General features: G+C 28.4%; 3 protein-coding genes and 1 long non-coding RNA gene across 5 annotated transcripts in view; 2 read left to right on the plus strand and 2 right to left on the minus strand.

Annotated features, from left to right (window-relative positions):
- Positions 1-4521: 4521 nt before the first annotated feature.
- On the plus strand, positions 4522-8006 carry LOC107064794 (uncharacterized). The gene is made up of 6 exons (XM_015317839.2): positions 4522-4711; positions 4879-5014; positions 5100-5713; positions 6127-6347; positions 6420-6574; positions 6661-8006. Exons 1-6 carry the CDS (start codon positions 4662-4664, stop codon positions 6826-6828), a joined length of 1344 nt encoding a protein of 447 aa, XP_015173325.2. The 5' UTR covers positions 4522-4661; the 3' UTR covers positions 6829-8006.
- Positions 8007-8284: 278 nt separating this feature from the next.
- On the plus strand, positions 8285-75517 carry LOC107064793 (uncharacterized). Of its 2 annotated transcripts, none has more exons than XM_015317836.2 (13): positions 8285-9293; positions 62244-62457; positions 65726-66313; positions 66381-67383; positions 67489-68475; positions 68755-69006; positions 72026-72234; positions 72333-72611; positions 72822-72983; positions 73107-73404; positions 73802-74039; positions 74166-74316; positions 74511-75517. In XM_015317836.2, the coding sequence occupies exons 2-13, from the start codon at positions 62290-62292 to the stop codon at positions 74772-74774; spliced, it is 4599 nt and encodes a 1532-aa protein (XP_015173322.2). In that variant the 5' UTR covers positions 8285-9293; positions 62244-62289; the 3' UTR covers positions 74775-75517. The 2 variants fall into 2 exon arrangements, with proteins under 2 accessions (XP_015173322.2, XP_015173324.2); XM_015317838.2 differs by having other exon boundaries at positions 72044-72234.
- Positions 75518-77177: 1660 nt separating this feature from the next.
- On the minus strand, positions 77178-78869 carry LOC149030781 (uncharacterized). Its single transcript, XR_016178318.1, has 3 exons — positions 78062-78869; positions 77684-77964; positions 77178-77583 (listed from the first exon to the last, which is right to left on the minus strand). It is a non-coding gene; the product is annotated as an uncharacterized LOC149030781 (long non-coding RNA).
- Positions 78870-131698: 52829 nt separating this feature from the next.
- Octalpha2R (alpha2-adrenergic-like octopamine receptor) overlaps positions 131699-137500 on the minus strand; it is an 89615-nt gene continuing 83813 nt past the window's right edge. The window contains 1 exon segment of the mRNA XM_015317791.2: positions 131699-137500. This exon segment is cut by the window's right edge and continues 4531 nt beyond it. The gene's annotated coding sequence lies outside the window, so the exon portion shown is untranslated.

Here is a 137500-nt window from a genome sequence, read left to right on the forward strand (position 1 = left end):
AATTTCCGAATGACCGACCGACTGACTTCATCGCTTAAATGTAATCGTGATAATTGCAAGTAGGTAACTGGGTAATACACCTGCAACTCTCAGATTCTTTACCTTTTAAATGAAATTTAAAAAAAAAAAAAGAACAAATATCCAATATTATCGGTTGATCGATAAAATTGTACGTGATTTGTTTAATAAATAAATCAGTCAAATAAAATGATAAAAATAAATTTGTCAGATGAGTTTATCTTTGGTTGCAAACTCATTTAGGAAGATTATATTTTTTATATTAAATAATATTAATATATTATATATATATATATATTTTATATTAAATATATGATACAATATTATTAGTATAATAGAATAATATTATATATTATTTTTATATTATTTTATATTAATTTATAGAATATTAATATTTATTATAATAATAATATTATTCTATATATATTAATATTATATACAGTGAAATACTATTATTATAATAAATATATAGAAATTATAATTAATATATAGAATATTATATATTATTTATTATAATAATATTATTCTATTATTTATTTAACAAAATAAAAAAATTATTAATATTAATTGACATGAATGGGTTCATTGCAGTAAATACTAAATCCCATACACGAACTAATTTATCAACTTAATATAAAAATAATTATATTAGGATTCAGAGAAAGGTATATAGAGTAGATCAAAAAAATATTGTACGAGTGCAATGTAATTACATATATATATATATATATATATATATACATGACTAATATGCCTATTTATTTAAATAACAGTATAATACATATATACTAGCAGGATCATCTTCCTCGAAGAATGAATCATTCGACAAAGAGAATGTTTTCCATTTAATCCTTGTTGTAGATAAGACTTTTCATAGAATACGATCGTTATTTTTCATCCACGTGATATTACGTTAGCGCTTTTTAATTCTGAGAAGAAACAGGGCGAAAGCTGTTGGAACTTTTTACACATGTATATACACACAAACATTCACGTATTCATACACACACACACACACACACTTAGAAATATAAACATATGTGTACGTACGAATTTCACCCATTAAAGTGAAATTTACGAGGATAATTGATAAGTTTCGTGATCGTTGGCATAAAACTTTTGGAATGCGATCAAAAAAAAAAGAAAAATAAAATGAGAAGAGAAGGAGGAAGAAGAGGAGGAGGAAGAGAAGGAGGAGGAGGAGGAGGAGGAGGATGAAAATAAAAAGTCGTTTATATGCAGTAATTAAAATGCAACAACAACTTGGGTTGTAAAAGTTTCGTTCGTGACACATAAAATCGTTTTAAATTGATTTCGATGGTCGATGATAAAATATCTGATAAGAAGTATCGAAGAAAAGATAAGATAATAATAATAATAATAATAAAAGTAAAATAAAAAGGAATAGCACAGCTTTCCTCGTCACCCAAAGGGGTACCGTGCCCGAACGCGTCCCCGTTCTTTTACATGGCGGGATCCCCAGGAGGCCTACACCATGCCACACATATGACAACCGTACGTAAAATAGTAACGGCCTTGTGTGGAATACTATAAGCGAAAAACAAAATTGTACTTTGTGATGGAATGATGCGAAAACAGAAGTGTTTGTTTTGTTTTGATTTTTTTTTTTTTCATATCCGTATATATATATATGTATATGTGTCAGGTACACACCTTAAATTTTATTATTTTTCTAATCAATTTGTTTTTAGTAGAATTTAAGTGTATTATATAACGTGTGTGTATCTGTATTTAATAATTATAATATTGAATAAGTATAATCGTTAAATACAGGGGTGTGTGTGTGTGTATTAATGAAATCAAATGAAAATTTGTTATCCACCATTGATAATGTTTGTATATATATATATATATATATACGGATTGTTTTACATATAAAATAGTATGTGTTAAGGAAGTCTATGAAATCTCGTAAGAAGTTCATCTTTCTGATTAAATTCCTTCGTTTGTTATTTTGTTTTTAATTTGCGTACGATATCGACGTGATACAAGTTCGTTTACATATTAATGATTTAATCGATAAGAAGAAACAAGACGAACATGTAATTTGATCGAAAATCTATCATTACGATGATATTAAATAAAATGAAGATTATTTTCACGTCGAAATCGGTCGCAATAATAATTAGGATATGATCGTTTGAAACGTCAATCCTACACGTTTCGAATTTTTCATTAATTTTCATCGATACATTACATTATTATTAATAATAATAATTATTATTATTACTTATTACTAAAATCTTACTGTAGACGTAAATGAGTAATAGTGTGTTTACCTCACAACGATGATATAAAGAAAAAAATTTGAGAGCTTGCTTTTTTTTCTTTCTTTTTTTTTTTTTTTTTTTTTTTTGGATAAATTAAATGACACGAACCAATCAGAATCGAGGTGTTTTTTCTTTCTTTTCGTTTTCTTTTTTTTCTTTTTTTCTTTTTTTCGAATTAAAAGAACTTTTCTATTGTATTATATATTATTTGAATATTATTAGAATTGTCGAACGCGACGAGCTCTCTTCTATCGGATACACCGCACAACGTTCACTGGAACAAAGAGAGGGTAACTCGCGTTACGTGAGACAGGATCTTTTATACCCTGGAAATTATTGATTTTCCTCTTTACTACTTGCTCAGGTACCACGTGCGCAAGTCCTTACGATACGGCGCACGAGCAATACTCGGTCTTTGCATTTTAACGTACAGTGTCAGTTGTGAAAAAAAATACACACACACGTATGAATTTCTTTTTATTTCAATCAAATTACATCTTTTTTTTTATTTTTATGATAATTCAGATTATACTTGTTACGTTATTCGAGAGTACATTTGATATAACATTTATTTAAAAAAGTGTATAGAAAATTTGTTAGATAAATATGACCAATTAAAAAGATTATTATTATTATTATTATTATTATTATTAATATTATGAATAATTATAATTATGTCAGGAGACAAAGAGAATATAACCAAAAACAACAACAACAAAAATGTAGATAAACGAGAAACTCCGAGAAAATATTATGAGTAATCCTGTTTGGTCGATATTAATGACTACCACTGTAGAAACGTGTACGGTGAGTAGTATGGCAATACACGTGTGTCTCTATGACTGTCGTAAATGCGAGCTTAACGGCAAAAATATGTACCAGTGGTCGTGTATTACGGTAAATGGCGCCTTTTAACGGAGTATACTGCTCTGGTAATATAAGAAAAGAAAGTACGCTTATGCACATTTTGGTATTAAATGAACACTAACTTGAGAATTACTTATGATTTATTTTTTTTATTTTTATTTTTTTTTTTTTTTATTACTCTCAAGAAACTCGTAAAAGATTTTTTGTTCTTTTTTTCTTTATACTTTTTTATTCTATTAAGATCGATCGATCTTGTTAGTGTTGTAGTATTGTGGTACTTAAATATTTTAAGAAAGCTAAAAGAGAAGAAACGTTCAAGAAGATAGATTATTACTTTAGAATAAAAATAGAAAATGCGAGCGAGCACTTCTTTTACTAGTTTAATTACAATTTATTATCTAAACTTTATTCGAGACTATAATTTGTTCTTTAAAACGTTTTAAGATTAGTTTTTTTTTTTTTTTATATATATAAATAATGTTAAAACGAGTATTTTGTGATACCATTTTGAAATTGATAAATAAACGTATTCGTATTACTTTTTATTTGGTATAAATAAATAATTGTTTTTAAATCATATCGTTTTGTATTGTAAGTAATTTAAAAAATACAAATTAGTAATGTTCTTGATTATTATTTTTATAACGTAAGAATTAATAATTACATTTAATTAAGATTTTAATATCGTTTCATAAAAAGTCACGTGATAAGACAGAATTATTAGTTTGAAGTTTTGATGATAGTGGCGCTACTATCTTTCTCAAATGATACATCGATAATGCAGATTCCTATATAAAGACTAGTACGATGAGATTTTCCGTGTTCTATCGATAACAATAATATTTTGGACTACGTACTGTGTTGTTTAGCGTTTAGCCGGCAGCGATCCCATTCGTACGATAATTTGAGGCCCTGTACGATCCAAAATTCGTGGCGTACGATCTATTTGGAATTTGGAAAAATTTGGAATTTTTTTTTTTAGTCAACAAATTTTAGAAAAAGGTGCACCCCCACCACTAACACCACCACCCCTACCACCCCAATCACCCCTACTACCACCACCATGTACAATCCGTATACGATCCGTGTACGATCCGGTGTTCCATCTCCCTCTGGACTGTTGTTTTTATCGTTTTCATGATAGGTTTGTGAAGTTGGTGAGTAAAAAAAAAAAAACAAAAAAAAGGTCATCAACTTGAAAAAGTTGGAACTTGGACACTTTTTCCGACTTTTTCAAAATTTTGTCCGAGATTTGTCGGATTTCAAATTTTCCCGGGGCGTACGATAATTTTCTGCCACGTAGGATAATTTTGCGCCCCTGTGTCGATCAAACGAACTAAAGTCTCTGGGATCACTGTTTACAAGCATAAAGGTAGTCGTTGAACAAAGTACAGTAAATATTGTATCAATAGTTTTAGTGAATATTTAGTGAATATATAATCAAGGTTATTTACATTTCTTTGTTTAATAAAAGATATTAACAATATGGACGATGATTCAAGAATACTCACAGCTTGGTCAAATGTGTTGGTAAGGTAAGTAAAATTCTGTATAAGTTAGAAAATGTAATTATAAAGATTTATTGTGTGCTAATCAAATCGTGATAATATTAAAGATAATATTTATCATTATATTTATTTTTATTTATATTACAATTAATGTTATAATAATTAATTATATGTGCATTCATTATTTCATATAGGGTGCTATTCCGCGAAGAAGACACGTCGGATAAAGATTCGGCATCAATTCAGTTCAATTCAATTCCTCAGCTTAATTCTCAAAATCAAATGGAACATAATACAGTTGTGCAACATCGTAGAATTCTAAAATTTAATGTAAGTACAACAATAAAGATTTCTACTCAAGATTGGTTACATTATATGTCTAAAACAATAATTTTTAACTGGTGTGTATTTTCAGGATAAAATGGCTTACTCCATGTTGAAAAGAAATAAATTTTGTAAAAAGAAAGACGATTCTGATGGACTCATGCATGAATTAGGAAAATTGTTTGAAATACAAATCAAACAGATGAAAGAAGAAATGAAAGCTGAAAAGTTGAAAAAACAAGTTTGTTCAAAGAAAATATATGAACTAGAACGTAGTATCGATCTTATGGAAAAGAAATTCCGATGTTATAAGATAATTAAGGAAAGAAGAGAAAAAGGTCTAAGCGTGAATAATATTAATTTCAATAGTTTAAAGATAAAGTCAGATCCAAAAATTGACATAGATTATGTCAAACGTATGTCAACATTAAATATTTACGATAAAGATTACAGACATTCTATAGGAGAGAATATTTCAGAAGATACTGTACAACATCGGCCAGATTTGACTCAAAAGTTTGATCAGTTAAATATTTCCAATGTTCAAAATGAGCATATTTGTATTTCTCCTAATGAAAATTCAACTTTTGCTGTGAATGATTTAGGTGCTTCATTAAATTCAAATTTGTCTTTTAACGATGAGAATAATGTAGACGTTAAACCAAACATGTTGTTTGATTTGAAATATTCGAAAAATTTTAGAGAGTAAGTATCATTATTCATTTGATTATATTTTATAATGATGATGTATTAATAAAACTATACAAAGAAAAAAAAAGGAAAATAAAATAAATTTCATTTATATGTCTATTTAATGTGTTGCTCTCTGTAATTTATAGAAAATTCATGTTTGTATATATACATTATTGTATATTGCAAATGTACATTCGTAATCTGAATAACGAGATTATAATATTAGCATAAAGTATATTATATTCTACAAATAATAACACGTGAAATTTATTTAAGTCATATTAATTGTAAATTATTATTCGTAATATTATAATATCCAGTATTCACATAACAGTATATACAATTATAAATGTTTCAACCAATCCTTGTATCGTAAAATAAATGAAATCGAAACGTACGTTTTGATAGATTCGATTACCTTACAGATATTGTAATAATTTAGTAACGTTGTCTCTTAACGTATCATTGGATAAATTTTTATCCGAAATTCGAAGACTACAAAGTAAACTTTATAATAGAAATGAAAATAAAGGCAAGTATAAACGTCGTTATTATTCAGGTTTAAAGGAAGTAAATAAACACGTTATGTTGAAAAAAGTACGATTCGTAATAATAGCACCGGATATTGAAAACATTGTATCAGCAGGTAAAGCAAGTGTGATGATGACGATTGAAATGTCACGTTCGTTGAATTAATCAATTGTTTTATTCATTCCAGGAGGTTTAAACGAAGAGGTTGACAAATTATTAGAAATATGTAGAAAGAATGAAACGCCATATTGCTTTGGTTTACGTAGACGGAAACTTGGCTATTATGCTCATGGTAATGGATTCGTAAGCTGTATAGGAATCTCTAATTACGCTAATGCCGAGGTAAGCGATCAAATTTAATGATATCATGCATTTTGTTTTCTTTGTTCTTTTTTTAAATGATATATTAATAAAATCATTCTTGGTAGGAACTCTTTTGGAATGTTCTTGTCGAAGTAATAAAAGCGCGGAATTCGTTTGAAAAATTACAAGGAAAGTCGAAGGAAATGGTCAACGTGTCCAAGTTAACTCAAGAAAATGGTCTCTTGACGGAAAACATTAAAGTCGTGTTAAAAAGTTTAACAATGATAACTTAAGGCAAGCAATTTTTATATATTTTCTTCTCATACGTCGCGAAAATTTGAAATAGAAAGAGAAAGAAACAAATGCAACTCTTTAAATTTGCATCTGCTTAATTCTGGTAATTCTCAGAGATAGAGGAGTACTCGGTAGGTAAAAAAAAAAAAGACAGAGAAAAGAGAGACAGAGAGAGAGAGAGAGAGAGAGAAAAAAAAAAAAGAAGTTCGGTAGCGAACTGCATCTGCGTAACCTTGAGGCAATGAACATCTAGGGCACGTCCCGATTCAACTCAAGTATGAAAAAGAGGATGTTGGATTTGATAAATGAAAATTGCAACTCCACTAGAAAGACCTGGGATTGCTTGAAAATTATTTTTTTTTTTTATTTTTCATTCCTTGTTTTTTTTTTTTTTTTTATAGTACACGTCGATAATAAATTCATAGTGACGAAGATTTATAATATCTTTTCTATTAAATATTTGTTGGACAGAGAGAGAGAGAGAGAGAGAGAGAGAGAGAGCGTAGCAACTTAATAGCCTTTTGGATTGAAAGTTGCTCTTTTAAAGCTCTTAAAAAGAAACTCTTTCTTTTTAAAGTCTTGAATAAAAACAAGAACTGAGAAATTGTTTCTTTTCGATAAATTTTAACATACACAAAGATTTTTCTTAAAAAAAGTAAGAAAGAAAATAACCTGTTACGAGTTTGTACACTTTACGAAGTACCGAAAGAGAGAGAGAGAACTAGCGTTTATTTTATATTTTTTAATTTCTGGATACTTTATTTTATAATCTCTCAAAAACGTATATATATATATATATATAGTTAGTTATTTTATGTATTGTAAATTTCATCATTTTATTCGAACACAACGGTAAAGCATTAACCTTAGAGAAGCGATATTTTAGAAAGACATTTTTATTCTGTTTACGAGATTGAGTCAATTAAAAGATTGATATCATCATTTCCGATTGTTTTGCACGATTTGAATTAATACCCAAGATGACTACTACTACTACTACTCAATTATATCAAAAGTCTTTCAAAATTCCTTTTTTTTACTTCTACGAAATTCGCAACGTGTCGCAAAAGAACACACAGTCTCGTCGCGATCTTCAAGAAATTCCAAAGGAATGCACAATGGTGAACGTAGCAGCGATGGATTCAAGTTGATTTCGATACGCATTTTATTGATTTTATTTTTTGTTTATCATCATCGATATCAAATCCAAGACTAAATAATAACAATAATAATAAAAACAATACTTTCATCATTCATTTATACACATTCTCTCGCAATTCCGTTTAAAAATATCATCAAAAAAAAAAAAATAAAAACAAATTTATCAAATAAAATGGAATTTTCTTTCATAAATAATATTATTGAATGTTATGTTACAATTCAATATATATATATTACCGATAAACATATTCATTGTCAGAATAATATGAACAAGTCGTCGATATTTCTTTTCAGTTCCACGAATCGAGGTAACATGATCATGTAGTTTGATAAGGATCCTAATATTCGATCGATGACAAAAAAACAAAGGATATAGCCATTAAAATCATGAGAAGAGAACGGGGACAGAAAGAACCAAGCAGATCAGACCCATTGCTAGAATGAGAAACGTATATACGAAAGGGGAATAGCTGCTGTATATATACATTAAACAGAAAACGTGTGCATGTGCAGGTTGTACACATATATATCTATATATATATGCAGTAAAGATAGAAAGAGATAGCATGAGAGTAAGAAAGAGAGAGAAAAAGAAAGAAAAGGCGAAGAAGGCGAGGTTCGAATGGAAGCTGGAACGAAGCCTGAAGACTTGGAAGACTGGAAAGGAGAGGCAAACTCTGGGACCAATGAGAGCTTGGTGAGGGATTGGTGAGGTCAGAGGAGGGTCCCAAGCGGGACCGTGAGCTCTCTTTCTTTCTTTCTTTCTTTCTTCTCTTTCTCTCTTTTTCTTTCTTTGCGTGTATAGATGTGTATGTATATATGTGTGTATACGGGTCTGTTGATGCAAGTGCGGTGACTGTACGAAGACCGGTGCTGACTTGCGGAGTCAGTCAGTCAGTCAGTCAGTCAGTCGGCATCGGCCGCGACGCACCATACGCGAATTACCAACCACGCGTTATCTCATTCCATTATCTCACACATTCTCGTCGTTTTATATTATTATTATTTTTCTTTTTCTACTTTTTTTTTTAAATATCAATTAATAAATATTTCGTTTGTTCGTTTATATTCAATTATCGTATTTTGATATTCCACACATTATTCCCTCGTTTATTATCTTTCTTCTTCCTATCGAATATACTTTATTATTATTTAAAAGAAGATTTATTTTAATTATCATATATTCTTCTTCCATTGTTTATTGTATTCTTCAAGAAGTGACCTTGCGAAGGGATTTTTCTTATCAACACTTTGGAAATCTAATACTTCGTGGTGTATCTCGTCTGAATTATATACGTCAAAGGTAACACGCATTTATTATTATTTATTTACTTTTTTTTCTTCTTCTTCTTCTTAAAGCATTATTTTTGTGTTATTATAATAAGTAATATTGAAAATAATATTAGTAGGTTTTATATTTAAGGCGTGTCAATGAATTCGGGGGCGGGGGGGGGGGACCATTAAACAATTTGAAAACTAAAAGTACACTTTCTTTATAAGAATAATAGTGTAATGTATAAATATTTTTTAATAATCTTTTATCTACAAAAAGAAACATCCTATAATGATTATCATCAATATTTTACATGCAAATAATAATAATTATTATTCAACAAAATAATATTTGATATTGAATCAAATCATGAGACAGATAAATGTAAAAGTAATTTGATGTCGTAAATGAAATGGGCTAAAGTTTATCAAAAGTTCAATTGTAATACTCGTGTAATCCTTTGGTTAAATTAACTTTTGCAAAGTGGCACACACACATATATATATATAAACACACATAGACATATTCTAAGAAAGTTTATGAAGGATTGTAATCTTGTGTAAGAAACGACGACCTTTTCTGCGTGATTCTGAGATGCAAGGATGAAATGATATATACATACATATATGTATATATATATTTATAAACAAGCTTAGTCGAATGTTCGTCGTATTCTCAATAATTTCGAAACCCGAAATGATCGTAAAGTTTCCGGTTCGAAAGGTTCTCTCGCAAGGAGATCAAGAAGTAAGTAAGTAAGTAAGTAAGTAAGCAAGAAAGCAAGCAAGTATCTTCTCGAGAATCGTGACTTGTATTGCGCACGTGTGTGTGTGTGTGTATGTGTATGTGCGTGAGTTCATTCGACACAACAATTTCGAATGCCGTTAGGCGTCAATGATCGACGAATCCGATGACCGTCAGGCAAACGTAGATAACAGAAATGTCGTTAAATTTTATGTTTTTTTAATTTATAATATTAACGATTGAAATAATAAAAAAAATCCAAAATGAACAAGAGAATATTAAATATAAAGATAAGGATTGATAGAACGGGAACAGGAGAATAGATAAATAGATAGATTGATAGATAGATAGATAGATAGTATTTAGAAGGTTGTTGAAAATTTGTTGAAAAATATTCATGTGAAAAAAAAGAAAAAAAGGAAAAAAACGAAAAGAAAATTATTCCTACACGAATAGTCGATGAGTCAACTATATTTTTTTATCGACGTGGGATGAAATATCAATTTTTTGAAATGACGTGTGAACCTTTGTCGAACGGGCACGCGTTTTCTCTTTTTTTTCTTTTTTTCTTTTTTTTTAATTAATGGTTAAGCACCACTACCATCATTACCACGTGGATGAGTGGGTTGGGATACAAATGTAAAAAGATTTTTGTTCGTAAAGCAATGTAATAAATTCAATATAATTCATCTCATTCATCGTATTATAAAAAGGATGATTCAATATATATTTTGTAGATAAAATAATGATTATAGTTTTAAACAATTGTCCATTGAAATATATTATACATGTGAAATATATGCCACAAAAGTTTTTCTTTTTTTAATTAATAATTAAACACCATTACCACCACCATCACCACCACTCACATGTGGGTGAGTGAATGGTGTAACGAATTTTAAAAGATTTTTTTTCGTAAAGTAACGTAATCAATTAAATATAATTTATCTCATTCATCGTATTATAAAAAGTATAATTCAATATATTTTATAGATTATATATTGATTATAATTTTAAACATTTTTCCATTGAAATAAATCTACCACAAAAGTGTCATTTCCTTTTCCTTTATCCGTTTCCGTTGTGGATATTCTAATAAGCGATTTTCGTAAGCAAACTGATTGTGAGACTAAACAATAAAAGAGATAAGGAGAACGATTTGTCATTCGTTCATATTCGTTCGTTGGTATTTTGCCTTTCAAAAATCCCAACGGGATTTTTGTTATTTATTTTATTTTATATATTTTTTTTCTTTTTTTGATCTCCTTACTGATAAATGTTCTTGCGTGTAAAAGAACTGAAAGTGGGCGGTTACGTGACACACACACACACACATATACACATATATAGGTATACAAAAAAGGGTAGACTCAATTTTTTTTGTCTGATGAGATAAAAATATTATCTCGATTTAAAAGAAAAAGAAAAATATATATAACAATAATAATAGTAATAATAATAGTAGTAGTAGTAATAGGAATACTAAGAAGATTTATTTGTAAGAATAAAAAAGAAGGAAACGTGTGTGAATGAAAAAAGGGTTTTGTTTTTTTGTCAAAGTGATATAAAAATTTACAAACAATATTTAAAAAGATGTACAGCAACAATAATAATAGTAATAATAATAGTAGTAGTAGTAATAGTAGTAGTAATAGGAATACTAAGAAGATTTATTTGTAAGAATAAAAAAGAAGGAAACGTGTGTGAATGAAAAAAGGGTTTTGTTTTTTTGTCAAAGTGAGATAAAAATTTACAAACAATATATAAATAATATAAATAATAATAATAATAATAATAAAAATAGTAATACTGATAGTAGTAGTAGTAGTAGTAATAGGAATACTAAGAAGATTAATTTAAGTAAGAATAAAAAAGAAGGGAACACGTGTGAATGAGAAAAGGGTTTGTTTTATCGAAGTGATACAAAAATCTACAAACAATGTATAACAATATACATTAATAATAATCTTTAATAATAATAGTAGTAATACTAAGAAGATTAATTTAAGTAAGAATAAAAAAGAAGGGAACACGTGTGAATGAAAAAAGGGTTTGTTTTATCGAAGTGATACAAAAATCTACAAACAATGTATAACAATATACATTAATATTAATCTTTAATAATAATAGTAGTAATAGTAAGAAGATTAATTTGTAAGAATAAAAAAAAACAAGAAAAAGAAGAATGAAGCACGTGTGAATGAGTAAATCGATGTTTTTTTTCTTTTCTTTTCTTTTCTGAGTGACTTCTTCGATGTGTCACAGGCTTATCGGTCAAAGAACTTTCCTTCTCATAGTTCGAATCGTATCAATCGATAGTAGAGGACGTTTTATCTTACTTTTCATTCTCTAGTTTTCTCGAGCGTGCATAATAAATGTGAATGATAGAAAGACAGACTCGTTTTTCTTCCTTTCACATCGTTCGGGGAATGATCGTTCCTTTTCTTTCTTTTCTTTTTTTCTTTTTTTTTTCTTTTATTTCTTACTTCTTAGCTCGTAAAAGAAGAAGAGAAAATTCGAATTGCCGTTGGTGAGCCGTTGGTAAGTCAATCGGGAATCCTTGAATTTCTACGACATCCGATCGTCGAAATTTTAAAATGAAGAAGAAGATGAAGAAGATGAAGAAGATGAAAATGAAGAAGAAGAAGAAGAAGCGAAAAATGGTAAAACGTTATCGAAAGAAAAATAGGAGATTTTCCTTTTCTTCTTCTTCTTCTTCTTTTTTTTTTCATCCCCCTCGGATAAAGAAGAAAGGCAGTTATCTATATAGATGTAACTACTTTGTCCCTTGAGTACTAAGCTACGTTTATTTCTTCGAATGCTTAACGATTTTTTTCCTTTCTTTTTTTTTTTTTTATATATATCTTTCTACTATGTTCATATATAAGATATTTTGTTAGATAGCAATCATTATTCTCTTGGTTGAAATCGTGAAATTATTGGATGGACCGATATGACGAAGTTTATCCTTCGATTTTTCTATAATCGTCATTTTCCTTCTTTTATATTTTTAATAAAAAAAAAAAAACAAAAAAAAGGAATTAGGATATTAAATGAAAGAATTGTATTGTGAAAATAATTAAACCACTTGACGTTAAGAATTATATTAAATTTGTCACGTCTTAATATTATTTTATTATATTTTATTATTTTATTAATTTATTTTAATTTATTTATTACATTATTTTAATATTATTTTATTTTATAATTTTCTATTTTAAATTTTACCCCCCCCCCTCCAAAAAAAAAATTAGAATATTGAAATAAAAGAATTGTATTGCAAAAATAATTAACCCAATTAATGTAAAAATCAAATTAAATTTTTTATAATATCTTATTATTATTTTATTATTTTATTATTTATTTTTAATATTGAATTATTATTTAACAAAATTATATTATAAATTTAATAAAATAATATAATATTTATCATACTAATAATCATTTGATTAAATTGATAACGAATAATTTTATATTTATAATTATATTATAGTTACTTTAGTATAACAAAATAAATAATTCTATAAAACGTGGTTGATTTTTTAAACTTTTCAATTTATCTATTCTTTTTCTTTTTATCAAAGAAAATATTTTTATAATTGTCTGTACACACATAGACTCTAATACTATTATATCTTTTCTTTCATTATCATAAACTTGTAGAACATATTACACGTGTATCGTTGTCAAACTGGTTTTGAATGAATTTTTGGTCGTTGCACTTTCAGACAGTTTTTCCTTTTTTTTTCTTTTTTTTTTTTTAATACTTTTGTTCAAATATGTACGACCCACGCTGTGAGAAACCTTGTTGTAAAGTATAAGAAGGAAAAAGTCCTCTAGACATCATTGAACGTCAAGTTAGTTTCTAACCATGCACCAACTACAAGAAAGAATTTTGATTTAAACAAGAAAAAAAAAACCATAAAAACAAAGAAATTGTTCATAGATTTCATTAATATCATTTAAAATTTATGTGATTGAGAAACAACAAGGAGGGAGAATAATTAAACTACCTGCAACTCTTAAAAAAAGGTTGAAAATATTTTCTAATGTTTTATCAAAAAAAAAATAAGATTTCTATTTGACACTTACAGAGTGTTCTCTATAAACTTGTATTATCATTATTATGGTGTTAATTAACTTTAAATAATAGTTAAGGGGAAAAACAGATTTGATTGATGGTGTTGTAAACCATACGTGGGTGAATTATCTACCACAGGGTTCCCCATCATCAATCAATTCGTTTCCCCTTTTTTTCTGCCCCACTGTTTTGGTTCCTTTACTGTTTAAAAAAAAAAAACAAAAAAATCGTACATCCCATGAAATTTCACGTGCCACACTATAGTAGCTGTATTAAAATATAATGGAGTATTGTTTTTGTTTATTATTTTATATACAAGAACAAGTGAGTTGTTGGGTATTGGGTGGGAATCAAATGAGAAAAATTATCTGAGAATCTTGGTGAAGTTTTTTGATGCGTTTGTTCACATACAATGTTGTTAATTTAATAGTATTGGTTTAGCCAATGAGATGTTGTTTCAATAATAGCTTCGTTAAAAGTACCTTCCCTTTTGCGTTTAAACGGGAAAATGTATTAAAATGGTCCTCTTAATTGGCCAATGCCATTCTCGGTAAAGATCAACGACACACTACCGTGTTGCACTTTGTTGCACTTTGTAATAAAAAGAAAAGACGACAAAAAATCGATGTACGAATGGGACTTTTTGTTTTTCTTTTTTTTTCCTTTGTCGGTTAACTTGAAAATCGAGATTCTTTACAGTAATAGTAGTAGTAGATGGATAGTAGTCGTTAGTAAATACATTATATATATATATATATATATATATATGATCAATCAGTTAGATCTTTTAACGATGCAGGAAGTCACGTAAGAAATTGCATATTTTGTGCGACGATTTGTATGCACATGTGTGCAACCTATACACGAGTATGTTTAGAACTAATACTAATCTAAAGAAAAATATGTATATATGTCTATATACAGTATCGACTAAAAGTTAACAAATTTTATACTACAGTACTTTATAACTAGTATTTATATTTAAGAAAAAAAAAAAAGAACATTGGATAGTAAAACTTTATTTTTATATTTATATATAAATTATATAATTTTTAATTATTAATATTAATTATATTATTTATATAATAATATTATTTATTATTATACTATAATTATTATTAAATATTAATAAATAATATTATAATATTATTTATTATAATAATATTAATTATTATTATTTATATATAATATATACTTATAAATTATATAATATATATATTTAATATATTAATAATAATATTAATAATAATAATAATAATATATATATATATATTTATATAATTTTATTTTCCACCAAAACATCTAAAAAATTCTGATGACACAATTTCATAACCATCTTAATATAATTTTTTATTCATTTATTATTTATTATTGTAAGTAAAATTATTTTCATATTGAACAATTTTTAGAAAAACATTAATGAAAGATAAAAAAAAAAATAAAAGAAAATATGTAAAACTAATGAAAGTTCGTAAATGTTAAAAATCTGCATATAAATTCAAACTTTTGTCTCGTAGTGTATTTTTTTTTTACATAAATGATTACTTTTAATTCGTTCAATTTCTAACGACGTATTTATTTTTACGCCAAGTTGCTCGCAACACATTTCTCTTTTATAATATTATAATAATAATAATAATAATAGTAATAAAAAAAAGGAGATTTTTTTGAAAGGTATATCAACGATCGTTTATTTAATTGTATACGATTTTAGTATAATAAGTTTGATCATTAAATATCTATGAGCATTCTATCGTTAAATTTACTATTAACACGTAATTCTAGAAAACATATATATCTATATATATATACCTGCTATATATATATATATATATATAGGAATAAATGAATATTTTTCAACACGTTCATTCTTCATATAATCGTTCGATATGCTCAATGCAACTATGATTTATGGGCGTGAAATGAGAATAGCATTCGCGTATGAAATCAGATAATTAATCTAATTTCGTATATGCGAACGAATTAACCGTTCTCAATTGGGTATACGTTCTAGATTATTATTTTTTTTCTAATTTGCATGATTTCTTCAATGCATTTACTATTCGTTGCTAATATTATAATCCGTTAATCCAAAATGACATTTTTCCATTTGTTACGATTATAATATATATTTTTAACTTTCTTTTCTTTTCTTTTCTTTCTTTCTTTCTTTCTTTTTTTGTTCTTTCTTCTTTTCGTTTTTTGATTTATCTTTTCCCTAATTAAAACATTTACAAATCGTTTTTTTTTTTAATTATTTATTTCAATCGTGAAAGTTAGTTGTTAATTCTTTTTACGATAAGTTAATTTATTCATTAAACATTTCACTTTTACTTATTTCGTATATATCGTTTCTTGTTTTTCAGTAATTGAAATAAATTACATACATGCATAGATATATGTAAATATATATGTGTAATGTTTAACAAAATGTGACATGCGTATAAGGATAATGTTTTCTATTCAAAGTAGAATTTCTATCGATGAACAAATGTATTTTAAAATGCGTGGTTACGAGTAGATCTTTTTTTTTCTTTTTCTTTGCATGACACGAGTAGAAGTAATCACGACGTCCTTTTTTTTTTTCTTCTTTTCTTTTGTTTAACATACACCTGACGAGTATTAAGTAGTATCGTATATAACCGAGTTGTTACTTAGATATAATGTTATTTCAATATATATTATATTAAATGTAATAATATATAAAATATAAATATAAAAAAAAACATAATATATATATAACATAATTATAAATTATTATATTTAATTTAATTTATATTATATATATTATATTTAATTTTATTTAATTCTATTTAATTTTATTTAATTCTATTTAATTTTATTTATATTATATTTAATTTTATTTATTATATTTATTATATTTAATTTAATTTATTATATTTATTATATTTAATTCTATTTAATTTTATTTATATTATATTTAATTTTATTTACTATATTTAATTCTACTTAATTTTATTTATATTATATTTAATTTTATTTATTATATTTATTATATTTAATTTAATTTATTATATTTATTATATTTAATATATTTAATTTTATTTATATTATATTTATTATATTTATTATATTTAATATATAATAATTTATAATTAACCTATATAATATTTATAATTATATTGTGTTATATTATATTTACTATATATAATAATTTTGTTCGAATTTCGAATATAATATTCAATTTTTTTTATTTTTTATTTTTAAAACAATATAATTTCTATTTTTTTTTTTTACACATATATGCATATGAATCTTAAATAAATAAATATATAGTGTAATACATGTATAGTGTATAAACGTAATCGATAACTATGACATCGTATTTTGCATTACGTATTATCGTGTATGAGTTTCTTCTTTGAATGCATCATTAACGAACTGGTGTTAATCACAACCGTGACTCATCGCTACGTTATTTTTTCTTTTTTAGTTTTTTTTTTTCTATTGAGTACTCGAGTCTTCAACAAAAATTTCTTTTCTTTTCTTTTTTTTTCTTTTCATTTTTTATTTTTTATTTTTTTTTACAGTAGAGGTACCACGTCAAAGTCATTGACATCATCTCGTTTTAGAATTTCTTTTACATGACATTTATTTAATAGAACCGAAACAAATTTCAATTCTAAGCAAATTATTAAACAACACTGACTCAATCCTGAAACACATATACACACATAGATATTCATATAATTCTTGTAAAAATATTTTGTTCACATAGATCACAAAATTGTGTATGTAACTCACGTATGCTAGTAGTACGTCCAATATTTTTTATTATACGTTGAGATATAAACTATCCTATCTTTCAAGTTGGATGAAATTGCATACTGTGTACAAAATTTGATTAAAATCCGTTCAGTAGTTTAGGAGTCCATTGCGGACAAACAACGTGACACGTCATTTATATATATATAGAACAAAATATAAAATATAATTCACATGTAAAGTTAAATAAAAAGATAAAAGATTAATGTAAGTAACTTTGGAGGGGTAGAGAGGGGTTGTAAAAATAAGAAAAAAAAATAAAAGGGTAAATCAAGTAACTATTGAAGGGTTGAGAGAGAGGGGGTGGGTGGGAAGTTAGAGAAACAGTACATGATATTTTGTTGTTAATGAAAATAATTGTTTTTCAACAAGTAGGAAAATTACTAAGAGAGATAGAGAGATAGAGATAGTATGTGTGTGTGTGTGTGTGTGTGTGTGTTTATGTGTGGTTTATTCGTGTCATTAGGCTCAGGGCTTTTCGCAAAACCACAGAGTTAACGGGAATACATTCAAGTGGACGACGAGTCCCAAGTAGGGTAAACCATTCGCAATTTAAGAGCACACCAAACACAATTACGGTTTATAGTGGCCTTTAACGCCCTTAGCATCTGACCTCTCGTTGTGACGTACTGAGAAGAAATGAAAAGAAAAATGGGCAAAATTAGTGGGAAGGAAAAAAATGAAGGAGGTTACGAAAAAAAAAACAAAAAAATAATAAAATGAACGTTCAAAATGAAAGAAAAAGAATGGATTACACTTGGTATGACGTTTATAGTTGAACAACCCACTTTGGTAATTAAGTTCGCGAGCTTGTTTCTCGAGTACTCTTGTCAGGTGTTGTTCTGTATTGTGTTGTGCTGTGTTGTGTTGTGCTGTGTTGTGTTGTGTTGTTGTGCTACTATGATTTAATTTCAATTGAAAACTCATCGAATTATTTTTTTTTCATCACTTTGACAAATATTTTTCATTCCAATCACATTACAAGTTTCTTTATTTTCATCATGGGTTTGCGAGATAGAACAACATTGTAGATGATAAGACACAAATAAAAGAGATAAAATTTGGAAAGATTGCAACTTGAAAAAGTGGTGGGAGAAAAGAGAAATTATTAAAAAATAAAAATAAAAATGATCGATAAGATAAATCTTTTTGTTTTTCTTTTTTGTTGAAAAATTACATTTACTCGTAATACTCGCAATTTTTCTCGCGATACGTTGTATGGTGTTAGATCTCAGCCACCATGCACTCACTGTTAAGAAAACTAACTTTAATTTATAATTAAGAAATATTCTAATTTAAATATTTCATTTATTATTTATTAATTTCTAATTATAAGTCTAACTTTATATTAACAATTTATTAAAATATTATAATATTAAAAATAAATATTATAATATAATATTATGATGATATTTAAATTGTAACATAAATTAATTTTATAATATAAATTATAATATAAAAAAATAAATATTAAAATATATAATATTATAATATAATTTTAATATTATTAAATTATATTTATAATTTATTAAAATTATTAAAATTTTATTTTTTATAATTATAATAAATAATTATAATATTAAAATGATACAACGATAAATATGTTTTATATTTGGCATGGAATAAATTGAAATTATTAAAGACAAATATAATAATAATAATAATAATAATAAAAAAAAAAGAAACAAAATCATCTTAATAAAACAAACATAACGAACACGATAAGAAAATTATACAAAAAAAAAAAAAAAAAATTAGTCATCGTGTTTGAACGATCGAGACTATATAATTGTTTCAAGTATGTGTTTCATAGCATATATAAACGAGAAATAATTATTATTACAATCATAATTCCACGAGTTTCTTGTCTCATTCATTTTAAAATCATTCGATGAGTAGTCATAGTTGTTTTGGAAATGACAAATCGATTGTACATCTATTACAAATAAAAAAACAAAAAATAAAAATGATTGAATAACTTAGAAAGATTTATTTTTCAAGTGATTTCAGTAAAACATATTGACAAAAAAAAATTATAAAAAGTAACAAAAAGAAAGAAAGAAAGAATAAAGTTCTGATACTTTTTGACACATGCACACACATGCACACACATGCATACATGCACAAATGTATACACATGTTAAAAAGTATCAACGAGACGTTGTTTTATGCTCACATACCGAAGAGCTTCAGATTTCGTAGGCAGAAATTCAAGAAGTTATTTACTCGCAGGTAACTAGAGAGCCCACATCCTGTGTGTATTCGATTGGAGAACGTGTGTTGGCCAATGTGTGTATGTGTGTGTGTGTGTGTGTATGCTATAGCGATTTAATATTCTAACAAATAGATTGATGAAGAAAAAAAGAAGGATAAAGGTTAAACAAAAGAATAATTATAAATGATAGAAGAATAATATTCGTCTCAAATATATTTCGTATGAAAAATTATATATGTAGAATTTTGTAAAATATTTCTTGATTTTTTTTTTTATAACTGCATGAATTTGCCTTCCAACATATTGCAAATCTAACAAAGTTAGGAATAAATTGTTTAAACATTTATGAAGAATTATATTTTAATCTATTTTCAATAAAATTTATATATTTATTTTTATTTATTATTTTTTTTATATATTTTCTATTATTATTATTATTATTATTATTATTATTATTATTTATTATATTATATTTATATTATTATAAATTTTAGTTATATTTAAATAATTATTAAATTTTTATAATTAATAATTTATATAAATAATAATTTAATAATATATTTAAATAAGTGTATATTATTAACAGTAATTTTTATTATTAATAATAATTAATAATAAAAATATATAATAAAATATAATTATATATATATATATATACGGTGTTCAGGATAGTAAAACAATAAAATACTAAAATCTAAAAAAAAAAAAAATAGAAATCATAGTTTCAGAGTTGACACTGTACTTTTAAGTTTGTTAAAAAATATAGAAAGAAAAAAGTAGAAGAGTGGTTGGAGGGGGGTGGGGGGTGGGGGAAGGGTGTTTGGAAGGAAAAAGACTAAAATAAATTTCGTTATCGTCGTCGCAAAAGTTTGCTTGGATTTTCTTTTGAAAAAACTTTTCGTATATCGATGGTGGCATCATGTTTCCCTCGTCGATACTTAACATCAATAAAAGAAGAAGTGTCAAAGATAAAAAACTACAAGTTTGTTTTTTATTTTTTATTTTATTTTTTTTTTATATGGTGTAACATTTGGATACTTTGATTTTGTCTCTTGACAATATTTTTCTTTTCATTTTCATTCAAAAAACATTTTTTCTTCAAACATGATTATTTTCATTTGGATTTTGGGTGTCGATAATAATTAAGGAAATGTCATTGAATTAAAATGGAAACGATTCGAGAGATTCATTTTGAACATCATTAAACTTGAACATCCCTCATGCGTATGTTAATATGTGTCTATGTGTTTGTGTGTGTTTAATGAATTTTTAAAAGCAAATATTAAAACGAAACGAACGCGCGCGCGCGAGTATTCTTCTCTCATTTTACGTTTTCCCTTCATTGTATTTTTGTTTCCTTTATTTATATATATATATATATTTCCTTTGTCCATGTAATTAATTACGTTGGTTTATATAGGCTGTCATACGATAAATTACCTGTTTATTTTCTTCTCTATCCAAAGTTTTGTTTAATTGCAAGCACATTTTATATATTTAGCTTCTCATCATTTATTATTTTATATTTCAATTGCTATCCCAAGCTTATTTTTCATTATATCAAATTCCACAGGGGATATATTTTCCTTCTACTTTTCCTTTTATTATCACTATCATTATTATTATTATTATTATTATTATAATTTCTTTGTTTTAATTATCTTAACAATGTTAAAACGATTTATTTCTTTTTTATTTCTTTTCGCAGATAAAATATTACAGAATAATGATAATAATTTAATTATCACAATTATTTAACCCTTCGACTGGCAGACATATTTAAAGCGTCTATGCTTTCAATTTTGAACAATATAATAATATTATGTTACTAATATAATATTGTAATAGTATTTACAATAGTTGATAATAATTAATGTTATTTACACAATATATATATATATATTTTATTTAACCTTTTTATTAATAATTCTTTACGAAAGTAATCATTTGTAATTAATCTACAATTGCAGCACACGTTACGAGATATCTCGTAGTTGGCAGTCAATGGGTTAAATTGTTTAATAATTTGCGAGAGATGATTTTTGTTTTTTTTTAATGTAAAAAACATAAAATCAAATAGTAATAGTAATAATAAAAAGAAAAAGAATATTACGGTTACTCCTAAAAGGTGCTTATGGTTTATTCAATATTGAAAATGTAATAACCAACGTTTGTAGGATCGTCTAGAAAGAAACCATAAGCGAAAGATTCATAGGTCATCATATCGTTCATGGTTACAACGTATACAAGGAGAGTTGGTATTAGATAGAAGACAGGAAAAACGATTTCTAAACCGCTGAAATGAGATCCAACATGACCATACGGTTTTCTCGCATACACATATATATAAATATCTGTTTGGATCCACAAACCAAAAACAATATATATATATATACATATGTGCCCATAATTATGAAAGTAGTTTAAGTCAAAATTAAAAAAAAAAAAAAAAAAAAAACAAACAAATAAGTTAATCAATTATTTAACACAGCAGATTATTTTTAAACTAAATAACTTGAATTAAATATTCAAAAATGAATTATTAAAAAGTAATTGTTGTTATTTCAATATTCAATAAATAAATTATTAATATTAATATATATAATATTAGAAAACAATCAAATAAATCAATTACAATCAATAAAAAAAACCAAATGTCATATAAAAATTGTAATATTAAATATTAAATAGTAATATTAAATAAATAAATTATTAATATAATATATAATATATAAGGAAATATAAAAAAAATATAAAAAATTAAATAAATCAATTACAACCACTATAATAAAAAAAAATCAAATGTCATGTAAAAATTGCAATGTATAATACGACAGAAAAAAAAAAAAGAAAAAAAAAAAACGTTTACGTTTAAATGAACAACAACGAATGTTCTAACACACACACACACACGTGTAAATGCAATCGTACGTGCAATCGTAAATGCATAATTGACGGAAGTTGGAACCGACCATCACATGTACCCGCAGAAAGACTAGAAAGAAAAAAAAAAAAAAAAAGAAAAAAAAACACATTTTATCATTGTCCTTGATTGTTTGCAACCACACACGAGCTTGGGGGATAAGAAGGGGGGAAAAATGATGATGATAATATGTGCGCTTGAAATGGGACTATCGTAGGAAACTTTGAATATGATAAAGCCCGTAGCCTTGGTATGTAAAACATGTGTGAGAAACAACTAAATGGGTGGTAGTACGATTATGGATACGAAAAAAAAAAAAAAAATAAAAGATAAAACAAGAAAATGCTAGTGAAAGAATATTAAAGAGTTAGTGTGAGTGAGAGAAAGACAGATAGAAAGTAGGTCTAGTTTTATAGAAAAAGATAGGAGGGTTGTTGGTTGTTGTTGTTGTTGTTGTTGTTGTTGTTGTTGCTAGAGTTTCGTGCATAAAAAACATAACACGTGTCCACTCAATGTTTCTAATTACATAGAAACGGGATGTGTTGTTAAGAGTGTGAGATCGGCTAACGCAAGCCATTCTCAAAGAGAGGAACAAGAGGAGGAACAGGAGGAACAGGAGGGGAGGGGGGAGGGGAGGGGGAGGAAGAGGTAGGTGGTGTAGTGCAAAAGCGGCGGATGATTATAATTAACGGTTAGAATGAGTTAAATTGGAGAAAGCAAAGCGTTGTTGTTGTTGTTGTTGGGTTCTCCTATCGATAATAATGGCTTTGTGTATGTGAATCCTTTTAAAGGAACAATATTATATATATTATTTTAATTTGGCAAGATTTTTTATTGGTTTTTTATTTCTAAAGATATGAATAAAAAATGAAATTTTCTGGTGTTTTAATTGTATCATCGATTAGGTCGAAATATTTTTGATTGATGATGTATTTGTCTCTTGGTTATATTATATATAGAGAGGATTAAATAAAAATATATTATATATATATATATATATATATATATTTATAAATATGTAAAAGTAATAATTAATAAAATAATAAATAAATGAATATGTACAATATATAAATAATTATAATCATAAAAATGATAAAAATAAATAGACAAGAAAAATGTATTCTTACAAATAACATATTTATATAAATAATATATATATATTATTTATATATTATTTTTATTATATTATATTTTATATTTATATTATATTATATTATTTATATAGAAATTTTCAACACTTTGGTGGATGAAGGGGTGGGTATGAAGGTAGGGGTAAGGTAAAATTTGTCTTTTCGATGATACTTCTCATCCTTATAAAACTATGCGTGTGTATCTGTGTGTATAAGTTATATATATATATATGAGAAAAAAAGAGAGAGAAAATTTGAAGATGAGAGAGTGTGAGAGTGAGAAAGAGAGAGAAAGAGAGAGAGATTTGATATGATAGGGACAAGTCTAACGACAGAACGACACCACCTACTTACCGGGCGGATAACTAGACGTGATCGGTAATCTCCTTTGACAGGCTGGTTTCATACGTTAGTGGTTTGTCCTATATTTGTTCTCGGAAGCTGTGAAAGGATAAGCAAAGGATAGAAAGAGAAAGAGAGAGAGAGAGAGAGAAAGATAGATAGAAATATCTATAACACACTAATATACACGGATGACGTGCCCGTTTCTCTCGACACGAGGATATCCGAGGAAATTAGATTGTTATACGCGAGAATACGGTTATTCGTTGGTTGCATACTTGCATACTTGCATACTTGCATAAGTCCACGTGTGTGTGTATCGAAATTTAAACCGGAACTTATATATTCTTCTTTTTGTTTTTTGGGGTACGAAAAGATAAGCATTTTTTGTTTGGGGTGCGGGGTGAGGGGTATTTCTTTGAAATAAAAATTATTTATTAATTTATATTAATTATTAATTACTTTATTAATAATAAATTATTGTTTCCTATTTTTTTCTTTTTTTTTTTTTGCTTTTTCTTTTAAATTCAATTCATTTCACCGACATTGACAATATATTTTCATTTATCTAACTTATAATATATTCAATTAAAATAATTCAATCGTTCATCGTAATGAGGATCAACTCGCATAAATTTATCTTATTAAATTATTGATATTATTTATTTCTTTATTTTATTTTAACATTGCCCTAAAAATATTCTTAACATTTTGAAATTCGAAAATATATATTTTTTTTTTTTTTTAATAAAAAATTACAATTTAATATAAGGTTTTTTTTTTGGATAATCATTAAAAGAAGTAACTTTATGTAAATAATTGTTGTTTTATATAAGATAAATTATTATTAAAACGATTTTTATTTATGGATAATCATATAATCAGAAAAATTAATGTTTATTGTAAAACATATATATAATATATTTATATTTAAAAAAATTTATAATATATTCGTTAATTGTGCAAAGAATTTCATTCATAATTTTGAATCCGAACAAAACCAAATTGATTTCTATCACACAAATAATCCATAAATTCTTAACACAAAATATAAAATATTATTATTATTATTATTATTATCATAATTAAAAACCGAATATAATATATGAAGAAATATAATTGATAAAAAAAAAAAAAAAGAAAAAAAAAATACAAAAGTTTAGAACAATCAACGGACGTGAAGAACCCAGCATCCATCGACGACGACGACGACGACGACACAGTTTCTTTTCTATCTCCCCATTAATTCCTATCCCCTTACTCGTTTCCCCCCATCTCCCCCCTGTAGTGTTCCTTCAGGAATTACGAGAAAGAAATCTAAAAAAGAGAAGTGAGAGACGATATAAATACATTTTCCTTCCTTCTTCGGATTTCTTTTCAAACTTCCGGCTGAAACTCGTCGCCGTTGTGAATCGAGGCTTCTCTTCCGGCCTACAGCCACGCTTTTCACTTCTTAATTAACAGATCTATACGAGAGATTAAATAATATTCCATGTTAGGAATATACTAGAGAAAAATAGTTAGACAGAGAGTGAGAGAGAATGACAGAGAGAGAGAGAGAGAGAGAGAGTGAGTAAGAGATATTAGAAATAAATAAATAGACTCGTTTAGGTTGAATTTCGTGGCTAGAAAAGCATGAAATACATTCCTGTGAAACTACCAAATGTATATATATATATATATAAGGAAGAGAAAAATAATATGAATAAATGTGCTCATAATTAAGAAAGTGATCTAATTGTAAGTCGTAAATCTGTTCTTTCGAGATATTTAATCAATTAACTATGATTGACGAATATACTTGTCAGAAAAGTGTGGCACAATTTTTCTATCGATGAATATACTAGTCATCGGTATAAAGTAATGACCGTTGTTTATTTAAAATATTATTTATTGAAAATTATAACAACGATATGTGTATGTCCATAATTATGAATGTGGTCAAAGTTAAAATTAATAATAAAAAAAAACAAAAATGAGTTTATCAGTTAATTATTACGCCCTACATTATTATCAATTAAATAAATTCATTATAATTTTCGCAATATTATCAATAATGAAGAATCGTTAGGATAATGTTTGTTATTTCAATATTGTTTTAGAATTCATTTAGTGTTCAATATATAAATCTTGAAATATGTATCTCGAAACAAGAGATATATGGACTTTGACAATTTTCATAATTATGGGCACATAATATTATTTTCAAATGACTCGTATCCTGTCTACGTCATTATGGTATCATTATAAAGTATTTATATACATATCAAGAGATATTATACAGTAAGAAGACAAAAATTTGTCAATAACAATTTCAAATAACTTTCGAAGAAATTCATGAATGTATTCAAGTACGTTTACTGTATTGGTTAACGTAAGTGTAAGTAAGAGAAAAAAAGAATAAGAAAAGGAAAGAAATAGAAAGAAAGAGAAAGAGATAGAGAAAGAGAAAGGGAAAGAGAAAGAGAATGCATCATAATGCAGTAGAAAGACAGGACATGCGTATGCATATGCGCGTATTCGTTTGATGGGCGGGCAATAAGAGAGTTTGCTACTACCGTTGCTATAGCACGAATGAATGGTGGTACGGAACACGACATCCGGTCCGAAGAAGAATGATGGTTTGCAAAGGAGAATGAAGGAAATGTATGTGCGTGTGTGTGTGTGTGTGAATGTGTGGTTCGTTTTTAGTTCGTCTGCCATAGGAAAAGAAGGAAAAATAAAAAGAAAAATGAGAGAGAGAGAGAGAGAAAAGATGGTTGTGAGTGGGATGGAAGGGTTTAGACGTGTAGAAGGAGGTAATGGTGGTTATGGGGAGAAGAGAGGTACAATCGTATATATTTATTTTCCACTATCGTGAGCTATTTCAAGCTACGATGCAGTTGGTACGAAGGCGCACGCGTACCTTTCTAAAAGTGCATGATGCATCCGTCTGAGAATGGGCTGTCGAATGATCGTAAAACTTTACGATGGTTAGTTTGAGAAAAGGATAAACGATGAGAGAGAAAGAGAGAGAGAGAGAGAGAGAGAGAAATAGTTTCTAACGAGAATTTATTATACAGGGACACACGTTGGTGTAAGCGAAATACTTCCTTCCTTATTTTCCTTCTCCTACTTACTTTTCACGTTTAATCTCACTTTCGACAATATATTTATAACTGAAGGTATAAAATATATTTACAGGTAATAGTATTGTATTTTATTAACCTTTTAAAGATAAATTATTACGTCGTTGTGTTTTAAGTATTTATTTTGAAGAAATAAGAAAAAATTAAAATAGAGAGGTTTCTTTTCTATGTATAATCGTATAAAAATTGTATATTTGTCAAGGTGGTAGGGAAATGAATAAATAAATATGATATTAAATATTAATAAATATAAATAAAATTAACTATAATATAATATTAATATATTATATTATATTACAGTACTATGTATTATATTACAATATATTATATTATAGTACTATGTATATAATATTATATTATAGCACCATATATTAGTTTATAATATAAAATATTATATATAATATATTATTAACTATAATAATAATAATTATTATGTATTTTTTGAGGTGGTACAAATTACAATAATTTATAATTATAATATATATATATAATAAACATATTACAAATTGGGACATGCTAGAGTTGACAAATAAAAACACTTTACCATAATATATTATAAATATATATTATTACTATTATTATTATAACAATATTATTATTCACACGCTCACGATTAAGAGAAAAAATTACGGAATAATTTGAATATCTTTACAATAACACTTCTCAAAAATGATTTACATCACAGTATTACTAGTAGTAATAGTACTTGGTGTTGATCGAGCATGAAAAACGTCATATCCCGAACAATTTATGTTCTAAAATAGTAGTAATAAAGCTTTTCCTTCTCATCATTATTATTCTTTCGAGCTTGAAGTATTTGCGAATAAAGTTTCTGGCATGCGTTACTGCTCGCCTTTCTGGCATGAAAGTCGAGATCATAACGGTATATGGATGACGATTTTGTGTACTCGATCGCATAATACTATTTCAAAACCGTAAACAACTTCCAACCGATCTCTTATCTCACATTCCTATATCTATATATATATATATTCTTATGAAATCCCCATAAGAATAATATCTTTGAAAAAATCATTTAAAAAGAATAAACCAACAGTGTCGTAAAGTTTTCATCGCTTTTCAAAGATTGCTATAACATTACTTTTTCGAAGAAATGAAAGAAGAAGTGGGGTGGAATGAGGTGGTTGGGTAAGGGAAGGGGAACGAGGAAATCCTTTTCCCGGAATTTTTCTGAACAAAACTTTGGCGCTCGTTAATCTAAAATGTCCCTCCTCTTTTTTTTTTTTTTAACCCCCGTAAGCTTTTAGTAATACGCCCCCATATCCTTTGCCCTTTGTTTTCATTTATTCCACTAGCCAACATCTAAAAATACATTTTCTCTCACACCCTTGTTGAGACTTTTACGAGATACTTCGAAGGTAACACGAGATGCAATGGGTTGTGGTGAATTGGTGGGGGGAGGGGAGGAGGTAAGGGAGGGGTAAGGGGAAGAAGGTGAAGCATCAAGGAAGAAAGAGGGATAGGGTTGGGTAGGTTTGGGTAGGGTCGTTTCAAGCTACGTTGTCTAAAGTCTTTTTCTGGATTCTCCAAACTTACGACGAAAATGTGTCTCGATTTCTATGAGAGAGAGAGAGAGAGACAGAAAGAGAAAGAAAGAACTGGAAATAGCTCGTACGACGAACGAGATTAACGAGAAGAGATTTTCGAGCGCCCTTAAAGGGAACGAGTGTAGCACCATGGGTACTCTTAATCCAACAGATTTATCTTACTTTCTTTTCTTTACCCTTTCATATTATTTTCCAAAGCTTCGAATGTTTTCTCAAGGAAACTACTACCACTATAACTATTACTATTACTATTACTAGTACTATTACTATTACTACTATTACTGTGTTTAAGTATATTATCGATCGAATTCCTTTTGATTTTCTTCCTTCACGTTTTCTAAACGATCGAAATGCGAGTCAAAGGTTTGGCATGGATTTTATCGATTGAACGAATGACCGACATTTCATTCGAAAGCATTGTTTAATTTTATCATAAAGCAACTATTATTATTCTATGGTATTTCTCATGATAAGATGGAAAGTATTCTTATTCGATTTCGTGACCACTACGTGGTAAGGATTTCATTATCTTCTTCGTTCTATCGAGAAGATGAATAATGTGAGTTATAATTTTGAACAAAATATGTTCATTTATTATTTATATCTAAAAATCGTTCATAATAGGTTTTTTTTTTTTAAATTCTTTCTATATATCAAGCTTTGTTTTATCAAATTAATTTATTGTATATAATTATATATATATATTTATATATTATATTATTACAATTATTTTATTTTATATATAAAATTTTGTATATATTTATATATTATTTTATCTATAATTTTTTTTTTTTATATTTATACATTATTATATACAATTTTTATTTTATATATATAATTTTTATATTCTACTCTCTTTGTTGTTAATTAAGAATTTGAAAATTTTTGAAATAATATATTTCAATATTCTATAAAATGAACTAGTTGTATGAAATGTAATAAAACTTTTCGTTGTAATGAATATTTTTTGATAGAAAATTTAGGGAACAAATAAAATTAACTAAACAGAGAGGGACACGATTTGATTGTCAAAGTTTAGAATTTTAGTGTTTCGCGTAACTTTAAGCTCGTGTGTGTATGGTGAATGTTCTACTACTGCATTCCTTAACATTGACGACGGTACCAGAACCAGGAGAGTAAGTGGAGGAGAAAGGGGGGTGAGGAACACACCTAACTGTTAATCCGTCCCAAATTCCCTTGCCGAAGGAATGGCGGCGTTGTTGTACCCTGTTGAAAGCTCTTCGACTACAAGAGGATTCTCTTAGGGCTCGAGTTTCTCTCCAATGGTGCGGATCCTGTAATCGTCTCCACACCCTTTCCTCCCCCCTCTCTCCATCCCAAACCCCCTGGGCCTCGATATTTTTCTCTTTTATCTTTTTTCTTTACCATTTTGTCATTGTGCAACTGGATCGGTGTTGGATTAGACAGAAAACTTCGTGCCTGGTTTTTCTTTTTAATTAATTTCCTTTTTTTTTTTTTATTAAACACACGTTTGTCTCATCGTCATTTATAGAAGATCAACAATAACATCATCAAGAGAATGAAGAAGAAGTTAATAAAGGAGTTGGTGGTAATTCGAGAAATGTGCGTGAGGATTTTAGTTTTGGGTGTGTTTTTTTTCCAAATCTCGGCCTTAACGGTAACTGGTGCTAATAATGGAAATGGTGATGGGTACACGGTCTCATCATCTTTATCAGCAGCAACATCATCAGCACGCAAATGCTCATCATATGGAGAATGTGCTACCGAATGATTCCTATCTTCAACATCAAATTTATGCAGGAGGTGGTATAACGAGTACGAATGGTAGGGTGACCGATGGTTGTAAATTTTCCACCTATCAGAACGAAAGGTTCGCAAGATTTCAGTCATAGTTCACACGAGAATGATCCATCTCTTCGCCACTCGACAACCCTTCATCTGATTGACCTAGTGCCTTTAATTAAGTCCAGCCGATTAAGGAAGACTACAATATTTCACACATCTTACTGCAATGCAACCTTCCACCTCTGTACAACGGTTTGTCTGTTTTTGTAACTGGGTTGTTTTTGTTTTATTCCACACTGAGTGGAATCGACTCTGTAAGGGCGACTTTCGAGAACTTCTTCTTACTTTGATGATTAGCCCGTTATTTGCACCCGATTTGGCATGCTGCGTAACGAGCTAAACGCTTTGACTATTGCGTGGGAGGTTCTGCGGACATAGTGTGTGCTAGGGCTTTCCCCCAACTTCTTCATGACTGTTAACTTCCTCATGACTTTTTCCAAGAGTTTCGTATAGCGCTTTTTATGGTTATAGTCATGCCACCAAAAACACGGATGATCATCCTGCGGGGGGACTCGATCCGTGGGTAGTCTAAAGGGGAGAGACGTGTCTCAGTCTAACCGTGCCTTAACCACCTAAGCTATTCAGTGACTACCGTTGTTGTTGGAATTTCTGGTCATGATAAACATAATAAAAATGAATTTTGAGTTAATTTTTTTTTTTAATAGTTAACTTTTGGTTTTTTTTTGTTTTATTATTTTTATAATCAATCGTCGATCAATTTACGTGTATTTTGCAATTGCTCGTAGCAATTTGATTACGAATATGATATTTTGAAACAATTTCCAGCCTATTAATGTTTGCTTCAATATGTTTTTTATTCGATACACAATTTTTGATTTATTTATCTTATATTACGTACACTGGTGATTGATAAAATAATTGTTGCTATCAAAATTGTTCAAAAATACAATATTCGATTGTGTTTTTTGGTCAAATATGAAAGATAGGAGGAATATAAAAATAACAAACAAACGAACAAATTAATCCTCTTGCGGCTATTAAAATCGCATATCAATAAATTGTGATTTTTATTTAATTAAATTTTATTTTATATTATTATATTTTATTTTTTAAACATGACATAGACGTGTGTGTTGTTAATGTTTATTCTACAAATTTTGTCAATTGTTTTAAATCCACGAAATTCATGCTGAAATACTAAAAAGAGTTTAACATTGGATAAATATATTTTTATGTGGTTCCACAAAAAAAAAAAAAAAGGGTTTAGAAGGTTAAAAGTTAACGAGAAGTAAGGAGAGAAATGTGGGGTGTTGGAGAAAACGTTTAAAGAGAAGATTAAACGGGAAAGTAGGTGAAAGCAGTTTTTCTTAACGGGGGGGGGGTCAGATAGTAAAAGAAGGGGGAATTTTTTTTTATGCAATAAATTGCTCGACACCGATAAATGAATGTTAAATCATTGTGATAATGAATAATGAAAAAAAAAAAAAAAAAATCATTCGTAATATTTTGCATCGATTTTTTTGTAAACTTTCGGTTTCTTGTTTTTTTTTTACTTTTTCGTTAACAAAATGTCATTGTCAATGTCACAACACATGTACATGTGTACGAAAGTGGAATATATTACGAAATAAAAAGAAAAAAAGAAGAATAAGAAGATGAATAAACGAACATAGGTACTTTCACTTATTACACGGCAATTCGTTCGGTCCGCAAAGGAACGGTTTACCTTGCCTTTACCGTGCTCGTTTAACGTACGAGCGAACATCGTTTCGCACGAGTCAAGGCGAAAGAAATCGCTTGGTGTAATTACTCTTGAACCTTCCTTCTCCTATTTCCATGACTCCACTCATTTGCGAGTCTTATTACATCTTCAAACTTTCGGAATTTTTATTATCTTTCTTTCCCATTAGTTAGATTTTTCTTTTAACCTTGTTATTATAGCTAAACAACACGCGTGTTTCATTAATTTGCATTGACGAACAGGGTGTGGGGATGAATATGAATGGGAAAGGTGTGATTATTCATATATATATATTTTGATATATAAAATAAATAATTATATATAATATAAATTAATATTTAAAATTTTAATTATAAATATAATATTAATTTAAAGTATTAAATATTATTATACACACTTGTATTATTATTGTATAATCGTTGATTGTATTTATTTTATATATATATTTTAATTAAATTTATTAATATTTAATTATATTTAATTATTATTATTTATATTATTATTATATATTATTAATAATTATTATTATTTAATTAATATTATTTATTTATATTTATTAATATTAAATTTAATTAAATTTATTATATATATATATATATATATATATATATATATATATATATATATATATATATATTTTTTTTTTATTTCAAAATTAATAGGAGAAATTAGACAAATAAATAATCTACTTGCTTAGAATATTTCACGTATATATTTTAATTTAATTTCATCAACGATCCTATATATATATAAATATATTTCTATTATTTTCTATAGAAAATTGTATTTTGGGAAAACGACATACGACCGAGGGCATTACTATATTTACCAAAGTGTCATGTTTCTATGCGAACTATAACAACCATATGCACGTCACAGCTAGATGCAAGCTATTAGCGTAATGCACGACACTGTCATCCAATGTGTGTTGTTTCTTCTCAACAGTCATGAATAAATATTCAAAGATAAAAACTTGGCTGTGACCTTTTTTTCTCATGAAATAAAATTGTACGAGATTGTACGATTAATTTCATACCTTTTTTTTTCCTTTTATTTTTTTTTTCTTGCAATCATTTCAAATCGATATTTAATTACATTGTACAATTTTATGAACATTTATAAGAAAATATTTTCATTCTAATTACTTTTTTTTTTTTCTTCTTCTTCAGAATATTACATCGAAATTTACAAAATAATATTCGCTTGTACGTACAAAAACTTTTTCTTTTTTTTTTTTTTTAGATATTTTTTTTCTTTTCTAACTTTCCAATGTAATCTCCTTCCTTCTCGTTTCACATAAATTTCAAATAACTTCTTATCAAAAAAAAAAAAAAAAAAAATAACACCGTGTACGAACTTCTATCTTTACAATGTATCACTTTAATACGATGATTCAACTATAGTAATATCTCGTAATACACGCCCTACGATTGATTTTCTACCAAACCCATTTTTTGTTCTCTTATCAATGATATTTTTTATCTATCTACTCCAAAATAATCTAATAAAAAAAAAAAAAAAAAAAAAAGATACAGATAAACGTATACGAATACAAATGTGTCCTCCTTGATACGTTCGAAAAAAAAAAATCATTTCGAATGATAAGAAAAAAAAGAATTGGTCGTTAGTCGAGGAAAAGTTGAAACTATTCGCAACTTTTCCAACCAACCAACCCTCTCCTTCCCTTCCCTCCCCTTCCCTCCCCTCCCCTCCCTCCTACCCCTCACTCACCTCGTAATCATAAACGATCATTTTCGAAAAGCATTTTCTACGGGGTTTATCGTAGCAGAAAATTGTATCTCGCACGCGAAATCAACAGAATCATCCGGACCCGAAAGTAGGGAATCTCACGCGACGGAAATTTTCTTTTTTTTTTTCTTCTTTTTTTCCCTACGTTACCGCATGGAATTCAGAGAAGGCAAAAAAAAAAAAAATAGTCCCCATTCCGCGTTACATAAAACGTTAATGGCCGGCAGCAGCAGCAGCATTTCAAAGATTCACCATGCGGATTCGCCGAATGGGAATTTAACGAAGGCGAAATACCTCGGTGGTGGTTGAAAGGAGATTGGGGTGGTGGGGGAGGTTGGAGGAGAACAGAAAGGATGGAAAATATATTTCCTAGGCAAGTAATCCGTGAAAATTTTCCTAACCCCGTGCGACGGTACTGGATCACCACCAACCCCAACCCCAACCCCGTTGAGAATTTTCGTGGTTTTTACAATCTTTAAGCGATTGCCCTAATTTTTTTTTAACATTTTTATATCTAACGACGCAATTATCTTTGAATATAATATATTATATAGTAATAATAATAATAATAATAATAATAATAATATAGGTGTATAATTTAAATATTTGCATTATTCGTCAAAGTTTTCCCATAGAGTTCATTTATTTTTACTTGCAATCATATAAAAAAATATCAAAATTTATTTAAGTTTCGTAATTTTTGTACTCCACTTAATTTTAATATTTTCTTAAATCTAAAGGATAGTAAAAGAATTATTAATTAAAAAAAAAAAAAAAAATATATATTGCAAAATTGTAGACTACAAATCGAGTCTATTAATTTTCACTTGAAATGAAAATATACAAAATTTAATTAAGTGTCATATAGTTTTTGTATTCCTCTTAATTTTAATATTTTTTTTTAAATCTAAAAGATAAAAAAACAATTATTAAAACAATTATCAATTAAAAAAAAATAGATATTGCAAAATTGTAGACTACAAATGGAGTCTATTAATTTTCACTTGAAATGAAAATATACAAAATTTAATTAAGTGTCATAGTTTTTGTATTCCTCTTAATTTTAATATATTTTTTTAAATCTAAAAGATAAAAAAACAATTATTAAAACAATTATTAATTAAAAAAAAATAGATATTGCAAAATTGTAGACTACAAATCGAGTCTATTAATTTCCATTTGAAATGAAAATATACAAAATTAACTGAAGTGTGTTAGTCTTTTTTATTCCTTCTTAAATCGTAAATTCTTAAAATATATAAAACCTCTTTCGATAACCATCATCGATGTTCTTTTACGAAAGGAATGGAGTAGTAGCAGAACGTTCTTTCAATGCTTTATGTTGCATCCTTATTCTTCTTCTTTCTTCTTCTTCTTAAGGAGTTATATACGTTTCTATAGTATTCGATGATAGCAAACGTGCCAGCACGTAGCAGAACTTTGCCCTGTAAGTTGGACCTCGAGCACATGGAATCCTTCTATGAATGTCTATGCAACTTGGACGTATGTAAACTTGCATATATAAAATATATATGTATGTATGTATATGTATATGTATATGAGAACGATAGGCCACATTCGATTCTATCTTTATTTACTTCCTCTCCTCTCTTCTTCTTTTTCTCTTTCTCCTCTTTTCTTTCGTTTTCTTCTTTCGTTTCGTATCCGTTTGTAAAAGTTTGTATGTTGTGTCGAACAAATCATACACTATGCATCTCACATCATCGAAATGTATTTTCGTCGTAGTATCGTATAGTTAAAAACCCCCTTTAGAAACGTGTCCTGTTTCCAACCAACCCAATCCAACCCAACCCAATCCAACTCAACCCAATCTACAATCATTTTCTTTATTTCTTCGAATTTATCATCTAACTTTTCATACTATTTGTCAAAACTTTTTTTTTTATTATTATTATTATTTATCTTCTGTCTCGTATTTATTTTATTTTATTTTTTATTCTTTTAATTGCAATCTAATCTGCCAAATAAAATAAACAAATTTATTTTCAATTCGTTTTTAATTGAAAGTTTTGAAATTATATGTCTATATATATATATATATATATATATAATAACTCATTAAACTTATTTTTTATTATTATTAATCTTCTACCTAACCTTTATTATTTTTTTATTTTTGAATTGCAATCTAATCTACCAAATAAAATAAACAAATTTATTTTCAATTCGTTTTCGATCAAAAGTTTTGAAATTATATGTCTATATATATATATATGTATATAAATGGTAACTCATTAAACTTATTTTTTATTATTATTAATCTCCTATCTAATCTTTATTATTTTTTTATTTTTGAATTGCAATCTAATCCATTAATAAAATAAACAAATTTATTTTCAATCCTTTTTCGTGATCATTGACATTAAAACGATCAAAAGTTTTGAAATGTTATATATATATGTATATATATGTGTATGGTAGCTCATTAAAATTAATTATGTTGATATAATCGATAGGATAAAGTTCAAACTTTACTTTTCATTATAGAGGGAAAGAGATGACAGAGGAAAGAGTGAGAGGGGAAACGGGAAAATCGTGTAGATACCGGAAAATGAGAATATGTCGGTAGGGAAAATGTTATTGGAAGTCGAAGGATTATAAATTCCGGCTGGGGTTAATCAGAATGTTAATATATCGAGGCCAGGAAGTTGACATAGTGTGTAAACGTCAGTAAGTTTTAATCCTTCGTACGTGTACACTCGTGTTGGTAACATACGTGCGTGCTTACGTGCATACGTAAATGGTAACTTTTATTTGTCTTCTTCCCATTTTTCTCTGAACACCTTTTAACACATTTTTTTTTTCCATATCAATCTCATTTCTTTTTTCTTTTTTTGGTTCTATTCAAAAAGGTTCCTTTATCTCAACATTGCTATTGTGTTTTTATTTCTCATACAATTTTTTTTTTTTATTCAACTCAAATTAATTAATATTAAGAAATAAAGAACAAAATCATACAAAATTAAATACGTAAGATAAAATAATAATAAGAAAGAAGATTGTTTCGTTAAATTACAATATATGTTTTGTATAATATCTTAATTTATATATATATTACGTGTCACGTTGTTTGTCTGCAATGGACTCTTAAACTACTGAACCGATTTTAATCAAATTTTGCAAATTGTGTGCAGTTTCATCCAATTTAAAAGATAGGATAGTTTAGATCTCAATTTATAATTGCAATATTATTTTATTCATCGCTAATTATTTGTCATGATTATCTCTGTTAGTTCGATAAGATTCTAATAGATGGTGGTATAAGTTAATTCGTTGATTATATATATATATATATATTACTATCGATGTAATAAAATTAATTTCTACTTTAGATCAAATCTCAAGCAAATAATAAAACTAAGAAAAGTAAGAAAAGCAAAGTAGTAGAGAAAGAAAGAATGAGACAGATAATAAAAAGCCATTGACCTCTTTGGCAAGCTGTGCACGCAACTCTACTAGGAGACAACTTACGCATACATATATATCTATATATATATATATATACATACATGTACAAAGTGGGAGAGAAAGACAGAGGGAAACAGAGACATGGTATTCGCTCATGTGAACGATCAGAAAGAACATAATCGTTGGTTATATCGATAGGAAAGAGAACTCGAGCGAGAAACCAATCGCCGCAATTTTAACGAATTTTAAAAAGAAGTGAAAAAAAAAATTAATCAAATAATAACGGTTTTGAAATTATTCGTTAAAAACAATTTTGAACGCTCGATTAGAAGCACGAGATTTTAACTAAAGAATTCTCTCAATGTATTTCTCACACCACTTTAAGATATTATGCGGTACACGCCCGCACGTAATTTCTTATCCTTCGCGAATCCCCCCTTCTACCTTTCTACCACCCCTCCACCCCCTTTTCTTTGTCGCGATTTCGAAACGTTGTCTTTGGAATTCGCTACTCGATCTTTCGTATTTATATCTGTGTATGTACATGCATATATGAATGTATGTATGTATGTATGGTATGTATGTATGTATGTATGTACGTACTAACACTTATTTGCTTACCTACTTATATTTCTATATACATATGTATTTGTATGTATGTATGAACGTTTATACGTGCATGTATTGATGTGAATGCACAAATACGTAGATTATCTATATATACATATCTAGGTAGGACTTAGGTTTTAAACGTGGGACTTACTTTCCTAGGAAACTCGAGATAAATTGCTCTGACTGAAAGAGAGGCGAGAATAAAGTATTCCCTTTTCTCGAGATTAACGATCGGCATCTTTAAAAGCGACTACGTAATCTTTTGCGAATTAGTTTCTTCGTCTTTTAGTTTCTCTCTCAACTGGTTTTATCACTCCATTGTTCGAATATATATATATATATATATATATATATATATATAACGGGTGAACAAAATTTGATTATACGTCCTTCGACTGATCATAAAAATTGTTCATTATTTTGTTCATTCCTATGTTCGTTTATTTGATATAAATACAAATTCAAAAATAAAAATATAAAATCAATGATAATTAAATGATAACATTGTATTTGCTTAAAAAATGATTATGTGTATGTGTTAAATATTGTAAAAATAAATCATCATGTGTGTTAGTTAGATTTTCATTCGAATATAAGTCACCTTGTATTGTCAAACTCAAAGTGTCGATAGAATGAAATGGTCTTCCCATATATATGGCTATCGATTAAAGTACGATACTCTCATTCGTTCGGTATATCGGAGGAAAACGGTACGCAAAGAGGTGAATATTACATCAAATCGTTTTGTAGAGCGGAAAACGTAAAACGATGATAGTGGTGGTTGTGGTGGTGGTGGTGATGGTGGTAGTGATAGTGATTTTACGTTACAAACGAATTCGAATCAATCGATTTTCACCATTGATTACGATTCGATTCTATCCAATCTTTTTCTTATGACTGAGAGATGGATTTAATTACAAATTTTTACTTTTATCTATTTTCACGTGATTCAAATCAAATTCAATGTTATTCAAAATATCAAAAACAATTCTTAAATATTAATATATATATATATATATATATAAAGTTACCAAAAATAAATGAAGAATATTAGTAAAGAACGAAATAGAAACAACATAAGTAAGAAATAGAAAAAGAAAGTTTTGATAAGGTATACTATAGTTATTGGTTAAGTTTTATGAAGAAAAAAGAAAAAAAAGGAAAAAAATGGGTCGTAACCATATAGAAAAGGAAAAATCGAAAGTCGTAATCCTAGAATGTAGAGAGTTTTGATGATCCTTAGTATAAGGCACAGGAATATAGTAACAAGCTGCTTCCTTCCTCGTAGTTTCTTGCGAACGTAGGTAGTCTTTTAAACGAAAACCCAAGCTGGTTTCTTCCTTTGGGACTATACACCCAGGACTTCTTGGGAACTTATTTCGAGGACGAATGAAAAGTCCGAAAACATTTCTACGACATAAGCGTGGAATTGAAAGGGTTTATTCTATTCCTCCCTCCTTGGCTCTGGTTTATACGCGAGTAATAACCCCCACTCTCCTATATCTGTATAACACCTGATATATATATCTATATATAATATTATATGTACACATTTACGATAGGATAAAAGAATGAGATATAAAATGAGATAAAAAGAGAAACAAAGATAATAAACGTAGTGGAATAATAAAAAATGTTTTATCACTGGAAGGCGATGGGGATTTTGTTTTTCCTATTTTTTGTTTTTCACCCTATAGAATAGACTTTTTTTTTGGTGTTAAATTTAGAATATAGAATGTATTTTAATTTTTATTATATTTTATAATATATATATATATTTATATTTATTTATTATATATTATAATAATTATATATATTATATAATATATATTAATATAAATTTAGTATTTAGAATAATTTTGGTTAAATTTAGAAATAAGTCAAATGAATTTGTCATTCGAAACACCGTTATGTTATTTTTATTAATAACACCTACACACTCTTATTTTTTTGTATTCCCTGTTTTCACTTTTCTCATATATTAACATGTAAAAAGGATCGCTTAGTATTAATTTGTTATCCCTCGAGCAATTGCATATCCGACGACAAGTTTCTCTTTTCTTGTATCTTTATTTAAACGGTTATAACACCGTGTCTCGAAATACCAAAACATGTTGCTAACCATAGTTCGTTCGTTCGTTCGTTCGTTACTCTTTGTACAACGCACGTCTGTTAGAAGTATCGCCTTGAAAGTTCGAACGGGGAAAGGTTAAAATACCGTCGACGTTATGTTGCCGAACAAAAAACAGGACTCTCTCGAAACTTTTTAAACGAACATTTTACAAAGCTAAACTCAAATTATTATCCATACGAATAATAATACTTTATTATGCAAATCAAAGGAAAAGCAATAAATCAATACAAATAGAAATAAAAAATACCGAAGAACAATATATGATCGATCCTTTATCAGAAATTGCGAGTTCTATTTACCTACATTTTTTTTTTGGTTGAGAAAAAGAATAAAAAAAAAAAAAAAGAAAAAACTAGGCTGGACCACAATTCTTAACAACTCCTTTCCACGAGTAGATTCTTTCACTCTTTCATACTTTTTCTCAATCTATCTATCTCTCTCTTTCTCTCGTTTCCATAATCATGTCTGCCTAGCAGCAAAGCTGGTCTTTGCACCCGATTTCTTTTTTTTTCTTTTTATTATTATTATTATTATTTTTCTTCGTTCGTATTATTATTTTTTTCTTCTTTTTTTCGGTCTTCTTCTATCGTCTTAATAAAGTACTCTCACAGTGTGTCTACTTTATTCGAATTCTTGTTTAACCCTTGGATACAAATGCGAATGCGACATATACGTACACACACACAAATACATATATACGCGTAAACACATATATTATCAAAAGGTCGACCCACGTTGTGGGACGACCTAACGAGGCGCGATACAATTAAATACGAAAGAGAGAGAGAGAGAGAAAAAAAAAGAAGAAAAAGAGAAAGAGAGGCCTACTTCGCGAACGATGCACCTTATAACCAACGTTTTTACTCTCCTTTGGTTGCGTTTAATTACCGAGTTAGAAGAAACAAGTCTTTGCCTAATGAGGTTGTTCTCGATTCTTTAACGCTAGGAGGAGTTTACTATTATTACTACAACAACTACAAATACTACTACTAGTATTACTACTATCAATCGATTGCGTGAACTTCTATGTAAGATTTCAATTATTTTATTTATTTAGGTCTCGAATGTAGGTGTGAAAGAAAAAACAATTATATATATATATATTCCTTTGACTGTGGTGCCCTCTTGAACGAATCCATTAATATGAACAGTAATTGCCAATATTTAGTTGCAAAATGTTACATATTCACAATAATAAAGGTGTTATAGTAAAAAAAAATACAGAGGACGTATATTTATGCCTTTAGCAGTCAAAGGGTTATATTATATATAAAAATTCAATATCACAATATGTTTGTCAACTAATAATTGCGAAACTACTCAACCTATTTTAATGAAATTTTTATTTATTTTGTGTGATTTGTTTCAATTTAGAATATAGGATAATTTTTGTTGCGATTATTTTCTATTTTTTATTACTAATTTTAAGGATTCAATCAAGATCTTATAACAAGATCTCACAGCAACGCGTGATAGGAACATCCTAATATATATGTAGCACCTTATATATATATATATAGAAAGATAAAGAAAGATAGATTACACCTTACCTTCTCTTTTATCTCGTATTTCGTTCTACTTCAAGATCGACGTTCGACCTTTTCCTCCCTCTTCTTTCCCCTCTTACACCCCCTCTTTCTTCAAGTATTACCTTTTTTTCTAGACCTAGACACGACCTTTCGATTGCCACCTGCTCGAAAGTTCCTTTTTTTTACCTATATATATATATATATTTGTTATATCCTTCTTTTCATCGTATCGTTGAATTTGATCGATAAAATGAATAAGAAAGAGAGACAGATAGACAGACAGACAGACAGACAGAGAGAGAGAGAGAATTCTCTCGGCATTTCCTGATTTCTAAGTTAGGAAGTGGCCGAATTTAAGTGGTACAAGGTCTCACGGAATGGTTTGGTTTGGTTAGTTTCTCGTCTTACACATTGAGAAATCAGGAAAACCTTGTCCTTGATCTGGGACGACCTAATAAGTAATCGATCAAACTACTTTATAAGATTATTCGAGAAATACATTAGGCGTTATGGTATATATAAGGAGAGAAGATTTATGGTATCATTTTTTTTTTTCGTATTTCTGTTTGTTTGTCGAGAAATTAGAAAAAAAAATAAAAAATAGTTGTAGATCATTAAACCTTTAGTCGTCGGTCAGGGAGGGAGGGAGGGAGGGAGGGATAGTAGGAGGGGAAGGAGGGGGTTGGGGTCAATAACATCGTTTCTTTGGCAACGTGAAACGTCGTTTCACTTTGACGTTAAATGTCTCTCGAGAAATAGAAAAAAAGAAAGGAAAAAAAGAAAGAAGGATGTACGTACGAGATTCTCGTGCGTAGTAAACGAGTATATATGGGAGTGAGAAGGAATAGTATGTGTTTCTTCTTCTTTCGCATGTGTGTGTTTGTTCGTGTAATATCGAGGACACGATTGCGGAGCTCTCCTGAGTCTTCTACGATCAATTAGAAATCACCTGCTGGTTGTTTACGGTGATGGTGATGATGGTAAAAATAAAAAAATAAAAAAAAATTATAAAAAAATAAATAAAAAAACTACATCGATCAATTAATTATTCAAATGGTACATTTTTTTTTTTTTTTTTTTTTACATTTATTTCTTAGCGCGTGTTGTTTCTTTTAATTGTATTAAAAAAACTTGTAAATGAGAGAATGCACAACGAGTCGAATAGTTTTACGCGTGCCAATCTTTTAAACGACACCCAATCGTCGAACGAAATAACAATTATTCCGAATGAAAAGAGAATCAGTAAAAGGGAGAAAGTGTCTGTGTGTGTGTGTGTGTGTGTGTGTAGTAAGGTGGGGTTTAGGGTGGGGTATAAACGTTGACCAAAAAGAAATGAACATTTTTCTTACCTTTTGTGCGAATTCAACAAACGTATCAACGATTTACATCTTAATATTCACGAATATTGTCACCGCATGTTATTATTAACAAGATAATATTATTATAAATATATTAAATAGAAAATTGTAATATAATTAATTAGTTGATAGAATATCTCTGGAATTTTTACACAATAACTTGTTGCAATAGTAATAATAATAATTATTTTACATTACATATTATCAAACAAAGTTATATATGCAACTAAACGTCACAATTTAACAATTAATAATTTGAAACATTTTAAACCATTTGACTACTAAATAATTCTTTTAATTGAATTGTTTTTTTTTTTTTTAGGTACAGCAATTGTTGTTAACATTTATTTTAATTATAACTTTTCAATTATATGTGACAAAACTCATAATAAATATAATCATATTACATTGTTTGCATTAATATTGAACAACACGTGTAAATATACACACCATTCAAAGGGGTTGAAACAGGAAAATTGGGGGGGAAAAAAAGAGAAAAAGAAGAAGAAGAAGAAGAAGAAGAAGGGGAAGGGGAAGAGGAAGGAATATGAACGAAAAAGAAAAAGTGCTATGTCGTTTAACTTAAAAATGTTTGGAGCATTGTGTAACGGGTAGTAGTACCGTATAAGAGTAAACTCGAAGAAAGCAGTTTCGTGAAATGAGTACGGCCACTTTCCTCGATCTCTTCTACTTCTTTCTTTCTTTTTTTTCTTTCATTTTTATTTTTAGTTTTTTTTTTTCTATCTTTTTTACAATCCTCGACACGCACGCACGAACGCACTCACGCACGCAATCGTTTCTTTGGAAATTACATTAACGCATTCGATTTGAACGAACGAATGAACGACCCCCCCCCTTCTCCCCCACCCCCACCCCTCCTTCTTTCATCCAACGTTCGACGTTTCTTTCACCAAACACACATACACACACATACATATGATAGTCTTTCACCTATTTATTCATCTGAAAGTTGACTTCTTTTAATTATACATTTATTATTATTATTATTATTATTATTATTCTTATTATTTATAGAAATGACAAATTTTTTTTAACGATATTAATTTTGATAAGTTAATTACTATTATTATCATATATTTAATATATGTACATATTATATATTATATATTATATATTATATATTATTACAATTTAATATATAAATGGAATGGAATACGTTAACTAAAAGTATTTTTATATCAGACAGTAATAATAATAATAATTATAATTATAATAATAATTGGAATTACTTTATTAACATTCAATTACAGGGTTTTTGAAATGACGCATAACTACGTCATTCGGTATTTAACTGAAGAATTTCAAATGACGTAGAAAATTGAATTGCCGAACTCTCTGTGAGCACCATGTTTAAAATCGTGTCATTAAACAAAGCCGCATGTTTGACAAACTATTTCAAAAATAATACAAACAAATAATAAAACTAACATAAACCTTAATATTAATTAATTTTCCTAATAATTTACAATCGTATCGATGTGATTTTTTTTCACCTGAATTTAACGAAGAACACACACACACCCACTCACATGAATGTTTGTTTTGTGTGATCGATGGAAACGATTTGAAAAAAAGGAAAAAAAAAAAAAGATATATAAACTCATCGATTCGAGTGTCGAAACGCGAACGTTTCAATCTCACTTTAAACGACGTATGTGTATGCTTATACGGAAAATGTCAAGGTCGATGTACTTCAAACCCTGCTAGTAGGATGAGACGACTCTCTCTCTCTCTCTCTCTGTGCACGTAGTGCAGAATGTATGGTATCATTAAAATAAAAATAGCTTCTTCTTCATGAAACCACGCGTAGGAGGTGTATAGTAGCAAGCAATAGCAGCAGCAAGAATTCACAAGCTTTATTTCGGGTAGTTTGTTTCTTTTATGCGTTTGAAAATGGATGAAATGGTGGTACGTTGACCGTCACCTTGAATAAATACTTTTCTCGAGATAAATAGTACCGGAATAATTAAATTCTCTCTTAACGAATTAACATTTAAGAATGCATTTTCATTTAACGTTTTGTGTATACCCCAATTTAAGTTCAAGAATAACTCACGTTGTTATTTTATTTTTTATTTTATTTTATTTTATTTTACCATTAAATTCTCATTGCAGAGGATCGTTGGAACAAAGACACTTTTTAATCAACTCAAGAATCTCCTATTTTTTTTTTAATTTATTTTCTTTTCAAGAATTATTTATTATAGTCGACAATTTTTTTTTGTAGATAAATGTTGGAGAGGTCAATTGTCACAAAAAAAGAGAAATGACGAAAGTATGAGAGAATTGTTTTTTTTTTTATAACTTCCAGGGATAATATAAAATTTTGTGTGTGTGTGTGTGTATATATACGTGTGTGGTAGGTAAATAAAATTTTTCATATGCAATAATGCGAAAATTCTTTGTCTTCGATATGACTGTTGTTAACTTCTCGCAAAAAGCTCTTTTTACTACGTTTTCAAACTATTTTTCGCAAGACCTTCTTATCATCATCCTCACCCGACCACACCCCATTCAACCCCCATCCCCTATTTACCTTCCTACGACTGAAAACTTTTCGCGGTTTAAGAAAAACGTTTTTGCTACCAAAAAACTTTCGTAATAAGGGAGAAGATCAAGTTGTTTTGTGTTTTTTTTTTTATTTGACGTTATTTTTGGTAGACTTTTGGGTGTCGTTTATTGTAGTTTGCCAAGAATGTATGTACCATCTTAAGTGAAATTAAAAAAAAAAAAAAAAAAAAAAAACAATAGAAATAAATAAAGAAAGAATGGGATATCCAAGAGGATAATTATCAAATCAAATATTTGCACTTTATTTAACACGTTTGTCGCCCAGCTCGTTTCAGTTGAGTTTCTCGTCAGGCCCAAAATTCGATTATCGGCGCGCCGTAACGTAAAAAAGCGATAAGTAGAAATATTAACAATGCAACCCAAGTATTTTATGGTTATATTATATTATTATTATATTTTATTTATTGAAAATAATTTTCTTTCGAAATGAGAAATGTGATAAATTTTTCCAACTTAAAATACTATAACTTTAAGAAGAAAAGTGTCACCGTATACGGTGACAGGGCACCCGGAGAAGCATGCCCGTCTCCAGTATACGGTGCAATTACGACAAACGTGTTAATCATAATTCGAATTATTTCATTCATAATTTTTGTATTTATTCAAACCGTACGAAATAATATTTTTCAAACATTCAGTTTCTATTTCAATTAAATTTCATGATTTAGATTCAATGAAATTGATTTGAAATAATTTAAAAATAGAATAAGTAATTGAGAAATTTCGTTTGTGAATCTAAAAAAAAAAAAAAAGAACAAAGAACATTAATTATTTATCTGTATAAAAAGATCGAGGTTGTTACGCTTGAAGAAGAAAAAAATAGAAAATTCTCAATCTTTTGTAATTCCGATTAAGTAAAAAAAAAAAAAAAAAAACGTAGAGATCTTGAAAAAAAGATAATCGTATCTGAGATTATCATTAATTAACACATTTTTCAACTTCGATCATTTGAAAAAAAAAAAAAAAAAAAACTAGCTGCGTTGAAATACTCGTGTAAGTATGTTCGAATGAATAAGAAGAAAATCAAATCAAATCAAATGAAATAAAATGAAATGAAATGAAAAGAAATAAAAAGAATACTTCGTTTTCTTGGTTCGCGTGAATGTATAGTGTATAGTAAAGGATCGTATGGTTAGAAGGGAAAGTCAGTTCTCGTGTTGGCATACCATCACCCACGCGTGATGATGATGATCATCATCATCATCATAATGATCATAATGCCTTCGCGCATTCTGATTCTCAAAGTGAAAGACACGGCTCTCTTACGATATACATTAATAAATATATCTATATATATATAAATTACAAATAACAAATTAAAATTAATATACAATAATTTTTCCTTAACAATATTTACATTTGATTGGAATAATAAAAATATTTTTTTTCCAATTTTATTTTTATTTATAAATGTGTAATAAATTAGAAATAAAATATTAAATTTAAATTATTATAAAAATAAATTAAAAAAAAAAAATATATTAAATAGAAATTTTTATTAAAATAAAATTGTATTTAAAATATAAAATTATAATATATCAAATGTTTATTTAAAAATATTCAATAAAAATTTAATTAATTTTTTTTAGATCTAAATAAATAATAAATAATAATGTAATAAAAATTAAAAATAAATAATCCAATAAAAAATGTCTTTTTCTTAAACAAATAAAAACGATAAGAAAAGTGCGCGAATTTTTGGCTAATTCTTCCCTATTATTTTTTTATTTTTTTTTCTGTGATTCGTATCAAATAAAAATTCTTATTAGTATTTAGGGTGAAAGATAAGAAAAGGAACAAAAAAAAAGAAAAGTGAGTTTATACAACTTGATGGATCGCTTTTTATATTGAACTTCTGGTAGAGAATCGTCTTTGTCGTCAAACGACAATGGCCGAGTGACCGATCACGAGTTGTGTATCCCTATCGGAGAAAGTTTCTTTGCAAGGAGATCTATCTACCTATCTCTACCTATCCATTAGACATGGCAATTCACCGTAAAGGAGTGAATTCAATAAGTCACGTAACAGGAGAATAATATTTGTTTCCAGTTTCTATATCTAACAGTTGTCCTTCTTGTTTTATTATTTACAAACTGTAGCAAAAGTTTCCAATTGTTTCATCCACGTTTAATTCTACAACTTTTATACACTACGACAAACGATTAGTTTGTTATCTACATTTCTTACAACAAATTTAGAAATATATATATTAAATATTATTATTATTAATAATAGCATCAAATAATATGAGACAATTGTAAACAATTGTTACCATTTTCATATTTGGAATTTTATTATTTCATATATTGAACATCATATTTTATACAAAATATAATTAAACGATATTTCCTTTATTATTAAATAACAAATAAACGTTATGAACAAATTTCTAATAAAATAATATAAAATTGAGGCCACCAGGGAAACTATTGAAAAAGTAACAAAGTTACAAAGCAAAATGTTACATAAGATCTTAACTCGTGACTAAGAAATCTCGTTGCATGAGTCTCCTTGGAGTCACGGAATCGCTTTCATTTTAATGCTTCTATGTTTTTTAAAGTCTTCTATGTTTTTTTTCTTCTTCTTCTTCTTCTTGTTCATCTTTTCTTCTCTCCCTCTCTCTCTTTTATTTTTTTATCTTATCTTACCAATGTCCTACGAAACATCGAAAAACAGACTGCAACATACATACTTTTACTATTTCTAATCAAAATTCTTTTCTGCTTATATTTATATAGCTGAAGGGAAAGTATTATACCAATATCATAGTAAATAGTACTAAGAGATATATCCAATCGATATCTGTCATCGATTACTTAATATACAAGGGATACAAGAATGAGTGAACGTTCGTATAAGTACGAATCTATTGCAGGTTCAAAATTCAATTATTCAATGAATATATATATATGTAAATTGATGTTTCTTTTATCCCTTTTCCCTCACCCTTATCCTCCATTCAAAAAAAAAAAAGAATTTGTTTGTTAGAAAATTTGACAATGGAATAATAATAATAATAATGTGTCAGGAACAAAATAATTTGACAAAAGTTGAAGTAACTTCGTTAGATCTGTAAAAAGGGTGACAGTGAAAATTTGTGTGAGAATGGGAAGGTTGGTTGGTTGGTTGGGGGGGGGGGGGTAGATTATGGGGGTGATGGTAGTTCATGTAAATTAAAATATTCTATGATCTCGTTACAAGAATAAACACACGATTTTACATTATTCAGATCGATTCTTTGTAACCTTTCTTTCTCAAAGACGGATGAGAAAGACCGACCCCTTGTTGAGATAAAGAAAGAAAGAAAGAAAGAAAGAAGTGAGATGGAGATAGGTGGGGTAGGTAAAGTTAGGTTGGTTGGGTTGGTTGGTAGGCAGGCATATAAAATTCCAAGGAGCAACGGTGAGATCCTTTGTCGAGAGGCGTATATCTTTGGAGTTGTGTTCGAAAGGCCGCCTGTTCGTGCGTTCTGGGATCGCAGGATAAAATACAAGGGGCAAAAATTGAGTAGTAGTAGTAGTAGTAGTAGTAGTAGTAGTAATAATAATAATAATAATAATAGTAGTAGTAGTCTAGAGTAAAAGGAGGTGTGGTTATGGTCGAAGCTGGTCGACCTCGTTTAGGACCGGTAAGAGAAGCATAACGCGAACACATGCTTCTTGCCTTCTGTTCTGAGAGAACTCTAGCTAGCCTAACTGGCTTGCTTGAAGAAACGAGTATAAATGGGCTTTAGGTTGCTGGTAATAGGGGGGTTGGGCGGGTAGAGGGGATTCTAACGTTATATGGGAATCAAATTTACAAAGCGTAATTCACTTTTATTAATGTATTTTATGAGAAAGAACGAATCAAAGCTATCCCACTTCTCACCTCCCCACCTCTCATCCTATGACCCTTATGTTTTTTTTTTTTTTATATATATATTTATTTTCGTCATTTTTCATTTTTATCTTCTTACTTTTACAATTGTTATCAATTTGAATAATTACACGTTGATAATTTATAGCGGGGTGTATTTATTTTGTTATTGTGTTGTTTTGTCAGATGTTGCAATGTTTTTTTTGTTGTTGTTGTAAATCAATCAAATTATTGTATCTTATATGCAAATGAAATTTATATTTATATATCTTAATATTTATAAAAGATATTTTTCAATTGTGATATATAAATTTATCGTGTGTAATAATTTAATGTTTGGAAATTGTTCAGTCAACGATTTAGATTTCGATTAATTAGAGATAACGTTAATTAAAATGAACGGAATAAATATTTGTCGTAGATAATTTTTTATCAGATAATTATCGTTGCAATATAATCCATTAATATTATTTTAATATATAGACAGTAGAGTTTGATGATAATCAAAGAGAGAGTCTCGTTTTCTATATTTTTTTTTTTTTTTTATTAATTGCATTTTCTATCAAGGAAAAATTAAATCTATATATATATATTGTTAGAAGATAAAAATCCGGTTTAAAAGATTTTTGTAGATTTTATAAACGTCGAGAGTAAATTCTGTTTCTCATGCGGTATGTTCAAAAATATTGCGGTTTCTATATGTAATTTCAAACCGGTTTTGTGTGAAACACAAGCGTCACCCAGAGTTTGTACGACGAATGTTGAATTTTCAACTACTCTCTGTATATATATATATATGTATATATGTATATATAGATATATATATTCGTATTGTACTTACCTGTGATTTATGTCGGTCATTAATGACGCGTTAAACTTCGCCCTTTTGCCGTTTTTAGGACCACTATGAAAGAAACTTTGTACGAATCAATCATCCGATTTGATGGTTCGATTTTGATTAGTGCTAGTGGTAATGGGAGGGATAATTGTAATAAGTGGTGGTACGTTAAATGAATTCGATAGGAAAATAATTTCGAAAATTTCATTCATTTCATTAGAGAATTAATTGATGAATAAGAATTTAGATCAATTATTACGGATAATTGAACATTTAATCACGATCAAAATCAATTCTATTATATATTTGTTTTGTAAAAAAAATAAAACAAAATAATTATTTATTTATTTATCAGAAGTTCAAGAATAAAAAAAGGGAATTGTTTTTAAATCGAACACGTTCTCATATTGGTATAATTTAAAAAATAAATGTACGAGTCAATGAGAATTCGTTCAAAGTGCAGAACCATGTATGGTTTTTTGGGCTAACGTCATGATATCACCTTTCATCTTTATTTTTATATATATATTTTTTTCTTTCTTTCTTTCTTTCTTTCTTTCTTTCTTTCCTTTCAATAGTGTTCGCAAAGCGAGAAATGAGAGTAAGTTTGTACACGTATAAAAAGAGCACTTGTACTTTCTATCCGCTTAATAAAGTTTTACGATACTTCTGACGATATTCCGTTGGTATTTTATCGTAGATTGCACACCATAGAATAACAACTATACATATATATGTATAGTTATATATTGCTAAAAAGTTGTTAGAAATAATTGTATTATTATAAAAACATTATCAAATTTTTAAAATTTTTCGTAGATATATTATACAAAATATTATATTACATTTATATAATATAATCTACAGAGATAATCATGATTCTTTGTTAATAAACAAATAATTCGTCAAATAATATTGCAATTATAAATTGAAATATTAACTATCCTATCTTTCAAGTTGGATAAAACTGCACAAAGTGTGCAAAATTTGATTAAAATCGGTTCAGTACTTTAGGAGTCCATGGCGGACAAACAACGTGACACGTAATTTATATATATATATATTAAGATATTATACAAAAATTGATTAAAAAAATAATAATAAAAATATATTATTTGGATGATATATTATAATTCATTTTTAATACTTTACAATAAGTTAGATTTTAATGAATGTTAATTAAATCATCGAAGATTAAACTGTAGTTACAATTAAAGGAATATATCTATATATATATTTTTATTATGGTTATTATATATTTAAACATTGAATAGCTTTATTTCGTTTATTACAATTTGCTTACCAAGTTTCCAAGGAGAAAGTAATAGTAGAAATATCGTTGCGTCAGATTTTAAACTGTGCCATAGTAGACGGATAATTTTCATAGTAAGCAGAAACAACAGCAACAGCAGCATCATGGTAAGATGATGGTATTTTTTCTTTTTTTTTTTCATTCTTTCGTTGATACGAAAGAGAGAGAGAAAGAGAAAGAGAAAAACGATGCGAAAAAGAGTCACCTTGGTATGGAATTTTAGTGGTCGATGTGGAAGGAAGGTTATACCTTGCTTTCCTTGCAATTGGAGTCGAGTTCTACTACTATCCTATACTTAATAAATATACTACCATACTCTAACAAGTATTATAGTATTATACGATTTTTATAATATAATTATCATTTTCTTCAATCGTTTCTAAATCGTTAATGTAAACATGCTTCAACTATAAATTTACTATGAAAAGTTTCGTTGAATAAGTTTATTAATGTAACAAAAGCATTTACGATTAAAATATTCATCATAATTCTGTTTACCATACTTATTTAGATTTATCTTTGTATATTCGTTATAACGTTACACTCTCTAACGTTCAATTTATAATCAAATCAATAATAACTTTTTTTTTATAATAAATTATTTCCACAATTTCATTATATCAGTTAAATAATTGTTTATTATTATATTTAAATCTATGCTTCTATATTTGATTCTTATATTAACTATTATTATTATATTATTATTTTATCTTATATTAATCTATATTTTATTATTATATTAACTCTTTGCGATATAGAATTTCAGATAATAAAATAGCCCTAGGTTGCATAGAGAAATTTGATTACGTTTTTAAATGAAACAAAATTGGTATAATTTTTTTTTTATTAATAAACGTATTACATAATGTAATAATGTAAAAACATAATAAATAAAGAGTTAATAATCAATTAATTGCTTTGCGTAAATAAGACGAAATATAAACTTTATGAGCATGTGTAGCTATTGCAATACACCGTACATTACGGTGTATCAAAAAGGTAGGACACTTTTAATCCCACCGTGCCCCTAAAGAGTTAAATAAAATCCGCACAGTTATTATTACTACTTTCTTACCAACAAGATTAAAATTTCGTTGAAATTAAGAACCACACTTGTGCAATATAAAGATATCCTACAATCATCCTAAATACTCACGGATCTTTCTCAAACATAGTAGACATACAAAAGAAACAAAAACAAAAATATAATCTAAATCTGGAAAAACATTGTTTAGGATAACATGCCATAATCATTACACTTATTACCACATATTTCTTTCCTTTCATATGAAATTTGTTTTAAATGGAAATAATTAATCAAATAAATTGTATGTAGTAATACTTGAACAATTATCAGTAGTACAAATTTGTTAAAAACTAAAACACAATCTTGGTATTCTTTTCGTCTGATATTCTTTTCTCTCTCTCTCTCTCTCTCTCTCTCTAATTTTTTCTAATTTTTTTTTTTTACACGTGACACGTATCACACGAGATTCCCAGACGCCGTACTGTTAGGCATGACTAGCTTTAATGCTCGCAATTGAGTGGAAGGCTAACAGTAATTACGCTGAGGGAACGAACGAGAAGAGAAACACGATGGTGGTTGGTAGTGGTGGTGGTGTACAATAGCGGGACCTTATATGAATTTTCTCTGCTTTGTTCATTCCATCTCTATCTTTCTATCTATCTTTCTATCTCACTCATTCTCATTTTCTGTTTCATTTCTTCTCTATCCTACCACGCACTTCGTTCTTGTCTTTGTTTCTACTCGGTTACGTTGGGAATTCTCTTTTTATTTACATTTCCTTTCCTACCTCTATCTCTCTCTCTCTCTCTCTCTCTCTCTCTCTCTTGTAGATCATTTTTTTTTTTTACTCTCGTACGTATGTCAGGAGTCAAGTTCACCGCATGAGTCCCTCAGTAATTTGTCTGTCCGTTTTCTCGTTTATTCGTCGTGTTTCATTGCATCGTGGGAAACTTAGAAAGAAAGAAAGAAAAAAAAAAACACAAAAAAATTTTTCTATCCACGAAAGCGGTTTTTTTTCAACTTTGAGTTGAAAATATTTTCTTCTCTCTCTCTCTCTCTTTCTCTTTCATTCTCTGTGTGTGTCTGTCTCTTTCTTTTTAATTAATATAATGTATTTTGAAGAACAACACAACTCTTGTTAAATTTCAAACTACGATAATAATTTCATAATTCAAATTCAATTCGATAAAACGAACGACAAAGGATGAAGTAAAAAAAAAAAAAAAAAAAAAGAAAAAGAATAAGAGAGAAAGACAGAGAGAGAAAAAGGAATAAAAGGGAAAAAAGGTCACATTGACAAAAGCATAAGATGGAGAGTCAACAGCAGCAGCAGCAGCAACAGCAGCAGCACGTTTTCTCGAGTAGTTTGGCCACGTCATCTTCGAGGAATGCGTCTTCTAGAGAAGGTCCGTCTCTTTCCGGTCGTTATGGGCAAGAAAACGAGACGGTGAACGAGACGTACGGACAAACACACAGAAAGAAAGAGAAAGAGAGAAATAGAGAGAGATAGAGATAGAGAAGATTGGAAGGGTGAACCAAAGGGAATTCTTCTCGTGACTGGCAAATATAGGACGAATCGAAGTTAATCATTCTCCAGTCTTTTGTTGTCTATTCGATAACTATTATTATTATTATTATTAATAGTATTATTTTTTGTTTACATTCAAATGTATTCATTTTTTGTTAATATAAAAATATTTTTACATTGTTTTATTTTCTGATGAAAAAATACAAAATAATATTCACAATTTGTTGAGGGTGGTGGGAAAGTGGGGTGGGGGGGGGTTTGGGACAGATTTTCGTGCGAATAAAGTATGCGACAAAAAAATCAATTTATTGAGTGAAAAGGGGAAGGAGGGAGGGAAAGAGGGAGAGAGGGAGAAGAGAGTGACGCAGAAAAAAATATTGCAATTTAAATTCGTTATTGAATAATTTGTTCGAAGTAGATGTGTCATCTGTTACGAGACACACTATAGTAATGGTGATTGGCTTTTGTCGTATATTTTGACCGATATTAATTTTTTTGTTTTTCCAGCATTAATTACGTTTATATAACCGTAAATATATTGAACATTGTACAGTTATTTTATTATTATTATTTTTATTATTATTATTATTATTATTCATTTAAAATTGTAATTTTTCTTGTTGCATAATTTAGTGGAAGTTTGTATTAGGAATTATTTGTAATATATTGTATTATAACATATATATATATATTGTAGTTATGTAAAATATTTGCATTACTTTAGTTATTACTTTTTATTATTATTATTATTATTATTATAGATTTAAAATTGTAATTTTTCTTGTTGCATAATTTAATGGAAGTTTGTATTACGAATTATTTGTAATATATATTGCACTATTATATATATATGTTATACATTTGTAAAATATTTGTATTACGTGTTAATAAAAATTGTTTGAATATTTTATATAATTATATTAATATGTATATTTTGAATATTTAAGATACTACATACGAGACAGGGAATGAATGAGAATACTTCGTGCATGATTCATAATACCTGAGAAAACAAATTTAAATAAATAACATAATATATAATAACGGTTGTAAATACATCATTTAATTTATAATTACTTATTGTTTTTTTTTTTTTTTTTTTTTTTTTTTCATTATAATATATATTTCATCGTAATAAATACGTATGCAGTATAATAAATGTAAGAATGTTTCTTACATCGAATAAACGAACACACCCGATGTTGCTCAACCCGAACGTTTACGATCAAACCGTGAGATCTTTTGATTCTTTTATATATTTTTTTTTGTTGGTTTCTCTCTATTAATAATAATAGTCATCTCGTTAGTTTTTTTACTTTTTTTTTATTATTTTTTTTTTTTAAAGTAGAAATGCGTGTGTTTTATCGTTCCGTGTTATCGTTCTAACAACCAACCCATGTATTTACGAAGAACTTACTTGAGAAATTAGTTATGGTGTATTTCTGGTTAGTAGTTCTTAAACGAAGAACAACTCGTTCGTTTAAACTTGCTTACCAAGAAACTGAGAAGTAGAAGAAGAAAAAAAAATAAAAATAAAAATAAAAATAAAAAGGCTATTTCTCAAAGACATTTCACACGCTTTATAACAAAGATCAAAGACAACCGCTAGCACAGTATTTTAGTTTAAAATGTATTATTTAAAATAAAAAAAAAAAAAAAATAAAAAATAAACAAGTATTCTCAACTAATAAAATTTTCTTTTTTTCTTTTTTTTTGAAGGAATAACTGTAGTGATGAAATATAATTTGTTATTGTTTTGTTTTATTTTAATTAAAAAAATAAAATATTTTAATAAATATAGAATATAGTTTATTCTTTAAACTAAATAATAATATTATAGTATAGTATATTATATAATAATAATATATTATAGTTTATTTAATAATTAAAGAATATCTTATTTATTCTTATCTTAAAATAAAGAATAAATAAAATATTATTGATAAATATAATCGTTTTATTTTTCATCCTAGTATTTTATTATTCTTAGTATTTATAATCAAATTACATTACTCTAACGATAAAATATTCTCCTAGTAATACATAATTGAAATTAATTTGATATCTTAATAATCCTATAAACTAGATTACTGTTTACGAGAATTTTGTAATATCGTATTACGAGGAAATATTAAATTATTTTCAATTAATAGTGAGAACTGTTACAAATATTCTCACTATACACATATATACACGCTTGCCAATTTAATATCGTTAGGATTTTTCTACGAAATATTCATCATTATTATTTCTAATCGCATCAATCAAATAAATATTCATAAAAAAAAAAAAAAAAATGAATTAAATTCCTTTCAAATCAAGTTACATCTTGAAGTAGACATATTTGTAATTCGTTAATAATGTGACTGTCAAAAATGTTGTTATAAATTACAATTATAATATTGTTTCACATTTTTCACAAGCTCAAAGAAAAATTTTGTTCTGACAATTAAGATCGTTGCACTCAGCCTTTTTATTTTCCATTGCTTGCATTCAAGTCCGGTCCAGTTTCCAGTTTTCAAGATAAACATTCTCGTATACTAGATAGATATATCTTTATTTTTATATATTTTTTTATTTATATATATCATTAAAAAAAAAAAAAAAAAACAACGATTGAAGGGAATGTACGAGTAATACATTATTATTTCACTTAATGTTGATTTCGGAATTCCATGATTAAAATAAACCAAATATTACGACAATAAACAATAATAATAATAATAATAATAATAATAATAATAATAATAGATTAATAAAAATAATTAATAGGTTTGATTCGAAGTTGTAACGGTACGGTAAAAAGATAAAAATAGAACAAACGTTTAAACAAAAAATAAAGAAATTCAATAAAAAAAGGTGGTTGTAATCTTTAGAAATGTGACACGTTAAAAAGTATTTCTCTCTCTCTCTCTCTCTCTCTTTCTCTCTCATTTTCTCATTCTTTTTCTCTCTTTGTGTTAATGTGTAAGGCTCTTCGCATTCGTTGGAACGTGAAGGGGGATGTAACGGATCATCGAGATTGCAAACGGTACTTTATTCTTAGCTGGAGCACTTGCTGCAGCTCGTGCATGATAATGCGACGTTACTAACCGTGCGATTTTCTGTCCTTGACAACTGTTAAAAAAGTAACGCACGCACACACACAAAGTACATATATCAAGTGTAAAAGAAGAAGACGAAGACAGAAGAAGAAGAAGAAGAAGAAGAAGATAATTTTTTTTTTTTTTTACCTTTTTCTTTTTCTTTTTTTCTCAATCAATTTATTGATATCTTTGTAATATAATTCGATGCAATATAATTGTTCATAAAATTCAAATATATATGATATAAAATATTATAATCGATAAAAAACGAGTTTTACGATTATCAATGAAAAGAAGACGTTCGAGAAAGCGCAAAATCAAAGAAAATAAGAAGAAGAAGAAGAAGAAGAAGAAGAAGAAGAAGAAGAAGAAGAAATAAAAATAAATTTATTGAAATAAAATGAAAGATAAAGAAAAAAAAAAAAAAAAACAGATAAAAATACAACAAAATCTTTCTATTCTTCGTCGTCGAGTGAATTTTTATCAAAATTGGCATATGTGTATATGTATATGTGTGTGTGTGTATCGGTAACAAGAAATTCTTCATGGATTCCGAGAACGAGCTGCGTCGTCGTATTTCGCGTGACTTGTATTTCCGGATATATAGCGGAACGTGACATAATTCTAGTAGTCATAGAAACCGACCTTCGCATGAATCTATCTCTCTCTCTTTCTCTCTCATATACACATATACACACCCTTATTTATCGATTCTACGTCATTGCTTGCTTGCTTCCTTCCTTGTCATGTACGAATATAATTTAGAAAGTAATTGACGAAAAATAATTCATTTGATTGATGTTAATTATTTATATATATATATATATATTATTTATTATTTTACATATAAAACCTACATATATATATATATTTTGTATTTTTATATATATTTGTTTTTATTTATATATATAATAATTACAATATACATATAATAATAGTAATAATATATAGTAATGTATATATATATTTTTATTTTAAAATTTTTATTTACATATATTTTATATTTTAAATATTTATTTAAAATATATATATATATATATATATATATATATAAAACTTTCTTTAAAATTGGATATCATAATTTAGACGAATAATTTTGCTTATTTGTCGTGAAAGTAGTTTCGTGAAAAAAGAAAAACGACAAATTGTGTCGTAAAATTTGATGTTACTTTCCAAAGTGTTAAGCATTATTCATCAACGAAATAGTTAAAAGTTAAATTTAATGTAAAATATAATTTATTCATACTATAAATTATATAAATACATAAATTTGTATTATTTATTTATTTTTTTGTTTGTTCAAAAGATATACACGATAAATTCTAATGTGTTAAAAGTTTCTCGTCATGTAGTAAAAAAAAAAAATGTTTCTTTTTCTCTTTCTCTTTTGACTTTTTATTTGATGATACGTTTTAAAGATAATCTTTTGATTTAATTTATCTTAAAAAAAAAAAAAAAAAAAAAAAAAAAAAAACAAGGAACAACATTATCTCCTCTCGTACGTTTCTCAAACGAGAAAATCGGAGTGTATCGTTCGTCAATGGAAAGAGAAGAGTTGATCCGGCAAAGCAGGTCGGTGGAATAAAAGCGAGAACCGGAAGTGAGGCAATTACTCAGTCGAGCGAACAACTCAGGTCAATTGTCCTGATTACATTCACGGTGACTGCTGTCGACAGGGAAACGTAGACGAGACGACGTTTAAGTTTAGAAACTAATAGCCAACTATATAACCTTTTCTATTATTATTATTATGATTATTATGATTATTTTATTCTTTCATGTTTTTTTTCTTCTTCTTCTTCTTCTTCTTCTTCTTCTTCTTCTTCGTCCAATCATTTCCATTTCATTTTTTGTTCACTATTTTTAAATATCATTGTCTTACTTTTAAAACTCAGGGACGTTTCAAACACTGACAGGATTTAATATTTTTGTCAATGAATTTTTCGGTTCTTAATACCAATTAATAATAATAATAATAATAATAATAATAATAATAATAATAATAATAATAATAAAATAATAATAATAATAATAATTACGTTTAAAATTACGATAAACGAGAATATTAATTATAATAAATATTATAATTATTAATATATATAATAATATTTATTATAATATTTATTCTAATAAATATTAATTATTAATATATATTTTAATATTTATTATAATATTTATTATAATAAATATTAATTAATAATATATTATTATATATTATAAATATATAATATATATATAAATATATATATATAAAAGATATAATCAATATATATATATATATATATAATATAATAATCTATAATATATATAAATATATATATAATATAATAAATATATAATAAACATATAAATAAATATATAAATATATAAATAAATATATTAATAATATATTATTATAATTAATATTTATTATAATAAATATTAATTAATCTAACGATAAAAATAATTTTGTCATTTATTTGATAATATATTTATCATATTAGAAAGTTTTGAACAAAAAAAATTATTTTGTACGAATTAAAATAAAATAAAAACAATACCAAAAGGGGGTGGGGGTTGGATGTAAGATAGAAGAGAATTTTAGTAAAGTTATAAAGAAAAAAAAAAAAAAATCTGTTGTTCACTTTGAGTATTGCGTTAAGACGAAAGGAAGCTCTATAAAATAACATCACACTCTTTTCTGGCGAAAGGAAAGGAAATATTTGCCGAGGTCAGCGTTCTTACACCAGCAGTAACAGCAACAGCAGCAGGCACGTAACTGAGAACCGCAAAGATCGATTCTAAACGTATGACAATGTTTCCATTTCTAAACGATTCACTTTATTTTACACAAGCGATACTTTCTTATATTATTATTATTATTCGTATCATGTTTTTCTATCGAAAAATACAAATATTACTTTTCCTTATAAAATTTGTTTCAAATTGTGTGTACGTGTGTGTGTGTGTGTGTGTGTATTTCATTTTTTATTTAATACCGATTTACGTCAAAACAACAACAACAACAACAACAACAACAACAAATGTATCGTTCAAAGTACATTAATTTAAAAAATAAAAAACAGGTAAAATCTTAAAACCGACGAGAAGGGGTGGGGGGGGAAAAATTTTGTTTATTTGCATTGAAAAATGTGAGTTACAACAAGATGAAAGGTGGGGGAGGAAGGGGGAGGGACATGTTTTTAAGCTACATTGCGAAACATTGATCGTTGCTTATAGACACATAACATACATAAAGAATGAGAGAGAGAGAAAGAGAAATGTTAAAATGTTGTGAAAGAGAAAGAGAGTTAGAGTTAAAAGCATCGTATTCAATGTAACCATGTGAGAGATAGTATGTCGAAATAGGAGTGCCGATAAATTGAAAATCCGCATTCGCGTGCCGTTGAAACAGTAGCTGCAGTAACATCGCATCTTCTACTTCTTCTTCTATCCCATTTCTTTTTCTTTTTTTACCTTTTCGATAAATATGTTTTCACGGATTGGCCCTTCCACGTATATATGTATATATATATATATATATATAACGTTATTCTTTCAAGTTAAAACTATCCTTACAGATCGCATGAATCTCTAAAGAGAATCCGATATCCATTTTATTTTTATTGCCAAGAAGGATTCTTCTTTATTTTACCTTTTTTTTTTCACGTACGGACATTTTGTCGGTTTTATTTTACCAATGACATATATTTATTATTATTATTATTATTAATAATATATATCTTTATGTTGTTATTTTTTTAATAATTATTTTTATTATACAAAGAATAAATATTAATTCAAGCACAATTATTTTCTCTAAGGGTTTATAAATAATTAAATAATAAATTGAAATTTAAATTAAAATTATATAATCATTTAAGCAACATAATTATTACTTTAAAATAATTATTAATATTATATATGAAATATATTTATTATTATTATTCCTAGTATACATATATAAATATATATTATATTATTGTGTTATTTTTTAAATAATTATTATAAAGAATAAATAATAATTTAAGCAAAATAACTTCGTAAGGGTTTATTTTTTTTGCAAATTTAAATTGGCACTAATTATTTTTATATAAATATAATTTAAAACATATTCCATTTCCAATGGAATTTGTATAAGAAAAAACTATTATTATTATTATTATTATTATTATTACTATAACGTGATGCATTAAACAAAATTGCTATTATAAATTTTTTAATACTTATTTTTACTCTACCAAAAATAAATAATAATTTAAACAAAATTCACTTCGTGAGAATTTATCCTCTTTGCAAATTTAAATTGGCACAAATTATTTTGTATAAACACAGTTTGAAGGATATTACATTTCCAATGAAATTTGTACAAATGAATTCTATTATTATTATTATTACTATAAGTGATGCATTAAACAAAATGATTTTTGATAGAACGTAATGTATACTATCGAGAGTGTAGTTGTAGTTGTTGAACGATTGCTAATTCGTTTCTTTTCCTTTCAGGGACGATGATGTAACGGGACTTTCGCTGTCGCGCTGCACTTAAGCAATGATGTCCGCACAATGCAATCGTTTCGTTCAAAACGCATGGAAGAAGGAGTTATGTTCGAATTGTTTCAAATTAAGAGAGGAACATTCATCGAACGAGGATGCATTAAGATTGTTCAACATAGAAAAGGCATCGTTCAATTTAAAATCGGATAATTTGAAAGTTCAGGTAAGTACAATAAATATTATCGAATTATTTTCTAGGTCTCGATACTTAACATTTTTTTTTTTTTTTTTTGAACGAGATAAGTGGTCGTATTAATTCGACAGGCTCGATATGCCAACCTCCTCCTCCTCCTCCTCCTCCTCCTCCTCCTCCTCCTCCTCCTCCTCCTCCTCCTCCTCTTACTCCTCCTTCTCCTTCTTTTGCTTCTGCTCCTGTTACTCCTCTTTCGTTTATTATACCGTTCGATCGAGCAATACAAGGTCGACGATCGAGAGGATTATAACGATCGTAACGAATGGAAAACTGGGTTGTGTTCCGCAATTCATAAATGCTTCGACGAATAAACCGGAAAAACTTGGCATATCCCCCTGGCACCTGTCGCGTCCGTGCCATCGTTCGAATATGCACTCGAGTATAAACGGGATTGCTAATAATGAATCGTTCGTATGAGAGACATCCAGAGTAGTACTTTGCTAATAACGGAATTAACGGCATAACTCGATAATAAAATATATGTTCGTTATCCCAACTATAATAACAATTATAACAGCAAAAATAATTGATCTAAATTGAAGAACTTAATATTAAATACAATATTTATTATTAAAACAACAGTTTACAATGTATCAATCAACAAAATCTTGATAATTAACCCTTTGAGTGTTGAATACTTTTAACTAAAATATTTTGTAAGAACGGGGAATAATTTATTATTAATAAATTATATTTAATAATTAAAATTTTTCTTTCTTAATATAATTTAATTAATTAATATAATAATAATAATAGTAATATTAATAAAATCGTTATTATACTAAGACAGAGGTCGACAACCTTTTAAGTCGGAAGAGCCGAAAATTACAATTTACATTATTTCAAAGTTTTTAAACAGCCACAAAATTTTTTCTAGCCAGCAATAAACAGTACTAATAAATAAAGTTTTTTGAAAAAAAAAAAAAAAACTAATCTATTTATTCATCGGTGCCTAGAGCCGCAGTTTCACATCCAAAGAGCCGCATGTGGCTCGCGAGCCGCACGTTACCGACCCCTGTAACTAATATTAACAAACACGTAAGGTGTAAGGTATGGTAATGCTATCCGACACATATGTGTCGATAGATCACTCTGGTAATTTTTATCAAACGCATATATGCGTTTATAGCACTCTAAGGGTTAAATTACATCATAATCGATTAAACTTATCTACATATATAAATATAAAAAAATTCTAAAGCAAAATCTTGTCTGAAAACGTACCTTTTAGCATCCCCCCTTACCCAACTCAACCCTATACGTTCGCTAACTGACGTTGCTGCTAGCAATAAGGGCTGTATGTTGTTGTGAGCGTGAACTCAATGGAAGTGGGTCGTCCAAGTGAAGAGTCTCGTTTAAAATCAGCATCTCATACATATACATCGGGGCTTTTGCTGCTGCTACTGTTACCGTAGTCTCTACACACTTGTGTCTGTATATGTGTGTGCATTTCTGTATATCTATATAAATATATATATATGTGTGTTAGAAAACTTTAAAAGAGCAACAGGCCGAACGAGTTCCCATCTTTTTTCATATATACCAACTCGCGGTTCTGTGTATCCATATATAATAGTTACATCGTTGCACGAGTATTATACGGGCCATCGTGAAAGCATTCATCGTGAACTTTAAATTCCCCTCCCCCACCCTTACATCCCCTTCCCTTTCTCCTTCACCTTCTCTCTTCCATCCCACCCCCTCTACCTATGTGAAATTAAAATTGACTTTAATGCGAAGAGATTTATCCTAGAATTTACCTCACTCTCTCTCTCCCTCTCTCTCCCCCCTCTCTCTCTCTCTCTCACTCTTTCATATCATTATAAAATGATATTACGAGATTTTAGCAGATATTTCGCGGGTAAAATATACCAACCTCACACGGGGTTGATTTCTAAATGGAATTGCAAATGAAGTTAGATCGAATCTATACACTTTTCGTCAAGGGTGGGTTGTTGGGTGGAGAGTGGAGGAAGGGTATAGAAGGGGTTTTGTTTTTTTGTTTTTATTTTTATTTCTTTTTTTTTTTTTTTTAAATCGACCCTGGTAGAGAATGAACGTAAAAAAAAAGAAAAAAAACTGGATAGGAGGCAAATGGCTTGTGCGTTGGTTGATCACAATCTGATTTTTTGTTTTGTTTTTGGCACGTGTGTATATATGTGTGTATAAATGTGTATAGGTGGGGATAAAACTTTAACGAAAAGTTATTCTCTTGGACAGTTATGCGAAGGATTTTAAGTCGAAAGTTAAACTTCCCATTTGATGCCTATAAGCCGAATGAATTAAGTTTTTTACGTATATTAAATCATAAATCGTTCAAAAGTTCAATTCCACTTTTTTGTTTTTTGTTTTTTTTTTTTTTAAATCAAATATATATTATAATTTTAATAAAAGTTCTTATGTTCCTTAAACGAGAAGAACGAATTGCAAGAAAAGACAAAAAAAAAAAAAAGAAGAAAAAATGTCATGCGTTGAATCGTGAATAAAGTTTACTTTTTTGTAAAGTTTACTTTTTTTGAACGTCATTGTTAAATTTTGATGAAGTATCATAAGTACGTCGAGATAAGTTATTAAAGTGAATCGCATACTGTGGTAAAACGATGGGGATGGTTTGGGGATGGTGGTAGTGATGGTAGGGGTGAACAGTACGGGCATTTTGCCCGTACATCGTAAAACTTCAACGATTCGCGATCTCTCTCTCGCTCTCTCTCTCTAATGGTATCTTCAAATTATTATCCATTTTCCGTAACACATGAAAATCCGTTGTTACGAAATCGAAACGAGGGAAATTTATTAGATCCGATTCGAATTATCCTTGGAATAAGGGATTGGGATATTATCTAAGTAAAATGCATTGGATTGTATTAAAAATTTATCTTTCGTTCTTGCATTTTTTACTTTTTAGGTTAATGCAATTTTTAGTTGCAAGTCAATAAAATTACTTTATGTGCCAATTGTGACAAATTTAAATTAATAAATTATTTTACATATTATATAAATATATTTTTTATTAAATAATATTATTAAATTACTTTTTTTTCAATATTATTAATTGTAATATAATTATAATTACTATTTAATTAATATATAATTTAGGTTTGACATATAATAGTAATAGTAGTAAATTGTTTAAATAATAATTAAAATTTGTGTTATCTATTAATATATATTTTATATTTTTATCTTATTATAATATTAATTAAATTTAAATATATATATATATATATAATTCTCTCAGAGTATTCTACGAGTAAAAGAATCAACAACAACAGTTCAAAAGGATCAAAGAAAAAAGAACGTTGCTTTTCCGGAATCCTTGACCGAAGTTATCGGTTACGGTGGTGACGACTTTCTATCAGAGGATGAAGAAGATGACGACGTAGAACAGGTGTTGGTTGATTCTTTGAACACGGAAGAAGATGTGGTACCGGACAGCGAGGAAGAACGTGCTTTGAGCAACTTGACACGTGCAAATACTAATTTCAATACCGTTACTGCGAATTTAAGTGAAATTATTTCTAACAATGATATAAACAAATCTTCAACGAGTACATCAACGTCAACGTCAACGTCAACATCAACATCAACGTCATCATCGTCAACGAGAACTTTTGCTTCGTTGATGCTTGGTAGAATTCAAAAGGACGCAGATGGTCGTAAAACTACACTTTTGGTATCAGTTACACCATTTGGTGGTGACGAATCATTGCCAACAGCTAAAAGGCCAATCGATAGGAAAATCACTGTCAATGGTTTCTCCAATAACATTGCTAAGTCTTCTTCTTCAACTTCTTCTGTCACTAATTCGATGGATAACAAAAATGAGGTAAGTTTGAATTGTAAATTTTTTTTTTTTTCATGAAAATCAAACATTGATATAATATCTTTCATAGAACATGCTGAAAACATCAAAAAAGATTACAACGGAGCGTAAAGATGATAAACGCGAACAACAACAACAACAACAACAACAACAGCAGCAACAACAGCAGAACAGTGGATCTCCAAAATTGGAGAAGATAGTTGATATGCCATTGATTACTTCGACAAACTTGATATCAGTGATACAAAGGACGGAAATTGAGGATACCAGCACGGTTAACGTTGCTGATAAGAATCTCGAAAATGTTACTAACAGAACAGAATTGTTAACTGGAAAATCGGAGAAAAAATTGGCTAACATTTCGCGTAGTCCGGCAATGAAAAAAATTGACAACGAAAAGCCAAAGATTGCGATTCAATCGATGCAAAGTAACATTAACAATAATATTAGTAACAATAATAACAATAATAATAATAATAATAATAGTACGAATTACGAGTTGTCAAAAACCAATGAAAAAGAATCTCCGGTAAAAGATAACGGAGTTGAATTGAATTTAACGTTGTTGAAAAAAGATGAAATTGTTGAGAACGTTGACAGGCCGTTGATCCTACGTGGTAAAGAAATTAACAAAATCACGGTTGTCGGTGTGGATGAGAAAAAAATGAAAAAATTATCAACAGATTCGCCTGAAGTTAGCGTAAAAAAATTTAATTTCGAGGAGAGTCGTGAGTTAGCTGGTGAACCAGATGGCAAAGCAGACGAAGAAGAAATCGTTGAACCACCTGCATTGCCACGTAGTCCACCACCATCTATGGAAATGGATAAAGTAATAGCAACCGAACCAAGGCCGTCTTTTCTTCACGGTTCTGTCAGTATGGACGCAAAATCGAAACCCATGGTACCCCAGAAACCGTCTAACTTCGTTGGGACGAAGCCGACTGTTTTATCGAAGAGTGAGCCCACGTGCAATATTGGTAGTACCAACGTGAAAAGGAATAATCCTAATTACGTTTTACCACCACCATCGGTACAGAACGTTAACAACAGGACACATCATCTTCCTAGTACAGGTTTGTAAAGGTTAATTAATTTATTATATTATATTTGTTTAAATATTCCTATAGATTTAAAAAGAATTATTATTTTGACTTGAGATTGGTTTGTTACAATTATAGGTACGGTTATTTCACCAATTTCTAATTCAACAACGAGACCAATTGTCAAAGAAGAATTAGATAATAAATCTTTAACAACTAAGAAAATAATTAAAGATAAACACGAAGAAAACGATCAAATTAATCAAAGAATTAATTCATCATCTATCACATACGAATCTTTTAAAGAAGATAAATTAATATCAACTACTAGTTCACGTGATATCGGTGAAGGTACGGAAGCTGATGAAGATAATAGTATGGAACCCGTTAGATCTGTTAACAATAAAAGAAGAATGGCACCAAGACCGCCAGAGTTAACGGAAGATCTTTTACCCGTGGGTTCTAATTTGTATGCTAGAAATCCCGGTGCTAATTTGAAATCGGATTCACCGGTAGTAAGGGAAAAAGAGAAGAGAGAAAGAGCATCGTCTTGTAGTCCAAAGTTTAGGAAAGCTGTTTGCGATGTACCTGACCCAACCAATGGTACATCACCCACCACTTCCTCCACCATTACCACCACATCTTCATCGTCTCATCCGAACGATACTACGTCGTCACCAAGAAGGACAATATCTTTGTCGCAGGATAGTTTGACAAATGGTACAGAAACAACACGTGAAGGCAAGAAACGTGGTAGATCAAGATTTTCATTAAAGAGATTTCTACGAATGGGTTCGAGAAAGGACGTTGACATGACCACCACCACTACCTCCACTAACAGCAACAGCAGCAACAACAATAACAGTAACGGGCATGCTTCGAATTCACGTCTCGATGAAATACCGTCTACTCCGCAACCTAAACTCCGATTGGAAATCATTCATCCACTTGAGCTCGATGGTGCTGCAGTTGAAGTCGTGGGAAACGATAGTAGTAGAGTCGTCGGTAGTAGTAGTAGGATCAATGAGGATCAGACGGATTCCTGTGGTTTTAAGAACGAACCCACAAAGACGACGCGTTCTATCAATGCTTCTCAACATCAACAGCATGCTCTTACTTCAGCTGGTAAGCTTTTCTCAATCAAAATACCCTTTTATACAGGTAAAATCCTTCTATAAACACGTTAAATAGGTTCCTACAAAATGACGTGTTATATATGAAAACCCTCAAAGTTCATTATTTTAAGGTAATTTAGTTTTTAGATATTGTTACGCAACCATTGCATTATCCAATGCTGTACCAAGATTTTAGAATAGAAAATTACGTGTTATAGGAAAGGTTACCTGTACCTGTTAGATTGTTATTTATGTGTTTGTGTTATCAAAGATCTATGTTTGTTAACAGTTAGACCAGGAAAACCACCACCTCCGCCAAGAAATCAATCATTGGAGGAATGGTCTAGAACTGATCAGTCTAACAAACCTGTCAGACCACCACCGCCGCGTGTTGAAACTACTAACAAGCAACAATTGCATTCTAATAGAAGTGAAAAATCGCTAGGCAAGATGACGACTACTGCACCGACTTCTTCTTGGCAACCAACGAACGCCGCATCAACAACCGCTACCAGTTCAGACTTGATTTACGCGAATCTGGGTAAGTTCAGGCCCATACAATGTAACTAATGTGAATCGTCGTGGTGATTTCTTCTTTTTTTTTTTTCCACTTCACGCGTACACTTATACCAACCCTCCACCCCCTGTGAATGTTAACAGCCATACTCACAAAACCCCTCATGCGCCATTTGCTTTATAAAACAATAAAAAAACAAAATAAATAAACGTACGAATGAGTGACGCGAATAGAACACGTTATTTTTTTTTTTATTATTGATCAATAAATTATTTGGTCGTTACAACAAATATATGACAAAAGATTGACGACTATAATATAGTAAAATATAAATTTTCTTTTTGTGATTTATTTCTCTTATCGAATCACATCGAATGTGTGGGCTCGTTCGTGCTCCTATTTTTTTTATTTTTTTCTTCCTACCTACTCGAGACCGTGTTGTTTTATAATGAGACGAAAGAAGAGACGAAGTTTAATTTGCCGTACATCGTTAGCTTGTATTATTCTTTAAAAAAAAAAAAAAAAAAAAAAAAAAATAAACAAAAGCCATTATTTAGTTAATTGTTAAAGTTATACTATTATTATTATTATATGTTTAGTAAGAGGATTAATTCGTGCATAAAATAATAGTTCATTATATTCTGTGATACATACGTACATTCATTTATAACACATACATATAAATATATATATATATAAAACGTATATGCAATCAATTCTATATTTCTATCTATTTACATTTATACACGTGCATATATATATACTTGTAATAGGCGTCGTATGTTGGTTGTACTTTTATGAAAGTAAAAGTCGTATAGGCCAATCAATTAGGCCGATTAATTAGCACGATCAAAAAGCATGCATACGCAATTCTTTTCCTTTTTTTTTGTTTTCCTTTTTTTCTCTCTCTCTCTCTCACTCTTTCTATTCGCGTTTAAAACGAATGACGAAGAAGAGTTTGAGAATAAAAAGAGAATGAGAGAGAAAGAAGATAAGCGTATATCCAAATTTTTTTATTCAATTATATTCTTATAATTGTGTTATTGTAATTTACATGAACAATTTTTGTATAGATATATAGAAAAAAATTTGAGAAAAAAAAATAAAGGACGAGAAAATGATAGAAAATAAAAAGAATTAAAAAATTACAAATAAAATTAATAAAAAAAAAAAAAAAAAAAACAACAAAACAAAATAGAAAAAAAGCCTGTAATATTGATTGATTAATGTTTTATCTTTTTCTTAAAATTTAAATAAATATTTGCCTGAAAAAAAAAAATTGAAAAAAAAAAAACACACAGACATCAGAGAGCCTTGTTTTTCCTTGATTCAAATTCAAACGAGACGAACCGTGTTTTCACCTTTTTTCTCTTACCTTCCTATTTTTATTCATTTATTTTAAATATTATAAACATTTAAATTTGATTTTATTGATTATTATCTTTTGCATTATTATTCTGCACGTGCCATTTTTTTTTTTTCTTATGAATTTGATTTTGACGCGACATTTTGAATTTTATTTCTACGAGTGCGAACACACCATACACACAACGGGTGAGAATGAGAGAGAGAGAGAGAGAGAGAGAGAGAGAGAGAGAGAGAGAGAGAGAGAGAAAAGCTCGGTGCGCAATGCGTGACGACCGAACGCCAATGAAAATGGAGCCAAGTTTTTGGTATCGATTATCTAGGATCGTAGTTTTTGGCTACTAAGCCAAAAGATGAGGAAGATTCTTTATTTTCTATGGGAATAGAAAGAAACAAAAAAAAATTATAATAATAACAATAATAAAAAATCAAATTATCTTTTTGTATCATCTACGAGAGTTCGTCGTACGAAATAATTTTCTTTTCTTTTTTTTTCCTATTTTTTTTTTCTTCTTTTTTTTGGACGAACAATTACATACATTTATTTTTTTTTTGGTTTAATTTTTGATGTACAGATGACTGGAGTATCGTTGTATGAGTGCTTATTAAAGCTTGCAAGAAATAATAATAATAATAATAATAATAATAATAATAATAATAATAATAATAATAATAATAATGTTTAAAATAATATAATACAAAAAAATGAAAAAGAAAAATAAAACAGAATGAAAATGTGCAACAAAATCATCTCCTCATCGGTTTACTCGCCATTTCCCTTTTTCTTTTCTTTTTAACAACAGCGTTTTGTGTTACGCCAGAGCTCTTTTTCTAACTTGACCGCTGGGTGCAATTATTAACGCCGCATGCATTGATTAAAAATAAAAAATAAAAAAACAAAAAAATACATTAAGCATTGTGTTCACTCTAGAATTATGTTATTTAGGTAAACTGGAATGCTTGCCTAATAATAATAATAATAATAATAATAATAATAATAATAATCAATATCACCCGAAACTTTTAAATTAAATGATTCAAAAGCGGTACTTGCGTCTATCGTTTTATTTCCGACAAAATAAAAAAAAAAAAAATATAATCTTGAAATAGCGTAAAGATTGATTTTGATTTAGTTAACTTTTAATATAACACACAATTATTACTGCGTTAATATTATATTTATTGTAAATTATTGTCCTTCGTTGCAATCTTCGATTATTCACAAATTTTTCATTTTTTTTTTTTTTACCTTTAATTAAACGATGTTCAACTTAACGTTGAACGTGCACTCACGTGTGACCAAAACAATAATAAATTAATAAATTAATAAATAATAAAAAAAATGAGAAAATTTGGAAATAAATAAGAAGTTTTTGTGTATCATGTTAAAAGTAATAATTTTTCATGTAATTTGTCCATGTGCCTTGTCATTGTAGTTTTTGCTGATGAACCAAATAGAGTTACGTTCTAATTACGCGTATTAGAGTATGTAACATCATCATACATATATATATATATACATATACGAGAAATACATAGATTAGCGTTGAGAATGTATGAATCGAGCGTTATGCGTCTAATACGCTAGTTACTTGTAGTAGCTAGCCTGTTTTGTGACAATGCCTTGTGTCTTGTGGTACTAACCCATGGCGCTTGACGATGGCGGACGTGCCTGCAGCAGCGGAGGATGTTACAGGTGAGGTACGCAGTGCCCTGGCACCTTCGAAACCTCAAAGAACCGCCAGTATGAGGGATCAAGCAACATCCTCACAACCATCTTTGATTAAGAAGCACGGTTCTTCATCCTCTTCATCGTCATCGCAAAATTTGACCCTAAACGATTACGAGACTACCGCAACCATAACTCAGCTTACTTCCGATTCACCGGTAATCAAAAGTATTCATTTGAGATTTGTATTTTGATGTATTTTTTTTTTTCTTGAAATTAATTAAGTTTTTATTTTGAAACAAATAAATCGTTTCAGACCTCGAACGATAGTCATGGTTACGAGTGTTTGTCCAGTTCACCGGAATGTGACTCGAGTCTTGAACTACGCCATGGAAACGGATCCCATCATCCAAATTGCAAGAGGAAATCTGACAGCAGTGTTATGGATCCAGGGGTAGAATTCAAATTTCATCATCACCATCACCATCATCATCATCATCAACCATTCCTCAGGTCAACTTCATTACCCTATTGTGGTAGCGAAACTGAAAGCGAACTTTACGCACCCTCATACACTTTCTACACTGGTGACGAGGTATATACTTTTGTTAGTCTTTTTTATTTTTCAAGAGAGAGAGAGGGAAAATATATTATTATACGAAATAAAATTCGATACTCAAATTAAAAAAAAAACCTTAAAAATAAATTAGATGACAATAAAATAGATTACGAACAAATTCTATGTAAATGGAAAATTATATTGATTATTTTTCTAAAATACGAATTATGATTATTTTTTTTTAAGGGTGCAGAAGAAGATCAAGATTGGAAGATCAAAGACGACGAGCTTAGGTTGAATCGATTGAGACAAAGAAGAGGACGTAGTATAGTTCATCGTAGTTTAGAAGATAATTATGGTGCCGTTGTAGTGGCCAATCACGAAGCATTAGCACAATTTGTCGAACAGGTATATTAGTTTTCATTTAATAAGATTTACCTTTAATAATAAATTTCTCTTATTCAGATTATATTTCTTCTCAATCGATTTTTGTTGGTTCGATGTGTGTAACGTGTAATCATGTAAATCAAGTTACAGGTGAATCAAGTCTCACAAATAGTAGCACCTGGTCCACTTCGTGCCTTGAAAAATTCCAATCCTCGTCTACGCGATTTCACCATTGACGCAAACACGTCCGTTTTCATTGGCAGGCGAATATTCTGCTCGGCTAGTTGGAACGAGCAAAACGTCAGCTTGTGCATCGCGTTCGATCAAGCGATGCACGTGTCAAGAAAGGAATTCTACTTGGCGCCAATAATCGAGTTTATAGAGACCGTGCCCAAAGAAATATCCGAAAGAGTCAGTTTATCAACTGGCAAAGACATGGAAGGTAATTTATTCTAGATTTCTTTTTTTTTTTTTTTATTTGGATAGAAGGATGAATATGAGAACACGTTGTATAACTTTTCCTACGAAATTTCAAATATCTGTCGAAAAAATGATATTATAATATTTAATATATATTTATATTTATGATATTTATAAAGAATAGATAGAGTTATATTATTTAAAATAAGATAAATAATAATTTCATCTTTTTTTTTTGGAATCCTAATAAAACAATATAAACATTTGCGAGCACAATTGATGTATATATTTTTAATTGCAAAACAGTATTAACGTAATTTTTGATAAATAAATTTTCTTGGAAAAATATATATATATATATATATATATATATATATATATATATATATATATATATATATATATATGTATGTTTGCAGCAACGATCTCGGTTTTTCCAAGATTACAAGTGAGTACGGTTCAAGCATTTGGTTTAGTCACGAAGGATTCCCAGGACGAAGGTTCGATTAGAGAATCCTCGTTCGTTTTACTTCAATTCGTTAACGCCTTGAAAAGTCTTCAAGCACGTGGAATCGAAGAATCCTCGAAAGGTCTGAGTAACGTGATGCTTTGTCGAGAGGATAAGGATGCCTGTTATCGACTTTATCTTTTGCAAGGGTTGGTTATAATCTCTTTTTTATCTTTTCTTTTTTGTTTTTTAAAAAAAAATATTTACTCGTTGCTAAACAACAACCACAACAACAACAACGGTTGACAGTCTTTTTTTTTCTTATCGTTTCGTAGATTAAATGTTGATACTTGTGACGTTAGAAGTGAAGAAAAGGTTTCATTGTGTCAGTGTGCTTTGGTTGCACTACAACAATTACACTTGACCAAGAAACTTCCTCTAGTCCAGGAATTATTGTTACGTGAAAAAGCAGTCACCCTTTCTCAGGTAAACAAAACGAGTACATAAATTTTTGTATTCATTGAAATTAATTATTCATATTACACCTGTTTGTATTTTTATTTTTATTTTTTTTTTTCATTTTTCATAATTATAATTCCACATTTTTGTATGAGTATGATAAAATTTCAACGTGTATTTATCATCGTCATAATCATTTTTATGAATAATACGTTTTCTAGGTAAAATCATTACTCGAATTTTCTTTATGGGGTCCAGACGATGTTACAACTTTTGGTTTAGCAAAAGAAAGGGAAGTTACTCTTCAAAGATGGCTAGATCTTGAAAGAGCAACTATACTTCATGCATTGGTAAGAACACGAGCACCTTTGACTATTACCGATGAATATCAATTATTATTTTTGGTACGTACCAGTGCGAAAATGATGTGCGAGGCATCGATTTTATTGGACGAACAGAACAATCGTTTGTCGCGTGTTAGTTGAAGTATAGAAACAATATTTATATTTTTTTTTTTTTAATGTAAATTAATTCTAAAATTATTTATCGAATTTATTAATATATATCGTTAATATTTGAATTCGTTGAAATGAAAAAAAAAGGAACCAAGGATACGCAATTTAATGCAATTCTAATGAATTTCTTTTGTATTATGTTTTATCATAGTTTATTTTCTATTCTCCCTTTGTTTTCTATTTTGTATTATTATTATTATTATTATTAATCTATCGTAACATATTGTCAATAATTTATCATAATTATACGACTATGTGTTTTAGTCGTACAAATGTATTTAAATCTGATGAACCAGTATATAACATAATAACCGTTTATATTTATTTAATAATTTAAATGATAATAACAAATAATACGTGTGCCAATTTTCGATCAAAATCGTGACAATACTCGCCAAACTTAATCAAATTCAAATATAATCATTTATATCGTTATTCTCAACGATGTGAGTATTATTTAATAAGTATACATATATATGTATAGATTTTAATTATCGTTGATTATTACGAAAAACAAAGCATGCATGAGAATATAATATAAGTTTATAACGTATAAGTAAAAAAAAAAAAAAAGAAAAAAAAATCATGTTTTATACTTTATACATAAATATTCATAAACAATTTTTGCAACATATTTGTACAAAGAAGAAAAAAAACCTTGTGTGCCTTTGTTGTAATGCTCTGATTAAAAAAATAAAATATGAGTTTTGTTAGATCATTCCTTTCATTAGGTGTCCCATCCTCTCTCCCTTTATGTAAACGACGATTTTTTAATTTGCAATTTGATGTGACACGATAAACAATAATAATAAAAACAAATTACTTTTATATGTTAATATAATTCAATTTCAAACGATACACGCGTTCACGAACATTAAATAAAAAAACAAAAACAAAAATACACAATTTTATTAATTTCAAACTAGTTCACGTATCGTTTATCAATTTAAACAAATTCCTACTAAAAAAACGATTCTATTTGAGAAAAGATGTACCAAAAGAGATCACCGATAACAAGAGAATTGAGAAAAAGGGCTGTGGTGAGACCAAAAGGGTTGACGAAAGGGGAAGTCATTTGTTCGTACAGACGAAGCAAACTCTCTGACACGAATGATATGAAAAAAGTTTTTAATTACACTTTATGAATTTTACTTTATAAAAGTGAACGAGAGAACGGTCGCCTGTCGCGAACGTTGATTGGTTGTTAGCCTTTTTGTTTTTATATCGAATACAAACATGTATACACATATTTATACACATATACTTTATATTATATTATAAAACGTTTTTATAATATCGAAGATACGAAGTTGACTCTACAGTTATGAAAGTACGTTTAATTAATTTATAAACGCGATATTTATTTTTATTATTATTATTTTTTTAATATTTATATATATATATATATCATATTATTATAGTGGTAGAAGTAAAACAAGACTTTGCACGAAAATTGAAGAGCAGCGTATATTACGTTAGAACGTTAATCTGATACCTAGGAATAAATATATCGATACTCTCACTCTCTCACTCACACTCTGTGTGTGTATCCATTAATTGTGGTATGTCTGAGAATGTCAGGTTGCAAGCATAATTCACGCATAAGCCCGTCGTCGTCTCTCGTACATTTCGTACTCTACCAGAACCATATTAGAAGGATGAGTATGGCACGACGTAAAAGGGAAAGGGGTAAGGGAAGATAGTATGTGTATGTGTATATAATTTATACACTAAGCAAAGAGAGAGAGAGAGAGAGAGAGAGAGAGAGAGAACCTGGCAACAAATTGCTAAAGCTATAACTGGAGAAAATGTAAGTTAACGCTTTCCTCACGTGTTAGCTACCCTGCGAAAACACTTTTCTACTTTTACATTGTATCCTTGGACCAGGGCCAACTGGCTCGTAGAGTCCGTTAGGCTCTTCTTCTCTTTTACTATATATGTACGTGAACCCTATTGACTCTCTTCTACGTGATTGTACACTGCATACACACGTGCACGTATACAGACATGTAGACTAAACAACGAATCTGTTTAAAACACGTTCAACGATTTAGTCTCTAAATCATTATTTGTCATCCTCTTCGTGGTTAATTATTTTTACAAACTATACGATTAGTTACGAGATAGGAATACATTCAATCAAAATGATGACGTTTTCTTCGAGCAGAACGATTAAGGACTCTACAAGTTATTTCATAAATAATGACTTTTAATATTTTTTAATATACTTTAATATATTTAATTAATATATTTCAAAACCTCCGACGACTTGTTTCATTAAGTTGGCTGTTCTAATGAAAGAATTGGGCGTAAAAAAGTAGAAGTGTTAAAAAAAAATGTAATTAATTTAATTTAACCCATGAGACAAGAAAACCTATCCTCCATTAATAGAATTTAGAATAGAATATACAGTTTTATGAGTAATTCAAAAAAAAAATGGAATTATTCATGTGTTCGTCAATAATTTATTTAAATAATTATAAAGAGTAGCTCGTGGCAATTAGGATCTTTCATCCTTGGTATGATTGAGCACCGGAGGGATTTTCAATTTTTCTACTCACTCGTTACCGACTGTTATATTCCATACATGTGACATTTTAAAATGAAAATGACACATACACGAAATATGAACAGTTAGCATTAGAAGTTCTGCGATGGCTCCAAAACACACCTACTTCGAAGCAAGTATTGCAGTCTGCCGATCCACCGTAGATCCATCGAAGATCCATCGAAGAATTCATTCCACATCTTTGATAAGAAAAAAAATCCATTGTCTTATCTGTAATATAAAATAAAATGTAACGATAAGTTATCAATAATATAATCAAAAATCATTTCAAATAAAATCAAATAAAATATTTAAAAAAATGCATACTCACAATGCATTCCAATTGAATGCAGCTCAACGGTATCATGGTGATACACCTCGCGTGAATCTAAAAACACGGTATAAACGAAAATAAGAAACTATAAATGAGTTTCTTATCGCGAAACCGAAATTTTATTATACGACGAACAACACTGACTCTAATTCGCGTTTGATTTTAATTTATTACTCGGCCGATCACTGATTCTACAACTAATTCAAAAACTGCTTTGCACGCAGTTTAATGATAACACCATAAACACTCCCGTACATTGCTTCGCGCACGATTGCAATCTGAAACAGAAATAAAAAACAATACTATTAATATCATTACTATTACAGAAAATTATTATAATTTTTAAGGAATTATTTAATACAAAAATATACTCACTTTAAATCTGTATCGATAAATGCACGATGGGTCTCCTACCCTTAAGATGACGATGCGTAGACAGACTGTTCAAAACGAAAATGAGAAACTTTTTTATATCACGACCACGACACTGATTCTAATTCGCGATTATACTTTATTTTTTAATAATTCGTACAAACACTGACTCTAATTTTACAACTGCTTCGCACGCAGTAATATCAAAAAACTATCACTGAAACAAGAGAAAAATACAAAATGATTAGAATCATTGTTATCATTTCAAAATTATAATTAATAATTAAAACAATGTTTAATATAAAGATTAATTTACCTTTTATCTTCAATGATGAATGCACGATAGGTATCCTACCCTTAAGATGACGATGAGCACACGTTTAAACCGAATATAAGAAACTTTCGGAGTTTCTTAACCCGAAAAAATCGAAATTTTTACATACGGCGAAAAAACACTGACTCTAATTAACGATTTTGTTAAACGATGCAAACACACGATCACTTCATTGCCTACACGCACGATTGCAATGATATTCTGAAACAAAAAAAGTAAAGAACAATTAATATCATGATCGTAATAAAAAATCATTGAAATTATCATCACAAAAGATATAATAAAAAAATTCTATTTACTTTTAATCTTCAGTGATGAATGCCCGATGGGTCTCCTACCCTTAGGATGACGATGAGAGTAGATGAAAAAACTATAGAAAAGTTTTTGATCGCGAACACGAACGCGACCAGAACCGGGACGTGTTTACCGACCGCACTACACGTCAAAAAACGATTGGAAAAATGCATATGTGATTAGTGTTCTTATAAAATGAAAACATAAAAAGATACGTTATCATAAATAATCAATGTTCAATATAAAACAGAAGTATAATAATTTATAAGAATTGACTTAATTATAAATAAAAGTTATTGAATAATTATTAAATGTATCAAAGTATGCAAATATTTCTTTGATAGTGCTTGCTTTATATTATAATATAAAAACTCAATCAATTTCAATTGCATAAATGTCACACCACTTGCATAAAATTCCATAAAATAGTATATAACGTGATCTTAAAATTGTTAAAATAAAACAATGAACTCAATGTAGTGTAATCTAACAAGTCTATCAATTTTTATACTCTACTGAATAATAAAAAACCTTGCTTTATATTATAATATAAAAACTCAATCAATATCAATTGCATATATGTCACTACTTGCATAAAATTCCATTAAAAAAGTATATAATATAACTAAAAATTGTTAATACTAATCTTTAAAGTTGTTCAAATAAAACAATAACTATTGCAATAAACTCAATGTAGTTTAATCTAACAAGTCTATCAATTTTTATACTATAATTAATAATAAAAAACTTCCTATGATATTAAATTGATTATTGTAACGTTAGTAATAAAATTATTGAATAATTTAACGTGTAGTAGCTTTTGCCGATGTTGACGTGTCGAAAGACGGAAAGTGATTGAGATACGTTAGTATTTATCCTTGAGAGTGTCGAACGTTCGGCAGCCTTTGTTTTGTTTCCGACTTCGGATATACTCTGTTATTACAGATACACATACATAGTTACGTATAGGTCGTATCTATCGGTTGAATGTTTTTATATTTTTATTCATTATTCCTCGCTTTCTCTCTCTCGCACACACACTCTTTCTATCACTCTTCTTTAAGTTGGAAACAAAAAGAAACAGATTTACCTCGACGGATACGAAAAGAAGATAAAATAGTAAACTCAATTAGAAGATTAGGTACGTATGTATATTCGTGATGTATTCTTTTAATGCTTGAAAATCTGAACAAATAAAACATATCATTGTACGATTCGAAACGATCGTACGGCAACTAGTTGTCTTCGAAATGCGTACCATCGATTCTATCGATCGCGATTCTAGATCGATACTCACCTCTCGCATTTTTACCTTTCGCATCTCCACCATATGCGCTCTGCTGGGCCAGTTCAAAGGACCATTTTTTCTATTCCATCACTAGACGCCTACGACGATACATCTTCAGCATCTGAGGACCATAGAAGCTACACTGAACAAAGGATTTAAGGATTCACAAGGAATAACGATCATACGAATTCACTAGGAATTCCAACCTTTACGGATGTGAACGTAAGTGAATTCTGCCCCAAACCTTTACGGTTGTGCTCTCTATACGTGAGGTGTGCACACCTCAACGTAAAATATACAAATCAAAAATACAAATTATTATTATTAATTAATTAATAATTATTTAATGCTAATACGTTGAATACTTTCAAGGAATGTTACGTTTGTATTTAATTTCATATATTTTTGCATAAACAAACGTATCTTTTATAATAACTATCGATAATGTATTTTATACATATACACATTACATTGACACTTTAATTTTTTATAATTTCTTTCAACTATCTCATTTTTGTAATTTCATTAGGTACGTTTTATCAAATTTTATCTTTAACGTCTTTTAACAAGTTTTACTTAAGAAAGAAAAGTACATAAGTAAGATTAGGTTTAAATTGTTTTATGCAGCGTGTAATTGGGAAATGACTTGACTTCGTAAAGAATAAAAAGAAGAGGAGGAAGAAGAAGGAGAATATTTTTATAAGAGACAGTTAAATTAACATTCTTTTGCTATTATTAATTTTGTATAATCATTAGTTATGTCATACAATAAAAGTATACCTATAATTACGTATACAAATGTAGATATGTATGTATTATATAAGAATTTTATTAACTTCAGCAATATTTTCTTAATATCCAATTGGTCGATAGATTTCGTTTGCAATTATCCTTCCTAGCGAATCGTTGAACTTTGCTATTTCTAAATGACATTAAGAAAGGATAGTATTGCATATCGTTGAAATAGTATTGCATAAAACTTCTTCTTCTTCTTCTTCTTCTTCTTCTTATTTTTCTTTTACTACTACGTTAGAAGACTTTCCTTTATTACTCGTGGAAAATAAATGAAATATCTCAGGTCATTAAGGAACGGAAAATTGTAGTAGAAATTAAAGAGGTAAAGGTAAGACGACGACGACGAATAAATTCTATGAGGAATAAATGGAGATAAAGAATGGAAAGAAATACGAGACAGAAAGTAAGAAAGAGAAGAAGAAGGAGAAAAGAAGAACGACTGGTACAAGCATAATTAATTAACGAGTACTACGATGAGGTAATAAAGGGGAGTGAGTTTTTCATTTTACTTTTTCTTTCTTTTTTTATTTTTTTTTTTAAACATAGCTTCATGAACCTATTGCACAATACAATTACCTGAAAAACGATATGTACCTAATCTTATGGGAAAAAGTAAAGAGAGACAAGTGAGTTATGGTGAATGAGTAAAAAGATAAAGATTAAGATAAAGAAAAAAAAATGTTTTTAATCGCGTGCAATACAAACGCAAACCAATTAATTCGTTCTCTCGTAGTCCTCGTAGTAATTTGCCTTTTCGATGCTCGTCTTAGGTTTTATTCAAGTTGCCCTTTTTCCGTATTCCACTATCTTTTCTTCCTTTGCTTTGCTTTTGCGAAAATTCTTCTTGATGGCAAAGAGAGCTATTTCCAAGTAGGAAAACTGAACGAATAAGAAGAAGAAGAAGAAGAAGAAGAAGAAGAATAAGAAGGGGATAGAAAGTGGTGAGGGAAGTAAAGTTAAAAAATTTGTTCTACTTACTTGTCACTCTAAGTGTAAGGGAAGTGGGTCGACTAATTAGTCACCGGACTGGAGTCGTTTGCGGGTCATATCTTTCACGAAAGGAAGGAAGTCATCCCCGTCTGTTTATTTCTTTTCTTTTTTTTTTTTTTTTAATTTTTTTTTTTCTTTAGTTTAAAACGAAGAAAGAGAGATCAAACGAGTAGAAAGAAGAAAACTAAAAAAAAAAAAAAAACTAGAGAGTAGTAAAATACTGATTAGTATTTTGAAATGTATTTGTATTGAGTTATTTCAACGATGATTATGATGATGGTGATGATGTTGTCTCGAGTATTCAACAAAATGAAACTGTAAAGTGTTTAATGTTTTTTTTCAATCCTTTCTTATATTATATATTGTATTTTTATATTGTAAATTTAATCGTAGAATATTTTTTCCTGCATATGTTTTAATTATTATAATATCAATAACGTAATTATAATGGTAATTAAAATATTTTGTAATTATTATTTTTCTTTTATTATATTTAAAATAAAATGTTGTATTAAAATATTATTTTTACGATATACGAATAAATTAATTGTTGTTTTTTTTTTATTATAAATTTAATCGTGCAATATGTTTCCTTTTATACTTTATAATTATTATAATAATTATAACGTAGTTATATGTATATAATGATAAAATATTATTTTTATATTTTTTCTTTATTTTTCTTTTATTATATTTAAAATAAAATGAGCGTTGTATTAAAATATTATTCTTACGATACAAGAATAAATAAATAATTTTTTTTTTTTTTAATTAGAAATTTATTCGTGCAATATTTTTAATAATTATCGTCTAATTAAAATGGTATTAATATATTATTTTTATGATGCACGAACAAATAAAATAAACATGTAGGAGAAAGGAAGAAATTGATTGGAGAAATAAATGAGATTCGCGTTTGTTACGATTTTATATTACTTTGTTCATACTAATCTCATTTCAGTAGCAGCAACAGCATCATCCTTTTCGTTGTTGCTTGTTAATAAATCCATGATTCATAATAAACTAATGACGTTAGTCACGCGTACAGAAATCGATCGCATTATTAAGCGTATTGTATCGTATATTCGGCGAACGTTAACCGTTCGATGATCGATCGGTTCCTGAATCTCAGGTAATTAAGGGAAATTGCCTTTAACAAGTAATTATTAGCATTGTTGGGTTCATTGCGTATGGAAATATTATATTTGCTTGCTGTTTCACATCTCACTCTCTTACCTCTCTCTCTCTCTCTCTCTCAGATAATTGTGTCTCACTCGTGATGATGGCAAATTACATTGGATGTTTCTCTCGATTCTATCCTAAAATGAAAAATTTTAAATTCAAAAGACTAATGATAAATCAAATCGTGTTATTTTTGTACTATTAGATTATCTTTTGATCATTGTCATTCAAAGTTCAAAGTTGAATAGACGTGTTAGGTTTGGTTATTAGATATGCAACGATAAATTATATCAAATTGATTTTAAAAAGAGGATTGACGAGTGTACGTAGAATAATAATGGTAAAAAGTAAATGAATTATTTCTAAAGAATAATGATTATTTTTGAAGTGACAACTTCTTTAGAATCATGGTGATTTGAAAATCGTGAAATGGAAGAATGTGAAACGAAAGAACGTGAAACTGATGAAACAAAAATAATTAATTAATAACATTCAATATATAATTTAATTCTATATATTAATTAATTAATTAATTAAATTCTATATATAAAAATTCAGTGTCACAATATGTTTGTCAACTAATAATTCCGAAACTACTCAACTTATTTTAATGAAATTAATTTTATTTCACACGTGATTTTGTTCCAACTTAACACATAGCACAATTTTTATCGCGATTTTTTTATTTTTATTATTTTTTAATATTAATTTGAAGATTTTTATTTAGAGATTATCTAGGTTCTGTAAGGTTTTTTCAATAGATGGCACTGTATTACAATTCAATTATTTCGATATATTCACGTCTCGACGCTTGGTTTCCTTTGATGGTTTCACTTCTACCGTGGGTGATCTGCACACATCTGTTTTTTGTTTTCGAACGTAGATAGAAAATTGAATATGAAAATGGTATATAATATGAGAAATAAAAAGGTACAATACGAAGATGAAAATGTAATAGAAAAAAAAGGGTACAAAAGTAATCTTATTCGAGATTGACAAAGCTAACAAAAATGAATAAAAGAAGTAATAGATATGCACACACACACACACATACACACAACACATATACATATATGTGTTCAGTTTATTCGTATAAAATCCATAGGAGATATCTATAAAGAGAAATATATTTATACGATTTATTTCCAGGAAACGATTATTACGATGCACGCGAATTTCTTTTTTGCATCGACGCATTTCTTTAACGATTTTTCTCAATAGGGAAAATAAATAGAGTATTATATATACGTTTTCTAATGATCATGTTAAACCGGATATTCTCAGTACTATACTATACGAATGTATACAGAAACTGAGAAAGTAATTTTCCTATTGGAATTTAAAATGTTTTTCTATGAATAAAAAGTTTGGAGTTTGTGAAATATGGTATGTACATGTATATATATATATGTATGTGTGTGTGTGTGTGTGTTATTCCTCTTCCTCTTCTGTAGGTTTCATTCGGAATGTATCGAATGACCCGCAAATGTCGAGCTATACAAATCGTCTCGTGGCTCACATACGCTTCCGTGTTTCGGTCAGAACACGCAAATCTCACGGACTACACATCGGCTTATGGAAATACGTCAACATATGTATCTAAACCAACGTATATCGATGGAGTTACGCTAATGGATACCTTACCCTGCTACTGTTGCTTCTGTTGTTGCTTCTGTTGGTAGTGGTAATGATCATAGTATTGGTAGTGGGTGCTGGGTGGTTGCCATACACTATACTACTATTACAAAAATGATAAAACCTCGGGACTCGTTTGAGTTTCTAGTATTATTTTATTTTTCAAATAAAAATCAACGTTGAGAGATATTATATTTTAAATATTTACCAAGATGATGAATAACTCTTGTTACTTTTTGTAAACATTTTTTTATATGTACTCGTAATAACATTATTTTATTTTTTAAATTATATTTAGACAGATTCACACGCACACACACACACACACATATCTTGTTTTTAAAATATAAATCACAGTTTAGTTAAATTTTAAATATCCTACGTAAGATGATGAATAACTCTCGTTAGTTTTTTTTTTAAATTTTTATATGTACTCGTAATAACATTTTTTTTTTGTTTTTTTAATTTTCAATTAATGAGACATTTATTTTAAAAGTAGATTGAATTTTGTAGAATTTTTTGTTTGTTTGTTTTCTTTTTTTTTTCTTTTTTTTAATCTTCATGTTGACCGTTTTCTTTCATCGTAGAAAAAAACATATCGAACGTGTTTTTATTAAATTCCCTTTGATACACTTCTATTTGTTTTTTATTTCTATTTTTGTTGTTGTTGTTTATAATTTCTACGAACCAACAACGTTAGATCATTGACAATTCCCTTTTGAATATATATATTTTTTTTCTTCTTTTTAATTCCATTAAGATTAAATTTGCTCTAATGTACCGAAAGGGGCACCCTTATAAAGTTCTCTTTTAACTCGCTCGCTCACTTCTAAAACTTCATAAAACGCCACTCCTAGTCGTCTTTTCTTTTCTTTTTCTTTTTTTGCTCCTTTTCTACTACTACTACTACTTCTTCTTCTTGTTTTTCTTCTTTTACTTGACGAAAAGGAAGAGAAAATGAAAGAAAATCGTGTCAGCAGTAATAAGAGGATGACAAACAACCTCTCAGTTTCCATTTTATATGTATTTATACTATATATATTCGTTTCAATACTACCAACTGAAATTCTTTACTCAAAATGTAAATTTATGATCTGTAAAATAGATTTTGTCTTCGTATTTTAATTAAAATATTATTGATTATTCACCAAATAATACATTTGGTAGATACAATTAAAATGTAACAATGAAATAATTTTATATTTTTTACAATATTTCTTTTATTTTTTTTTGTTTTTTTTTTTTTGAATCTCATCCCAATGAATAATTTAATTTGATTGTATTGTTGTCACGAGATATGTCTTTTTTTAATTTTTTTTTCTGTTATTTTAATGAACATCTTTCAAATCAGGTCCTTTTGTGTTACGACAATTGTAACCGTGATTTTTAGTAGCAACAGGTCGAGAGAGAGAGAGAGAGAGAGAGAGAGAGAGAAACAGTCGTTAAGAAAAATAACATTGATAGCCTGGCAAAAATTAATGAGAACAATTTAAAATGTAGGCTCGTTCGAGTTCTTTGACAACCCCATAAAATGAACGTTTTGATGGACTCCCATATAACGTTTGCCAGTTTCCACGATTTTTTCTTTTTTATAATGTCGTCTTCGTAATAGACAACTTTTATCGTGCGTTAAATTTATGGTTAGGGAGGAATCAGTTTTTTTTTTTTTTTACTTTTTCTCTTCTTTTTTATTATTATTATTATTTTAACAATTTTTATTTTATTTTGAAAGATATCACAGAAACGAACGAATGAGCGAACGAACGAATTTTCGATCGTATTAGCATACGCTCGTATTTTTCTCAACGTTTTCTCTTTTATTTAAAATAAAAATTTAAAAAAAAATTAAAAAAAAAAACAAAATGTAAAATCCGAAAAATTTTGTTTTACATAAAAATGATAAAAAAATATATATATATATATATACGTAACGTAAATTTTATGCATGATTGTGTTACAAACCAAGTGTTCAAATTTCGTTGTATCCAATTCGTCACATATATGTATATGTAATAGTTTAATCACATATATAGTAATAGTAGTATTAGTAGTAGTACCAATTTTTAAAATATAATATTATTTACAAAATAAACATATTTTTTATATTAAATATTTATTTTTTCAATAAAATATTATTTATAAAAATGTAAAACGAACTTGGTGTCACAGATTGATAACTCGTTAATAAATATTGTAACAGTGTTGAAATTTAAATTGTGGTTGAGAGGGGAGGGGGTTGTAGAAAAGGTAATATTATTTGTAAAATTAAAACTATTATTTATAAATAAAATATTAAATTATAAAAATGTAAAAAGAACAACTTGTGTGTGTGTCACAGATTTGATAACTCGTATCAAGTAATATCGTAAGAGTGTTGAAATTTAAATTGGTGGTGAGAGAGGGAGGGGTTTATGGGAAAGGGTAACGAGTATTCTAGACTTCGAGATATACCTCAAATCGTTTACTCAATTTACAACCCAGGACTGTTAAATTCCTCGGGGAACGATCTTTCGTAACGCAAGAGCGCCATTGTTCAAGGGCTCTTTTCCATCGGATATGCACGCAGACAACCAACACCGTTAGATCGAATCGAAACCCATCAACGAATGATTGTTTTTCTAGTCCACTGCTTTTCTTTTTTTTTTTTTATCCACTTTCTCTCTTTCCTTTTTTCCCAATGTTTCTTTTTTTTTGTTTTTTTGTTTTTTTCTTTTTTTTTTCCCTCCATAAAATGTTTCTTGTAACTCAATTTTGTTTTATTTTCTATTTAAAAATTAAAAAAAAAAAAACATCAGAATAATAAATATTTGAAATATTATTTATAACTACATGAGATTTATGTAAGTTTGTAATTACAATAATTACAAAATTACAAATTGTTATAACAAAATTTGGTTATTTGTTTTTTTTTTCTTTAATTAAACGTTTTGCATTTAAAATTGAACAAAAGTGGTCGTTCGAAGTTATATATTAAAAAAAAAAAAAAAAAGAAAACGATTATTATTTTATTAACAGTGATTTTTCTCAGTACGAAAGAAATGTCTATAGATAGTAAGTACTTTAGTGTCAAGATGAAGAATAAATTTTTTTATGGGACACTTAAAAAAGTATTTTTTTCTCTTTCTTTTCTTTTTTTTTTTTTATAGGTTACAATTTCCCCCGAGAAATTTCATTTCACGTCTTTTATATTCTTATAATTTATTATTTTCGTTTTTCATCTGTTAGAATCTTATCGAACTAACAGCAGAGATAATCATGACACTTTGTTAATAAACAAATAATATTGCGATTATAAATTGAGATATAAACCATCCTATCTTTCAAGTTGAATGAAACTGCACACAGTGTGGAAAATTTGATTAAAATCGGTTCAGTAGTTTAGGAGTCCATTGCGGACAAACAAAGTGACACGTAATTTATATATATATATATATATATATATGTGGCGGTGCGCGCTCAGCAGCGCCGCGGTCGTCCGAGACGGGCACCGCGCCGGAGGCCCGATCCCCCCGGGCCGAGTTTAGCCGAACGACGATCAGTTCGAATTCGAATGAGATAGCGACTAGAGATTATATATCGACTTACTGTACAGAGACTCAATAAAGACTGGAATATTTGACCTGGCATACCTAACGGCTTATTCTTGATTACCGACACTGACCTACGCTCTATTGGAGCCTTCACTCTCTCCAAATAATATATATATATATATATATATATATATATATATATATATATATATATATATATATATATTAAGATATATTTTTATTTAATAATCAATATTATTCAAATCAATCAAAAAATTGAATTTATCAAATTAAATAATAATAATAAAATAAATAAATTAATATTTAATAATAATATTTAATACATATTAATATTAACAAATGTTATATTGTTTCTGACCTATAAAAAAAAGTAAAAGTAAAAGAAAGAAAAAAAAAATGAAATAACGCGTGCACTCTCCCATAGGAGGTTAATTCTTGTTATAATTCGCGTGCAAGTGAAAGGGAGAGAGAGAGAGAGAGGGAGGGAGGGAGAGAAAGGGGTGGGTGTGTCATATAAGGTTGAAGGATTTTATGACATGATTTGTAGTAACACGAGCCAAGGCACGCCAAACTATAGCTTAACTTCCGTTTATAGTTCCCTACGCTTTCTCGATACGGTCAGTTTGTAATTACTCTAATTAGTTGCGTAGAATGTTAATGGTCGCGGTGGAATAATTACGAACTTCAAACTCGTTGGCATTACTGTGTGGTCTTATATACATACGCGCACACATGTATACATGAACACGAACATGAATAAGGGTGTGAGAATAACAGATTCGTATCGCTCTTATGACTGACCTCGTTTTCTTTTTGCGTTTAAAAAAAAACCTTAGTTCTAACGACATTTCACATATTTCCGTTAGTTCACTTCAAGCGGATTTATCGACTAACGCAACCCCCATCCCTTTTTATCCCTTAAACGTTTAACTTCTTTTTTCACGTTTATTATATTTGCGATTATGCCAATAGATATTATCGTGAGTGAATTGAAATGTTCGGAGTTTATTATAAAAACATTTGTTCATTCTTGAACAAACTTTTTAATTTTAAATTAAATAAAAAAATAACATATTTTTCAATTAATCCATCTCCCATTTTTTTTGGTATTTTAATATTATTAATATTAATATTTATATAATTAATGATATTTATAGTACAGAACCATACAGAATGGTTTCTAAATGTTTTTATATTTTAATATAATTATAATAGTTTGATTTATCATTTAATTATAATTATATTATTATTATTATTTTTTTTTTAATTAATTTTTCAAGTAAAATTAAATGCCAGAGATTTAAATAAAAATATTTTCACGATAATATCAGAGCTTTTTTTTTATCTATGCTTATCTTGTTATTGAATTTATCTATTTTCTACATCAGTTTAAAAGTATTCGAAACATGATACACATTTATTCAGGGGGTGGATGACGTAAAATAAAGACATAAAAAAAAAGCAAAAGAAAAAACAAAAAGAATAATATATCTGGTAGAAGGATAAACCGAATTATGGTCATTTATTTTAAGCTTCATTTTTTTACTGCACCCAACTGCCTTCGGGGAACTTCGAGGGTTGTAAAAGGATGACACCCATCATATAATATCATCCTTTCTAAGATCACTGTTCGCTTTTTTTTTTTCATCTTGACCATGGATAGCTCGACATAAACTTAGATTATTATTATTATTATTATTATTATTATTATTATTATTATTATTATTATTATCATTATCGTCTGGAAAGTTTCTTTTATTTTTTACTTCTTTCTCTCGTGGTCGTAATATCCATCAACGAGATACGAAACAAGAGACTTGTTATATTTTTTATTTATTTATTTTTTTTTTGGTTCATTTTAATAATATTATCTCATCAGATTTTTTTTTTGGGGGGGGGGGTACATTTAATCTACTTTTCTATCTTACTTTGTAGTCTAGTCAACATTGTGTTGTAAATTTTGGAAAATAAAATTCTAATCATATTTAATGGATAAATGTAATAATAATAATAATAATAATAATAATAATAATAATAATAATAATAATAATAATAATAATAATAATAATAATGAATTTTTATTTATTATTTTTTGATGTTATTGTGAATTAGTTTTTGCCATTAAATATATTACATGAGTTTTAGTTTTTTTTTTATTTCACTCGATTGTAATACCATATATGATCATTTATAAAAATGAAATTCATACAAATGATTATGTATTTTTTAAACATTCGATTTGTATTAACATTTAATTATTAACGATCATTAATTAAAACGATTGAAACATTTTCATTTGACAAAAGAAATAAAATAAAAGAATTAATCAAACAACGTATTGGGATCTTTGGCAAGGGCATGACGTAACAATTCGACCTATCTAATCTAATTTTGAATTTAGCCACCAGATAGCGTATTCAAGTGCCACAGATCCCAATACAAATTGAATATCATTTAGAATTTTTCTGTTGACAATTTTTCGTATTCGTCACATTAATATATTTGTAAAAGTTGGTATTGGCCGAATCGCGTTTATCACAGATGGGATAAAAAATAGAATATGATTCGTGCGTAGAAACACCAGCACGTATCCAAAGAGAACGAAAATCTTGAAGAAAAGGAAACTTAAATGTGTTTTGTTTGGAAGTTTCAATAGTTTCTTGCACACAACATTCAACTACTAACCAGATTCCGATGGTTTTCAAGCGGAAGATCCCGTCCAGAAACTCGTTCTAACCGGTAAAGTTTCTTACGAACGAACTCTTCCCCCCCACCCCCACTCCTACCCCTAACACCTCCCTCTTTTCCACCCACACCCCGCGAAACACACGTTGGTATTAACGCTTAAGTGCTTTTCGGAGCTTGCCGGACAAATTCGTTGTCCTTTCTCAATGCACTATTGGCATTACTTTCTTCTCTCTCTCTCTCTCTCTCTCTTTCTCTTTGGCTTCGTTTTGACCTTCGATTAACGACACCACTGCTTTACGACAGGCTTTGGGTGTTTTAACCACAGGATAGAAAGAGAGAGAAACCCTTTACCCACCATCTACTAACTAAACTAAGTCAAAGTTATAGTCTTACTTTGGTATCCTTGTTTTAAACAGAAATTTCTAAACAAACCCATTAGGTTGTATAATACTGTAACATAATATAATATTTATTTATTTCATTTATTATAGGATAATTAGAACAAACGTGTTTGGATGTTATTAATATAATAGTGTCTCATTTATTTATTGTCGTATTATTTTCATTTATAATTTTGTATATTCAATCTTATTTTACATGAATATTATTTTACGTATTTTTCGTTAGAAATAAATGTTGATTAATGTTAATCTTATCTATCAATATTGAAATAGGTACACTTTTATAGCTTAACTCTTGTAAGTAGAATTAAAAATGAAAAATATTTACGACATATGAATTTTATTTACAAATTCATTACGACGTTTTATTATAAATATAAAAATGTTGAACACGATGCAGATTGGTAATAAAATGTATTAATACACGTACTGTGTTCAAACCAATTTCATATTTTTTTAATATTTAATATAAACAAAATTTATATACATATATATATGTGTGTGTGTGTACGATAAGAAATCGTTTGATTAGATATTCGTTTTAATATTAGTACCTTTCTATGTTATATCAGTCCCTTTAACCGGTTTTGGTTTCATGATAAAATTAATTCTCCTGAGGATAGATTATTTTCTCGTTGAAAGTTACCGAGGGTTGGGAAGGGGGTGGGGTGGATGGGTGTGGGTGTGGAGGAAGGGGATTTCTCGGATAAGTCTCGAGATTCAAGGGAAGAAGACTGGCGTTATATTCGAAGAACGAGAGGATTCTACTTAAGGGTTCTAGGTGCATCGTCCGTTTATCGAATTTAAATGCGAGGAAGCTTTCTGTCGCTCAAGGCTTTCTCACCAATTCGATCTTATTCCTTTATACTATTCCACATGTACACACATATACATATATACATATATATGTATATTTATATGCTATCGAAATGCAATCGTTTCTATCGGGCACACGATCTCAATAGAACGTTTCTATATATCATCGCAGAACAATAAGCCTTGAAATTACATTATGCAGGAAATAAGGTACTTTTCTTTTTTCGTTTTTTTTTTTTCCAATTTTATTACTTCGAATGTACATATATGTGTTTTTTTTTATTTTATTTTATTTTTTTTGAATAATAATCACGAACAAATTGAAATACTTTTTATTCAACGCGTTGTTTATTTTAACTAATAGAAAAAAAATTATTTAAAATGAATAAAGGATTAGTCAATTATTTCGAATAATATTTGAGTTTGTTTGATTAAAAAATTATATGAGATACTACAGTTACATTGAAACATTGAAATAAAATTAGAAAAAAAGAAAAAAAAATTATATAAATTACGAGTAAAATAAAGACGATAAGTATTTAATAAAATATTATGAACATTAATATATATATATATATATATATATAAAAAAAATGAATTATAAGTTATAATCTCACATTGGTATGATAACACATGTGATATATTCGTAACCAAGATCCAATCTTAGAAACAGATCATATAGGATTCGTGTTAAGAACAGGTACAATTATCTCAACTACACAGTCGTAGCAAGGATCGATGTTTCCATAACATTGTTCGTCGGTTATCGACGTTCTAGTTATCTTTGATTATATAGCAAGTTCGGTGATATCTGTAGTGACAAGCAAAGCTCCTGGATTATCGTTGTGTCGTTCGATCATACTATCTCTCTCTCTCTCTTTCGTATCTTCATTCAAGGATTTCAGTTGCACGCAGAAGGCCCTTTAAATATTAATAGCGATGCAGTTCGTCCCTTTCTCCGCCATCTCTTTCACCTCCACAATCACCCACCCCCTCTTATCACGTCAATCGATATACATAATGTGCTTTCGATTTATCGGTACACCAGCCGGTACGGTGTAATTACGAATTAATCGCGAAACTCGACAAGGAACGCTCTTTGTATGTTCGGACGCGTTCTTGTCAAATCATCGCTATAAATTATCGTTCGAGTAGGATGGTTGTTCGATATGTCGAAGGTTCGAGGAAATCATAATACAAGTCCAGTCTCTCGCGAGATAACAAAACTAATTCGATTTATTCGTTCATATTCGTTCATTTTGTTGTTTGTTTTTCAACATTTTTCTTCTTCCTTTATCCGTCTATTTTCTAGTTTTCTATCTTCTTTTTCTGATTATTATTATATATATATATATCATTTTCTATCTCTCACATACATACACACACACACAACGTTTACCAAGTAAACTTCTTCTTCTTCTTCTTCCAAATTCGAAACTATTTCTCTCCCTTTCTTTTTCTTTTTATGTTTTTCTATCTCTCTCACTCACTCACTCACTGACTAAGATTTTTCTTGCACGTGGGGGATTCGATTCTTAAATCTTCTTAAGTTGTACGTAAACGTCACGGCGCATCTGTGGAACGCTCAACTTTCTCTTCCTTTTCAAAATCTTACTCGGTAGCAAGTTTTTCCATAAAATCGTGAAAGTTATATATATATATGTATAACGTCGCACTTTTCTACGTGTGTTTTTCTACAGAGAGAGATAGAGAGAGAGAGTTTGTACGTTTACGAACGATTTGTCTACTCGTCCGAAACTTTTATACAAAATCCCTACCTCCTTCTAAGACGTATTTATCCTGCGTACAAATTTGTTGACACATTTTTAATATTTCAAATATCTTTTTTGTTCTTTTTCTACTTTTGTTTGAGGTAAATTGTTTTAATCGATTTAATTAGAAATCCTGCTGTTTATTGTAAAGAATTCAGTACAAACATTGGGTTATATTACATTGTAACAATTAATAATATCAATGATTTTAGTAGAATTTGCTAATCCACTTGTAGTTTAATGTTTTGAATTTAATCCTCTGATTTTCGATGATACCTCATTGAAGTATTACAAAGTTGTACTGAATTACGTTAACGAGTACTAATTGGAATTTAACTTGTATAATAATAATAATAATAATAAGTTGTTAATAAAACAATTAATCTTCTCTCGTTCTAATAGCAAAGTTTCAAAGTTAACAGTCTTAGATCAATAAAATCGAAACTAAACGAAGTCCACGATCATCCACACCTACACCCGATGGTCTGTCTATTTGTGTGTGTGTGTGTGTGTGTGTATGTCTGTCTGTTATCTCGAACCAAGAATAATCATACTAGTCCAAAAGCTCCATTTCCATTTCCAAGAAGATTCAACTTCAAATTCGAAACTGAATTTCTGACTCTAAAGTCTTGCACAGTTCTGATAATAAGTTGAAATTGTTTGGCTTCAAAATTTGTTATGAAAAATATACAAATTGTGAATGAAAAAAAAAAAAAAATAAAATATGAATTTCAGTAAAATACTAAGAGTGGTACGATGATAACAATTTTGATAAGTAAATTTAAAAAAAAAATAAAAAACAGAAAAAAGATTGTAATCTTGTAATTATAATTATTGTAGTTTTAATATTGTTTGTGTGTTTTGTTAGTTTAAAAAAATTATTTACTTTTTGTTCAAATTTTACCTTAAATTGTTGAATTGGTTTCTCTTATCATCGTATTTTTTTTTTTATTTTTTTTATTTAACAATGATATAAAATTCATTCGCATTAAATCCGATAAACAATGTTTTTACCTTTCATTTCTTTTTCTTCTTTTTTTTTTTTTTTTTTTTTTTATTTCTTTTTATACCAATCCCACGTAGCTCGTTAGGAATTTCTCGCGCGAATAGTTTGCCGTTTGTTGTAAAAGGTTGATGCAAAATCAGCCTCACCCTTTCCCTTTCCACCCGTTGCCCCTCCTCCCTCCCTCCCTCCCTCCCACTTCTCTCCTCTATCTTTCAAGCGGGTATTTCAAATAGATTCGCACACAGCCGTTTTCACGAACTTTCTTATTCCCCGGAGGTGTTTTGCGCAGAGTCTTGTTCCGAGGGTAAATCGTATAATTCTTCCGGTACACAATGTCGAAGTTTCTTCGGTCCCGCTAGAAAATACGACGAGGCAAAACGTATAAATTTTAAACGAGGGGAGGATAGGAGTAGGAGGATGGGGTGAAAACTTCATAGAAATGAAAGCCTAACGAATAATAGATTTTTATCTTAAACTTGTTTATCATCCTTCTACTTTATCTTCTTATTCATTTTATTAAATGTTTCTTCGTTGATTTAATTTCAATTGATTGATTTTTCGAATTTTAATTTAAATTTGTCTTTTTTTTTTTTTGTTCTATATAATTATATATCTATTAAATTAATTATTTATTTTTAATTAGTTATATATTTATTATTTTTTTTTAATTATATTTATATTTATATTTATATAATATAATATATGTAAGTTTTACAATATAATTTACAAAATGCAATATTTATCTTTCTTGTTTATCCAATTTTTTTTTATTAATAATAAATTTTTCTATTTTCTATTTTTGTAATATTTGTAGAATATTTTTACAAAACAAAATATTTGTTTTTTCTTCTTGTTTATCCAATTTTGTTTTTCTTTTTCTTATTTATTGTATAATAATAATAATAATAATAAAGATAGTATGAAAATAGCTAAAAAAACAAAACCATAGGAATACAACCATTCGTTTGCAGTTGAGTCTTGTTACTTCACCCCCTCACCCTTTGATAAAAGGAGTCATTCGTTATAATACATCGAGATGGTTAAACGAACGATCTCTATGAAGAAGGAAAAGGGTCTTCGACAAAACGAACGAACGAAATAAAAATAAAGAAGAATAAAGAAGAATAAGGAGGAGAAGAAGAAGAAGAAGAAGAAGAAGAAGAACAGCGTATATGAATAATGCATTGAAGCATCGATCCAGTCGCAATGTCGTCAATCGAGTCGACCATCACCACCACCACCACCACCACAACCACCATTACCATCACAGTCAGTTCTTTCCTACTCGAATGAACGAGAAAGAAAATTATAGATACCACGATGAGAAAAGAAAAAAGAAGAAGAAGAGGAAGTCGATGAGTAGGATGATACGAATACAGGAAGAAGAAGAAGAAGAAGAAGAAGAAGAAGAAGTAGGCCCTTATAAAAGGTACTACTACCCTACCTCCACCCCTCTTCCTGTATAATCTTACGAAATGCTTTTTCCCCCACGTGAACTTCGAACTCTTGTTGTGTATCCAACGAATGATGGGGTGGGATGATGTACACTGGAAGAACGAGGGGTGGTGCTGGGTTATCAACAGAATAGAAAGAAAAATGAATAGAAATGAAAGGGGTGGAGGGGGGGGGAGAAAAGGGCATGAGAGAAAGGATACTTTTTCTTTTTTTATGAAAATGATCGAAGTTTCAATGACTATTGTATGTCGGACTTTATTAATATCCAGGAAACGTGGACATTTTTGTTGTTGCACAATCGAACCCACATAATTTGTCTGTCAAGTTGTACTCGACCTTGAATCATACAACGTTGAATCATCGTTTTTCCCTTTATCTTTTCTACCTTTCCCCATTCAAAAAATGGTCATTGCGAGACACACGGAACATGTTTTTTTTTTTTTTTTTAATCATAGCTTTTTGTATCGGAGAAGAAGAAAAGAGAGAGAGAGAGAGAGAGAGAAAGAGACTATCAAACACAAATCATGCGACGATCGTTTCTGACTTACTTTTCCAATCCCATCTAACCCCCCACCCCCTCACCCTCCCTCACCCCCAACTCTACCTCTTTCTACCCACCATTATCGACAGATATTTCTTTCTCGTTTCCTTTTTTTACTTTTACTTCTCGTAATCGTTATCGATAATACCACTTGGCCTGTGCTTCTTCTTTCGCAAACTCTTTTTCATATGAAAGCTTTATAATATGTGTATATGTATGTGTGCATACTATGAAGGATTATACAGATTTTCTTCTCCGATACGCCAATGATTCTCTTTCTTTTTCTTTCTATGTCGATGATAATCCCCTACTTTTTTGTTTTTCTTTTTTTGTCAAATAATTCAACGTTCGTTATATCGTTTCAGTTTCATGTTTCTTTTTTTTTTGGAAGTGAAAACTTCTTTAGAATGAGGGGTTGGTTTGAAAAAAATTGAAAAAATGGTTGTGAGACACCGGAAAATTGTTGTTGAATTATATTCGGTTTTTCATGTTTATTTTTTTTCACGACAAATCAATTTATACAACTGTGCCAATAGAGATCTATTTTTATAGGCATACTTGACAGATAGAGAGAGAGAGAGAGAGAGAGAGAGAGAGAGAGAGTGGTGAAAGGAAAAAGGGATAGGTGGTGAGAGATGCATTTTATGAATTCAAGACGAGTATAGTATGCGAAATATTGATGTATTGCGAATGAACATGACGTAAGAGTACGATTTGAACGTTCCTTCGAAGAAGCTTTCTTACCTCCTTGCTTGCTTGCTTGTTTGCTTTTCTTAACAAATCCTTGATAAAATATTGAATGTTTATTTCGCGTCAGTTACTTTACAAATATAGGCCAGATACAAAATTGTATTATTACATGATGATATTTGAGTTTCGTCTCATGAGACGGAAGAGGTACTAGGAAATAACCCTAGCCCCCCCCCCCCAACTCCCACCTCACCTCACCTACGTGTTTACCGACAAAATATTGTTTGATATTCTTCAACTATTAGAACATTCAGTATTCACTCAATTTATATATATATATATATATAATTAACGAATTACCTTATACCATCATCTGTTGGAATCTTATCGAACTAACGGAGATAATCATGACTCTTTGTTACTACAAAAATAATTCGCAATAAAATAATATTGCGACTATAAATTGAGATATAAACTATTCTATCTTTCAATTTGGATAAAACTGCACAAAGTGTGGAAAATTTTTATTAAAATTGGTTCAGTAGTTTAGGAGTCCATTGCGGACAAACAACGTGACCCGTAATTTATATATATATATATATATATATATATATAAAGATATAAAATTCTATTAATATTATAATATATTTTATATTATTTTTAAATTATTTAAAAATAATAAAAATCTTGTCCCTTTTCAAGACATTTTTTTCTTCTTTTTTTTTCTTTGTTATTCAATACAAATATCAATTCGAATGAACAATAAAAGAATCTTCTTCACAATCGTACAAATATTACTAACAAAGAAAGAAACAGACACACAGACAGATAGACAGACAGACAGACAGACATGCACACTTTTTGAACCTTTTTTTTTCTTTTTCTCTTTTTGAAGTTTCTTTTCTATCCTTCTCCATTTCATGTTTCTTTTGCTTGGTTGTTTGCCCCCTAGCTTGCTTACGTAAATACTTGAAACTTTTCTACGTAAGCGAAGTAAGATGAAGGCTTGATGTTGCTAAGGTGTCTTGCTTCTCACTTTCCTCCTCCACTTTCTACTTCCTCCTCCTCCTCCTCCTCCTCCTCCTCTTCCTCGTTTACCTCCTTTCTACAATACATTCTCTACCTTCTATGTAACAGTTGAGGTAGTGCAAGAAGTTGCCTCAGGGTAAGCGATTTCTCTAAGTTGATAGGTGATAAAGCCGGAAATAGCCGACGGCAACCGATCACCGATAACGCTTGACGTGCCTACGTCGATTGCATGAAAATCGATCTATCGATCGATCAACCTTTTTCTTTTATCCACCTACTCCTCCCTCATACCGTCTCCTCACCTCATCCCGTGCCACGTTTTATTTCAAAAGATACACAATACCTATTTACGTTATTCTTATGTATATGTGATAGTATTGGTGTATCTATATAAGAATATATATAAAATAATATGCTTATATGTAAGAATAATCGAAATTTATTAATAACAAATTTAAAAAAATTTATATATATATGTTGCATTATGATTACTATAATACATCATTAATACCATAACTTAGTTTTTAAAATCGATGTTAACTTTTTACAATGTCAATCGTAAAAAAACTGGAACAAACTAACATATTAGTTCCTTTTCTAAACGTAAATATCTTCAACTTTAAGTTTCTATAAGTTTAGTTTACTTTCTTTTACAGATGTTAGAAGATGCACTTGGCTCAGTGAAGTTGCATTACTTTTTCTTTTCTTTTCTCTTTTAAATATAGTTTACTACGAGATTCTCGTAATTTTATCATCATCTTTCTTCTTGTTACGTTAACATAGTTCTCTCTTAAGTAAGCTTAATAAAATATCGATATTATGCACGATTAGAAAGCCTGCTGTGAATAATTATAAAGTCTTCGAACAGGTTTTAAAACTTTCAAGATTGTCGAAGTAAAACTCTCGTAGGGATTGAAAGAGAAAGAGAAAGAGAAAGAGAAAGAGAATGTAAATTTCAGAATAAAGTAAAGAAAGAAATGATTTTTCGTGGAACTGATTTATCTCTTTTCGATAAAGAGGAAATAATAAAAGAAAATATAAATACATTTAATAGATTTATATATATATATATATATATATATATATATATTTTATTTTAACGAGGAAAAGGTAGAACCTTTTAAAAGTCAGATTTTTCTTTAGAGAAAAGGGAAATATTGTTCGGTTTTTAAAGTCAAAGAACGCAATGACTATAGTAGTATGAATATTGCCAATACCGGTCGAATATTGAATGCTGTTATCGGCGATGAATAACCGAATTAAAACTTTTCCGATAAAACGCGAAGCGAAATAACGCGGTGACGGTCGCCACCTTCCTCCTTGTATGTTTTGTTGTGTTAGGTGTATGTATGAGTATGCACATGCCCACGTTTCTATATATATATATATATACGAGTTCATATCAATGTGTCTCGTTTAAAAAATAGTGTGTTATTTATATGACGAGTGAAAGAAAGAATAGAAAAAGAACAAAAATTATTCAAAGTGGTTAATATCACAAATTTAAAAAACGTAAATCTTATCTTTCGAAATGTTTTAAACGGATATATTTAAAATGTAATTAATTAAAAATATCTGTGATAATGTCAGGATATTTTTTTTTTACAACTTAAATTCGAATGTTGTATTGCTGAACGTTAATTACAAAGATCAGATATTTATCGTAGAAACAAAAAACACGTAAATATATTGATTTATTCAGAAACATAAAACCCCTTGTGCAAACTTAATATTTAATCGTAATAATTTGAAATACAGGAATGTTTTATCATATCCATTTATAAATCAACACAGAAACGTTTCAAGTTATTCAGTAATTATCGAAATACATATTAAAATATTAGTATATTCGTTTTAATTCAATACCTGTCTCTTTGGTTAAATTCAAAAAAAAAAAAAAAATAAAAAAAATATGATGTAGTTTAAGTTATGTTATGTGTGTGTTCCGAAATGCATGTTTACACCAAGTATTTTCATTCAAATGTTCAAACAAATTCGTGGAAAAAGAAACGACAAAAAATACCATTAAAGAAAAACGTTTGATCTTATAAAACGTACACTCAACCCCCATATTTTCGGTAAATTTTTCTAAGCCCCATCATTCCTTCGAAAAAAAAGAGACACGAAATTTCTCTCATTCGTTCTTTCATACTCCTCCCTTTTTACTTTTCTTTGGAAAATCACGAAAAGAAGAAGAAGAAGCAGAAGCAGCAATGGAAGAGTGGAAGGGGCAAGGGAATATCTTTGTTGTCCGAAGGACGAGTAAAGGGATGCTTTCTCCTGTTGAGTTTTCTAGGTACTCTGCATAAAAGGTAAGGGCTCTCTCTCTCTCTCTCTCTCTCTTTTACTTCTGTGTATAGTATTCGTTTTTTTTTTCTATATAGAAGCAGAATACCTTGACAAGCTAACTCTAGGTACCTACCTTTCTACCAAACCCCATTTTCAGTTGAGACTCCGCCCCTTAATTCTCAGAGTTTTCGTCGTGAAACACAGCTATGCCTCTGAGGTACATAAATAATGCTTACGTAAGAGTGGCACGCTTTACAATGTCGAAAGAGGATCCCGTAAGGATCTCACAACTTGTTGCCTCTTATCTTTCTCTTTCTCTTTCTCTTTCTCTTTCTTACTTTTATTTATTTCCTTTTTACTTTAGAACAAACAATTTGCGAAATATTAATCATTCGACATTACAATTTGTACATTTATGCATGACGAAACAAAATCAAATTTGATATGTTTGAAATTCTAACAAAATTGCTTCCTGCTTTTAACTTGCTTCGGGCTAAATCATAAAATATTATTAACCTTTGTATTTTTTTTTCTTATTTCATATAATATTTAATATTATAAAATTGTTTTTCAAGAAATATTACTGACAGTTTGATGTAACGTTGTTTGTTTAAAAAGGGAAAACAAAATGTTGTTTTGTGTTTGTATTTTAGAAAATGACCAGTGTTCTATTACGTGTATCAAACACGTTACAATGGTTAGGTTACAATGGTTAGGTTCTTAGTATAGATCGATCAAGGGTGAATGTAAAACAGGAAGTGTGAGAGAGATAGATAGAGGGTGAAATGATAGAACAGAGAGCTTGTATCGTCTCAAAGCTTCTATAGAACTACAATCCGTTAGGATCAAACAACAACCGTCTAATCACAATGCTTAAATTACATATCAACGAAGTATTAAATCGAACATCGTCAATGATTGTAACGTGTGAATTAATCTAATTACAAAAGTAATTATTGTTACGTCGTTTTAGGTTCCTTTAAAAATTCATTATACAGATATAAACAATTATACGTTCGAATTGTAACAAAAAAAAAAAAAAAAAATAAAAAAGAAAAATATTCAATGTGAAATAAGAAGAAAAATCGTAATGTGGTAAAAGTGATTGATTTTCAAAAGTTCATTTTATTTGTTTTCAGATACAATTTGACTTTGTCTATGGATTATAAAACACCCCTTATCCTTTCAAAGAACAAAAACAAGGAACAAAGGTTTATGATAATTTTTGGTAATCCATTTTCAAAAGTAAATCATTTGAGATTTATTTCAATTTTTTTTTTTTCAGATATAATTTAACTTTATTTGTTGATAATAAAACACCATCTACCCTTCAAGAAAAATAAAAAAAACAGAAAAAAATTGTTTTCCTTGGTAAGATAGAAATCGAGTTAAATAACCAAAATCAAAAAGAAAAAGGAACAAAGATTTATCAATAAAGAAAGAGAGAAGGAGTATGGAGGTGGTAAATGTAGGATAGGGTGAGGGGGTGGGGTAGGTGGGAGAATAATAATCTAGGATTTAGGGAGAATATAACCGGAGGTAGACTGAACTGTTAGGTAAATTGAACGTTCATCATTATTTCGTCGACGTTTGCGCTTAACCGCTCGAGTTCGAGCTCGTCTCTCCGATGAAATGGAAGGAAGGGAATGAAGGGACGAAGGGAACGAAAGCGAGGAAGGAAGGAAGGAAGGAATGAAGGAAGGAAGGAAGGAAGGAAGAAAGGAAGGGCCGATAAAGCGTACAACTTTCGCGTGAACGCTCTCGAATATCGGCCAGGCTGCTAGCAAGTAGTATAAACCTGACTTTACAACCCACGGCTCGGCTTATATCCTTCAGAGACCCCTTTCCCAACCCCAGCCCCCCTAAAGGAGTCTCGCGTGCTTTCTACCCTTCCTCCTCCTCCTCCACCTCCTCTTCTTCCTTTTCCCTTTAACGATCTTTCGTTATATATAATATAAAGTGTAATATGGAGCTGCGAAATTATTTTCCTCTCTTCGAACTTTCTTCGTGGTAGACTAAACTCTTACATAATTAATTTGGAACTTGCTTTAAGACAGGTTGTTGCTGGTTGTTGCTTGGGCGTGAGTGTTGGGTTGGAGAGAGTGGGAGGAAGAAAGGAAGGAACAAAAGAGAGAGAGAGAGAGAGAGAGAGATACGTCAATTGAGTTTTCTCTTTTTTTTTTTTTTTTTTTTATTTTGCTGATAACCACTAGGTAAGGAAGGAAGGAAAAAAAAGAAGAATGAAAGAGAAAAAATGAGAGGAAGAGGCTAATTTCTCTCGAGTTGAACGCGATAATGGCAAAAATACAGGTATACCACCACAACCACCACCATCACCAGCACGACCTTCTTCTTCTTCTTCTTCTTCTTCTTCTTCTTCTTACTATTATCATGGTAAGAATCAAATACCATAGTGGAGTTGGAAGATTTTCTCTTCCTATAATACATTTTCTCTCTTTCCAACAGTTAGCTCGACAATCTTTCGTTTGGGAATGGTTGCTGTTATCTCGTTTGGCGTGCACGATTTTCAAAAGGACGAATGCAATTTCCGTACTGGCCGTTGAAAATAGTGAACGGAACGCGAGCCCAGACTATGTGGAAAGAAATACGAGCGTAGAGTTTAAAGAAAAAAAAAAAATAAAGTAGGAAAAAGAAAAGAAAAAAAAAAAAGATAAAAAAGGGGAAGGAACCAGCAGGCAATGTACTCTCTCTCTCTCTTTCACTCTTATTCAAGTAATTATCTTCGAGGTCGTAAGGTCACCTGGCACGTGCTTTTCCTACGGGACACGGTAAGATGAATGGCTGCCGTTAGTTCTTATCGTAGGAAATCACCGGACTCCTGTCGTCTTATCCGAGAACGAGGGGGTGGTAAAGGGGGAGGAGGAAAGGGTAGGGTTAAACCCTTGTAACCGTATTTCAGTTACACAGGTGCGTACGACCAATACAATAGTGTACAAGTATATGTAGGGATACTAACTTTACCATAGTTACAGTTACACGCAGGTTAATTATACGTAAACGGGATTTTTGATCATAGGAATAGGCATTTTTTTAATTTAACATATTTTTAGAAAATCTAAGATACTATTAGTATTTATTTTGTTAATAGATTGCGATTAGGTTAGCATATGACATATTAATAATATATATATTATAATATATATTTTAATTTTTTATATTTATTATTTTAATTTTAAATTATATTATAATTAAATTTTTTATTTTTCAAATTAATTTTAAAAATTAATATATAATAATAAAATATAATATTAATAATATTATATATATATATATAAACGGTTAACTTTTTGTTATATATTACTAAATTTAATTATGGTTTAACTATGTTTACTAAAGCTTTTTTACTTAGTACAGTGTATCCTATATACCATATAAATATTAAATAATTTTGTTTGAAGACCCTATATAAAAATCATTGATAAAGATTTTGGTGTTTCTAATGTTCCAATTAAAAGAAGAAACATGTTGTACAGTAGACAACTTTTGTTAGTAGTTTCATTCTTCGTTCGTTATCAACATCATCATCATTATCCTACGCATTCGTTGTTTTGCATGCACGCACTCACCCACGCACGTACGCACGCACGCACGCACGCACATATGCACCCATGTACTTACTATTCACGCACGTTCGTATGCATGTCCTTTTCTCATCAAATGCGTTCGAACAAGAGAGGAAGATTTGTATTAGTCACGGACTGAACTTCGAAATTGCAACCGGTCTGCTTCTAACTAAACCGAATGTATGTCGGATTAGTGATTCATAACGTTGGTAATAGTCCTTCCTCCCTCTACCCTCAACCTTCCACCCTTTAACCCCTTTCGTTCTTAACGTTCTACCTCATTTCAACTTCTCATTTGCTCGTGTGTGGGACAGAGAACGATAGAAAATCCAAAATCACGTGGGATCTTACAAAAATTACAAGACACGTTTAAGATTTTGGCAAATTATTTTATTTCAATCAATCCTTGTTTTTTTTTTTATTTATCATACATTTACATATCATTGATTTGTTATCAATTTTCATTTGGTTATATTTAAATTATATTTTTATATAATTGCATTGTTATATATATATATATATACTTGTCAATGATTGATAAATAAATGTGTTTATAGTTAATAGTTTGATAAAACTTTTTTTTATTTCGTTTGACTATACGCGTCATAATATTTTCTTAACATCACAGTTAAAGGGAGAACGAGGGGTTATTTTGATAGGAAAGAAAAGGGAACAGAGAAGGGAAGATACAATACTATTGGGGGTTGGTCTCTTTGAATGTGTTGTTATTCTCTTAAGAAAATTTTCCCTTTGTAACGAAACACACACCTTTCGAAAGAAAAGCTTTCAGTTTGTGTGGTAGCATGTGAATTACGTTGTTTTGTCTCGTTGTGTATGTGTGTATTTTCACCGTTAAAATGTATTAATCGATTATTATAATATAAATATATTCTGTCTTTGAAAAATATTTAATCCTTTTAAAATTAGAATATAAAATAATAAAAATAATTCATTGAATGAAAAAGAAAAACAGATTTTTGTCAACGAATAAAAGAAAAGTCAACCCAACTGGGTATGATAATCTTAAAAGAAAGAACTGAATAAATAAAATAAGAAAAATAAAAAAAAAAAAACAGTAGAGAAAGAAGAGTAGAATTTTTGAAGCTCATGGGGGTCGTAGTGGGAGTGGGGTCGCGTTGAAATAATCGTAAAATTTGCCGAAAGAATGAAAATGACCTTTTCATCGTAATAAAATATTCATTCTACGAGACCGCAAATGAATCCGTGACTCCTCCATGTACTTCTATATATATATATATATATATATATATATATATATATATAACTACGGGATATATTCATTCATTCCTATCTGAGAGAGAGAACAGGATTAGATATTAATTCCCCTATCTCTCTAGGTTTAGTAATTTTATGAAACGTACCTATACACTGGTATTACAAAAGTAATGATAAAATAATAACAAGATTGTTGTCGTGTTAGTATCGTGTTTTGTGTTTCTTCATTATCTTAATACATATATATATATATTTATAAATTACGTGTCACGTTGTTTGTGCGCAATGTACTCCTAAATTACTGAATCGATTTTAATCAAATTTTCCACAATGTGTGTAGTTTTATCCAACTTGAAAGATAGAATAGTTTATATCTCAAGTTATAATCGGTATAAGGTAATTCGTTGACTTAAAGACGTGTGTATAGGACTGATTGTGAGCCACAGCAACGTGCGACGGGGCACCCCTAGTAGTTTAATATATTTAACATTTTAACAAATATTTTTTCTTTTTATAGGTTTTTATGGTGCATCCTAACCTATCGAATGACGTCATCATTAATTATACCAATCATCCAACACCCGTTTCGTATTTCTTTTTCTTTTTCTTCATTGATTTTCTAGACAAAACACACAAAACATAGAAATAAGGGCTTAAAGTATTTTCACTTCTGAGAATTACCTTGAACACACTTTGTAAGCATAAGAAATAATAGAAAAGGAAATAGAAGAAGAAGACGAAGAAGAAGGAGGAGGAAGTGGGGGTGGTGTGAGAAAGGGTGGTTAGGAAAAAGCTCGTTTTCGCGTGCGTCGTTAACGAATCGCAGTTTCTTCTTCATGCTGACTCGAAGAAAAGGTTTGAAGAAGTTGAATTGTTTCAGGGGTCGGGGTATAAGGTTTTCGTTCAATCGTTGAGGTTAGTAAGAAAACGTGCCATAAAATATTTCTCTACGAATAGAAGAAAAGAGAAGGAGAAGATATTTATGGTATAAAAAAAAAAAAAAATGAAAAAAAAGAACATGTTAAGAAGGATTAAAAAAAAAAAAAAAAAAAAAAAAAAAAACTAGGAAAAATGATAAAAGGACGGAAAACGCGTTCTTTAATCTCTTTTGGCAGTGAGCCAATTATTTTGATCCTTCCTTTTCTCAATGTACCGGCAGGAAAGCAAAACTTTTTCTTGTTTTCTTTTTTTTCCCCTCCTCGTAATGTATGCCGCTGAAATCTATAATAATGCCGTTGCAGCTTTTGCTGCCACGAGCAACCCTTGAGAATATAGAGAGGAATTATGAAAAGAAAATAAAAAGAAAAAAAACATATACAAGAAAATAGCCATTATCGTTAACGATTTATCGTAGGACTGTAGAAAAATATTATAAACTAAAAAAAAAAAATGAATAAAATCTTATAAAGGTATTCTCCTGAATTATAAGTGGATAATTAGGTAATAATTATTTAATTTATAATTAATTATTAGATTATTAATAAATCATTAAAGAATTAGGTGTGAAATTTTTATTTATATTTTTTTGTGTGGGTTCGTTGTATTGTAATTAATAATTAGATAATTATTAAACTATTAAGAAATTATTTGTGGAATTTTTATTTTTGTATATTTTTTCTTTTTGTATGTTTTTGGGTTCATCTGAGTAGTTCATTCTGAATCTTCGACATGTTACACGTTTTTAAATATTATTTTTATTCATTAATGTAAGATTTAAATTCATTTATTTTTGAAAGTATCATAAACGTTTCTCCGATCGTATTATTTGAAGATGTGTATTTTTTATTATTTATTTTTCTCTTTCTCACTTTCTTGCTGTTTGTTAAATGTATTGCTTCGTTATCGATAACGAGAGGCAACTTTAATATCGTCCCACGTGTTTGAACGTTTAATATTGACGTTCATCGAAATGGCATATAAATTTTGTTTGGATTACCCTTCCCCCCTAAAAAATTGGTAGATTTTCTATATAGATAGATATCGATATATATATATTTCTTTGTGTTGGATAAAAGTATTACGATTATGATCGGTTATTTTTAATTTATATCGATTTAAAATTCCAACGATATATCATCAGTGTTTGATTCATAATGTTGAATAATACATTTAAAGAAAATAATTGCCGATTAAATTTTTATTTTAAACACATTGAAAATTTACTTATTGCTGTTTTTTTTTTTTTTTTTTATTCTTTGGTAGTTTGAAATTTGTTTTTTTATTTCTTTTTTCTTTTTTTCTAACGAAATAAATAAACGCGATCGACATTTTTATGAGATACTAATTTGTTTTATATGTGTACGTGTATATTCGTTTTCGATATATTTTTCCGTTTATTAAATTATATTATTTATCAAACGTGTTACTAGAGGGAAGGTTAACTTGTGAGGGTTAGTAAGCGAATGAGTGGCATTGAATTTAAACTTGAATGGTTGGTTGATTGGTTGGTTGGTTGGTTGGTTGGTTGGTTATACCACACGTTGTTTAAACTCAAGTATGAAAACAAAGTTATATTTTATACTTTTAAAACTATACTATACTAAAATTATAAATATATAATATATAAAACATTGAGTCGATTAGAATTATATTAACAAACTTTGAAGAGTGATCAAAAATGAAAGAAGAGAAGATTGATAAAAATAAAGATAAAGAATATTCACGACATTGGGTTGGCACAACCAATGGTTTCTACGGAAGCAATACGGAATTATCGTTGAGGATAAAAATGGTTGAGGAAGTAGTAATAGTAGTAGTAGTAGTAGTAGAAGGGTTTACGAACTGAGAAAATGGCGTGGTATGGATAACGCGAAGAAAAATAAACAAACGTCGTGTTATATCTCTTTGCGGCATCGTGCAACGTGCCTTCCTTTACCACCATCACCCTCACCTAGTCAGCGAGTGATCCGATGCATTTTTCACGAGAAAAAAAGAAAAAAAACCTCTTCTCTTTTCCTCTGCGTGCTTACACCGGCCCAATCTTCCGACGTTGAAATTTATCTTGAGAATCTATTCCTTCGCGAAATTTACTATACCAACCTTACACCAACCCCCTTAAAGTATTTTACTCGCGTAAAACTATCGATCAATTTCGAGAACCACTTGTTTTATCATTTTTTCGTTTGTGTTGTTTTTTTTTGTCTTTTTTGTGGGTGTGCATCATCTTCTTCTATCATTCTTTCTCAGAGTTTTATTTTCTTTCTTTTTTCTTTAATTTTTATTATATAATTTACAATCATATCAACATTGACATTAAATATTGTAACATTAAATATGATCATTTTAACGAAAGTTACAATGATTATCAAAAAATGTTAAGTTAGTTAATCTTATCTAAGTATTATTAAACTTATTTTATATTTATTTTTTATTTTACTCATTTATTTAACGTATAAACAATCTAATCGTATTTACGTGATATTAAGATTATGTTTTAGAAAAGGAAAAGGTGGATAGATCGTTTACCGTTAAATATCGGCACGCGTTTGGCTAAACACCAAGGTTCCTGAGTCATGTACAGTTAATCTGTGCGAGCCAACCAAACGCTAATCGGGATCCTAGCAATTAATTGAAGCACGCACCAAACCCGCCCGAAGGTAACTATAATATACCTGCCGGCTACGTGACTTTGCATCTTTATCTCTCCTTCTCTCTCTCTCTCTCTCTCTCACACACACACTCTCGTCTCCCTTGACTTTCCTACCCCTATCACTCTTTCTCTCTTTCTCTCACACACTCTCGTCTGCCTTGACTTTCCTACCCTTTTCACTCTCTCTCTCTCTCTCACACACTCTCGTCTCCGTTGACTTTCCTATCCCTATCAATCTCTCTCTCTCTCTCTCTCTCTCTCTCTCTCTTTCACTAGGCACCCTACGATACCCTTATACGAAAAGGGATCGACCTGTAAGTGATTGTGAGCTGGTAGTTCGCAGGTGTTCTCAAATTATCACTCAGAATTTACTTTATAAATGAATTTCGTAATATCATACTAATTTCATTAAATAATAATAATAATAATTATTATTATTATTTTTAATATTTTTTAAATATATTTTGTTGTAATTATTTTTTAATTTATTTAACTAAATTGTTAAAGATTATGTTATATTATTTTGTTCTTTAATTTTTTAGTAATAGAATTATAATAGAATTTGTAGAAATAAAAATAATAGAAATTTAATTTTAAATAGTAAAATTAAATTTGATATAAAATAGAATCTAAATAAAAGTAATTCTTGATTATGACTATATTAATTTTTAATATAATATAATATAAACAAGTGAATCAACGTATCAATTTTAAGTAAACCAAGTAGTATAATCAATGATATTGACAACGAAATTGCAAACATTGATTCGTTCTACTTACAGAACTCGCATCAATCTCAAAATCGGAATCAACGATAGAAAAAGATTCGAGTATTTTCGTTAAAAGTGTTATTAAACATTTGTAACATGTTTCTCATCGAAATTGATCGATGTTTCTTAACGTTAGGAAACTTTGTACTTGTTCTATGAGTTTAGGTTGTTTCTATCGACTCGAATGTGATATATCGTACGTGTTTTATGTTCTTAGGATAAATCGTATCGTATATATACAAGAACTGTAAAACGTAGAAAATCTGCTCGCTTAGGTCATTATTCAAAGCATTTGTTCTGTATTCCCTTTTATCATTTGTCTTTTCTTTAGTTATAAACAAACAGATGATCTTTTCTTAGTTTTTTTTTTTTTTTCCATATTCACCATCCTTGTTTCTCATTTCTTTTTTCTCATATTTTATTTCTATGTAGAAAGAACTCTCTTTAAGAACGTTTTTAATTTATTTGGGTAATAAAAAAAAAAAAAGAAAAATAAAATAAGATAAAATAATCCACAGAGTCGAAGTTTGAAAGAATATTAAAATGTATTTCATTAAGAAATAATTAAAGGAAAAAAAATAAATATAATATTATAAAAAATAAGTATAATAATAATAATAATAATATATAAAATCACTGAATAAAATATGATATGGTTTTTTTTTCATTTTGTAATGTTAAAAATACGTTTAACTTGAAATGTTGAGATATTTGTGTCGTCCTTTTTATTAGGATAGTCTTCACTCGTTGATCCTTTAGTTAACTTCAGTTCTAAAGGTAAATGAGGAAATAGAAACGTATAGTAGAATTAGCAGCAGAGAAAGAGAGAGAGGGAGAGAATCTCAGGGAATAAAGGATTTTAGATTAAAAAGGGATTATTCAATTTCGCGTATTCTGACGAATCGGACGAACTTAGATGAAACAGGGGGATTATGTTTTGTACGTGGTAGTTACTGATAGGTATTTAAATAACAATATTCTTGTCTTGCAGTAAGCAACGTTTACTTCTTATTATCTATTGTTTTATTTATTTATTTTTTATTACAAATTTGCGTGTTTTGCTTAATCAAAGTTTTGCAATAAATTATATGAAATAAAGAGACGATTACTTTTGAATTTTATTCGTAATATTATTATGACAAATATTACATTTAATTAGTTTCAAGAAATTTATATGTATTTAATTTTGTATTTATGTAATTTAATTTTGCAATGTTGTAACAAATTAATGTATTTAATTTAATTATTTAATCTTAATAATTATTTAATAATTTAATTTATTAAGAAAACTATTTGGAATAAAGTTTTATTTTTAATATTTTCTCGAAATAAATATTGAAAGATTGTAAAAAGAAAAGAAAAGAAAAAAGCATTTTGAATCGTATTGGTTTCGTTCACACACACACTCATGCACACATATACATACGTATATATATATATATATATATATACATATACAAAGACAATATTTCTTTTTCGTTTTCTCACTTTTAAAGAATCGATAGTTTCGAACGAAGTAATCTTCCCTGTTACCTCTTTGGATTCTGTAGCATACGAGCGAGACTGTAACCATTGCGGTTCTTCCAAGGGTTGGATGAGTCCCGAAGGGCTTCTGTACAGAATGGATCGCGTAAAAAGTATTCGATAGGATCGGCATGGCCGATAAGCAAATAACATTTTCGAGTGTTCTCGTCTAAGTAAGTCAAGAGTAAAAAGACTAAGAAGAAAATGTTATCTTTTACGAACAATTTTTCTTGTAGAAAGAATGATAACAATTTATATATATATATAGATAGATAGATATAGATATATACATTTTATATATGATATATTATATATTATTATAAATATTATTTAATACTATATATATATAATTATTATTTAATAATTAATTAAATATTTAAAAATTATTTTTTTAAATTATATTATTATATAAATATATTATCTAATTAATTAGACATATAAATATATTATTACTTATTAATTAATTAAATAGTTTTAAAAATATTAAAAAAATTATATATATATTATTAATAAATAATTAATATAAATAATATATAATAATATGTTACAATAATCTATAAAATAATAATTACGATAATAATATTTAATAATCAATGAAATATAATATATTGCAAATTGATAATAATTAGTAAATTGTCTTTCTAAACGAATAAATTGTTCAGATAGAGAGTGTTTTTCGTTTATGTATATATATATATATATATATTTCTTTTTTTTTTTTTAATTGCCCGTTGTTATAAATTGTGTATTCAAAAGTAAATAAGGATCCACTTAATCATCGAGATATTACGAGATTCTCATAGCTCGTTAGACAAGAAGAGAACAGGGCGTGCAACACGTGGCACTCGTCTCCCTATTGTCGATGTCGATGTTCAAAGAAGTATATACGTAGGTAGGTGCCTCTCACTCTCATCGGTGTTGCATAACATAATGTTAAGTGAAAACTGATATAGACAGATCGGTGCGTCCTATCTAAACACTTTGTGTTTAGATAGTATGCGGTATGTATGCAACTTGTTGAACCAAACCAATTGACCTTTTTACACAAGTTAGATCTTTAAACTTCATACTGATTCTTTTTATATAAATTTATCTTATCTCAATACTTATATCATTTATTTTTATCGAACAACCCATCACTCATGGTCAATGTATTAAAATATATACATATAATAGAAATATCATTAGTTTTGTAAATAAAATTAAAAATTATTTTCTTTTGCTATCGAAATAAATGAAAATCTCACCTATTATTCATGGTCAATTTATAAACCGTATAAAATGTATATGATTTGTTTGTAAATAAAAATAAAAAAATCTTATTTGTATTAATATTATAATAATTATATTAAAATAATTACATTTAATTAATATTATACTAATATTAAGATATATGTTTAATTTTTTTATATTGTATTATATTGAACCAATCACGTTGGTAAATGTTAGTAGATTTAACGTTAAAATTAATTAAAACATTTTAGCAAATATTAAATTTCAAATTAGCCAAACTTTCTTTTTCCCTATATACGTAAAATCATTTCTAAATTATATGAAGTATCTAATTGAAAACATTTTCTACCGTAATATTGTAGATTACATTTGTTTGATATAGAATACGATTAAAATCATAAAACTTTGAATGCACGCATTAGTGGTTAACCATGATGTACGTGTAATATTCCAAGGACAAGGTAAAATTACTTACATGTTGTGTACACATTTTACTACTACAAACCAATTTACATTATTTAGACTACACAGTCCTTTCGTAGAACTTTACAATTACCTTGTTCTAAGGTACCTTGCGTTACTTTTTCTTATTTCACATTCAATTGTGTGTTTTGTTTCGGTGTGTGTTTTCTAACACTTTATACATATCACAAGTATCTCGACACAATTCAATTAAGTTTGGTGGATGCATTGGTAGGAGTTGGCATAGCATTTTGTCAGACACTACCGAACGAAATACTAAACAACAATTTTCTCATTCGAGTCTTGTTTCAGTTAGGTTCTATGTAAGAAATGAGAATCATTTCTCTCTCCCTTTCTCTCTCTCTCTTTCTCTCTTGTATCTACGAAGGTTTTATTTTCTTTTATTTTTCTTAGTACATTCAACCGACACTATCGTCGCTAGAACCAACATCTTAATTCGAACAAAAAGAAAAAAAAAAAAAGAAACAGTACGAAAAGTTTACATTGAACAACCTTTTCCTTCGAGATTAAAGTACGAGAAATAAAAAGTATAATAGTAGTAGTAGTAGTAGTAGTAGTAGTCGTACGGTAAGCTGGATCTCGTTAATCCAGTAACACCTGTAACACGTGAAAAGGATTTCTCTAATATTTTTTATTATTCGTCTAATCTTATTTCGTACTTTTGATATATTTTTCAATTTTTGGTTTTTTTTTTACCTTCAATTTTTTTTTATTAAATCTAATCAAATATTTCTATACGTTGTTAAGAATTATTATTTTATTTTGTTTTTTTTTTTAATGAATGATAGATACATAAATCGTAGATTTTGTAGAAAAGTTTTCTACGTTTGATAACAATTTTGATCCTTTCTTTACTTCTTTATTCTAGTATTTATTTACAAAATTGCTTTAATAGCTATCTTAAATTATTCAATCATAATTCTAAGATAAATTTTCAATAAAATACAGTCTGGTAAATCGAAATATGTATATATATATATATATATATACTTAATTAAAACGATAGCAATTTCGTGAGTAATATAAGAACAAATATTATTTTAACACGATTACGTGAGAATCCTAATTTCTTCAGGATCAACGTGATCAAGGATTTAATAAATAAGTCGTGATCGATCCATATTTCTTATTCTTCATTTAAAAACAAACAAACAAAAAATTTATATAAATTCAAGCATGTATGTACTATTTAGAAAAAAAAAAGATTATATTCCACATTATTCAACTTCTTTTTTCAAGATCGTAGTAAAAAAGTATTTCGTTCATGGTAAACGATAAAAGACGAAGTAGAAAGAAAATAGAAAATAGAAAAAAAAAGGAAGAAGTGGTTGAGATCATCGATCTCATCTTTATCGTACTTTTTTTCTTTTCTTTTGTATTGAAGTTGAACACACTCACTTTTCTTACTTTCTTCTTTCCCATCGTCAGGGTTTTCTCGGTAGGAGAAACGTTGTGTATCCAATCCTTCGATAGGCTTCTTCTTCTTCTTCTTCTTCTTTTATCACCCCACCACACCTATAATTCCTCCCCTATAACACACACACACATCTATATATGTGTATGTTAGATATACACATATTGTACATGTTAGTTAATACACTTTTACTTCTCGTTATTGTTGATGGGTGTGTCGTTTAAAATGTAATTAACATCATCATCATCCTTCTCTTCGTTGATCCCAATTTAGAACTTTCTCTATCTTTTATTATTATCGTTCGATTCTCATCCTCAATAGTTCAACCCTTAAAGCTGTACAAACTGAGAACTTAACTATTTGGTAAAGGGTATCCCATCCATCGCACTTCTCACGAAATAGTGTAAACGACTCCTATTTCACGTCCATCAACACTTCTCTTATCGATTTAATAGTATTTGACTTTGTATACTACTGTTTATTCGGATAGTTTCCAAATGGATTGGATAAAACAAATCTTTTTTTTTTTTTTGCAAAAAAAGCAACAATATTTATCGTAAATAGAACAAATTGGTCAAAAGTTTTATTCATCGATTAAATTCAAGTGTGTGTGTTTGTGTGTGTGATATTAAAATTAACACAAATTGTTTCTTAATTAAACGAATATAATTTTAATGCAATAACAAATAAAATAAAGAGATTGTGTGTATATATATATATGTGTGTGTGTGTGTGTGTGTTAAGTAGTAAAACATCAATTTCAATTGATCAGAATAATTTTCAAGTGGTAAAAGTCAAACGTTTATAGAACGTAGAGATAAATTTAAGTAGTACGAGTCAATATATTGTCATACATTAAACATTCGACAACGTTTGAAAGAAAAATGTTAGAAAGATGAGATGTTTAAACAATGAAGAAACGATTAACGTTCGATCGATAATCTTCGTTTTCCTTTTATACATCTTTCTCTTTCTTTCTTTCTCTCTCTTACTCTCTCTCTCTCTCGTTCTCTTTCTGTCAATAATTCGCCTGCGCGATAACGAAAATGCGTTTATCGATTTTCCGTTGGTTCGGTTCGTTCGTTCGTTTTGGTAGTTGCGTGAAAACTAAAAGAAAGGAATAAAGGAATGAAAGAGAATAAAAGGGTGAGAATGGCTTGAGAAAAAAAGAAGAAAAGGAAATAAGAAAATAAAAAAAAAAAAATAATAGGATAAAATGGATAACAAGCAGCGTTAACCGTGCTTATGGTTCGCATTGGAGAGTCTCGGTGAAAATAAACGTTTGGTGACCCGTTAACGGGAGGAGGAGAGAAAGAGGGAGTTGGTAGAAGGGGGGACATCACTTGGGTACATCCCGTACGTGTACGTACGTTTACTTTAAGTTTAATCAATTTATTCGAGAGTCAACGATTCATGCATACGAAACTAGCTCGGTTGAGTACGGTAGTACGTTGGAATCGCAAAGTGGTTTCAAATATAGTCCAGACTTCAGATCTCTTGTATGTACGTATGTTCCTGTATATGTATATGTATATGTAGATGTGTGTGTGTGTGTGGATGTGGGTTTGTGTATGAACATAAAGACGATGTACAACCATAGGGGGATTCCACGTACATAGATAACCAGCGACAAAAGTAAGCTCCGTTCAAAGTTAAAACTTTCAGGTTGTTCAGATAAGTGATTTGTTAACGATTTTGCTATTGTTAATATTATATATTATAGATTTTGTTTTTTATTAAAAAATGTAAATAATATTTAAATAATATTATAATTTATTTATATTGTTTTTTTTTTTTTTATATTGATCGATGATAATTTAATAATACAATTGGTAGAATATATATATATATATAATTATAATATATATTATAATAATATTATTCTAATTATATTAATAATAATTAATAATTTTAAATAATTATAGTTAAGAACAAATTTCGATTATATTACTATACAATTTATGAATTATTTTATATTAGTGATATAATATAATGATTTATATTATTAGTTTATAAATTAAAAATATTATTTGTGTAAAAAAGAAAATATATATAATAACTTTATTTAAAAACGAATGGATGGATCCTCCTATCGATGTCCAATTTCCATATAATTTTTGTTCCTTTTTCGAAAGTTTCGAAATGAGAAACTTTAACGATGAGAGAGAGAGGAGAGAGTAAAAAAAAAAAGAAAAAGAAATATGCATTCTTCCCTACTTCGCTAATTACGCTCGAATAGTAACGAACTAAAGAAAATCCAAAGGGTCGGTCGGTTGGTCGTCTTCCTTCTCTACTATCTTTTTACTTTTTTTTTTTTTTTTTTTTTAAAGGTATCTTCTTTCTCTCTTTCTCTCAGAACATCCTAAAACCCATTAGCCGTCATTGAAAGTTTGATAAAGAGTCGAAGGAAACGACTCGAAACGAACCGGGGGTCTCACCAACGCCACTTTCTATGGAAATGAAAGCTATCGGTGTACTTATTCGTAAAAGAAAGAAGAATATCGATAGTTTTGGTTATCTTCTTCAACCCACCAGTACGTCATCACCTAACCTATTCTTTTATCCAATCCAAACGACATTTTCTTTTTGTTTTTGTTTTTATTTCCACGAAAATAGAATTCTTTTGCAATTTTTTTCTTTTTTTTTTGTTTCTTTCATCAACCATTAATATTTCTCATTTCCATCATAGTCGTTTGTTCTTTGTCATTTATACGGATATTCGCGTTTTATTATCGTGTTTTTATTTTTCACGTTATATCTACTTTAAAATAGCCCCCCCTCTCCCTCTCCCTCTCGCCCTCCTCCTCCTCTCTCACTCACCCATCCTATGTCACAAGTGCTATTTGGCAAAGAACGAGAATGAACGATTATACGTTTAACATATGTGCAACCCTTGGCCGTCCTATTCGAATCGAAATTAAATGGCATTTACGTTATATCACAGTTGTCATATGTTATGAGACTTAAATTATGATTAATGTATAAATTTATGTCATACCTTTATCCATATATATGTATATGTATATGTATTATTTTCTTGTTCTATCTTATGTATATTTATCTTCTTGACGAAGAACAAAAAATTGAATATGTAATTTTTGCTATTTAATTTATTTATAGTATCTATTAAATTTATATATTATAATATGTATTAATAAATTATTAATATAATTATAATTTATTAATAATAATATATATATATATATATATAAATAAAATTATATATAATATAATATATATTAAATATATATATATATATATATTATAATATAAATTTTTTTTCAAGAAAATATATTGAAATAACAAATAGAGATCTTTAATGAAAACTACAAACGTGATTTAATTCACCAATTTATGTAGAAAATAAATTCGATACATAAGAACGTGAATTTTAATATAAATTTTTAAGGCGAACTTTAACAAAAATTGTCTTTTCTTTTTTTTTTCTTTTATTCATACATTCCTGGTGGATGGTTTAATCATAAATTTCGACTTTCTCTGATTGAAATTTCTCCTTCTCTGTCTCTCTTTTTATCTTCATTACGGATTTTCTTGTGTTATTTCAGTACTTCAAAAAGAGAGAAAGAGAGAGAGAGAGAGAAACAGACAGACAGACGAGAGAGAGAGAGAGAGAGAGAGAGAGATAATATGTGTGCATAAACGTTTGTGGAATAAAGGAAATATAGGATGTAGAGATTTTGTGCAATCAAATTGTTTTGCTGTATGAAAATCTTAGTAGTCTTAATGAATCTTGAAAATTTCATTTGAGTGTTGAAAATTTGAAGATAAATCGTTTCAATGTATTTAGAATTTGTACACGTCACGAAACAAACGATTATGTTTTAAACGTTAATCAATTTCATTGGAATATTCTATTAACTAAAATATTATATAATTATACTAACTTATATCTATACAAAATTTTACTTAAAATACTGAAAAATATTATCTTAATGAAATGAATTTGATCTTGAAAAGGATTTACCTGTTTTTTTTTATTCTAACCACATAATACAGGTAATAGTATTAAATTTTCAATCCCCATAAGTAAAAAAGAAGTTCATTGATAAAGTTAATAGATAAAAGAAATGATTATGTTCGTTGAATTTGCAAAATATTACTGTATCAATTATCAATCATTATTTTAATTATATTCAAATAATTATTAGATTATTCGACAATGAAAAGAAACTTATTGTAGATATATAAACGAAATGAATATTACATTAAAATTTAATAATGAATGATATTGAAATTTCATTTATGATCAAAACGATAAGAACGTTGTTAAATAATAGGAATAAAATGATAATATATAAAGTTAAATATACGTTTTAATGAAAATACGCTTGAATTTGATAAAAACAATTCTCGAATAGTTGATTCGTTTTTTTTTTTTTTTTTTAACTTTTGCTATTTGCTTGATAAAAGAACGAAACTAGAAGAGAGATTTTCGTTTGAGTAATCGAAAAGCCAGGAAAACGAACGTGGTGGTTTATAGTTTGCTATAGGATGCAAGAATCCAAGGATGTTTTCGTTTATGTCTGTGTGATTAAAGCAACCTAACCGAATACAAACGCATACTTCTTCGTCTTTCTGAATGTTCATTCATTTACAATTCAATTGTAAACTACGTATGCGAGAAAGTGAATTCATCGTTAGTCCGCTCTAGAAGTTAGGTATTCCTTTGATAGAACGATAGTAATCGATATGAGTAACTATAAATCGTATGTACAAAATACATCCTAGAAAACGTAGAAAAATGATTACATTTAATTATTGACAATTGATTTACTTTTTATAATTAAAATATTATTTAATTTCATTTATTCGATCATTTATATTTCAAATTCAAAAATATCTAAAAATCGTTTATATATAATAAAATAATGACGATAACAAATTAAGTGATTTATTAAATAAAAAATTCAAATATATTTAATTAAAATATTTAATTGATTTACCTTTTATAATGAAAATATTATTTGATTTTATATTTATTCAATTATTTATATTTCAAATTTAAAAATATAAACAAATCGTTTATACAAAATAAAAAAAACGCGATAATAAATTTAGTATTTCATGAAATTAAAATAAATTTAATTTGTGATAAAAAAAAATACATTTCTATCGACAATTTTGATTTTTACAATCGTGTTATATCAAATCCTAAATATAATATTACGATCACGGTAATATTGAGATCAAGTATTACAGTTCTTTGAAATACTCGATGATGGTGCTATTAAAAACAAAAAAAACAAAAATAATAGGTGCAATCGTCCAAGTGCACTTAAGCTTTTTGCATTAGAGCATCCGAAATTACCTATCTGAAGCAATCGAAAATAAACAGTTGTTCGAACAAGAGCAAGTTTATTACAATTGAAAAACTTTTTCTTTCGTCTACTCGTCTATAATATAACTTTCTTTGGAAGATGTGCAAACCCCTACTACCTCCCACCTTACCGTTATCACACAGTGGTAGTTTAAGTAGTTGCATTTCGTTAAAAGTAGAAGTTTTCTAAAGTACTTTTGAAAACAGGACAAAACGTTCTTTGTCGTAAAGCTTATTTTGTCGACAATATTTGTGTTATATTCAAAGAAGGTTAATAGCTCTCTTTCTCTCTCTGTCCCTCTCTCTCTCTCTCTCTTATTCTAAGCATAGGATGACGCAATGAAGAGGAACTTCCAATGTGTTAAAATACTTTAATAGAATTTCTGCATAGGAGATGCATTGAAATTATCCTTCATTAGTGTAGGAAGATACGTTGAAATAACAGGTCAAATGAAACAATCACTCGTCTTATCAAAGTCCAGCTTTACGAAGATTGATCCGGTTTTTGGGTGGACGGTAGTGGATAGGTGGGTTTTCAGGGGAAAAGAGGGGGTTTAAGTAAACGTTGTTTCAAATCTATGCAAAGGAGTCACGAATGAGGTAACGGCCTGATATTCAAGTTCCTTCCGACATCTGCATAGTTCGATTTCAACGCCAAGTAACATCTGGCTTAGCTATTTTACCTTTTTCTTCTTATTTTTATTCTTCTTATCTATTTTTGCCAAAAAATCATGTAGATTTGTGAATGACTTCATATATACAACGTTCGTAGAATTTTATTAATTCTATTATGAACTTTTTTTTTCTTACAAATTGGCAAGGAAAAATTTCTACCAAAAATATTATTATTTTTATGAAATAAATTGTTTATGATATTATTATGATAAAATGTATTTTCAAGAAAAAAAAGGACTTAAAAATATGTAGGTACTTTTATTTTAAAAATGAATTATTCAATGTACAACGTTGTAGAAATTATTGCAAGTTAAAGAAACGAAAGAATTTTATTTTCTGAGTGGTTTTTACTTACCTTAGTCGTTATTGAAAATTCTATTACGAGAGAGAAAAAGAGAGAGAGAGAGAGAGAGAGAGAGAGAGATAGAACTATGAGAATTTAAGACTTTGAACAAATTGGATTTTAAATGAAAATTACAATTTATGTATATATAATAACATTTACAGTAATACAATCTCCCTCTCTCTCTTTTTTTTAAAAAAAAAAATAATATTAATATTAATAATAATAAAAAGAAATACGTGAAATAAAATTATTCGTTATCGGACTAACGTGAGTAACATTTCAACAAACATTATTACAATAAAATACAAATAAAAAGAAAAAGAAAAGACAATTGTTTCGAGTGTTGGTATGGCAAAACAAAACGTCGTTGAAAATATTGGCATAAACGATACACTATACTACTACCACTACCACACTACTATACATTTCTGAGTCTGCGGTCGGCGTTACAAAACGCCAGTGGCAGTAAACCTCGAGTATACAGCATCATCCGTGCGGTATCCGAGCGGTATTCCCGTAGTAACCGCACGTACCGCCCTAGGAGCTTCTTCCTTCGTTGCAAAACGAGAACAGTGTTTTCATCTCTCTTCATTCGTAGTAGGGGAGAAGAAGAAGAAGAAGAAGAAGAAGAAGAAAAAGGGAAGGGAAGGGAGACCCTTATAAAACCCCCGTTCACCCACTAGATTAACGAGTAGTTTCAAACTTCACCAGGACTAATTACCAATACCTCTCAACCCTTTTTTATTTTCTCTTCCCCTAATCTCCCCCCCCCCCCCCACCACCATTCCATATCTTTCAAATGACGTGATCGAAAAGAAAAGAAAAAAAAAGGGGAGAAGGGTGACTAGGTTTTTTTACGATTGGTCATAAATTTTCGTTAAAAAAATTCAACCCTTTTTATATTTTTATATATATAATTTATTTTTATTGAGAAAAAATAATATATATATATATATCAATAAAAATATGAATTAATTTAATTTTCATTGCAGCGAGTTTATATTCGACATTTTGTTAAATATTTATTTTTATTATTTATACTTGATCACGTTTATTTATTACCTTTTAACATCGTTACGATACTTTTCGATTGTTTTCGATGATTTATATTTGATTATTTTTTTTTCTTTATTCTTTTCGTTATAATTAATTTATTTATTACATTGTTTGATATAACAATATTACATTACAAACTTTATCATTTCTTTTCATTGTTTTTGTTATTTTTCTTTTTCTTTTTTTTTCAATTTGTCATTTTCATTTGAAAACTTTATATCCACAAATGAAATCACACTTGGGTATATTAAAGTCCCTTTTCCTATCTTCCCTAGTCCCTTTAACTCGCCAAGTTAAAGTATCTCTTTTCTTTTTTCGAAAGTTTTCCTACGAAGAAATTTTTCTCTCATCCGTTGTTCAAAATCCAATCGTTTCTTCTAAACCCTCTTTCTCTTACCACCCTTTTCTTTCTCTCTTTACCATCACCCTTACCGTTTCTCACGTAAAAACTATAAAAAAAGTTTTACTACCCTCGAAATCTCTACTTGTTCATTCAATTATACGATTTCTTTTTTCTGCGTCACGTATTATTTTCTCTACTCGATTTTCATGATTCAAATTTAATCATTATATCGTAATTTGCAATAATTCAATGATTTATTTAAAATAAAAAGGGGAAATTTAATTAAACACATTTTGTATTTTTCTTTCTATCGTATAAAAATATCGCAGGTATTTTTTTTTTTACAGAAACAAAATTGTTTTATTATTTATCATCGTTAAATAACATTTCATCGATTTTATGAGAAAACAAATAAACAAATAAAACAAAATATTAAACTGAAAATTGTAAAATGTAATAAACTATAATAAAACGTATTATAGTTTGTTTTTTGAAGTTGAAAATATGTTTATAATTAGTTTTCGATATTACAAAAAGGAAAAAAAAAACAATTTATTCGTAACAGAGTTGATTGGTGATATATCAATCCATTTGTATTTAATATTTTTTAATTTTATTTTATTCATAACAGAGAGAGAGAGAGAGAGAGAGAGAGAGAGAGAGAGAGAGAGAGGAACGAAAGAAAATGAAATTAAAACGAGTCGTCGCGAACGATCAGTTTCTTCTATTTTTGTTTTTCTTTTTCTTTTTTATTTTTGATCGATTTTACATTTTAACCAATTAATATATTATTTTTCTATTGAACAACGACAACGAATCGAATGTTCTTCCTCTTTGTTTTTTCTTCTTCTTTTTTTTTTTCGAAATGAAATGTAGAAAAAAAAATGTTGAAAAAAATTGGGGCAGAAGTTATACCACGAATACGCTAAGGGTTTAGGTAAAGGGAAGGTAATATGTGACCAGGGTTGGAAAAGAGGGTTGGTAGAGAGGGATTGGGGGAGTTAAGGGGTGTGGTAGAAAAATTGCGATAAAACGTTGCGATTAGCGATGTAATTTTCTTAGTGATTTTCGCGATCCTAAAAAATATATATATATATATGTATATATATATGCTTTAGTAACTACTAGTATACTTTTATATGTATGCACGAAAAGAATAGGGATGGTGATAAAACTGTACGATTAGACGATAATAATCAAAGATAGGAAAAGGGAAACTCGCAACCATAGTTGTGTCCCTAAACGATTTCCTTTTTTTCTCTCTCTTTTTTTTTCTTTGATAATTCAAGAAAAGGAACATAAAAATGATAATACCATCGACTTCTTTGTCGTCGTCGTAGTACGATATCTTTTACAAACAATGTTATCGTACATTTTACATTTCCTATCTAGTCGATCATAATACTTTCCACATTTCTTTCATCAAATTTTATTTATATATTTAAATATATATATAATATAATATAATAATTATTTAAACATATTACATATTACATATATTATATATATATATATATATATATATATATATATATATATATATATATATATATATATATGTATATATTTAATATAATTTATTATCTTAATATATATAAATTACCTGTCACGTTGTTTGTCCGCAATGGACTTCTAAACTACTGAACCGAGTTTAATCAAATTTCGAACACTGTATGCAATTTTATCCAACTTGAAAGATAGGATAGTTTATATCTCAATTTATAATCGGTATAGGGTAATTTGTTGACTTAAAGACGTGTATAGGACTGATTGTGAGCCACAGCAACGCGTGGCGGGGCACCTAGTATTATATATATATTATATAATTTAATAGTATTAATTATATTATTAATATAATATAGGTAATATATTTAAATAATTTAATAAATTTATAATAATTTATTAATTTTACAAATTAAATAAATAATAAAATAAATATATGTAAGCATTGTATTATATATTAAGGATTAGTTTTTGTATTCCTTCTTGATATCATAATAAAATTTGTTTACCAATTTCTATGATATAATAATCATAATTATTATTTAGTACATTATGAAATAATTGTAATAGATAGAAAATAAAAAAAAGAAAAAATTTGTTAACTCGTGTAAAGGTATTTTGCACAAGTATCGAGGATATTGATCGTCGAAAGAGAGAGAGAGAGAGAGAGAGAGAGAGAGAGAGAGAGAGAAAGAGAGAGAGAGAGAGAGAGAGAATGAAAAATAAAAAAGTCAATTTTAATTAAATCATTCTTTTTTTTTTTTTTGTATTCTTTTACCTTTTAAATACGTACCATCTTTTAATATATCCCTTCCTCTTTTTTTTTGTTCACGTTAATGTTAAAGGAATTATTAATCTAAAAATTATGAGCTTGAGCATACTTTAAAATTAGAACTTGTTCCGGAATGTTACACTTACAACGATTAAAAAACTGAAACGTTGGAGTGAGTGTAGATAGAAAAAAAAAAAAATAAAAAAATAAAAAAAAAAAAAAGAAAAGATGAAGAGAGTAAAAAGTATCTCGAGGAAAACTATGCGCAAATAGTTAGGTAGTAAAAAAAAAAAACCAGAAATCTGCCATAGAAATTCCAAAACTCTTTTCTTTCTCTCGCGAAGCATGAAATGTAATTACGTTTAAACGGAGTTACGTAAACTTGTGAGACTAAGCTTTTAAATTAGAATCGTTTTTCAATCTTTTCCTGAACAGAGAGTGGAGTCATGGTTTATAATCGTATTCATGAATAGAAAAAATAGAAAAAGAAAAAACACACGCACTCACAAACACACGAGAAAGAATTTTTACATTCGTTACTACGTACCATACTTTTACGATTATATTATATTACGATTACATCATTTTTTGGTATATATATATAAAAGAAAAATTAATGTCTGCAATTGAAAAGTAATCGGGTCAGTGAAAGTACGATAGGTAAAAACGATAAACGAACACTGTTGCAATCAATCGAACACAGTTTTCAATGAAGAAAATTTCTTTTTCATTTATTCCGACGTGTGATAAATGATAAAAAAAAAAAAAAAAAAAAGATAAAAAGAAAATGAAAATGGAGAAAGAAAAGTACAAAAAAAAAAAAAAAAGTAAAAATTCAAACAATTCTTTCACTCTGTAAATATCGAATATTCAACATTTTGTTACACGATTGAAATAATAATCCATTGAGTTATTTGATATTTAACATGTATGAAATAATTTATTCAGAAAAAAATTATTATTCGAACAATTTGGTATGCACATTGTTCAATAATATCAGTTTCAATTTCATAAAAAAAGATAAGTTTAGTTTTCGACACGTGTATGTTTCTTCATATTGCGAGACATTCCAAGCGTGCTTTTAAATTTCATTACATTAAACATTCAAGTTTACAACTCGTTCTAATAGAAAATTGAAAAACGTATATAGAATTTGGTAGGAGTAAACGTCAAGAGAATGAAATTCCACAAGTAGGAAAATTTAATAGTATCCGTTGTATCTCATGTAAAGTAGGATATACAGGAATATTATAATCTGTGGTTATCAGAACAATTTTCAACGATCGAGTTATTTAAAACAACATTTTCAAATTATATTCAAACGTTTACGATAATATTACATTCTATAGGAATAAAATCATTGAGATTTATAAAAAAAAAAAAAAGAAAAAACACAATAAACTTCAATATTATGAAATTGTTAGATGAACTAATATAATTGTTTCATGGTAATTATGGTATTTTTTCGACCTAAAACTAATACGTCAATTTATTCAATTAATTATAATAACTATAATCATAATATTGCTCATATGAAATCTAATCAAATATTCTTGAACCTGTTTGAAATTGATTAATAATTTAATAGTTATTATTACCCACACAAATTCTAATACCTAATCGTATAATAATAATAATAATAACAATACCACATAATTTTGATTAACTAGTAATAATTCGTATCTAACAAATTATCGATTATTCATAATTAATCTACAATATTTCCTCTGACCCTTCTTATAAAAAAAAAAAATAACAAAAAAAATACTATACATGTATTATTTTAACGTAGTAACAAAAAAAAAAACAAAACAAAAATAATTTACATAAAATATCATAATTCCAATCTAAAATATATTCCATGAAAACGTATGCTTCTTCCCAACAGCCCCATGTTTTTTCCATCGCTGCAACTGGTCCCCTCTACTCCTTCACATCCTCCCTCTTTCATCCCATGACCACGAACGGAAAAGAAAATAAACGTGAAAATAAAATCCGAGAATTTCGTTCCTTGCTTGGAAAAGTCCAGTTTAGTTTTGTTATCGATAGCTGGATACTATTAACGTTCGTCCCTTTAAACGAGAGGGCAACCCTTTGGAAATAATACGCATTGGCGTCATGAATAATTCTGTTACATTATCTCATAGAATAACGCGTAAACAGTTTTCGTTCTTCGACGATACGAGCTTGATGGTGGTGACTAGGATTTTTTGTTTTTCTTTCTCAACACTTTCACCACGTTCACTTATTTTTTTTTTCCCCTTTCTTCTTTCACCCATTTTTTTTTCTTTAATACTTTCATTTTAGTCTCGTTAAAATTCGCTTCAACCAATTGTTCTAGCCGTGTTCCATCGATGGCTGATTTTATGATTACATTATTTATATTTTCTTTTTGTTTTTCCTATTTCTTTGTTTATTTTCAAAAGAAGATGGTAAAAATTATTCATTCGTGGATGACAGAAATGGACGAGGAAAGATGAAACGAGACACGGGATTACGAGTGAAAGAAAAGAAAGGAAGAAAAGGAATATGGAAAGTTTGCAAAGTAAATTTTGGGCCGACAGAACGGACAGGAAAGAAACTCCATTTGGAGTTTTAATCCAATCTCGGTTGGAGGAAAAGTCCGTCGTCTTTCTTCCCTCTGTTGACACCATAGATATATATATACCCCATATATATAGTATATATACTTTCCTGTCTTACTTATAGTCATTCAGAATCACTCCTTTTTCTTTTTTACTTTTCTATTTTCCCCTTATTTTTCCTTCAATATTCCTCATTTCGAACATACCCTCACCCCCAAAACATCACCCCCATCACCGAGAGACTTTTATTCTTTACTGATTTATTTTTTCTTCTTCTTTTCTTCTTCATCTGTCTTTTTATCTTTTTTTATCTGTTTTTTTTTCTTTTTTCAACCAATATTACTTTGGACTATCTTTTAGAACGAATTTAATAGATTTAAACAGACGACAGAGAGTAAGTACGATCAACGAGATAGATGATGATTTTACATTAGTATTAAAGTATAGTTAATAAATAATACGTTTTATTTTCTACTAATCCAATATCACATAAAGTATCGCTCTATTATGGGAAAGTAGAAAAACATGAAGAGGAAGATTTATCATTTTCAAAATCCTTATCCTCCATTGCACATCACAAAGCACAAGTTTTCTTTTTTTTTTTTTTTCGTCATTTAACTTCTAATTAAGTCTCATGAAACGAACAAACGATTAAAGTCTTTTGGATATAGCACCAGGTTTCTATGGTAGATTGCGGGCTTGAAAATCTTTGAAGATAAATCGTCGCCTTGGATTTACTTAGACGACGACCAAAGTATCTTCCTAAAAGGAATCTCTCTTTCTCTCTCTCTCTCTCTCTCTCTTTACTTTAAGAGGCAATTTCGTTACTTCACAGTAGTACCCTCCCCCATCCCCATTTGAATTTCCACAAGATCGGAAGTTCGCTTTATTAAAGTCTAACCCTTTTCCTTATATACTCGATATCTGAAATTTTCAATGTGGATAATATATTTCAGTTGAAAGTGTTTCGCATTTAAGTTTCCTATCAAGAATCGTTACTTTTAATCGTCCATATATAATATACAGTATAAAGAGTTGTATATACTTATACTACTACAGTATGTGTATACGTATATTATACTATATTGTGTATATTATTATATAAGTATATACAACTTATACTATATACATGTATATTACTCTAATTTTAATTTTAATTACTAAATTAAACTTAAATAAATAATACAATAATACCGAATATATATAAAAATATTTAAATAAATTACTAATAAAATTAGTAATTTATATTGTATATTACTCATTATATTATATTATATTTAATTTTGTAATTGGTATGTGGGCCGAGAGAATAAAAAACAGTTTAACATAGTTCAACGTTTTAAATAGAATTATAAATATACCTATATATATATATATGGATAAAGGTATAAAAGTTTTTTAAGTACAAGTACGTACTCGATGATATTGTATAACAGAGAGGGAGGGGCATCATAGGTGGATGGTTAGGAGAGGGATAGAGAGAGAGAATTACACGAACGAACAGTAGAGCATTATCGAAACTCGAGTAAAGTGCTTTTTTGCCAAGGGTTTGGTTCGTAGAATGCAACAATAATGTTTATCGCGAATAAGGGAGAGTTTACGTAGACTTTTACAGTACACTTGAGTAAAGCCATTCTTTCACTTTCTCTCCCTCTCTCTCTCTCTCTCTCTCTTTCTCTCTCTATTTCTATCTCATTTACTCTTGTTTCCTTTAATCGATGATATCGAGCATGAAAGAATGAAAAAATAGGTGTTAGAGGAAGAGAGGAAAAAAAAAGGGAGGGTGTATAGTAAGTTAATGCTAATCATATACTTACTTATACTTACACTTATTTATACTTACTTTCATATCTATGGTGTAGCAGAAGGAGTAGTAGTAGTAGTAGTTGTAACATGGCAAGAAAATTTACTGTATCCCACACACAGTTGGTCACGACGTTTCACGTTTAATGGCGAAACGAGCTTTTTGTTGATGAATAACCGCGATGACTCACGGTAATAAGCGGCTTCAAAGGATTAGATTACTGGAAGGTTCTACTTACACCTTTGATCCTCCTGTCTTTACACATATATACACGTAATCGTCCTCTTCTACTCTATTTTCTAACATAAGAAACTTCGAGTAGTAGTTGTAGTAGTAGTAGTAGTAGTAGTAGTAGTATAGTTAGGCACACGAATAACATCTATATATATATATATATATATATATATATATATGTATAGCAACTCTTACTATACTTTGAAAGAATACGTAACTGTGTATCGTGGTAACGAGATACGTGGTTACGACCAACACAAGAGAAATTATAGTACTACGCCATTTTAGATCTAGAACGAGTAGGGTGTACGTTGTTTACAAGTATCTTTACCTTACCCTTCATTAAATACTAATCATTAGGATAATAATAGAAAGATAATATCTTTTACTATTAATTGACTGACCATTCATACGATTGTACTACTTACAAATTTCAGATTACGTATGGATATACTACTAAGTAATGTCTGACCATATCTTAAAGCTTTTCACTCTACTTTTTTACTATTTTTAATTAATTCAATAATATTGGTAGTAGATTAAAATTTGCAAATAGAAATATTGTCAGTTATTTCTTTTTTATTTTCTAGTAAGAGTAAGTTTTTAACACTTTGTCCCTTTTTTTCTAATCTATTATTTTATAATTTATTCTTTCATTTTTTTTTTTTTTTTTTTTTTAATGGAGATTGCGTGCATCTGTTCATTTTTGCAATTCTAAAATTCATTACGATAAAAGTTTCTACATCGTTTGACCGTTTCACTATATTCTATTTTTCTGTGAGAAATTTGTCTTTTTCTTTTCTTTCTTTTCTTTTCCACATTTTATTTGTTCATTTTCTTCGTGACTTTTATATAAGTGAAACGTATATATCTTTATTGATACATTTAAAAGGAACGATTATTTCAAATATAGAAGAAAGAGATTTTACTAAGGCAAATATGAACAAGTCCGATCTATAAAACCTTTTTTTAAATCTTACCAATATCTTTCAACGTGACGAAAGGGGAATCGATTGCTTAAAAACTATATATAATCGTTCCCATTCGTCCCAAAACGATATATCATATATATATGTGTTAAGGTCAGTGTAGTAATAACGTTTATGTATATTCCTTCAGGTTTTGTAGGGGATTTTGTTTGTAGGTTGCGTCAAAATTCTCCAAATTTTTTTTGAGAGTTCTCATCAGTGTTTTTATTTTAAGATTGATTTTTTTGTTTTTTGAAAGTTGTTTCAAGTCACTTTAGACTTTTACGTTAAGGGTTGTTTCAAAGTATTGAATAATATAAAGTATTATTTAGTTTCTATCATGCGTTTTATACGACAAGTGGATGACGTCATTTTCAGCTCCAGAACTTACAAATATTAACTTTTCAATTTATTTTATTTTACCTCTGTAAACTGATATTAAATATTTATATATATATATATATATATATACCTTTTAGAACTTTTCTTTATATTTTTCTAAAAATAAAAGTAAAACTCTGAACGGTTAGTTTCTTTTTTTTCCTATTATTTTTTTTTTTTTTAAATAAATAAAAATCAGTAAATACAACTTTGATCGAATCATAAAATTAAAAGGAAGGTGAGAAATTGCATTTAATCGATTCGATTTACTGTAAAAAAAAAAAAAAAGGGAACGTAGGATAAGAAGAAGAAAAAGAAGAAGAAGAAGAAGAAAAAAGGTGAAAGGTTTGCTTATGCGAAATAAGAAGACTTTGACACACTAGACCAGTTTGTTTTTTTTTCTCTCTTTTACTTCTTTTACTTTTTTTTTCATCCCCCATTTTTATAATTATCTTATTTTCTTAATCTCCCCCATATTTCATTTTTATAAAACAAAGTTTCGTTAATACGTTACTGAGATAGTGTTATCATCGAATGTCCATTATACATCTTAGTAGAAGTTTCTTTATTATTTTTTGTAATTACTTCGATAATCTTTGATCTTCGTAACGTAGAAAGATAATCGCCAGAGATAAAAGCACGATTTAAGATCATCATCTCGTATTTAAGATCTCAATCGTTCGTTTTAAATTATTTTTATTCTTTTTTATTTTCATTCTGTTCGATCCTTCGTTCGAATCGAGATTGAAATCGATCATGCGATATTTAGATATTTCGCCGTGTGTATACATATATATATATATATATATATATACCGGCAGTTTTTCATGAAAAGATAATTATTCTTTTTTTTCAAAGAAATTAACACAATATTTCAAGGAAAAAAGGATCTTCCGTTGTTAAAGAGCTCTTTACTTCTTTTTTCATAAATTTCTTTCTTTCTTTTTTATTTTCACTTGTGTATTTCAAGAAAGATATCCTGGCTCTCTTGATTTCATTTTCCTTCACTTTCAAACCTTCATACATACACACTATTCGCACCCATACTATTTTTCTTTCTCTCTTTCTCTCTCTCTCTCTCTCTCTCTCTCTTTTTCTTTTATTTATTTTTTGGAATTTTTTCTTTTTCATTATCTCTAATCACATAACTATTTACTTCGTTATCTTTTTGTCCAATTATTGGCTTAAAAGAGTTTCATATTCGCTCCACAAAATACCTGTGTTCCACACACACACACACACACACACACACACATATATATATATATATATATATATATATATATATATATATATACATGTATTACGTATGATCTGTCTATATACATCCATACATTTATGTGTATTTCTGTATGCACATATATATAATATATATATTTGTACACATATATATATATGTGTACAATATACATCTATCAATATATGTATATATGTATATATATGTATATGTGTATGAGTGTCCATGTAGAAGCCGACATGAAGTACGCATACGAAATATCGATCGTTCTTGCAGCATCCCTTATCGACACCCCATAGATGCGTAATTTCGAACGCAACCAACTGCCAACGGCATTTCCTATGAACCTTGCGAAAGAGCCCTCTCTTTCCTAATCAAATTTTCATCCCTTAATTAAAGCAAAATATTAATTCGGTAAATATACGTTCTATTGATCAAGAAAGTAAAACTATAATAAGAGAACTAGTATAGTTAAACAACATTATTTTGTTGTAATATTTTGTAATAGTGAAAATTTTCAATTTTTTATTTTTTTAAATTAATTAATAAAATATATTTTTTGTTTTTAATTAAAAAAAAAAAAAAAAACAATACCAATGAACAATATATGATTAACAGAAAATTAAAACATACACGTGAGCGATTATGGGGTTTTTTTTTTCATTGTTCATATTTTTACAGTTTAAACAGACGAGTTTAAAATTAGTTTAAGTTTTTATGTTTTTTATTTTTTTTTCTTATTTTTCTTTGGTCATCAAAGCTGTCTTTTTTTTTTTATTAACATTGGGTGATTGACGTTCGAGATTCAACGTTCTCACTTTTTTTTTTTCTTTTTTTCCTTATTATCCGGTTTCACATAATTGCGTCATGTGTCAGCGATTTATCGACCAAATATTTCTTCTTCGTAATTTTTTTTCTTTTTTTTTCATTTTTTCTTTCTTCTTTCCTTCCCTTCGGTTTGCACAATTACTCGTTTTCTTTTTTTTTCTAATTTTCTTCCTTTCTATTTTATTTTCTCTTTTTTCTTTTTTTTTTTTATTATTATTTTTTGTTTTATTTGATACAGACAGTCAGAGAAAGAATGGAAGACTTTTTGACAAATTAAATTTTCCCCTTGGAGTTAAACGAATTTCGTGCGTTTGAAAAATCGTAACTCGATGGAGAAGGAATTAGTGAGAGTAAAATAAAAGAGAGAGTAAGAGAGAGAGAGAGAGTGAAAAAATTTTGTCGAAGTTCAAACAAATCTGATAGGAAAAGAAATCAAAATAGACGACTTAACACGAATTAATTCGAATATTCAATTTGTATTAATTGTAAGTAAAAGATTAAATCAAATAGACAAAAAAAAAAAGAAAAAGGAAGAAGAAAAATCTTCATTCTATTCTCTTATTCGACGATATGCGAAACCAGAAAATATTGGGAAAAAAAGGAAAAAGAGAGAAAGTTCGATCACGAAGTCCTTGAAATGAAAGAAAGAAAGAAAGAAAGAAAAGAAATAATTTTGATTACTATAGAAGATATATAAGATATTTGAAATTCTACTTTTAAATTGCGAAATATCTTAAATTGCGATCATCGTAATTCGTCCTTTTTTTCTTCTTCTTCTTTTTTTCTTTTTTTTTTTTTTTTTTCGTTAACGTTCACGAACGAAGGTCCGAAATAATAGAAATGTTTCTAAAAAGGTATACAACGAGAGATATTTAACGATGAGAGAGACAAACTTCCTATCGCAATATCGTATCACTCTCTCATCCTGATTGTTCAAGCATTTTCCAAATAGATTTTAAAAGGGTTGCAAAGTACGATTCATATTGCATGAAATAAATTTCTGTGAAATCCGATTGATCTATCGATCTATCGATCGATCGTTTAACAGGCTTGGACAAGTACTGAAAACCGATATTCTCGACAAATTTCAAACAAAAATCATCGCGAATACAACCAATCGTCAGTTGTTTTTTTTTTCTCTTATAATCTCATTCGTAATTATGAAACTTGCATTTAGATTTTACAAAATGAAAATACAAATAAACTAAAAATAAAAGAAATGGGAATATTGTGTTTGTTCTTGCGATTTATTTTCACTTTATAAGGAAAATTTTTCTTAAATATTATATTCGAATAACATCAAATATATTTTTTGTAGGTGTGTTTCTTATTGTTGTTTTTTTTTTTTTTCTACTTTATTTCTATTCAATCGAATTAAATCGTAATCATCGGCACGCAAGCACACGTACGCACTTTTGCACACACACCACACACACACACACATACCACAGGATTGTACGATAAATCACTTATTCGTAATTAATAAATTATTATTAATGAGAGATTGAAAGTTTGTATATTTTATTTTATTTTATTTTTTTTTCTATCATTTCTTTCGACAAAATCGGCATTGGAAAGAATTTTTTGAAAAAAAAAAAAAATAATAATAATAATGTCAGTACTCAGATTCAAAGATTTTTTCATCTAGGAAGAAGTCATATTTGATATAATTGATCATAATTGATCTTCACCAGTTATTTTTTTAAATTTTATTTTGTTGTTCTTCTTCTTTTTCTCCTTCTTCTATTTTTTTTTTTTTTCATTTATTAATTTATTTTTTTATTAGGAAGTTATTAATTCTTTTCTTCGTTAGAGAATAGTCGAACACACCGAATAATCTGGGACTGCGTGTTTTTTTTTTTTTTTTTTTTTTTTTTTTTACGAGAGAATATCGAATTTGTTTTACGAGACGAACGAACGAATTTTGCAACGAAATACGCGATGAAAATTTGCGAATTAGTGGAAAGACGAGAGAACCGTATTTTCTTTTATTTCTTTTTTTTTTATTTCAGTGATTTGATTGGACGTGAATTTATTATTTTTTTTATATATATATATTTTTTTTTGTTCATAAAGAAAGATGCGTATTCTGTCGAAATAATTTTAGAATACGTTTGTGAACATTCTCCCACTCTCTCTCTCTCTCTCTCTCTCTCTCTCTCTTTCTCTCTACCCTTTCTTTCTCTCTTTCATTTTTTTTTTTTTTTTTATTAGAAGAATTTTTTCTTTCTGAAAGATAAGAGTCTTGAAATGTAGCGAGAATAATATATATATATTCTTCGTTTGTATGTATATATTGCAAATTTCTTGTAAATTGTTTTTTTATTTTTCTATTTAAATGTTTACGCGACGGATCGATAAATTTTTAAATCGAAATATTCGAAATTTATTTTTTACATGCAAACGTATACGATTGCATTGATGCACTTTTTAAAAAAAAAATTACCTGCAATTAAATAATTTAAAAATAATTTTGTTTTCAGTGAGAAAGATAAATAACTGTGACCAATATGAATGAATTCAACAAAAATAAATTGAATTGAATTGAATTGAAATTTTATGGTTTATTTTATTTTAAATAATTACGAGAATTGTGAAATAAATGTTTGAACACAAAATTGTTGAAAAAAACAAAAAACAAAAACAGGAAGGATTAAAAATGAACACTCACTTCAAATTTGAAACTTAATGAAAAAAATATCAAAAATCAATAATTTCTTTTTCTTATTTTGTTGTTGTTATAATTATTTCGTAGACAATTTTAAAGGATAAAAATTGCAAACGATTAGACAAATCTTAAGAATTTCATCGTCAAGGAAAATTTGGTTTTACATTATTTTGTTATTTTTGTTTTTTTTTATTTATTCTTCTCGCAACTCTTTCATCATCGACAAACAGATTTTCAAGATTTATTTATTTAAATACGCATAAATCGGCTATTGTCACTATGTAATATTCTCTCTCTCTCTCTCTCTCTTTCTCTCAAGTTTTAAATAGACTATTATTTAATAATCGTCAAATGTTCTTTTTTATTTTTATTTTTTTTATTTTTTAAATCGATTTTTACCCATTACTTATATATTTTAAAAGATTCTAAATCGGAAATCGTTCGAGACGGATTCGATTCGCTTTTTCAAAACCTGTTGTTTTATTATCCTCATTTTTTTTCATTCCTAGTTTTTCTTTTTGTTTATTCTATTCTTCTCGCTTTTATTGAAACCAGTTGTTGTTTATTTTTTATCTCGCATTAGAGAAAATTGAACGAATCGATTCGAGTTCACTCATTTTTATTCCACGTCAAATTCTTTTCGTTTCCAAATTTTTTTCCTCACCCTCTCTCTCTCTTTTCTATGTACACAGAAAATAACGTATCATGTAAATAGTTTATTAATAAGTAATCTTATTATTTCTCATATATATATATATATTTATTTTATTTAATTTTTTTTTTGTTTTTGTTTTTATATCTTTCTTTCTTTTAATCGGAACCTTTCAATTTAAATCACATTCTCTATTTAACAGACAATCAACGCTATTTAGACAATAGGAGTGTTTCATTAATCATTTATTAGTATTTATTCTTTATTTTTCTTTTTTATCGATAATAGTGAGACTAACAATGATGATAATAATAATAATAATAATAATAATAATCGTAAGATGATAATAGTCTTTTAATGATGTAATAATCATAATTTTTATTTAATATTATTAGTTATTTTTTTTTTTTAATGCATATTTATATTTATATTTATTTATTTATTTATTTATATATATATATTTATAGATTTTTTTTTCGATTAAATAATACAAGTGTTTTCACAATAAATTTACGGTATTTAATATCATAAATTTTCTTTGTCTTTTTTTCTCTATCATTTATTTTATCTCTCTTTCTCTCTCTCTCTCTCTCTCTTCTTCGATCCCCTTTCCCCCACCCCCCTTTTTTTTCATTGTATTCCAATAACTTAATAATCTCTACGACGAATTATATTTTTTTATTTATTTATTTATTTTTTTCTTTCACGAAGGCTCGTAAGATTGTCGATCCTTCCCAAAAAACACACACACGCACACACTTTGAAAGCGTTTTAGTGATATCACAGTGATTTCATTGCTCCAATATTATCGATAGAGTTTTTTTTTTTTTTTTTTTTTCATATTCTTTTTTTTTTCATCTTCTTTTTCTTGATTTTCGGTGCCCAGCGCGAGATCATTGAAGACAATTTTCGTTAAAGTTTTATTGTTTTTTTTTTTTTTTTTTTTTTTGTATTTCGTGAATCAATGTGTTTTTGTTCTGAAGTATTAAAACTCGTGTGGTAGGAACACTTCTTAAAATGTTTTTCATTTCTTGTTGTTTTTTTTTCATTAAAAAAAATCCTTTTCGGAAGAACATTAAGAAGTGAATGTTCACAACAACAACAACAACAACAATAACAACAAGAACAAAAAAATTAATCATTTCACTAGTAACTTTAAGAAAATTCAACGATGATCTCGCGTAAGCCGCAAAAAACATTGTTGTCGAGGTACGTCGTACACGTTTTTTTTTGTTTCTTTGCTGAGGTTTTCGGAGGGGGTGGAATGGGGAAGGGAATGGGTAATGGTTGGTTGAAAGGGTAGGAAAAAAAATGTAAAACTTTTTCGAGGGCACTCACACGTTTCTTCGAATGGAAATAGTTGAAATATAAGATCTCAATCATTGAATCCTCTATGAGAGCTGACTTTGATTAAGTTGAAATATATATCTTAATAAAAATGATAACATTTATAATAATATATT

Source organism: Polistes dominula, unplaced genomic scaffold (genome assembly GCF_049000335.1).
Source record: "Polistes dominula isolate Pdom_NZ unplaced genomic scaffold, Pdom_raw_medaka contig_24, whole genome shotgun sequence".
Lineage (NCBI taxonomy): Eukaryota > Metazoa > Arthropoda > Insecta > Hymenoptera > Vespidae > Polistes > Polistes dominula.

Bases quoted from the DNA above. Each gene is read 5' to 3' on its own strand.
- LOC107064794 (XM_015317839.2), top strand. From the start codon at position 4,662: ATGGACGATGATTCAAGAATACTCACAGCTTGGTCAAATGTGTTGGTA. The intron at 4,712-4,878 runs GTAAGTAAAATT...TATTTCATATAG, and splicing joins TGGTCAAATGTGTTGGTAAG to GGTGCTATTCCGCGAAGAAG. The intron at 6,575-6,660 runs GTAAGCGATCAA...CATTCTTGGTAG, and splicing joins CTAATTACGCTAATGCCGAG to GAACTCTTTTGGAATGTTCT.
- LOC107064793 (XM_015317836.2), top strand. From the start codon at position 62,290: ATGATGTCCGCACAATGCAATCGTTTCGTTCAAAACGCATGGAAGAAG. The intron at 62,458-65,725 runs GTAAGTACAATA...TAATTCTCTCAG, and splicing joins CGGATAATTTGAAAGTTCAG to AGTATTCTACGAGTAAAAGA. The intron at 72,612-72,821 runs GTATATACTTTT...TTTTTTTTTAAG, and splicing joins CTTTCTACACTGGTGACGAG to GGTGCAGAAGAAGATCAAGA.